Consider the following 141,830-nt stretch of genomic DNA (forward strand, 5'->3'; position numbering starts at 1 on the left):
CGAGACCTCAGGGCCTGGCTTCCATGGACTTGACAGGCCAGGTGTCAGGCTGGTGGTTTGTTCTCCGTTTCTGTCCCAGCCAGGTTGGGGAGGATGCTGCACGGGTCCTAAAGGCTTAGGACAGGGCAAAAGAGACAGGCTTGGGCTGCAATGTGGCAGGAGAGAGGGGTCTGAGGGAGGCCAAGGTGGCTGCTTTGTTCTTTTCGTCTCCCTTTCTCCTAGAACCAGAGCTCAAGGACCCAAGGGCCAGCTCAGACAGAGGTGAGAGGAAGTGCGTGGAGCTGGGGACAGCCCCCCCACCCCACCCAGGACCTCTGGGCCCTCCGGGATCAGCTGTCCGTGGCTGGATAATCCTAAAGGAAATCAGCATTTGCTTTTCCCTCCAACACAGCCCTTACAGATGCTCCTTTCATCTGACAGGAGTTGTAAACGAGATTTTATGGGATTTCTAATGAAGACGGTTTCCCTTTATCAGCCTCCAATTCCCACTCCTCAGCATGGGTCATCTCCAGAAAGTGTTCCAACCAGGAATCCAGAATCTAGCACCAGGCCCCCTGCCCCGCCTCCAACCCCCCACCCTGAGTACTGCTTTCCACAGCCACAGCTAGAAGCTGTCAAACAGGCCTCAGAGGCCATGGGAAGCTCAGCTCGACGGAGAAGTCAGAGCTGGGTTCCAGGCTGCCTCCCAGATGGTGTATTTAACCTCTCTAGCTTCTGCTTCTTCAACCGTAAACCTGGGGTAATAATGCCTGTTCCACCCACATCCCTCACCAGGCCGCTGTGAGGATCATATGAGATTATAGCCCTGAAAGGCCTTTGAAAAATATAAAGCAATCACCCAGCCTGGTTTGGCTATTATTATTATTGCTGTTGTGATTGTGTGTAGGTGCAGCTGGGAAAGTCGATTATGGCAACTTGTGTGTCTCTGAGAGAGAGCTTGTTTGTGGGCACAGGGGTGTATGTACTGGGTTCGTGGAAAGATGGAGTTCTTGTGTCAGCATCTGCCTTTAAAGATGCCTACAGGCAAAGTATGTGGCTGTGAGTGTATCGATACATGGGCACTCATTCAAGTGTCTTAGTATAATATCACATCAAATGTAGCAATATAACAATCCTACGTGCCAGGCGTCTCGATGAACACTTGAGGTGGAGGTTGGGCCCATGTAGGTGTACAGGCATCGACGTGAGGCTGGGTATGCAGCAGCTGTGACATCTGCGTGTCAGTGCTGGGCGAGTGTCATGTAATGTGTACCTATTCATTTCATGCACATAGCAGGGAATCTCTCTGTGTGCTCGCCTGAGTTTCAGGGAATCTGAGTGTGTGTACACAAGTATGGGTGTGGACATACATGCTTATGGGTACACAGCCATGCTTGCACACCCAGATACACCTCCCTGTACCTGGGTCGATGGTGTTAACTGTGATTTACCACCTGGGCTGAGGGAGCCCCCCGCATGCCCTGAGCTCATTGTCATGCAGCCATCAAGCCCACACACCCATTGTGGTGACAGCAGTGTGTCTGGGAGGGGGCCACTACTCTCTGGAGACCCGGTCTGTGCCAGGCAGGAGGGCCCCTGCCAGCGGAAGGTACAGATTGACTATACCATGCTTGAAGCCACAGCAGGACTCAGCAGATGGACCAGACTTGGGAGGGATGGAGGAGGAAGACAGCTGGGACTGTAGGCCCAGAAGACATGGCTGTAACAGGCCAGACCCAGTGCCTGGCCCAGAGCAACATCTTGCCATAGTAGGGGTGGGATGCTGAATGGGCTTCCCTGGTGGCTCAGACAGTAAAGACTCTGCCTGCAATGCAGTAGACCCCAGTTCGATTCCTGTGTCAGGAAGATCCCCTGGAGAAGGGATAGGCTACCCACTCCAATATTCTTGGGCTTCCCTGGTGGCTCAGAGAGTAAGAATCCTCCCGCTGCAGGAGACCTGGGTTCGATCCCTGGGTTGGGAAGATCCCCTGGAGGAGGGTATGTCAACCCACTCCAGTATTCTTGCCTGGAGAATCCCCATGGACAGAGGAGCCTAGTGGGCTACAGTCCATGGGGTTGCAAAGAGTCAGACATGGCCGTGTGTCTAAGCACAGGTAAGTGGCCAGGTGTGAAACATCCTTGCTTTCTCTATTGCACCCACCATGGCTCCTCACTGACCTCAGGATTAAGTCCAAACTTCAGTGTTCAAGGCCCACACCAGCTGGGCACACACCTCCCAGCCTCACCCCGCCCCAGCCCTCCTCCCCTTGCACTGCACCCACCAGACTGAACTCTCAGTCCTTGGATGCACCCAGCCCCCTGGGCCATCTAACTGCCTTTCCTTCTGTCTGATTTCTCCAGGGTATCTCTGGCTAGCCTGTCCTCACCCCTCGGGGCTCAGCTCACCTCCACAGGAAAGCTTCCCTAACTCTTCCTGACCTCTTAGATTAGGGAAGAGTTCCCATTCACCAGACACTCCCCTGGGGGCCTAGATTTCCTTATCTTCCCACTTCCTAGTAGAGCCATTCTTTCGCATTAGACTTTGGCCCCAGCCTCAATGGGGTGTGAACATGTACGTGGCTTTATTCCAATGCCTAGCATGGTACCTGATCATAGGTGGTGCATAAATACTTAGTGAATGGATTATTGTTAAAAGCCTTTGAGAGAGAGTGCTTGCCTCAGCGCTCCATGTCTATACATCACAATGTGTATATAATGTGTGTATAAACATGCTCCTGGGCTTTCAGATCTCAAGGCCGGGGAGAATCATCCCTTCCCCTACGGCCTCCCCCATCCCACCCCACCAATCAGCATCATCACCATCATCCCCAGTTGGGTTGAAGATGGTAGAGTTTACAAAGTGCTTTTACAAAGGTCTTGGCAGTCATCAGCATCCTTTTACACACGACGAAACTGAGCACAGAGAGATTAAAGTGCCTCATTCACAGGGGACCAGCTCACTCTGGTTTGCCCAGATCTCTCCTAGTTTTAGCACTGACAGTGTCCTGGGGACCCCCTCAGTCATACGTAGGCAGAACACGACAGCTGGTCACGCTTCTTGTCTAGGATGTAAACCTAGGGCTCCTGACTCCAAATCACGTGACTGTTCCCTGACTGCCTCCTGAGGGTCCTTAGAATTCAATGGCCTGCCCTTTGGATGTCCCCTCCAAGCCACTTGGCACTGTCCTGGAGCACCTCTTCTCAGAAGCAGGTGCTCAAGGAGTGCAGGGCATTAATATTAACCTAAATCAAATACAATTGAGAGAGAGGCTTATTTCTGGAGGAAAAGCACTTTATGTAACATAGAAAAAATTAAATCTATTATTAAAATAACTTCATAATGATATTAAAGCAAATTTTTAGAATAAAAAAAACTTCACTAAAAAAGTTTTCATTTCTCCATATTGCCTTTGCATTTTTCTCTCTCTCGGTGTGGATTTTTTACAGAACTGAAAAGTGCAATCATCATGTTTGTTCCTTTCTTCACTTCACATTACCGAACTCGTGTTTAGATTTGCTTCCTTCTGAATCTTCCACGTCACTAACACCCATTAGCCTAGATCACAGGGAGTCTGGGCTCAGGGCTCAGGGCCTCCTTCCTGAAAAACCCCTTTCTCAGCAGGGCTTGCTAGCTCAGGGCCCCAGCTGGGCTTCTGCAGGTTGCCATGTAAACACCGTCTTTGTGCACATGTGCTGTTTGCAGGGCAGAAGGACACAGCATTCATCTGATCCTGAAAAGATCAGCACCCTTGAGAAGAACACTCAGACTCACATCCACTCCCAGGGCGAGTGTCCACCATGCACTTTCTCTGCAGGGCTTGGGCTGACCCAGGAACTCTGCTCCTCCCTCTGTTCCATTTCTTGGCTTCCATATGGCTCTCAAAAAAAAAAAAAAAAAAAAAAAAACAGGTTCCTCTCAATGAGTAGTCCCTCCTGATAATTATCCTGACCCCAGATCTAAAGGGGCCTAGAGAATACTATGAACAGAGGAGCCTGGCAGGCTACAGTCCATGGGGTCGCAAAAAGTTGGACATGACTGAGCAACTGAGACTTTCTTTTTTCAGATCTAAAGGCACTGTCGAATGGGAAAAGACTGTGGGTGGGAGGTTGAGTGCCTTCTTCCTTTCCGTAAGTCTTTTTCCCTCTCACGTCTTTCTGTATCAGGAACGCTCCAGGCTGGAGTTCACCCATCCTCTTCCCGTCTCTTGGTCCATGAGCTGAGCTCTCTTCTCAGCACCACAATTGAGTTTGAAGTATTCCCACCCCAAATCAGGAATGATCCTGCTGTCACATCCAGAATTCCTTAGGATTTTGGATGTGCTGATTCAGAGGAGCACTTGGATTTGCCTTCGGGAGTTCCATCTTTCTAGAGAATTGGGTGGTTCAAGAGGGAACTGGGGCCTTTCAGTCATCACTCAGAGCTCCAGCCCCAGAGCCACGGAGATCTTTGGGAAACCATGGCCCGAGAGGATAGCAGCCTGTTAGCCATCGAGGTACCACTTTGACACAGTAGATCATGGAATCCGGGGGCAGCTGCTTTCAGCTGATCTGTCATCTTGTAGAGCAATGGCGGCCATGGCAATAGACAGGCTCTGCAGGGATCTCTGTAAGAATAACTATAATTAGATACTGCTAAGCACTGTGGGATACAGAGGCACCATCATAATCACCACAGCTACCAGGGTGATGATAACAGTAATTAAATGCTGTGGTTTTCCCAACCACCCCCCCCCCCCCCGCCGCCCCGGGAGCACTGCCTGGGGTGAGGCTGGCCTGTCAGGTTAGGGAAGGGGGCACCCATGCCAGAGGCTCCTCTCTGGAGCTGGCTGGGGCTTGAGCCACACACTTCCTCCATGAGATTCCTCCTCCTCCTCTGTCTCCCCCTGCCCTCAGCCTCAAATGACACCAGATTGGGGACCGCAGTCACAGGACAGGGGGACTCCCATTCAGCTTTTCACTGTAATGTAGGTTCATCTCGTCATCTCAACAGATTTCAGGGGGTTGGGGGATCTTGGGGACTTCTTAATGGGACTCCCCTCACATCAAAGTGAGCTTTATTAGCCAATTACTGAAAGATAGAGAGGGGCCTGGGAGATGGATAGGAGGGCAAGTCTTTACTGTATTGACTTTGGGCCTCTCCCAAGCCCCACAGCTGTTTCTCTGCAAGAGTCCATGGAAGCCAAGGGAGGGCGGTAGGGACAGTTTCCTGGGGAGGGCAACTTCCTCTTTTCTCTGTCTAGTCCTCACCCTCAGCCATTGAGAAGGTGGTAAAAGTGAGCCCGAGGGCCAGTTCTTTGAGGTGTTGTCATTCCAGGAGTCACTGAGTCTCAGAGTCAGGACAGAAGGTGGAATTCATCCAATCCCTCCCCACCCAGGGCAACAGTCCCATGCAGGGCACCCCTGATAAATGGACCTGGGGCTTCAGTCTGAGAAGGGATGGGGTGTTGGTTCCGTTGTTCCATTGATGGGGTTCCCTAAATAGTCTTCCTTAGACTGAGTTGAAATCTACTTCCCTGACTGCATGCGCCCACTGGCCATGATCCTTCTCAGTGAACGCACGCAGGATAGGCTGCTCCTTTCCCCTTCGGGGTTTTGGAAGCTTGCTAGTCACACCTCCCTTCCACCTCCTTCTCCTTTATGAGATCCGAGGCCACCTTCCAGCCTCTCTCTCTGGTGAACTCCAACTTCTACTTTACTGCCATGACCTTATTATTAACTTCCCTGCTTTCTACTCCCGAAACTTCCATCTTCACTGCTCTCTTCACCTTCCCTCCAGGGTCAGAGAAAGATGAGTCCTCTCCTTTGCAAGACTGACCCTCCTCCACCTTAGTCCCACCAGACATGCCTCTTGCGGGACCTGCCCACGGAAGCACACCTCCTTTTGCTTCTCACACATGTTTTGCCAATCCTCGCCATCCACTAGCTCTTTCCTCCTGCCTCAAGATGCTCAGGAACTTTTGATTTCCCATCACCAAGGAGGAAACGAGCCCCTCGGTCTCTGTAGTTCTAATCCTCTCCAAGCTTCTAATCCATTTCACTGATTCCATTCACCACCAAACTTGTCAAGAGCAGGGTGGACACAGCAGCCTCTGCTTTTTCACCTTCCACCCCCTTCTCCTCCCACTTTGATATGGGTTCTGCTCTACCCCCCACACCATTCTCCCAAAGGTCACCAGTCTTTTTGCCACTGTATCCAATGACCTCCTCTGATTCCCACCTGCTCTCTGCAGCGTCAGACGCTGTTGGCAACCTCCTCTGTTAAATTCTCTCCTCACTTGGCTTCCATGACAACCCTCTCTCCTTGCTTCCCTCCTCCCTCACTGACCAATCCTCATCTGTCTGTCCTACCCACATTATTGCCAGATTCATCTCCTGGAAGCACAGTTCCGACAGCTCTATGCAACACATAATATACAAGGTAATAATATGTCTAGGGTTCAAACTTTTAAAGCAGCAGAATCCATTAACAAGAAGCTTTCTCAGAAGCCTAATATTTAAAGAGCATGATAACAGTATGCTGGGACTTCCCTGGTGGTCCAGTGGTTAAGAATCTGCCTTCCAATGCAGGGGACATGAGTTCAATCCCTGGTCAAGGAACTAAGATCTCACGTGCTGTGTGGCAACTAAGCCTGAGTGTCACAACTAGAGAGAAGCTTGCAAGCTGCAACCAAATAAGCCTGCATGCCACAACTAAGACCCAATAATAAACAAATAAATGTCATGATGTACAGAAAGAAAGAATGAAATGAAACAGTATGCTCTTTAAACATGGTTCCTATTGAAGCAGGGAATGGAGATTCTGGGAAATTCTAGGGCTTTCAAACCACAGTTGGAAAGCCACTGAAAAAGTTAAATTCCTCAGTCTTCAGAGGAGAAAACAGGCTCAGAGAGGAGAAGTGATTGGTAGAAAGTGGCACAGGATGTTAGTCAATCAACACATTTTCACTTAGTGCCTACTGAGTGCCAGGAGCATTCTAGGTGCCAACAATAAAGCTGGGACAAGACCCAGGTAGTCCTGCCCTGGAGGGGCTGACAACCCAGTGGGGTGTGAACCACGTATCATAAACTACTGAAGTGATCACAAGTATGCAAAGGAAACTGAGGGAGCATTTAGGAAGGGACTCGCCTGGTCTGAAGGGCAGAGTGAACCACGCTGGGGAAGGGGCACATGTAAACTGAGCCCTAAAGGACACATTAGCAGCTGGTCAAAAGAAGCGGAAGAGCCTTGGAGCAGATGGAGCAGCGCAGGTGAAGGCTGAGGAAGCTAGTCTGGTGGCCAGAATCTCAGCAAAGCCCAGCAGCTCTGACTCAACACCCTGGAGCAGCATGACAGTGGGTGAGAGTGCAGCCCCACCAGCCTCCCGGAGACTTGACACTAGTCTCAGAGGCTGACTGGCCAAGGAAGTGTTTTCAGGCATTGGGGCCTAATAATCTGTATTAGAAGACAATTCGATGCTAAATGCAACATAGTATTGCACATTAGTGGAGGAACAAGACATCTGTAGTTGAGTTAATAGTATTATACCAATGCTTATGCCTTAGTTTTGACAAATGTACCACAGTTATGTAAAATGTTTATATTAGAGGAAGCTGGATGAAGGACATATGAGAGCTCTGTACCATTTTTGCAACTCTTCTGTAAATCCAAAACTATTTTAAAATAAAAAAGCCTTAAAAATATATATATCCCTCTGGCACCATGGCAGAGAGCAGCAAAACTGGATGTGGGGAGAGAGGTTATAGTAATAATGATGACTAACACTGAAACTGTCCTTCCTGTTCACTAGGCATTGTTCCAAGCACTTAATGTGTTTAACTCATTTAATCCTCCCAACTCCATGAGGTAAGTACTTTATTTCCCTTTATTTTACACATGAGGAAGCTGAGAACAGACAGGTTAAGTCAGTGGCCCAAGGACACACAGCTGCTGAGTGGCAGAGCTGGGAGTTTAAGGATTCAAATCCAGGCAGTCTAGCTCCAGAGTCCCATGTGTTTGACCATTACATTGTACCCCCTCCCCTCAGTGTGCACTGGCTATACTGCCCGAGGACACTGTAAGGATCAGGAAGAAACCATGAGCATGCAGACTAGGGTGATAACAATAGAAATGGAGCCCAGTCACTAGACTTAAGACAGATATTGGAGACACACTCAGCTTCTGCTTTTGAATTGGAATATGCTAGTTGGAGAGGGGCTTCCCACATGGCCCTAGTGGTAAAGAACCTGCCTGCCAATGTAGGAGATGTAAGAGACATGGGTTCGATCCCTGGGTCAGGAAGATCCCCTGGAAGAGGGCATGGCAACCCATTCCATTGTTCTTGCCTGGAGAATCCCATGGACTGAGGAGCCTGGTGGGCTACAGTCCATGGGGTCGCAAAGAGCTGGACACAGAGTAAAGTGACTTAGCACGCACACACACCAACACTCACAGTTGGAGAAAAGGGAAGAAGCAAGAATGACTCCTGGGCTTCCTTCTAGCTAAACAATAAGGAACAGAAACTTGGTCCTGCGTTTCTTCCCACCACTGAGGGAAGCACTCCAGACCTTTCACAGTCTGTGTGTAGGGACAACCTACCTGTCACTTTCTCTTATCATCTTCAAAATACAAAGCAAACTGGACCACCTGCTGCTCCCAAACAGGCCCCGACCTCCCCCACCTCCATGTTCTTGTACAAGCTGTTTCCTCCAGCAAAATTCTCTCCTCCATCTCCCTGGGTCCAAATCTGATCCACCCTTCAGGGCCACCTCCTCCAGGAAGCCTTCCGTGCTCTCCACAATGAGAAGCATTCAGACTCTCCTCTGGATGCTGACATTTTTTTCCTTTGGTTCTCTTTGGCAGCATGCAACCTCCATCCTATAATATAGTTATTTGGGTAGGGACTTGGCTCTTGCTCACTTTGGTATCCTCACTTCACAGTATAGTAGAAGCTCAAAAAGATATCTCTTCAGTGAATCACCTATCTGAGTAAACAAGCTCTATCTTATTTCCCTTCACCCCTTCCTGGCTCCATTTTCTATCTACTGAAACCTACCACACACACACACACACACACACACGCACTGCTGTTGGTGCTTTGACTATTTCATATTGGTGCTTTGACTGTTTCAGGGACTGGCTTAATCCACCTCCATCTTCTCCACCCAACCCATCCCTAGGCACCCATTCCAACATCCAGACACACTCTCTCTGGAAGCCCATTTAAGCGCAGGAGAAAAAAAAAAAAAGCCTCACCCAAGAATGGAGAGATGGAAGAAAACAAGCAGGAAACTAGTGGGCATTGGTCCATCTGGAATTGCCCCTTTAACGTACGGGGTCCAGCTCCTATAACGTGGTCCTGTCCTGGAGGAGCTGACAGTCCAACGGTGAGTGAATCAAGTATTCAGAGGCAGAGTCTGAAAACATTGCAATGAACTCAATCCAGCCCTGTTCCTCAAAGTACTTAGGGCCAGACTGGACTACAACAAGCCAAGTTGATAAGACATTCCTCAGCTAAAACCCTCCTGGTGCCTACCCAGGGTTCACTGCAGGTCTCTCCTTTCCCCAAGTTTGGTCTCAGGCTACAGCTTAATGCCCCTCTCCTCCAGCACATGGCTCTGTCTGATAGATGACTCACTCAGTCCCTGTGTCCCTTCCACAGAGAAGCCTTCCCTGATCCCCACCCCAGGCTGAACAGGGCACTTTCTCTGAGACCCATTAAATCATGTGTGCACATCTCTGGGACACACCGCACACATTAAAAGCTTGTTTATAACATCTGCTTCTGTCTGTATCGCCTCTCTGTCCCCTAACTAGATTGAGTGCTCTTAGGGCAATGACCAAGTCTCTGTATCCCCAAGCCTAATGTGATGTTTGGTACAAGAAAGCCCAATTACATTTGTTCAGTGTAAAAGATGTATTGAGGAGTGTGAATGCTCAGAGGAGCGCTTTAGTCTGCGGACTTCAGCAAGAAACCCAGAGACAGTCCAGGGCCAGATTCCAAACAGCCGGAAAGTGGTGCCCTTATTGCCCATCCTCCTGCCCCTCCTACTCCCAGGAACTAGAATTTACATTTTATCAGGATTGGGCCACTTCCCCTCTGCTTCTGCCTGCTGGGCAAAGGGCAGCAATGGGCAAAGGGAGCATTGTCTGGTCAGGCATCTGGGAAGAAATTTCTTCTCCTTAGTGGGACACTGTCTCCTCCGGGGGTGAGGATGGGGTCCAGAGGGAAGGAGCAGAGGGCAGGCATTGGGCTGCCAAGGACGGGAGGGCTCAGCCGCCTTGGCTGGAAGCCAACCGCACCCGGATGTGGTGGGTGGCCAACGGGATCTGGCGGAGAGTCCCTGCTTCTCGTGTACACTAACTGGATGGGTCCCTTTCTCGGGTACCCTGCAAATCGGTCAAAACAGAGGTTCCCCCCAAGTGGGTACAGGTCGATTTCTTGCTCTATTTAGCGAGGGGAGAGGGTCTCAGTGTTTGGAAAAGGAACTGCTGAAGGGAGAGCGGGTTAGAAAAGATCAGAATCCTCAGGGGCCCCATCTCACCCCGCGAATGCGCCCACCACCGACTCCCGGAAGGTCCCCGCATAGCTGCCTCCCCGTAGAGTGTTCACATGATGCAGAGGCGTGAGAGCTCTGGTTACTGAGTTCGACTCCGAGGCCTGCCACTTTTCTGCTTGTGCCCCTAGGGAAATCGCCCTAGCCTTCCCCGGGCCTTTGTTTCCTCATCTGTAAAACGGGGCCAGGGCTGGAGGAGAGGGCCTGGAGAAGCCCTATTCAGCTCGGACACTGCGGGATCCCGGATTCTCCATACTGCACGCCCGCTCCTCCACAGCCTCCCTCCCCACCACCCCCTTCTCCGCGCACTCCGCCCACCCACCCCGTCTTAACTCCGCCCCCACCGAGCGGCTTCTCCCCCGACGCCGGCCGCTAGGGGTCACTGCCTCCCTTTGTCAGCGACTGAGAAGGGCGGCTAGCCCTCCGGCCCTCTCCCCGGCGGAAAGGCGACCGGGGGGCATCTCCCGAGCCAGTGGGCCTGAGCGCGACCCCCACGGCCCTCGCCGGGGATCCCGCCTCTGCCCTGGGCGGAGGGTGTACGGGGCGGGGCGGGGCGGAGGCCGGGGCCGGGCGCCGGCCGCGCGTGGGCAGCCAGGAGGGGGTTAATGCTAACCCCTCCCCCTCGGGCTGACATCACGGGGAGAGCGGCTGAGAGGCTGGAGCTCGGCGAGTGAGAGAAAGAGAGGGAGAGGAGCGAGCGCGGCTCGACTCGGCGCCCGGGCAGCTCCACATTGTTGCGGATCGCCGGGACGCGGCAGAGCGAGCGGCCGCGGCGCGGCGGGGGACGCGGCGCCCCCCGATCGCTCGCCTGGCGCTTAGCCGCGCCGCCCGATCGCCCCGGCTTGCCGAGTCGCGCGCCCAGCCGCCTGGGCCCCGAGCCCACCGCGCCGCCCGCCCGCCGCCCTCGCTCGTCCCGCCGCCCTCAGAGGACGGCCGGCCATGGACGCCTGCAAGTTGGAGCCGAGCGGGAGGGTGTGAGCGCGCCGGGGGCCGGGAGCCCGCGCCGGGCAGCCGGGCGCGCCGGGGGTGGGTCCCTCTCCCCTGCCCGGCTCTGCGTGGAAGAAGAGGGCGGGGACCGGCACCGGGAGAAGAGCGGAGGAGGAGAAGGGGCATGACTCGTGCAACTTGCGGCGGGCATCTGCCGAGCCTCTGAGCCGGCGGCGGCCCGGGGCCCGGATTGCGGCCGCGCCGATCCCACCCAGCCCTCCCCGCCCCGGCCGACGGCTGAGGCTGACCTGGATCCTCCGAGCGCCCGCCGGCCGGCAGGGATCGCCTTCGTCTTCCGGGCTGCTTTCTGGAGCGCGAGGAGCGCTCTCCTCGCGGCTCCTCTCGCTGGACCCCCGGCCCCCGATGGCTCGGATGGGGCTTGCGGGCGCCGCTGGACGCTGGTGGGGACTCGCTCTCGGCTTGACCGCCTTCTTCCTCCCAGGTAAGCGCGTTCCGCCCCCTGCCTCCCCACCCCCCAAGCCCCCATCCAATGTCTCCCCAGGGCTGGGAGCTGGATGGCGGGCACGTCTGGGTTGTAGGGAGTGAAAGGAGACAGAAAAGTTGGGTCACGGCTTAGGTAAGGGGGGTGCGGGTGGTTCGGCGGAGAGAGAGGCTGAGGAGCCCAACAGCCTGCCCTGCGGGAAAGCAATCGGATGCACGTTTCTGTGTAGCAAGAAAGCACTTTCTCCGCGCAGTTTTTCACACAAAAAATAATAATATGTAATAGCGTTCTATTTATTTAATAACCAGCTCTCAGCTCGGGAAGCAGTTTGGAAACACTGAATGTTACATAAATGCAAAATAATCACCGTAATCACCGTCTCGGGGTAGGAGACAACAGCCCCAGGGGGAGGGCGTCAGTCTCGGAGCTGGTGGGCTGTGGGCTTGGCGGATGGAAGTGGGGCTTCGGATTTTTTTCCTCCAGCCCTTTCGCCAAGAGATTTCGGGCGCTCCGGCCCCCTCCCGCACCACGTCGCCCCCCTACCCGCGCGGGGAGCAGGCTCCTGCGGCAGAGGCGGCTTCTCGCTCACCTGCGGTTCTTTTCCGGGAGGGTGAGGCCCGGCGGCGCGCTATCGCAATCTCCCCGCCTAGCGCGGAGCTAGGCTTTGCCTTGGAACTCCGGTCCCAGTTTGGGGGGCTCTCCCGCAGGAGGCGCCGCGGGCTTCGTGCCAGCCAGGTGGCTGCGTGACCCACTTTCCCGAGGATGCTCGCGTGTCCTTCCTTGAGATGCTGGCGGCCGAGGGGTTAACCCGACGCCCGACCCCCGGGGTGGCCCCCGGTGGCCCCTCTGACGGATGGGGTAGGGGCGGAGGCTGGGACCGGTCCGGGCGTATTGTGCTGGGGAATTAACTGGAAAATGCGTTTAGGAGGCAAATCCGACCGAGTCCCCGCGGCTGGATTTAACCCTTTGTGTCCCTGGGGAAGCTGCCCGGCTCCCACAGTGGCTGGGGACACCGGCGCGGGTGGGGCGGAGATTGGGGGAGTTCCTCCAGCCTTCGTGGAAGAAACCTGAGACGACCTCCCGCCCTAGCTAGGTGGGGGTGGGGGGGAGGAGTTGGGGAGGGCGGGGTAGGGTGGGGGCTCGGTTGAAGCACGTGGCCCTGGCCTTAGGTGGTAAAAGAAGGTGTGAGAGTGCAGAGACCAGCTCTGCGTGGGGCAAGAATGTTGGGTCTGGACTCCGCTCGCTGCTAGCGGAGGAGATATGGAGGAGATATGTTCGATGCCGCAGACACAAACGGCAGTTTGTTGCCTAGACGTGGGGCTGGGGTGCGCTCCTGGAAGGCGGGAGCCTGGCCTCATTCACTTCTATACCCCGTCTGCCGCCAGCTCCCGGCCAGGGCTCAGCAAATGTATCGGAATGGCCCATGGCTCCAAAGTGGTTTGTGAAAGGCGCACCAGGGTGCCCCAGCCCTGCAGCCTGCAGGTGCTGCCCTGCTAGGTCGGTGGGGGTAAATTCCAGGGCACACAGGTGTCACTGCCCATTTCAAAGGTGCATGATTGAGTCCCTCGCAGCAAGGGTGGTTCCGGTGAGAATGAAAGGTCTTCATCTTACACTGGACCTCCTGGGAAACCAACGGGAGATGCTGGAAGCTCGGGTTCTAACATTTGTCTGACCACCGGGGTTCTGGAACCCTTCAATTCCATATTGCCCACACTCAGAACCCAGCAAAAGGCCAACTTTCCTGGGGCCTGACTAGTCCAGCATACTAGGGGTTAATCTAATCCTGGGTCAGACAAAGAGCAGGAAGATTTGGGGAGGGGGAGTGAACTCACCCCCTTCCTTTTGTCACTCTCTCTCCCAGCTTTGTGATGCTGTCCCTGTAGTTAATTCCATCTTTGGAGGGGTGGAGGCCTGCGCTGCTCCATCCCACTTGGGGAGTGGGGGCAGGGAGGTGATCCTCTCACCTGGTTCAAGTGTAGACACCGGCACCCCCAACCAAAACTCCAGATTGAGGGAGTGGGATGCAGATAAGGAATCACAGCTCAGATGGGCACTTCATGAGCATTCCTTGGTTGATCCTAATTGTCATGGCTGGGTAGCATCAGCGGGGCAGCCAGAGTTCCCTGACCAGCCAGCCTCCTCTACCTGGTGCCCACGCCCCTGGTGCCTCTGTAAAAAGACAGGTGGATGTGGTGGTGCCCACATGACACTTGGACAGAGGCTGGGGGAAGTCACCCTCCAAAACCCATCTACCGTCACCCTCAGGCAATCTCCTTCTCCCTGGGGACCTGCCAGCCTGATTCTCTTTTCTGGGTTCCTCTGGGCTGTGGCAAGGAGTATAGAGGGATGAGGAGAGGAGCCTGATGAGATGGGAGAGGGGACCTCCCACCCCGGGGGTGTGTGTGGTGGCTCCCTGACTTCAAAACACTCCGAATCTGGCTCTTAGTGTGTAAACACAGAAGTGTGTTTTCAACAACACAGACTTTACCAGGCAGGGTGGTGAAGCCCCATCAGCCTCTGAGATGAGTCTGGGGTTTCTGCCTGATCACTCAGAGGAGAGAGCCAGTGGGACCCGGGAGCTGCATCCGAGAGGAATAGGGGGAGCCCAGGAGAGGAGGCAGAGAATCTGCCTTAGAAGCAGGTGTGCTGAGCTGGTGTCCCACCTACACCACACCCTCCCTAATTGGCTTCCCCAAACCTTTTGTCTGGGAAGAGAACACACACCCCAGGTGTCGTGCACACCCTTGGAAGACCTGTCAGGCCACAGCAGCACCCTCTTCTCTGCAGCCTATGCAGAACTCGCCGTCATGATGGTTTTCTTTGAAACCCAGGGAGTCAGAACTGTTGAGTTATCTTCCTGTCTCCCCATCACTCACAGACAGTGGTGTGTCCAGGCTTGCTGGGCAGGACATTATGGCAAAACTGATTCCGCTGGCTTGGGGTTTGCAAGCGAGTATAAGCAAGAATCCCAGTGCCCATGTCAGAGAAGTATCTCCGAATCAGATTCAAGGCCAAATAGTCAAGGCTGGAAGGGAGGAGGAGGAGATATTTCAGTGCCTGGGCCCAGCACCTGGGGCTGAGTGGTCTAGAAGGTGTTTCTGAGCCTGACTCTCTGTGTTTATGGGACAGGCAGCCCCTGGTTGCCTGATGCTGGCCGAGACTATGATGTCCATTCCCTTCTCGGCCGTTCAATTTTGCACAATGAATCCACCTCGTTGGCCTGATCCGGGACCCAGTTGTATGCTGCCAGGATGGTCTCGGGCCAGAACCCTAGTGCTGACGACTGAGCAAGTGGGCCAGGCTGGGGAGGGTGGGGGACCGGGGGGCAGCCCCAGTTGCTGTGCCTCTGGTAACTGCCATTGTTTAGCAGCTGACTAATGTTCATTGTTCAGCACAAACAGAAAATACCCAAGGGAGGTGTAAATTTACCTTCAATTTTCCTGATTATATCTTTCCTTGTTAACCTGGTAAATCAAATGGCTCCTACCTGCTGTGGGGACAGAAAGGGTATCTATATATATTTACCTGTTTTGCTGATTTTTTTTTTTTTTTTTTTAACTTTGAATGTCAGCCTGTGGGCCAGGCTAGAAGGAGTAATAGCCAGCTCTGGGACTTAGGCTATAACGTTTCTGATAATTTGCTTACGGCCTCACCATCAATATAGAGTGGGTGCACACACATGTGTGCAAGACTGTGTGCTTGTGTTGACCATCTACAATTCACTGTGCACATACAGAGCCACGGGGAGTAGGACAAGGAAGTGTGTGCACTGGGATTGTGGGTCACCGTGGGACAGGGGCATAAATATACATCAAATGCATCATCACCTGCAATTGATTTCTTACGGCTTCTGACTGGGATTTTGTGAGAGGCCTGTGTTTATATCAGAGTGTCAGTGAGGGTAACTTTGGAGGAGACCTAGGATTTGCCCTTAGACAGCTCCTTCTAAGACTGAGCTACCACATCCTTTGGGGGTAAGAAGCCTGGACACCCCTTTCTTTTTCTGCTCTGCCCTTGACCTCAGGCTGGGCCTCTGCATCCTCAGAGGAAGATGCTCACCTGGAGAGATTTTCCTCTGCCTCTCAGGATTCCCGAGCAGCCAGGAGGGGCCGCAGGAAATAGGTTTTCAGCTACTACTTTGGCGTCTCTGCTTTCTGCATGAATACTTGAGGAAAAGGGTCATCTGGGGAAAGGTGATGTACTCTGGGCATTTAAAAAGGAGCTCTGAGTCCTAGGCTCTGAAAAACCCTGTAGAACCATATGTGTGGCCAGTTCAGCAGCATACATGTGCCTGGAGCACCCCAGTTCACAGAGCAGAAAGCAGTAGCCCCCTTGTTGGAAAGGCAAGTGGAAATGAAGGGCAAGCATTGGGGAAGAGGGCAGTCCTGGGAGCCCAGGTCCTGATGCCCAAGTCAGGCTGGCAAGTGTTTCTGCCCTGTGGTGTCCGCCCCTCTCCATAGAGACCACGTCTGTAGAGCCAGCAGCAGATGTGCTGGCTGGGGCTGGAGGTAACTTAAGATCTGAGCAGGGATCACCTTGCACAGGGAAAGCCCTGAGCTGGAGATAACACTCCTTAGCCCAGTTAACCCTTTAAGCTCTGGATTCTCCTGTGCTGTTTGGAACTGGAAAATAGGGAGAGGGGAAAGATGGGTGAAAACACATCAGACCTAGTATCTGAACCCTGACAAGGAGCGATTAACTCACTGCCACAGGAGAAACCTAAGGACACAGAGAAAGCCTTCCTGATCACAGACTGTATGTAGGCTGTTCAGGGCAATAGGTAATCCCAAGGGTTATCCTGAGGTGGGGGAGGGGCAGTAGGTATGTATTCTCAGAGGCTCATGAGATCTGTGCCTTTCACAGTCTTTTAGGGGCAGAGCAGCTGTGGTCCCAGGGCCCAGTTCAGAGGGAGCAGCAGATAGCTCAGTCCCTCTCCCCACAACCTGGAAATCACCCCATCTTGACTGCCCAGCAAAGTGAGACAGCAAAGTGAGACCGGCTGGACTGTATTTGAATCCCAGCTCTACCAATTGCTAGCTGGGTGGGCCTGGTTAAATTGCTTTGTAGGCCTCAGTTTTCCCATCTGTAAAATGGGTTTCTGCTACTACGCTTTCAAAGGTTTGTGAAAATTAGAGCAACAGTAATGTATGAAAAGTGTTCAGTGCATTGCCCAGCTCGTGGTAAATGTGCAGTAGTGGCAGCTATTCCTGTGTTCTATGCCTTTCCTCTGAGTGGTCCTGGCTCCCTCTGTGTCTGCCAGCTGGGTACTGCCAACTGCACACTCTCTTGAGAAAGAGCCACTCATTTGCCTGCCCACTGCTGACCTCGCTTCCCCACCTGGAAATGATGGCAAGGGCTGCAGCAGCCGTGGGGGACTCAGGTGGCCTGGCTGGGTGCAGGCACCTACCTGAGCCCAGCCTGGTCGTGCACTGCACGAGCAGCAGGTGCTGTGTGGCCTCTGTTCTGCAGCCTGTTGCCAAGGGCTCTCCCCAGCACCCGCCTCACTCTCTGGCTACAACCCAGCTGGGCACTGCGGCCCATCTGGAACACTGGCTGGGGTGGTAGCCTGAGGCTGGCATGGAGAACCCGGGACTCAGCCCCTGCAAACTTCTACGGGCCACAGGCCCCTCTCCCAGCAGTCCATGCACCAGCTCTTCAGGCAAGATGGTTAGCCGGAGAGGTAGAGATCCCTCCCGAGGTCATGCCCTTCTCACTGACAGAAAGTCCTTCAGTTTCTCCTGCTGCAGATTGAATGCTTTCACCAATAATAATAAAGATATTTGTGATACTCTTTTCAGCTCATAATTTCAGCTGATCCACTCAATAACCCCACGTAAAGGGTATCAGTAGTTCTCCCATTTTACAGGTGAGAAAAGTGAGGTGTAGATCTAGTACCTTGCTGCCCATCTCAGATTAGACGCCAGGTTTTCTGACTCCAAATCCAGTAGATGAGGAAAGATGAGATGGACTGGGATGGACAGATGCAGAAGAGGCTGAGCCAGATCATGATAGAATGTGTCCAGGGGGGTGGTCATTTGCTTTGCTGGCAACCACCAGCTTGTACTGTCCCCCACCTGGTGAAGCGAGGTATACATGGAGATAGAGGTTAGAGGGCGGCCCTGCTGGAGCTTCCCACAGTTCACGTTGACACAAAGCACAAGATGCCCAATAACAGAACAGCTAGGGGAATGGGACAAAGGGAGCATATCCTTCCAAATGCTAGAGCATCACTCCCAGGATCTGACCCGAAACGTGGGCATGGCCCCAAGGTGTGAGCACAGAGCTCCAAGACACAGGCAGGCACACTGCCAGTGTGCTGGCAATGCTCAGAAAGCTTTGTGGACTTGACTGGAGCAGTGGAGGACAGGAGGGGCTGAGATTTGGTAGGCAGAGTTGAGTCCCTCTCCTGGGCTACCCCCACCCCTCTCTGGTCCATGCAGATCCCAGTTTCATTCCCAGTTTATGAGGAGTCTCATTACCTAGCCACAGACAATAAAACCCGCCCGGCCACTCTGGCCCGGATCTCATTAGAGGACATTAGTTCCGCTGGCTTGGTGGCCCCACTGGGACACAGCTGCAGGCGTGGCCCAGGCAGCAAAACAGGCCAGTGGCTGTGGGCACAGGAATGTCCCATTGGGAGTTGAGTTTGATCTATGGGCTTGAGTAGGGTCCTCCCTCCCCACCGCCATCCGTGCATTCTTGGAATGCATGTTCCCCAAAGCTGGAAACATGGGGTCCCTCCTGCCCACTTGGACGCTCAGTTCTATCCCCCCTCCACTGCCCCCTCCCTTCAGGAGATAAGGACACAGCTCCTTCCAGAACGGGGCAGGGGAGTCCACCTTCTGAGAAACTCAGCAAAACACTGTCATTCCATGGAAGAGGGCCTTTGGGGACAGGGACAACAAGCCCACTCACAGCCACAGGTCTGGGGACACCCTGGAGAGACACGTCTGAATCGTAGCCCACCTTTCTGTCCGAAAAGTGGGGATAGAGACCTCGGGGCCCCATGTCAGAAGCATTTTTCATCCCCTATAGATGCAGTTTCACCATCTGGCAGCCTTGGGGTGGTGGAGGGTGGGAGGGGGAGCTTCCTGGTCCCACTCCTCTCCCCGAGGTAGATTAACTGGCCCACAATGGCTGTGATGGAGCCCTGGTTGCATCTTGGGGTTCTTCCCACCAAAGACAGGATTATTCCTTTCTTAGCAAATTCTGGTGCCTGTTGACAGCCAGCTTCTCTACCCTCCCCTCCCCTTCTGCTTTATCTCCCTTCCCACCTGCAGACCAGCCCTTCACCAAAACATCGCCAGGGCCCAGTGGATGTAGCCATGAAAAACAAGATGAGGGCAAAGAAAACCTTGCCCCGTCTTAGTGCCTCAGCTTCTAGAGGAAAGAGAGTGCCAGGCCGGAGTAACTGGTTTTTAGTGCTCCATGCAGGGGTCACGCAGGCCAGCCCACACTTCATTCAGGTCAGGAGCGCCCGCCAAATGAGTCAGCAGAGATGGGAGCGCCGATCTGTTTGGGCAAATGTCGGCAAGTCAGCCCTGTTCTGGAGAAAAGGGGGCTGGAGACTTGTACCAGCCCCTGGTGGATGCTCCCCTGTAAGGCCCTTCAGCTTGTTTGGAATTTCAGCCCCAAGTGGGATTGGTCGGCTGCCCCCATGGGGTCCATTCTCTGGCCCCTGAGCAGCACCCCAGGTATCCCCTCCCTTAGTCCTGGTCTCTCTTGGGGAAATGCTGTCAGCTGCTGGGACAAAGCGAGTAGACAAGGTGCCTCAGAGCCAAGCCGGCCTTGCTGCAGCTTGATGAGGGTCCCACTGCAGGAGAGGCTGGAAGCAGTATCCTCACTCGGGGGACCGCTGCAGCAGCCCCTGGCTCACCTCTGTCCCCGACTCCTGACTCTCCAGCTCCAAACTGCCTGCACTGCCTCTTGGATGAATATACTTAATCCGTGCCTGAAAAGGAGGCTCACAAGCATAGAAGCATCTGATGGCTGCCCCCTCCCTGGCTCAGCTCCAGCCGCCACTCCCAGCCAGCCACACAGCCTGTGCACTTTCCCACCTCAGTGCCTTTGCACGCGCCATCCCCCCACCCCTCCCCTAGTTCCCATATCCAAGAACTGAAGTTGAGAGTATTTCTATCATGAAGCCCCCCGCTGGAGATGACCTCTTTCACTCAGAGAACCACCACCTTGTTGCAGCACCTCATCCATGCCGCCCATGGCAATAGCCACTCTACATCTTGCTATTAGTTATTTGGGCCTGGGGTTTATCTTCATAAGACTGAGAGCTCCAAACAGACAGGGTCCATTGCTGAGGGGACTTGGACTCCCCAGGGCATTGCACAGGGTGGGCCACTCTGTGGGCTGATTACACGGTAGGCGGATACTTCATTACATCGTCCAATGTTAGGTGGATACATCATTGTTTGGACAGTGATGATGGTAACAACAGCAAACTGTTATCAAGACTTTTTAGACACTCAGACACTATTACGAGCATCTTACCGGTAATAACTTATTCAATCTCCATAACAATACTTACTTCTTGTGGAGGATTATTCTCCTCATTTTTAACATACGAACAAATGAGGCCCGAGCAGAGGTTAGGTAACTGGCCTCTGGTCGCAAAGCTATTTAGTGGCAGAGCCAGGATTTGGATCTGGGAAATCAGGCCCAGTGTCCATGATCCTTACTAAGCCTGGGGTAACATAGGACCTTGCTTCCAGAATGCCTATCACCCCTATGTAGCATCGTAGAGCCTACCCACCTGCTCCCTTTGATGATGCAGGAATGACCTGGGGCCTTCCTGGAGCGTTGGGGGCTTATTAATGCTCATCATCAGAAATTTTCAGCGGTTGTTACTACTTTACCTCCTGGATCCCCTGTAAGTACTAGAAGTGCAGTTGTTACACTCCTGGTGCGTCCTGCCAGTCACTGTTGTGTCTTGGGAGTGCTAACGTGCCTCTGCTGGAGGGAGATGTCTTGACATTATTGCTCTTTCATCCCCTGAGCCTTTGAGCATCACTGATGCCATCTGAGGGCCTCCCACCATGTTTCCCTCTGAGACCAGAGGAAGGTATAATAGCGCCCCTTGGAGAATCTGCCTGGAATTGCCCCCAGCAGGTGTTTCCAGGCTGGTTCCACATCCTGGGTGGGTCCACGGCTCAGCAAACTGATCCCATGCCAGCACCTATCCTAAGCTTCTGGAAGGTCCCCCTCTCTATTGCCCTCACCCAGAGATCCCAAAAGATGGCAAGGGAGGGGCCCCTACCTGGGGAGCGGGGCAGGGAGAGGATTTAGGGTGTTCACCTGTGCCAGCTGCTTTGATCTCCTGGGATGAAAGGGCCTGGTGCTTCCTATGCCCCAGGCAGGTTCAGGATGGGGAACCAGGGGACAGAGGCATTGGCCACCACCTCACAGCTGGGGTAGCGAACTTCCCAGGAAGGACGATCGTGGGAGCAGAAAAATCAACACCCTTTCCCAGTGTTGTGGCCGAGGACCAAGAGTGGAGTCCAGATGGCCCACCTGTGGACTGTCCTCTCGAGGGTCACCTGGGGCCAGTGCCCCTGCCCCACACCCTGACCCTGCAGGTCACCACGTGCTCTCAGGCCTCACAAACTCCCTTGCTTAATTAGGAAGGTAACTCGGCTGCAAAACAGTCATCTGATACATTTCGACGCCAAAGAGAAATTCCTCCCAGACTCTCTGCTGTTCTAGATTATCCATGCTCCGTTAGCTTGAATTACAGAGTGGCCTCTGTGGCCCAGACCCAGGCCAGAGCTGCGGGATCGGTTCCTGGGACTGGAATCTGCCCCCTACCCTCCCTGGGAAGGACTTGGAAGTGATGGGGGAAGGGGGCCTTAAGACCTGTATGACCTCCATGCAGACCTAAGGATTGACTCATCAGCACGAAGGAGCCAGCTCTGCCCTGCGCCTTCCTTCCCTGGGGCCTGCGATGCCCACGGGTGCTTTTGAGTCAAGCCACTTGGATGCTCCTCTTGTGTCCCCTCTGGGCCAGGCCTCCTTTGAGGGCTTTAAGTCAGTGGCAGAAGCTTCTGCAGTGGCTCCTGAGTGAAAAATTGGAGCAGGGGCAGGGACAGGCTTCTCCTCGAGTGTAAATGAGACCAGAGCAGAGCAGCCACACTGCACTGTAGATTATTTTATGATGATTGCCCACCTCCCCCACCCCCAAACAACCTGATCTCATTGGCCTAGATTGCTGCATCTCTCAGAATGATGGATGGGCCACCTCTCACTTCCCAGGCAGGGTGGTCAGCCCTGCTACCGAGACACCGCCTCCCCAGCCCCTTCCCAGATTTATTCCCTGTGTTTGTGGTGCCCAGAGAGTAATCAGCATCCTGGGCCGGCTGCGCACTCTGATTATCTCTGCTCGGTTGATGGATGAGCCTTTGGGGAACTTAGATGACAGCCCCCGGCCCCTGCTCCCCTGTGCCCACCCCGCCTGGGCCTCAGCACCCTTCCCAACCCTCGTCACCTCCCAGGAGTCAGATAGTGGGCCTCCAGGTTGGATCTGAAGCGGGGGGCAGGGGGTGGGGGGTGGAGGGGGTGGAGTGGGGGTGGGTGGGCGGTGTTAGTCATGGGAGGAGGGAAGGCAACACCGTTTGGCCCCCACCTCTCAGCACTGCTGTGGGATAACTGGGAAGGGTGTTGGTGGCTCCCCTTCCCTCCTGGGAGCTTGGGACAGGGGACAGACAATGCCACCAGGGAGCTTCTCTGCAGGTCACCCCTCCGCACACACATACACCCCAGCTCTGCGTAGAAACACCCTTGCCAGGAAAGAGCTCCATTATCCTCTCCTGTCTCCATCACACCATTACTCCTGCCCCCTCGGCACTTGTGTACACAGTTTGCACGTAATGATAATTTGTGCTGGTTTCTGTGTTTCTTTACAAGTGTTTTTATGTCCTCTGTGTGTGTATGAGAGGTTTATGGCTTGTGTGTGTGCGTGTGCCCGCACATGAGGTCATGTGCTCTGTGTGTGTGTGTGTGTGTGTGTGTGTGTGTCTGCTCCTGATCAGCCTCTGATAGCCATCTTCTCCCCCGTGGAGGTGGGGGGCTCTCATCTAGCTCCCTGGTGGGAGAAGGGCAGAATCTGGATCCTGAGAGTGAGGGGAAGAAGGGGGGAAGGGCAGGCAATCAAAGATGATGACTGCTGAGGCAGCGTTTTGCACTGCCCCCCAGCCGCCACTTGGAGAATGCAGAAGGTCAATCTTAGATAATTGTTTTGTCTATAGGATCACAAACAACTGGTTGGACTATTTTTTTCCCAGCAAATTGACTGAACCCACTGGTTGTTTTGGAGCCAAGTGGTCTCTGCCTTTTGTTGCTCACACGTGGCCAAGTATATATCTGTGTCTTGTCTTCACTAAACTTGAGTTTTCTCCACTGGAAAATGGGGGTGCGATCCTGGGAGGTTTAGAAGAGCTAAACAATGCCTGTAACGTGATTAGCACAGTGCCTGGTACAGAGCGAGTCTTTATACCACTTGGCTGTTATTAGCTGCTGCCTGCCCAAGGACCCTGGGTCTGGAGGGAGGTCCCTTCCCCAGGGCTGGAAGCCAGGCCCAGGAGCCTCCCAGCAGTTCATGACCCAGCACGCTGGCAGGGGGAGGGGATCCCTTGCAGCGTTGCTATGACCTCTCTAGGGTGATCAACTCAGGAAGGGTCAAGTACTCAGGCCCCTGGGCTCCTGGAAAACCACCCACATGGTCACCTGGGAAGGTATCTGGTGACCCATGCCATCCTGTGCTCCCTTCTTAAAGTGTTGTTGTTGTTTAAGTCGCTAAGTCATGTCTGACTCTTTGTGACCCGGTGGACTGTTGCCTACCAGGCTCCTCTGTCCATGGGATTTCCCAGGCAAGAATACTGAAGCAGGTTGCCATTGCCTTCTCCAGGGGATCTTCCTAACCCAAAGATCAAACCCACTTCTCCTGCATTGGCAGTCAGGTTCTTTACCACTGAGCCACCAGGAAAGCTCTTCTTAGAGGGTAGTTAGAAGCAACAGTTACATGCTCTCAACCAAGCTACGCCAGGTGCAGGAGTCTAGCTGCCCTGAGAGCCCAGAGCCAGCACTTATGGGGCTCCCACTGCCCTGGGTATACAATGGGAGAGGGGTGGTGGATCTGTTCCTACACCCATTCAACCTTGTGTGCACTCGTGCCTCCTGGAGCTTCTAGTCCAGCATGGGACAGCACCCACCCTCTGACCTCCCAACACAGCAGGTGACACCTCAGGGTGCCACCTCTTCATGCCCATAGGGCAGGCGCCTGACTGGGAGATGGCGGAGGAGCTGGGCCTCATGTGGTTGTTACCGAAGCCTGTCCTCTCCCTAAACTCTCCCTCTTGGGACATGAAGGGACAGAGGTGACTAGGCAGGAGGTTGAGTGCTCCTTCACCCTTCAAGCCAGGTTACACATCTGAGCCCACTTGTTCCCTCCCAGCCCCAAGTCTGGAAAGAGCCTTCCAGCCGGACTCTCAGCTGAGGGTACCCACTGCCCTGCAGGGGAAGGGAAGACCAGAAGGGTAGGTCACAGAATACCCAGAGTCTCGGCATTAGAAGGGGAGTCAAATAATATAACACCCAGTCACTTCTTAAAACCCCTCAAACACATCCGACCTGTAGGTTGATCATCCAGCTTCAGCATGGATACCTGCAGTGACAGGGAGCTCACCACCCCACATGGAAGCCAATACAGCTGTGACTACCCCAAATTCTTCCTTATGCTGAGCTGAAATCTGTTTCCCTGAAGCCCCCACCAGTTACTGCTGTTTCTACCCCAGTGGAATTGTGTGGAACACATTTGATTCTGCACAGGGGGTCCTTCAGGCATTTAAAGACAGCCTCTGGCACCCAGGGTCTTCTCTCCCATGAGCTCATCCAGCCAAGTCTGACACCCCTCCATCTCAGATGCTTTCCTGGGAAGCAAGTTGTCTAGATCCCCAGTAACAGGTGTGATGCTCCAAACACAGGCTTCCTGACCCAGGGATTTCAGCCTAGGAGTCCCCAGCCACAGCCACTGTCCCAGGGCCAAAAGGAGGCAAAGTGGATTGGCTGCCTTCACCCTTCCCCACCTCCTCCAAACGCCTTCCCCACCTCCACCCCACCCCTTCCCCGCCTCCGCCTCCCCAACCCCTGTTTTCCTTTGGATTAACGATAAATTGCAGTGAGAGATCCGTTTATCTCCTGTGGGAATTAAGGAATTAAGCTGGTGAGGGGCCTGCGAGAGGGACCATATTGCAGAGATTCAGGGCATAAGGAGGACAGTGGGGAGGGCAGGGGACCCTCTGCCTGCAGTCGCTTCACCAGGAGGCAGTGCAGGCAGCCCCCAAATTCTCCCAGCAGCCTGTGTCCTCGTGGGCATGGGTGGGGACCGCTTGGAATGGGTGTGGTCACTGGTGCACAGAAGGATGCCACCAGTGGGATGATCTCCCTGCAGCTTCTTCTGTCGCCTGGCGCTTCATGCCATGGTGCAGCCACTCTATGGCATGTACCAGGGCTGGGAGAGCAAGCCATGGCATGTGGTAGGGTGTGGCACCTCACCATCTGACCTTGTGATGTACAGTCTGCGATACAGATTCTGCAGCCGCAAGTCCACCACCCCACCCCCAACAGGCAGTCCATCAGTTCCGACCAGGCACTGATCACCCCCTACCGCCCCACCCTACAGACCATTGTGGGTTTCTTAGTGGTGAATTCCCGGGACCAGTGTTGAAATGAGTCTTTGGCCACTGGAGAGTCTGAGTTTCCCTTTATCCTAAGGATAAACCAGAAATCTCCTTCCTGAACCCCCAGAGGAGGTTAATCAGGACCCATTCCCCCAAGACTCCACCCTATTCATCTCCAGTACCCCGTCCCTGGAACCCAGGAGGCATGGCTTGGAGACCCTTCTCCCCCTTCTCACAGGCTTACTGCTCCTTGCCAACTGCCCTACTCCCTCCTGCATGAGACCCTGGTCCCCTCACCAAACCCTGCAGCTCAGCAGGGGGAGATAAGGCGCTGAGCTACCCTTGGAGTGTGGAAGTGAGGAGGTGGGAAGTAAAGAGGGGATGGCTCCTCCCCCCGGCTGCCCCCTAGGTCACCCAGTCATGTCCCCAAATAACAGTTACAATTACTGTCATCCCTCTCTCTCCAGACACCCCACCAGAGCAGGGAGTAGGAGTTGATATTCAATGGCAGCGACCACCAGGAAGGGCAGGGAGAGATAAAAAGCAAGGCTGGGCTGGAGATAGCCTGCGGGGGGGTGGGGCAGCAGGCAGTGTGGAGGTGGGGAGTCCCAGAGGTGCTTGGGATGCAACCCTGGTGAAGGGGGAAAGCCAGAAATTGGGCCCTCCAGTCCAAGAGTCTAGCTGGTTAATAATTAGTAACTTGGGTTAATAAATGATTAGTGTTTTCTTCCCACTTTCAGTTCCCCCACCTCCAACCTGGAGATCCTTCTAGGCTCTTCCCTGGGCCTCTGAAAAGAAGCCCCACCTTCCCCACCCCCACACCCCCCACCCCCCGCCCCCGCCTGGTTTCTGGTCTTTTAAGCCAGCATGGTGTTTAATCTCTAAGAGAGCTTAGGGACTGACTGCAGGCCTGCCCCACAGGCCCTTTGGATGCACCTAGATATTTCCTCCTGGGAGGGCAGGCCCTTGGACCACCCCAGAGCATCCCTGTAATCACTCTCCTTGGTGCCCGCTGACTCACTTGGTTGTCCCCGTTCCGCTGGCCAGATGGGGTCCTGGGGTGATCCTGTGGGTAGCTCTTCCCTAATCCTTTAGGTGAGGTCAGTTAGTCAACAGATGCTCTTTGAGCATCTTTTAAGTACCAGGTACCTCTTGGCAAGAAAAAGTACTTTTAGCCATTTAAATGGGGGTTAAAGACTTGATTCAAAGGCTGGTGTGTTGGGGGGTGGAATGGGATGGGGAGAAGGGAGGCGCATGTCCTTGGGGTTTGGCCTTTGGGTGGCATTTTTGATTTGTAATTGCTGGAAAACTTCCCATTGGCAGTTTGTGCAGATTTCCAAGCCTTCTCCTGGACTCTTGGTGCCAGCCCATCCTGGTGGCTCTCAGAACATTTCTTTTGTAAGCTGTGTGGCCAGGGGAGCAGGAGCCAGTGAGGACAGGGCGGGATATGAACAAGGCAATGGGCTGGCGCCAGGGACCTTGGAGCCTCCCCTGCCCGTTTCAGTCCTTGGCAAGAGCTGGGGCTAAGCCAAGTCATGAGCTACTGTCTGAAAACAGGTGTTTGCCCGCTCTGAGCATTACTTAAGTAATTAAAGTCCACACAGGGTTGCGAGGAAGACACCTGGGCCCTAACCTAGGGGAGGCTTCCCTGGGGATATGACCTTGATGCTAAGACCTGGAGTCCAAGTGGCAGTGGTGAGGAAACACCAGGATAGAGTGACCAGGGCAGCCTGAGAGGCCACCCGTGACTGGAGCCTTCTGGCATGTCTTCGGGATGGGGGGCCATGGAAGGGGCTGAGAAGGCTGTGGGGAGGATTTGGGGCCTCAGAGAACAGTCTCCTCTACCTGCTGTGTCCACTTTCAGCCTGCCCTGTGCCCCGTGTCAGCTCCTTGGACTGCCGGCTGGACAGTCCCAGCCTTCTATTCCCAGGATGCAGCCCTCACTGGGCTCTCGCCATTTCTGTGCTCGGAACCCCAATTCTGCCTTCACTAGAGCTGGGCCCTTTCTCCTCCGTCCTCTGCGTCTGATTTGTTGTCAGCTCTTACTGGTCCCATTTCTACAGGACCCCCATCCCCACCCCAGTCTCAACACTGCCACCCTCTGAGACATGCGAGTGCGGGGGGCTCTCCCTATTCCCTTGTGGCCTGCACACACAGAGCAAGGAGATACTGGGGCACATCACACTCCTGCTCTGCCTGAAACCCTCGTGCCTGCCCCCTCCCCTGCCAGTGCTGCTTCTTAAGCACACACTCTGTGACCGAGGCCAGGGCTCTCACCCGCAGTTGGCACTGTTGACGTCCTGGGCCAGGTGATTCCATGCATAATAGAATGTTCAGCACCATCTCCGGCTTCCATCCAGGTAGATGCCATTGGCGTCCTCCCACCATCTCCCTCCATGGGACAGTAAAAAATGTCCTCAGATATTGCTAAATGTTCCCTGGGACAAAGATACCCCCAGTTAGGAACCACTGGCCTAGGCTTTTGCTGTAGCCAGAAGATACTTTTCAAAGCTATCTCCCCCAGCCTGCCATGGGCACATTCAAGGTTCCATGTCTTCAATCTTCCTAACCCAGGGATCGAACCCAAGTCTCCTGCATTGCAGGCAGATGCTTTACCCTCTGAGCCACCAGGGAAGCCCATTCAAGGTTCCAGCAGGAATTAACTGCTCCCTCTCAGCTCCTCCTCCTCCTGCTCCTGCTGCTGGGTCAGTCCAAAGCCCCCCATGTGAAAATTGCTGTGAAATGCTTGGTTGCCAAAGGGCCCCATCCCCTGAGTTCTTTGCCAGCCTCTGGGACTGCACTGTCTGGAACTTTCTCTCTGCCCCTCACCCTAGACCCTGAGTCTTTGAAGGGGAGGACTGAACCTTACAATGTCTTCAGGCTCCAGCTCAGTGCTTTGAACACAGTAGGTGCTCCATAAATGTGCAGTACACCAATGGGAGCTGCTGGCTTGCCCTCCTTCTCAAGCCCAGTAAGCTCTGAGAATTCCTTCCTCTGTATACCTCTCTGTTTTCCTGGCCCTTCGTCTAACCCTATAACCAAGGCAGGAGAAAAGGGCAACAGAAGACGAGATGGTTAGACAGAATCACTGATTCAATGGACATGAACTTGAGCAAGCTCAGGGAGATGGTGAGAGACAGGGAGGCCTGGCATGCTGCAGTCTATGGAGTTGGAAAGAGTTGGACATGACTTGGTGACTGAACAGCAACAACATAACCAAGATGCTAAAACTTCTGATATTTCCCTCTCTCCTGACACTTCCCATACTCCCCTCGTGCTGTTTGCTGCAAACAAAAGCATCTTTTTCCCACTAAGTCAACATTTACTAAGTACCTTCCGTGCACGGAGCCCTGGGGAGCAGGGGACTCTGATTTTCATGTGTGTGTGAAGGTGTTCCTGGCTATGTGGTTTCCCAGCGTGTGAGCTGGTGCATCACTAGGCATGTTTGTGTTTGAGTGCAAGTTTGTAGGGGGTCTGCTTCTCCACTAGCTGCTGCACCCTGGGCTCACCCCCTCTACTCACCATCCCTCACCTTTCATTCCTCCCGGCCTTTGATCACACTGTCTTCTCTATTTAGGGGTCCTACTTCACTGCCTGGCAAAGTCCCACTCATCCTTCAAGGCCCTTTCTTCTCTAAACACCCCTCCCCAAGTTCATCATTTCCTCCCTGTTACTGTCATGGCACTTGTAAACATTCCTGCCATGGCACCTGATCGCAATATTAGTCCATCGTCCCTTGACCCCAGGACCATATCACTCTTTTACTCGTGTGTGTGTGTGTGTGTGTGTGTGTGTGAAAGAGAGTGTGTATATAATTCCTTCTCTCAGTCACTTGATAGATTCTTAATACATGTTTATTAAGTAAATTGAAATAAATTGCTTATTTCATCTCCTAAAGCATTTTCCTTGTACAGTTCTAAGAATGTGTCTCTGATTAATGACTTTGCTTAACCTTTTTGCGTGTGCCCTATGTGTTTCTGTGCCTGCAAACATGCACAAACACACACGTCTGTATGTATACAGCAATGTTTAATTGCACGTGTGTGCTTGGTCATATACACAGGCAGGCATGTGTTTCGTTTTGGTGTTTCTGTAGGTTTAAATGTGTGTTCCCCCCAATGCAGCCACTCTTCAAGCCGCTCACATTTGGGAACTGAGAGAGTGAGGGTGCAGGAGAGAGGGGATGACTCCCTCCAGGTGGGTTTCTCCGCCCCTTCTGAGAGGCTCCTTCCAGAATTCCCTTCTGACCCTGCCCCTGGTCTGCTGAAAGTGACCAGGGACTTCCTGTCCATCCTGTGGCAGCCCAGCATGGGCAGGTGGGGTTGGAGGGCAGAGCCTTCTGTGGCCCAGTCACATCACACCCCCTTTCTGATCCATCTCTGCCCTGTTTAATTGGAATTTGGCTAGTGGAGACCATCTGTTCTATTCCGTCCTGTTTCCATGACAACCAAGTGGCTTGAGACTGAGGTTTGTGGTTAGAGAAGTGGCCTGGGGGATGCTGGGAAAAATCAGCGAGGTCCTCCGCCTCAGACGGGCTCCACCTCGCCTTTTCCTCTCTGCCCTGCCCTCACCCCCAAGCCCAGAGTAAAAATAAAGTGATTGCTTGCCAGGGCATGAAGTCCCCCAGCAACGCTCTGCCTGCCCGGCCGGCCTGCTCTCTCCCAGGCTGCTCTGGGCTCCCCACACACGGCTCCCTCCTGCTTCCATTCATAAGCTCCGGCTAGAGAGATAGCCCTGCCCTTTTACCCACATATGGGGCTGAAAGGGAAATCTAGGGGCTTGAAAGTCTGCAGCTTTTGCATGTGCTTTTCAGTCTCAGCCACCCTTGCCTCCAAACCGCTGCCTCACCCCATCCAGGCATCCTAAAATGTCCTGCAACCAGGGATCAAACACAGGCACCCCCCCTCCAAATTTACAAGCATCAGAACATTCAACCCCCTTTGATGGCCAGTACATTTCCCCTCCCTGGCCCGTGAGGGAACCTCAGTCCCCATGAACCTTCCAGATGACAGGACTTTGAGAATAGAATCCCTTACTTCCCTCCCAAGGGGATGGGTGCTCCCTCAGCCACCTTAGAAACACTCAGGGCCCCCACACAAAGGACTCTGTTAGAGCCCCTGTGCCCAGGGCTCTCCCATCCCCCCACCCCCCCAACCCTGATGAGTGGGGTGGCCCCAGCAAGTGCATGGCAGACAGAAAATCTCTAAGCCTAGTGCGGATGGGGGTTGGGGGATGGCCCCAGGGTTCCCAGGAGCTCAGACAGGCTCTGACACACGGGGATGGGGGGTGAGGCTTTTTTCTCTCCTATTTCTGGACAGATAGTTCTGTTTTCACGGTGTTATTTTCTGCCCTAATTTCCCCGTCTGCAGCAAAGCTGCTTCCGTGCCTGCTCTATTCCCAGGGGACCCGCCTGTCTTCAAAACTCAGAGGTGTGGCTTGTCAGGTGCCCTGTCTGCCACTCTGGTCCCAGGTGTAACGTGCTGGGCCAGCACAGCTCCTGGATGCGGGGCGGGCACACGGGGTGGGAGCCTGTCCAGAGGTGGAGTCCCAGGGTCTCTAGTGCCCCCCAACCCCAGCACAATCAGCCCAGGGCAGGGAAGGAAGAGACCTCAGCAAGTCGATGCTTAGAGAAGCAGGGCTGAGCCAGGGACCCCCACGTTTGGGGGATGCTGCAGTCCTGCAGAGGTCTAGTTGCCAGCCTTCTTCTATCCAAGTGAGGTCTAGCTCCCTGCCACGCATCATTCCTCATGTGCCTCATCTTTTATTATTGAGATGTAATTCACCTACCATAAAATTCACCCTCTTAAAGTGTATGATGCGGTGGGGTTAGTATATTCACAAAGTTGTGCAGCCATCACCACTCCCTAACACAGAACAATTTTGTCACCCCAAAAAGAAGCCCTGTGCCCATGTGCCATTCCCCATGATCCCAGCCACCCCCAACCCCTGGAAATCACTGTCTACTTCTGTGTCTGGATTCGCCTGTTCACCACAGTTAGTGTAAGCAGAAGCACACTCGGGGTGGCCTTTGTGGTGGCGGCCTGCACCGAGCAGCTCTCATGCCTCTTTCCATGTCACCCCCCGGCTTCAGCAGCACCAGTGGCCCTCAGTTGCGGCTGACTGGAGGGCAGACCCTTGTCTGGAACAGAGCCGTCTATAAACTGGTGCTCACTTCCCTTTCCTGTCACCTCTGCAGCACACAGCCAGCGCCCACAGCCAGGCTTTTAAAGATCCTCTTCCCTCATCCCGTTCCCTCTTCTCTCTCTGAGGGGCTCCTGCTTATCCTGTAAGACCCAGCTAAACAATCTCACCTCTTCCATGATCCTCCACCATCCTCAGAATCGCTCCTCGTATGAGCTCCCGTGGATTTTGGTTCATACTTTAAAAAACAAACAAACAAAACACAGCGCTTATCACTCAGTAATTATTTGTTTTCATGTCTGGTCTCCTGCTTGGCAGAAAGCGAAGGAGAACTAAAGGGCCACTTGATGAAAGTGGAAGAGGAGAGTGAAAAAGTTGGCTTAAAACTCAACATTCAGAAAACGAAGATCATGGCATCTGGTACCATCACTTCATAGCAAATAGATGGAGAAACAATGGAAACAGTGAGAGACTATATTTGGGGGCTCCAAAATCACTGCAGATGGCAACTGCAGCCATTAAATTAAAAGATGCTTGCTCCTTGGAAGAAATGCTATGACCAACCTAGACAGCATATTGAAAAGCAGGGACATTACTTTGCCAACAAAGGTCTGTCTAGTCAAAGCTATGGTTTTTCCACTGGTCATGTATGGATGTGAGAGTTGGACTATAAAGAAAGCTGAGCACTGAAGAATTGATGCTTTTGAACTGTGGTGTTGGAGAAGACTCTTGAGAGTCACTTGGACTGCAAGGAGATCCAACCAGTCCATCCTAAAGGAAATCAGTCCTGAATATTCATTGGAAGGACTGATGTTGAAGCTGAAATTCCAATACTTTGGCCACCTGATGTGAAGAACTGACTCCTTGGTAAAGACCCTGATGCTGGGAAAGATTGAAGCCAAGAGGAGAATGGGCTGACAGAGGATGAGATGGTTGAATGGCATCACTGACTCGATGGACATGAGTTTGAATAAGCTCCAGGAGTTGGTGATGGACAGGAAAGCCTGGCATGCTGCAGTCCATAGGGTTGCAAAGAGCTGGACACAACTGAGTGACTGAACCGAACTGGTCCCCTGCTAGACTGAACTTGCACAGAAAAAGAAAATGTCTTATTCTCCTCTCTTATCCTTCTACCTTCCTGCCTCTTGCCACTATCACCATGGCAGTGAACTAGCACAGAACTTGGCACACACGATGTGCTCGGTAACGCTTCACAGGCACATAAGGGCCAGTGCCTAAAATATCCTGGAGGAGAGAACCTGGTGCAGGAAGAGGGAGGGCAGCATGAGGCTTAGGCTGGTGGGGTGAGTAGGAACCCCATTGCCCAGGAATATTTGTGACAAGGTAAGGATGGTAGCCTTTACACCTGTGTCTGATGAAAACCTCCCCATCCTTCAAGGGTCCCTTCAGGATGGAGGAACTCTCCCTGACCACCTCAGCCTGCAGGGGTATCAGTGGTCCTATGGTCCTGGTCAGACAGAAACTACTAGATAGAAATTCAGTTCAGTCACTCAGTTGTGTCCAACTCTTTGCAACCCCATGGATTGCAGCGTGCCAAGCTTCCCTGTCCTTCACCAACTCCTGGAGCTTACTCAAACTCATGTCCGTTGAGTCAGTGATGCCATCCAGCCATCTCTTCCTCTGTTGTCCCCTTCTCCTCCTGCCCTCAATCTTTCCCAGCATCAGGGTCTTTTGAAATGAGTCAGCTCTTTGCATCAGGTGGCCAAAGTATTGGAGTTTCAGCTTCAACATCAGTCCTTCCAATGAACACCCAGGACTGATTTCCTTTAGGATGGACTGGTTGGATCTCCTTGCAGTCCAAGGGACTCAAGAGTCTTCTCCAACACTATAGTTCAAAAGCATCAATTCTTCAGTGATCAGCTTTCTTTATGGTCCAACTCTCACATCCATACATGACTACTGGAAAAACCATAGCTTTGACTATGCAGACCTTTGTCAGTTAAGGAATGTCTCTGCTTTCTAATATGCTGTCTAGGTTTGTCATAGTAGATGTAAATTACTAGAAGGCAAATGATGATTCTAAAACCTCTCACTCCTCACCAGTGTCATGGGAAAGAATTGAAAGTCCTCTCCTTTTTTTTTTTGCCAAACCACGGGGCATGGGGAGTCTATAGCTCCCCAGCCAGGGACTGAACCTCTGCCCGATGCAGTGGAAGCACAGGGTCCTAGCCACTGGACTGCCAGGGAAGTCCCTTGAGGGTCCTCTCTGACCTTCTCTCCTCCTATAGATATTATTGGTCAAGTGAGTATAAAAGCGGGATCATAATAGTATGGAACTTCGAGAGTTTAACTGAGGATTAAATGAGAGGGGACAAACAAATGCTCTGAAAGGTCTGGGGTGGGGGAGCGCATTTATTTATTCTCAAGGGTGCTATCAGCACAGATTAACTGAGAGAAGGAAGTGGAGGCCCAGGGTCTCTGGTTTGAAGGAATCATTAAGGCCCCTTCTCTTTGCTTGTCTTTTATGCCCTTTCCAAGAGATTAGAAACCTTGATGGAGCAGTTCCATGCTGTTTATTATTATTTGAAATAGGCTGGAAAGCAATCAGAATTGGATTTTCTTGAAGGGAGGGTGGTGAAAGAGACAAATTAAGCCTTCACCCCTACTCCGAGGGTTGGGTTTGTAGGAAAAAGAGAATGGGCTGGACTTGGGGGGGGGTCCCTTCCAGGGGGGATCCCTCCCTCTTCTTGGACACCAGCAACTGAGGGAAGACGGTCCTTCCTGCTGCTGAGGGAACAATGAGGGGCTGGTAGCCGAGGTGGGCTGGGACCTAGCAAGACTCACAGCCTTCTCCACAGGGAGTCACCAGAGCCGCTGGCCCTCCTCACGGTGGGATCTAGTTCCCAAGGAGGGTGCCAGGCAGACCTTCTGCCCCTGCAAAAACAAAGCTGCCTAATTGCCTTTTAATCTGGGGATGTCGGTCTGCTGGTGTCGGTACTGAATTGTAAGGGGAGATAGTATCTTTCCCTTTGAGTGAGAAGTTATTTGATCTCTGCGTCAGAGGAAGGCCTGTGCCCAGGGAAGAGGTGGGACGGAAGGGAAGGTGGAAGGAGAGAGAAGAGTGAGGGCCTGGCTCCCGGCCGACCTGAGGCTTTATTTCTCCCCATAACAGTCATAAATAAAGGGAAACAAGCATCGCTCTTGTCTTGGCTGAAGGCCATTGTTTGGTGCAGGCTTCCTCCTCACCCCTGCCCCTCCTGGCCTCCGTTTCAGGCCCAGGAAGGGGAAGACAGCTTGTCTACAAGAAGAGGGAGTGGGCTGCCAGCTGTCTCACCTGGAGAGGTGGGAGGGGGGCTCCCAACACCTGAGTGCACCCCACCCCGCCCCACACTGCCTCTGGTCTCAGCTCTCCCCATCTTTGCAGAGGCCCCTAAGAGGTCTCAGGTGATTGCAGGAGGCTCCTAACCAGTGCCTCAGCCTGCGCACCCTACTGAATCAGCAACCTTGCCCTAATTCATGTGTCCCCCCAGCCCCTCCCGCTCACACTCCCCAGCAGCTCCCATCTCGCTTGGAAGGGAGGCCTGGGCCCTCCATCATCCAGCCCCTGCACCTCTCCTCTCCAGACACGCCCGCCAAGCTTACCAGACCCATGCCCACCTCAGGGTCTTTGCAACTCTCCTCCCACCTGAAATGCTCTTCTCCCAGCTGGCCACACGGTCGGTCGGTGGGCTTGCCTCCTTGGTTCTTTCCTCAGCTGCCCCCTGTCTCAGTGAGGCCTTCACTGGCCACCGTTTATCTCAACTTAAGCAGCCGTCGCATACACCCACACAGATACACCCACACTGTCACCTTGAAAGTCCTTTCGCCACAACCTGCTCCAAGAGCTGTCCCTGACCTGTGTATCCCTGCCCCTCTGACAGTGCCCCGCTTCCTGCAGGGTTTTATAGCGTCTACAGAGTGCTTGCGCCTCATTCTCCCAGCATCCTCTGCGGGTCAAGGTGGTGTATCTTTGAGGGTTCTGAGAGGCCCAGGACTCACTGGAGAACCCCACTTGTGAGTGGCAGGCTCTCAGCCAGAGCCATGCACATTCTTCATAGAAGCTTCTGCTGGGCTGCGTGGAAGAAGATCCGAGCCCTCCCCCAGCCTCAGGCCTAACAAGTGGCCTAGGAAGCAGGCTGTCTGTCCTGGGAGCGGCTCAGCGCCTGCTGCCCCAGGACCCAGCTCATCTGGGTTCCCTCCTGCCTCCTCCCCTCACTCTCTGGTGTGCGCACAGGCCCAAATGGTCCTTCTGCCATTTTTCTGCACCTATCTGCCTGGCTGGAGAGACCTTCCTGGGAGGGGACAGCGTGGCCTGTCTCCACCCCAGGGAGGAAAGTCAGGCACCCTCTGAGCCTTCACTGTGCTTAGTACTCGAAGTTATAGATGGAGAGGTGGATGCTGGGAGGGCCCCGGGGGACCTCTTCCTAGGCTCAGGTCAGCTCTCTGCCTCCAGAAGCCCTTCTCTCTCAGCTCTGGGCTCTCTGCATCTCAAGAAACACTGGGGGAGCCCTGGGAAAGACCCAGGAGGAGGAGGGAGGGAGACAGCCAGCCCTGCACAAGCAGGGACATAGGGACACCCTCTGTGTGGCCTTGGGTAAGGCACTCCTCCCACCACAGATCCACATCCCTGGTGCTAAGGTGGGTCCTTGAGCTGGGCGCTTGACAGGCTCATGGGAGCAGGTTCCTGACGGATCTGAGCCCAGAGGGTTGAAACGAGTGGTGACTGGTCCTGGAGAAGAGGCACAGTGGAGTAGAGTGGACAGTCTGGAAGGACCAAGCACGCATTAGATTAAGCTGGCAGCAGGCTACCTTGCATCGTGTGTAATTGATCCTTTGGGAATCTTACTTGGAGCGTTAAAGGCAGGAGTTACTTTGGCAATAATGCAGGGTGACAGGAATCAAATTTGGAAGTCTCACCGGAAGTGGCTTTGTTGACGTGGGCTGTGAACTTTCAGGGAAAGAGCACCAGCCTCTGGTATAAGAGTCCTGCTCAGCCACTTGCTGGCTGAGTCACCCAGGGCACTCTCTGACCTCAGTTTCCCCACCTGTACAAGAGGGTTGAGCTTCCCTAATGGCTCAGCGGTAAAGAACCCATCTGCTAATGCAGGAAATGCAGGTCAATCCCTGGGTCCAGAAGACCCCCAGAGAAGGAAATGGTGACCCACTCCAGTATTCTTGCCTGGAGAATTTTCTGGACAGAGGAGCCTGGTAGGCTACAGTCCATGGGGTCACAAAGGGTCTGACACAACTTAAAGACTAACCCACCACCACCACAGCAAGAGGGTTAGACTAGGTGTCCCTGTGAGTCCCTGCTGGCCCATACTCGGTGGCCAGTGAACCAGTGTGTGCGACCAGTGACTGGACTTCACCACTTGGGGAAGTCCATGGCACTCAGAGACCGAGAAGGGCTTGGGAGGATGTGGTGCTGGGGATACCCAGAGGCCAGCTGGTCCCTGAGCCCTGGAGATGTCCAAATGCCTTTTCTATCAGACGTCTCTCTGTCCCTTTGGCAGCTGGCATGAAGGCCCTTCCTGACTACCGTTGGGCCTCAGAATAGAGCCAGGCAGGACCAGGCCCCCTCTGTCTCTGCCAGAATTTCTCAAACCTGCTGGGTCCCAGACTCTTTCCACTGGGGTGGGGGAAGTTCAGCGCCTTGGCTCCCTCTGTTCATGTCAGGCATCGGTCAACTCTCGATGACCAATCACTGAGGCCCACACGCAGGTCTTGGCAGGTCCAGCCTTGAGCAGTTGGGTGCCATCTGTGTTCTCATGGAGCGTATGGTCTAGTGGGAAACAGACAGTGAACAGGTCACTGTGGATGTGGAAGTGGCCAAATGGGATGGCCCAGCTGGAGCACACAGAAAGCGGGGACCTGAAGGATGAACACCAGAGAAAGGGGAAAAGAGGAGGGAAGAGCACATGTGGGGGCCCTGCATCTAGAGCAGGCGTGGTGCCCTGGGGGACCAGTTGGCATGATGGGCAGCAGCACCGCGCCAGGCTCTGCTCTCAGGGCTCTGCTTATAGAAATCCATTTCATCTTCCCAACAACCTATGAGGAAGTCAGTGGCATTTGCTCCTTGTATGATCTGCTGATCATACATGAATGTCTTCTGCTTTGTTAAACACCCACACAGAGGATGACCTCCCTGAGGACACATTACCGTGTTTTTTTGTCCTCACAGTAGCCAAATCCCCTTGTCAGTTGCTGAGTTCCCCCTCCCCAGCCTTTTAACGGCAAGTGTTGTGTCTTTGGGGCTTCCCAGGTAGCTCAGTGGTAAAGAACCCACCTACCAACACAGGAGACGTGAGTTCGATCCCTGGGTGAGGAAGATCCCCTGGAGGAGGAAATGGCAATCCACTCCAGCATTCTTGACTGGAAAATCCCATGGACCAAGGAGCCTGGTGGGCTACAGTCCATCGGGTCGCAGAGAGTCAGACATGAATTAGCGACTGCTAGCAGCAGCTCCATCTTTATAGATGTATACAAGTACAATCCAGAAAGCATGTAATCACACAGCGAGCCAGAGGCAGAGCTGAGATTTGAACCCAGGATCCTGAAGCCAGAGCCTCTCTGCTGTTCAACTCGAGAGAACCTGGGGTCCCTAGCAGATGCCCCTGATGAGGTAGGACAAGAACGGGGGCTGGTGGCAGGCCCAGCCCAGCCAGAATCAAAAGGGAAGACACGTTTTCTCTCAGCACAGAGCTGGCTCTGCAGTCTACAGACAGCCTCTTTTCCCCAACCCAGGACTGGCCTGGATGAGGTCTGGCAGAGGCTGACCCTCTCCCAGGCTCTGTATCAGAAGGCATGGGGAAATGCCCTTGCTGTTTAGTGAAAGGGATCAAGAGGAAACAGCAGGAAGAATTTCCCAGCTGTCATGAGCGTACGCTATGAAAACAGGCAGCTGAGGGAGGTGGAGGCCCCTGGTGGAGAAGGTCAATGTCTTGGTCACTCAGAGCTGCGGAAGAGAGGAGTGGAGGCAGGGGAGGTATGGGATGACCCCTCCCGCTGGGTCTCGGCTCGGCTGGAAGGTGAGATGATGTCAGACAAGTTGCAGGCGCTGTCCCACAGAAAGAGGCTATCCGCCATCACCAAGCTGGTGCCACCCCCTTTCCGGGGACCCTGTCTGCCCCAGTCCTGCCATTAGACTTCATTAAATTGCATTTTCCCAGAGCAGGGCAGGCCGGTGACAGAATGAGTCAACGCCAGCTTGCTACAACTGTCGCCCCTGGAGCCGGCGGGCACGGAGGGAGATAATTGGGAGTGGTTTGACAGCTTAATGTCTGGGGTTGGCTTCCCGGAGCATTGAAGGGGCGGGGCGGGGTGGGCGCGGGCAGCCCGCCCTGAGGAGGCGGCAGGGTGATGGGGCTGCGTCCATTCAGACTGACCCCACCAGCCAGCACCTTTCCCCTCCATTTCCCTAGCAGCAGCTTGTTGGGCAGGAAAATAAAGCACAGGGAAGGAAATTAGATCTGGAGAATAAATGAGGCTTTCTTTATTAATTTGTCAGAACTAATTAACGTCTCCCCCAGATTCATCTCCTCTCTAGCTGCCCCCCTGAGCAGGAGGGAGGGAGGAGTCTGGGAGAGGCCAGATCTGGGCTTCAGGGTCCTATTCTAGGGGCTTCAGGCTGAAAGGCACCCCATCAAGTTCTCTGGTCCACTTACTTGGGGTGCTGAGTCCTACTGTGGGTGATAAAGCTCAGGGGGTGGAGCCCCAGAAAAACCCCCTGCACCAGGTCTCAGCTACTTCCCCTCTCTGAGCTTCTACCAGTTCATCTGAGAAACTGAGTCAGCGCCTCAGGGCTGTTGGGAGGATATGAAGCAGCCAGTACCTTCCTGGTGCAAAGTCAGCTCTCCGTGTCACTCTGGGAGACGGAACTTAAGTACAGTACTGGAAGGAACTCCCGAGTTCCTTCATTTTCACAAAGTCATTTTTAGTTTGACCCTAACAGCAACCTCAAGAGGTGTTAAGAAACAGTTAATTGGTGTCCCCATGTCACAGATGTCCAAAAGGGAGCACAGAGTGGTTAAGAACTTTATGGAAACCACCCAGTGAATTGCTGCAGACACAGGACTAGAACTCAGCTGGGGACCTGCTCTGCTTGCCGACCTGTCTCATCCCCCCATTCCCACCCCTGACCTCTGCAGAGACCTGACTCACTGCCGGAGTCTCACTTACTAATAGCTGCCTCACTTCCTGGGTTTGAGCTCAAGGTCTTCAGCCCAGGAGCCCCCCACTCCTGCCAGGGAGCTCCTTCAGGCTGGCCCTCGACTTGGGTGAGAGCTGGCATTTGTCTGACAGAGTTGAGTGCCTTCCCTTGCCTCCCGTCCCCATCCCAGAACTGGGCCCAGCCCTGCCGTTTCAGAGAATAACCAGCTCTGAGAAATGCCTCTCCACAACCAGGCAGAGGAGAAGCCCTTGAGTACCAGCCACGCCTGGGTTGCAAAATCCAGTCTGTTCTCTCGCCTGCCATGCTGTGGTCGCGTCCTAGACATTCCGTTTCTGCCAATCGGCAGCTCCCTGGGGCCTGGGAACATGTGGAGTGAATGCCTCCCACCCCGTAGCATCTCCCCTGCGGCCCCGGAGCTTGCTGCCTTCTGCACATGGAACGGGGTGGGAGCTGGCTATGGAGCAGAGACTCCCTGACTGGCCGGGCCAGGGTGAGGGTCGGCGTGGGGGCGTGTCGGGCGGTGGGTACCTGAAGGAAGCATGGAATGTCCAGCTCCTGTGTTTGAACTGAGGAAACTGAGGCCTCGAAAAGAAAGTCACAAGTTTCACAGGCTCATGGCAGCAACGGGGTCCGCCCGTGGGTTTCTCCTGACCCCCAGCCCCGGCTCTTTCAGGAGCTAGGTGTTAGCGCTTGGTAAATGGCATCACAAAAAGATGAATGTATTACATCAGGGACCCTCAGAGCCAAGAACAGGCTGAGGGCTGGTGGCAGTGGGACACGGCAGCATGCCTGAGGCTGGGGGGTGAGGGGACATCTGCCCTGTGGGCCAGACCACAAGGCCCAGGTCCGAGGGCAAGGTCACTACCACTACGCCCTCTGGGCCTCCTGGCAGAGCTCTCAGGAGCAGCCTCACCCCTGCAGGGCACACGGCCACGCTCCCTGCCCTTAGATCATGGCCCCACAGTAGCCAGACACCTCTGTCACAGCAGCACCGGTCTCTGCAGAGCTTGTCCATTTGCTGCCCTCAGCTGACCCACAAGTGCCGGCATTGTGGTGGTTGGAATTCCCACTGTACAGACGGGAACAGAGATTCAGAGAGGAGCTGGGTTTCCCTGTCTTCGTGAGCCTGAAAAGCAGTGTCTTCATTCTGCCTTGAGAGGAGGAGATTTCATCCACGCCCCCCTGCCCACCGACTGGTGGTCCGAGCGTCTCTGAGCCTCAGTTTCCCTGCCTATCTCCCAACACCTGCTCTGGAAGGCAGTGCCCAGGCCCCGTGAGTCCACTAATGTCTTTCCAAAGGCCTTACGCCAGGCCCCTGCCACTGTCCCTCACACATATGTGAGTGGCAAGGGAGCCCAGAGAGGTGTCAGAAAGGGCCCTAGCAGCCCTCCCCGTGACTCCAGCCCCGAGGCCCGAGGTGCCAGAGTGCAGGGGTGTGGCGGGCAGCTGGACAGGGGCCTCTGCTCTCCAGGACTTGGGCTGGGCCCTGACCGCGCTGGGTGCGGCCTGCCTGGGGTGGTGGGAGAAGGACGCGGGGAGAGGGCGGGGCTGGCGGAGTTGGCGTTGGCCGGCCGGACCTGGGAAGGAGTCCCAGAGTTCCCGTGAGGACACAGAACTTCCTTAGGCTCCAGGCATGGAGTTTGGGAAAAGCCCCTGAGCCCAAGTCGAACCTCTGGCCCCTCTGGTCCTGCTTTCTTCTGCATCTTGAGAGCCCACGGTGTGAGTACAGGTCCGTGCTGGCACCGCCCCCCCCACCCCGACCTCAGAGGCCCCTTACCCTCTGTGGGAGCATCCTCCAAGCTCTCCTGGGTCCCCAGCCCAGTCACCCTAGGACTCCAAGGCCAAGCTATGCACCAAACTGAAGATGCCAATTTGGAGGGGGGGAAATAACTGAGTCATCTGAGATCTGTCATAGAGCATTAGGACTGCCCATTCTTCTGCAGAAGGGCACGGGGCAGCTTCTAGAATCCAGACGAATGGGAGTAACCTTGGTCTTTGGGGAGGGTCTAGAGTCTACTTTGGGGTGCTAGAAAGAGCCTGCTGCAACCCCAGGGGACAATTTCAGCCTATCGGCTCTGTCTGTGACCCTAAAGTACCTACAGACCAGCGGCTGCCTCCTGAGCAATTACTCTTTGTCACACTATCCACAAACATACATTATTTTATTGAATCCTTGTAGCCCATTTTGTGATAAGATATTAATCATTTTACAGATAAGGAAACTGAGGCTCATGAGGACTCACCACCAGTGAGTGGAAGAGCTCAAGCCAGGTCTGTCTGCTTCCTGCATCCCCTCCCTACCTCTCATGTTCTCTCCTTAAGAGGAGGACCTGCCTGATCTCCAGCTCTGGTCCCAGATCCAGCAGGCCCCAGCCACCGAGGGACAGAGTATACTTCCTCCGTAGTAAGAGGGATTAAGGACAGACTTCACAAAGAACTTCCCTGTCAACAAAGTGTCGAGTACATTTTAGCAGTTTCCCAGGGAAAATGTAGGACCTCCTCGAATGAAGACCTTGAAAGAATGGGAAGAAATTTATTGGGTCACCTGGGCAGAGTTTTGGCGGGGGTCAAGGTTTGTCAGTGCAGAGGGTAGTTGACCTCTGACCTCTGGTTGGGCAGTTCAGAAGTTCAGGCTTCCGCCTCTGTCTGCTGACTGCCCTCTGCTGCTGCCACCTGGCCCAGAGGGTCAGGCATGGATGTCACCTTTCCCAGGACATGCTTTCTTGCCCAAGTCCACTTGGAGCCCTTGCCAACCGGCGCCTGAGGCGGCAGGCGGGGATGGGCAGGGTAGGGCCTGGGTAGGTGCGGCACTCAGCTATCTGTCCAGGCACCGTTTAGTTCCATGGGGAGAGCTCAGCCACTCCAAAACGCCGGTCTCTGCTCCTTTTCCCTCCCCTGCTCCCAGAACTGGGCTGGCAGGGGCCATGGACTGGGCACGTTACCAAAGGCTTCAGCCTCCGATGCCCGCCCTGTCCTTTGGGAAAGTCCATTGTATTAATTTCAGCAAATCTGCAGAAAACCTCTGCATGTCAGCCAGTGAGTTGAGCACTGCCCTCCTAGAAAGCTGGAATCTAGTCTTGGGAGAGGTTCTAATTGAACAGATAGAAAAACAGAGGGCCGTCTCATTCTGAAAGTGCACAGAAACCAGCAGACAGCAGCTCAGTTCTGGACCCGCCACTTTTTGGCAATGCAACTTGGCAAATTTCTCAACCACTGGACCTCAGTTTCCTCCTCTGTAAAATGGGTATGTCAATACTTGCTCCAAAGGACAAAAGTGAGAATGATATGAGATCCTAGGTGGAAAATACTTCCCAGTACAAAGGAGGGGTTCAGTCAGTATTGGAGGAAATAACTTGCTGCAAGAATCCTGGGAGGCAGGAAGCAAATACCAGTATTTATTTTCAGGTGTGAGGGAGTCTGCAAAGGAGGGGGACTGGGCCTCGTGAAAACTTAGGGACACATGCAATCTGTCTAATCACTTGGAGAATGAAAAGTTGCTGGGAAATGCCAACCATTCTGATGGGACAAGGGCTGAAGCAAAGATGAAGAGACACAGCAAGGCAGGTCATGTAAAATAAAATGCATATTTTTAATTGCTTAAGTTCACATCTCATAAAAGAAAAAAAAAAGCACAAGCCCTGGCCATCCCCTGCTTTCTCTGCTGTGAGTCAAGAACCAGTTCCCACCAGTCTGTCCTGGGTTCAAAGCGTCTCCCCGCCCTAATTCTCACCCCAACTTCCAACCCCCTACGACTACTGTGGGTGACGAGGCCCTTCCCCTGAGCAGCGTGGGCACTGCCCCTCCCCAGGCCACCCCCTGCCCGCTGCGGACGGCAGCACCCAGTTGTCAGGCCTGATGGGAGAATGGGCGGGGGTAGGGGGCGGTAGAGATGGAAGATAGGAGATAAAGGCAGCTTCCCCCACCTCTGCCTGCTAGCCTCCTGTTGATTGTAGCTCACTGTCAAAGTGAAGTGGCACAGCTATCTCACTATCAGGCCTCGCCAGATTCTTCCCCAGACAATGGCGGCTAGATGTTGCTTCCTACCTGGCCCTCCAGCCAGCAGTCCTGCTCCCCGGGCCTGTCCGAGCCTGTAACGGGGAAGCAGGCACCTTGGGCCAAACCCCACTGAGCCAGCTCTGTTTCCTTCCCACCCTAGAAACCCACCCTTCCCCTGGTTCCTGCCAGTTCCTAGTCCGCGTGTCTTCCGAGATGGGACAGACCTCCCAGCCCCCTGCCTGTCCCTCTGTTTTTCCCTTGGTTCTCCCCTCCTCCCTGTCTCCTCCCCCTTCCCCTCGCCCTGACTCACTGCCTCACTTCCCACTCAAGCTGTTCTCTGGGACGTGTTGGGACAGGGCACCTGGGTTCTGGTCCTACAGGCTCCAACTCTGCCTGCTCTCAGTGGGGGTGGGGCACGTGGGGAGGATCTGCTTTGACCTGCTTCTTCAGGCTTCCTCCCGGCTCCATCCCCACCCTGAGGGGGCAGGCTGGGTGAACTCCAGAATACCTCCCGACTGCAGCCTTAAGGGGCCCAGCCTAGAGCCACCGAGGGGAATAGGGGGGACGCCCACCTTCACCTTGATCTGGGCCAGCCTAGGTCTCTGAAAACAGGTCATGGGATTCCAGCCTGCCCACCAATGACTCCTACCCAGACGCCTTCACTCAGCCAGGCACTGTGTCTATGCCATTTCTCTTCCTCATCCCTTTGGGACCCAGATAATAAAAAAGGAACATCAAGAGACTTGGATTCACTCTCTGCTCTCAGTTAATTTATTGTACGCATGCATGCATGTGCATGCTAAGTCGCTTCAGTCATGTCTGACTCTTTGCGACACTATGGACTATAGCCCACCAGGCTCCTCTGTTCATGTTATTCTCCAGGCAAGAATACTAGAGTGGGTTGCTGTGCCCTCCTCCAGGGTATCTTCCTGACCCAGGGATCGAACTCAAGTCTCTTACATCTCCTGCATTGGCAGGCAGGTTCTTTACCACTAGCACCACCTGGGAAGCCCAATTTATTGTATAGCCTCAAGGAATCACCTCACCCTTCTGGGTCTCAATTTCAACATCTACTAAATGGGCAGCACCTTCCTCTGGATCATTCCAGAATCTAGGATCATCAGGGGTCTGGAATGGGTCTGAATGGGTCTGAAAGCAAAGTGATAGGATTAGCCCTGGCAGGCTGAACTGGATTGCAAAGGAAGGGTGGGGGGCAGGAGGGCCAGTTATACAGTTTGATGTTGTTTACAGGGCCTCTGAAGAGCTCCAGTACCACAGTCCTTTATGTCTCCGCACAGAAAGAATTCGGTGAGAGGCAAAGTGATAGATAAGGAATGATTCATTAGAATAGGATACTTGTAAGGCTTATAAGCAGGCAGGCAAGATGATGCCTCACTCAAAAACTTAGTGGACTACAGCTTTATAATCAAAGGAAAAGTGGGGAGGGAGAGAAGAACTGTCATTCTTAAGTAGATGTCATGCTTCTAGCATCGGCTCCTCCAAGTTGGGCAGGGGAGTTTTCTTGTCCTTACCTGGTCAAGCTAGGTCCACAGATTGTTGTTGTTTATGTGTGCAGAGAGGATGAGGTGGTTCCATAGCATCATTAACTCAAAGGACACGAATTTGAGCAAACTCCGGGAGAGAGTGGAGGACAGGGAAGCCCGGTGTGCTGCAGACCATGGGGTCGCAAAGAACTGGACATGACTTAGCAGCTGAACAACGACAACAATGTATGCAGAGAGCGTGTCCTAAGGATCATTAATTTACTGAGTTCACTGGCAGCGTGTGGGTCTCGTGTCACCCTTGTTTTATTGTTTGGAGGGCAGGTCTTGTGCGTCTGTTGCATGGTTTTTTCCTAAGCAAGCCTGCCTTGTTTTGCGGTTAAGCAAACCTGCTCTCTCGAGTAATCATTAACTTTCAGGGGTCTTCCACACTTTTTCTATTCACAGTCCCCTAGTGGGATGAACTATTTAATCACCTACTTTGTCCTTTAACTCTGTCCCTACCAGGGGGCCTCCCACCCTCCCACTGGGGCCTGGATTTCGGTGCATCTCTCACATACAGGGCCTCTCGGCCTTTCTCTTAAAGAGAATTCTTCCTTTTTATACATAATCATGGCATTCTCCAGGGGTTCTGCTCCTCCTTTGATCGTGAGCTCCCTAAGAATTCTTGATTAAAAGATCTTGGTGACCAGAGCAGTCAGCAGAGCACCCTGTCCCAGAGTCTGTTGTCTGAGATTTGATGCTAGCTGGGCTCACAGCTCATGAAGCAAATGCAGATGGGGGTCCTGCTTTATGCGGGTGCAGGGGCTTCAGAGTGACTCAGAGATAACCAGTACTGCCTCCCCCTCCCCAGGGAGAGCAGGTGCTATGGGCCCTGGGGCACCGGGGACCTGACTGTTGCGGAGGGTGGGGACACTGGAGAGCTGGAGAAGGAGCTGGGAATACAGGCAGGGACAGATTGTGGAGGCTGATAAGCAGCTCAGATTTGCTCTAGATTTCCCCCGAGGCAGTGGAGGATAGGGGAGGCCAGCGTGCCGAGGTCTGCTTTGTGTTCAGATCCACTTGTGGATTACACAGACCACTTCACCAGCCTGAGCCTGTTCCCAGTGTGAATGGGAAGACTTTGGGAGGAATTTTGTGAGGATGAGATGAGATTCACCGCCTAACAATACCTCTTAGGTAGTGAGCAGTCACTAAAGGCGGGCTGTTTTTAGTGTAATCTGTGCCAGGACTCCAAATTAGAAATGCCAGAGGCCTAAATTCCCAACGGAGCTGCAATAAGCATCACAAGGGCTCCCCAAGTGGCGCTGGTGGTAAAGAACGCACCTGCCAAAGCAGGAGACATAAGAGACAGGTTTGATCCCTGAGTCAGAAAGATCCCCTGGAGGAGGGCATGGCAACCCACTCCAGTAGTCTTGCCTGGGAAATCCCATAGACAGAGGAGCCTGGTGGGCCACAGTCCATGGGGTCACACAGAGTTGGACATGACTGAGCGACTGAGCACGAGGATCAGAAGGTCAAGGGCTCTACTCTAGGAAATCAGAGGAAAGTATAATGAGGTGACTGATGTGGCGGGGGGGCCTGGGAAGGGCGGAGCAGCTGGAGAGAAGGGTTCAGCTGGCAGGTGGATGCTGGGGGCCCTCTACACAGAGGCATCACCAAGGCTACAGAGGCGTGTGGGCCCACATAGAATGGACCGAACAACCACTGCCAGGCAGCTGGCCTCTCCCCTCCCATCACCTCATGCTCCTTCCTCCAGCCTTCTCCCTCCCCAGAAACAAAACATCCAGGTCACCGTGAGGTTCCAGGGGCAAGTGTCTTATCCACCTCACCATTCTCCCATCACGTCCAGATGAGGCTGGTGAGTGTGAGCCAAGTAGGAGAGACACAGGAGATGCCTTAAGAGGTGGCTGGGGAGATGCCCACCCAGCCCTTTCCATATGAACCAGAGGGGAGAGAGAACCCAGCTAGAGGAGATGAGGAGGTGGCAGCCTTCCACTGACGCCCACCACTCTTTCTACACCTGACTGCCTCCTGGCTTGATGAGCTGTTTGCTTATCTAAGGACCCAGAGGCAGGGCCCTTGTAACCACAACAAGAGAAACACCCACAGTACATCGCTATGGGCTGGTGTCTGGCTGATAACCGTCCCCAGGTGCTCTCACGGCCATTGTCACAGTATTGAGCTCAGGCTGCTAAAGTCACACCTTCCCACTGCTCTTCCAGGGCCCAGCTTTGTCAATTCCTCCTTCCCCCAGTCCCACCAACTTCTTGGCCACTTCAGATAAGTTGCTCTTCTCCATACCTCCCTTTCCTCACCTATAACTGGGGAGGTTAGGCCAGATGGTCCCCAGCGAAGGGACCCACCACAGCTGAAGGACTCTCAGACTGGTCCTTCCTCCCTGTGTCTGTCTGAATTCTCTGTCCCTTTGACTTTCTTTCTATTTATACACAAAATTCACCCACAACATTTCAGTTTTCCAATAGCATCATTAATTACCCCAGTAATTAAACTCAATTAGCTAGTGTAGGGGCCTTTCTGAGTGAGGAGCCATTAGCCAGGGTAAAAATGCATGGGAATGAGAGAGAAAGAAAATCCACCCTTTCCCAGCATTAAAAATGAAAGCCTGAGATGGCACAGCAGAGCAGAGGGCCCCAATTAAAACTGGGGCCTCACTCATTAAGCTAATTTGACCTGCCATCCCACCCAGCAGCCTCTGATGGGAAGCCCGCAGGAGGAGCTGGCTGAGAGATGTGTCCAAGCTTCTTGCTCATCTTGGGGACTGAGCTGGGCCCCCCAGCACCCCCTCCAGCTGCCTGCTTGGGAAAGGACATGAAGAGTCTGCCCATTTTTCATTAGCACCTGCTGCCCACTTCTTGGGCTTCAGGGCAGAGAATAACCCAGAGTGGGTAGGGCTCAGCTGGGGGGTGGTGCAGGACGCATGGGAGGAGCAGAGATGAAAAACGGGAAGGAAAAGAAAAACTCTGCATTTCTGGGGCCTTGGGAAAAGCACAAGTTAGCAGTCACTCTCCTCTCTGGGCCCAACGCTGGGGAGACCCCACCGCCACCCCAGGATGGCTGTGAAGACTGAGATTATATATGTCAATGCCTGACACATCACAGGTGCTTAATTAATGGTGACCAGCATTAGCTCTTTGCAGGCCTGGTCCTCCCGGCCCCACAGCTGCAGAGGCAATGGAGGAAGAGGTGGCCACCAGCCTTTCACAGGTAGGGAGTCCCAGGGACAGAAAGAGGAAGATCCACAGCCAGAGATCAGACTGGAAGTCAAGTATCTTAGCTCCTGGACTGGGAGGAAAAGAGTGCAGGGGAAGAATGTGTTTGAAGTGCCTGGAATTATCCCTTTGGCCAGAGCTGTCCTGGGCCTAGCCGGCCCAGTGGTCCGGACAGCAGTGGGATTGGGGGTTCAGCCTCACCCAGAGCCTGGAGGAGAGGAGGAGAGGAGATGGCGTCTGCCCTCCCAGCCCCATCACCGTGGCTGCCAGCAGGCAAGGGCCCCATGTGTCATGTGTGCCCTTGCCCATTATTCTGGGCCTCGGTATCTGTGTGCTGGCCGCTGGTCTCTTCATGCAGCGGGGAGGAGGAGGCCACGAGCAGCCGGTGTAGTGGCGAGGAGCCTCTGGAGCCAGACTGCCACACCAAACAGGCTTCACCCACCGTATGACCTTGGGCAGGTTACTTGACCTCCCTCTTTCCTCATCTCTAAGAGATAACAATTGTATGGAGCTACCGGAGTTGTGAGGATTAAGTGAGTTAATATCTGTAAACATTCAGACCTGGGCCTGGCACAGACAGGTAATATACATGTGTTACCTGCTCTTGCTCTTGGCAGGACCCTGGCGGGGAACGTCGTGCTTTTGTCCTTTCGGTCCTCGGGAGGTGGGGAGCACACGGGACCCCAGGCTTCAGCTGCTAAGGGAGGGGCTCAGTCTTGGAGAGGCAGCAGGTCGGAGCAACACCCTTCCCAGACTTAGCAGAATGTGGGGGCCGGCCCCTTCCCCATGCGCATACCTGCTCCCTCCGGGGGCCCCTGCTGGGCTTTCAGGGACCACGCCTGGCAGAGCTGTGGGCAGGGCAAGGAGGGCATGGGAATGGGAAGGAGAGGGAGGGAGGGGAAGGGAAGGGAGGCAGGTGGCGCAGAGGCTGGGCTGCATCCTCGCAGCTGGGCACCGTGCCCTGCCGCCTACGTGCTCGCTTTCTCCACAAGGCAGGACGAGAAGCAGGTCCCGGCATGCCAGCCCCTACCCAGCGACTCCTGAAACCCCAACAAGTCTGAGCTGGAAGTGGGACTGGGCGAGGTTCCTGATAGATTCATGTTGGGCAGAGGGATGGCAGGGAAGACAGGTGGGGAGAATGGGAAGGAAGACCCCACACACACACTCAAAACTCTGGCATTGCCAATAGCAGGGGAGAGTGCACAGGGCTGGGGTGGGGGGGCAATGACCAGGGCTTGGTGCTTTCTCCTCCTTCCTCTCAAGTCCCCTCTCACCCCACCTGCCTGCTAGGGTGGAGAGAGGATGGGCTATGACAGTGGCAGGGACCTGTCCTCTCAGCGTTTTGCCAAGAAGAGGGAGATGACTTCAGTGCGGCCAGGAAAAGGAGCTAAAGAGAAGGGCAAGGGAAGGCAGATGGCAGCCCAGTGCTGGGAGCACTGCAGGGCAAGCAGCAGGAATCCCAAGACCCTGGGACCACGGAGGTCATTTTACACAGAGGCCCTCACTCCATCCTTACTCCAGCCTAAGGGGTGTATGTGCTTAAGCCCATTTTACGGGTAAAAGATGCTGGGCTTCGGGAAGGTTGTAGGACACGATCGTAGGTCCCTCTGCTGGTGACCGCTGATGCTAAAATTGCAGCAGGAAAAATTGGGTAGCATGTATCACTCCTTTCAGCCTCCTGGGTGCTGGGGAAAGGACCAACCCAGGGACTGGGTGTATCCACAAGGTCCTGGGCCATGGGGTGGCGTGGGGAGAAAACAGAATGAGCCACCAGTCAGACACAGACCCACCCCACAGGGAGGCCTTCAAGCTCAGCTGGCCTCCCCCTGAAACTCAATTGTCAGTTTAGAAGACCCCCCTTTCTTTGGCCACCCCAAGGGGGAACTATTGGGTAGGAAGAAAACCATGAGCCGTGACTGCCTGCCTTCCTGGACACCACAGAACTGAGACTGAGTTCAGACCTGAGGTTAGAATCACATGTAGGATTCTGCTTCATTCTGTGGTTAAAACCAGGAAGAGGTTAGCACACGTGTTAGGGTTGTGACCCAGGTCTTGTGGTCTAGGTTGGCACCGACATGGAGACTTGGCTGGGGCTGGTATTGGGGTTCACGTTGGTGGTTGAGGAGGATGCTATTCTGGGTTAACCCTGAGGTGGGTACGATAAATTTGGGGTTTCACAGCTAAGGGGTATTATCAGAGAGGATGAGGATCCAGCACCGACGGCTTACATTTGGAGGAGAAATGGTCGCTTTCACTTGAGCCTTGGACTGGGGAGAGGAGCAGTGTTGAGGGTGGTAGCTGAACCAGATCAGGTTGAGTGTAGGGATATGAAAAAGGGAGGGTGTCTGAATGTAATGGAAGGACCATTAAAAGACTCTCCCTTCCCTTTGCCCGAAGCTCTGCTCACCTGTCCCATCCTGTGACCCAGGCCATCTCAGGTGTCATTCAGCATGCTACCCAGACCTCAGCCTGAATTCCTGCAGTATCAAGAAGTCTCTCCTCTGTGGGGATTGGGTTCTCCCATGAAACAAGGGAGCACAAGGACTGGGCTTCTCCTTCTCCTCTCTACCCCAGCAGGTCCTTAGATGCTTCCTGGCCCGCCTCGAGCCACCCTCTCTTCCGCTCCCCCGCTGGAGACCCTTTGGGGAAGCTCCTGAGACAACACTACCTGCAGGTCAATCAGAGAGAAACTGCAACCCGGGCATTCGCTGGTTCCCTGCTTCCTGCCTCCCTGTCTTGTCTGCACACTAGACCCTGCCCAGTAAGGAAGTTTAAGGCTGCCCAGAGTGGGTCAGGTCAAGTCTTCTCCCTGCCCGCCTGGAGCCTGGGAGCAGATCTCATAGGCTGGCAGGAAAGTCTCTTGGGGGGATGAAGGCAATTCTGAACCAGGAGGTGTGGAAAGAGAGGCTGACCTGCTGGAGTCTGGGGCCAGGTTGCGGCAACCAGACATCCAGGAGTGATTATTCAGGGAGGGGCCCTCCTGCTGCACCCAAGACCCTTTCCCTGAACCCAAGGCCAGGTTCAGGGGAGGCCCCATCAGAACACCCTATTCCCATCCCCTGCCCCCATGATCTGCAGAAAGTGTCCCAGGAGACCCCCCTCCCAAGACCTGGTTCCGTCCTTGTACCCATGAGTACAGTGAGGGGGCCCCTCGTGCCCTACCTGGAAACGTTACATCTGAGCTAAACCTCGGACTGCAATGTGGCTATAGTATCATTCATTTGGTCTGAACCACTACTTCCTGCCCAGAGATGAAATAGCAGGTTTGGTGGTGCCTGCAGCAGCCACCCTTCCCTTCTCAGGCCCCTTTTCCTTTTAAGGCTCATCAGAAGCAGGTGGAGGGGAAGAAGTTGCCCTGGGCCCTGATTTCTGACCCTCACACCTTGTCCATGAGTCCAGAGTCGCCACTGTGTCTTGGCCACAAAGCGTCTTCCTAGGGGCTACTGCATTTCAGCGCTAGACGGTTGAGATCCAGGACTTCCTGCGGGGCAGGGTCAAGAGCCCATCTTCCCCTGCCCCCACCCCAGCGTGCTTCCCAGGACCCTCACCACTGCACAGGCAGGGCGAGTCCAGAACAGTCCTGCCCCCTTGTTGGGCGTGTAGCGCTGGAATAAGTGGACATGGCCTCCTGAGTGGCAGGGCCACCGCCTCCTCACTGTCCCGTGAGCAGCAGTGCCCCAGCCCCCACCCTGCAGCCTGAATGGGTGAACCCTCTCACTCCAGCCCTAGAGTCCCTCCCGGCAGGAAGAATTCTGACCCTAAAGCCTTTCCTAAGAGGAGCCCCCGGAGACGGGGGTTGGGGGGGGGGTAGGACTCAGAGCTGCCCACCCACGTGGAGGAGCCTGGGGTGTGGACAGAGATGCTGGGAGCCACAAATGCCAGCCCAGGGTGGGACGGGCACAAGGGCTGGTGCTGGAGGGTCTAAATGCCACAGGGAGGGGTGGTGAGTGTGTGTGTATGTGTGTGTGTGTGTACGTAAGTGTGTATGTGCGTGTGTACGTGTGTGTATGTGTACATAAGCGTGTGTGTGTACGTAAGTGTGTGTGCGTGTGTACATGTGTGCGTGTGTACGTAAGCGTGTGTGTGTATACGTAAGCGTGTGTGTGTACATGTGTGCATGTGTGTGTGTATACGTAAGTGTGTACATGAGCTCATCTCCTGAGCCCTCGAGGCTGAATAACCTGCATGGCAGCACTCAGGCTGCCTGCGTTAAAAGGAGAGACAGAGGCGAGCCAGGCCTGGGGTGAGAAGAGCAAACAGCAAAATGTAATGACTTTAATATGAAAGAATTTGCCACTAATTAAGCACAAACACTCCACTAATGCAGAGAACACATGTTGTGGATTTCACTTAAGCAGGAATCAAATGAGGTGAAAATCCTTCCGAAATGATAGCAGTTTACCCGCCGAAGGAGGATGCTGCCGACCACGTTCCTGCTCTTAGAAATACAGCCCTCTTGTCTCCGTGGCCTCTCTGCGCATGTCCCCCTGTCTGCATCTCTTTCCCCGACTCTCCCTTCTCCATGCTTTCCTGTCCTCTTAGGACCACGTGCCACTCTGTCACCCACGTTCTGACAGCAAACAGCAGTCGGATCCAAACTCCCTGGGCCTCTGGTTCTCTCCACCTATGCCCCCAAACATGTACCTCCTCTCCAGACTGGAGCCTAAAGTTCTCTGCCCCCGACAGATGCGGACACATCCCCTCCAGAGTGCCCCCAGCCCTGTCCCCCTGCCCCTGCTCGCCCAGCAGGCTCTGCCCTGGACATCCATCCCACACTCCAGCACCCCTGCCTGAGCTCCATGCCCCTTCCCCTAAGCGAGTGGTCTTAACTGGAGGCAGGTTTGCCCCTCAGGGAACACTTGGCAATGTCTTGGGATGTTTTTGGCTGTCACACCTGAGGGCAGCTGCTACTGCATGGAGCAGATAGAGGCTAGTGATGCTGCTAAATGCCCTAACGGTGCACAGAACAGCCAGCACCACCAGGCGTTATCAGCCCCCAAGTGTCAGCAGTGTCGACGCTGAGGGCCCAGGCTCTGGGACAATGGTCTTGCCACGACAGGGACCCACTCAGGGATGGGCTGGTAGAGCTGGGATGGAACCAGCCACCCGACTGCTCCGCAGCTCCTCTCCCCAAGACCACAATACTGACAATAATACAACCGTTTGTGTAGTCACACACTGTGCTAAGAGCTGATGTGAACTCTTTAATTTTCAAATCCACCCCAGGAGACAGTCCTATATGCTTCCCCCTCCTTTTTTTATTTTTATTTATTTATGGTTTATTTATTTTTTTGCTGCACTGGGTCTTCTTAGTTGCCCTGCGACATGTGGGATCTTAGTTCCTCAACCAGGAATCGAACCCACAGCCCCTGCAATGGAAGGCAGATTCTTAACCACTGGACCCCCAAAGAAGTCCTGAGTTTATGTGTGAGAAAACTGAAGCACAGAGAGGTTGATGCAACTTGCTCGGTCACCCAGCAAATAAGGAGCAGACAGAAGCCTGGGTCTATCTGAGTCCAAAGTCAGTGCTCATGGACGAGTGAACTACTTGTATACTCCACCCCCATATCCTCTTAACCCCTCCCCTATCAGTCTCCCTAACCCTGCCCTTTTAGAATGAACCTTCCCTGAAGCTAGCAGTATAAACCCACCTGACTGCCTTCCCTCCCCGCACAGGCCCAGCCCCCAGCCACTGGGGCAGGCAGCTGCCTAGAGCTAGACAGGGCTTCGGCAGAGCTTGGCAGAGCTGGGCCTTGGGGTGGTCCGAAAGGCCCTTCCCGGTAAGAGGCAGACCAAGAGACCTCTACTTCTATACAGGTGGTGACCATTGGCATGGAAGCCAAGGGCTGGCCCAATGCATCTGTCACCCCTTAGCTTTTAGAAGGTTCTCCTTGGGAGGCCTGGGGATTCTCCCTGTGTTTTATCGCAGCCCCCAGCCTCTCCCACCCCCACACTAGCCTTCCAAGGAGGCTGCTGCCTACACTTCCCAAGATGTGTCATTAAAAACACACTTGCTGAGGGGAATCCAGGCTGCCATGTGTCTGCTGGGAGACGTGTCGTCTGCAGCAACTGGGGTGGAGAGGGCTGGTGTCAGCCGTAGAGAAGGGACCTGTCCGAATGCCGGGCTGAGAGCCAGGTGGTTCCAGGTCCTTGGAGCCTGAAAAAGCCTGGCCAGGTGGGGAGAAATCCAGGCTGTAGAGGAAGTGGTGTGGAGCTGGGGAGCGTGCCGGCTTAGCAGGGCTGAGACCTGGGGAGCAGGCCCTTGGGGCCTCAGGGCCATAGGTCACTGGGGTGAGAAGAACATTTTTCACCTTATGGTCTGGAGTGAGGCAGAAAGTGGGACTGGGTGCTAGGAACTGGGGCTGAGGACAGAGGGAAGAATCTGGAAGTGGCAAGCAGGGAGCAAGCAGAGGACGTGGGGTTGAGGGACCTATGAGAGGTCAGACAGACCTGCACTCTTTATGGTGTGGCTTCCTGGTTGCCTCTAGAAGGAGGAGATTCACACCCTCACCTGCGTCCCTTCTGGGCAGATGCAAGGCCTCACCTTCTGCCTCTGTCCTCCGCCCCTACCTGGCCACACCATACTGTGTCTTCCCATACAGGCCCCGCCCCTCAGCTAAAGTAGAATTTGCAGGAAGCCGCAGTCAGACCTGAGAAATGGCGAAGCCTGGCCCGGGACCCTAGCTGGCTCACAGTCTTCTCCAGCAACCCCTTGAGGCCCCTTATGCTTTCTAGACCCCAGGCACAGGGCTGAAGTCCTGGTCTTTCCACTCAGTAGGGGAAATACCATGACCGGTGAAAGCTGAGATTCTAGGGCCCTCAGGGTGCAGGAACACCTCACTCGTGGGATCTGGGGGAGAAGGCTTCCCCAGAAGTCATGGCTAAGGGCTTTCAGGAAGGATGAAGAGGTGTGGGCAGGTAGTAGGGCATGTGTTCTGTTTGTTTTTTATTTATTTGACTGCATCAAGTCTTAGTTGCACATTACATTATCTTTAGTTGTGGCATCAAAACTCTTGGGTTTCCCTGATAGCTCAGTTGGTAAAGGATCCGTCTGCAATGGCTCACTTTCCAGGAAGATTCACTGGAGAAGGGATAGACTACTCACTTCAGTATTCTTGGGCTTCCCTTGTGGCTCAGCTGGTAAAGAATCCGCCCGCAATGCAGGAGACCTGGGTTCGATCTCTGGGTTGGAAAGATCCCCTGGAAAAGGGAAAGGCCACCCACTCCAGTATTCTGGCCTGGAGAATTCCATGGACTGTATAGTCCACGGGGTTACAAGGAGTTGGACACTACTGAATGACTTCCACTTTCACTTTTGAAAACTCTTAGTTGAGGCATGTGGGATCTAGTTCCCTGACCAGGGATTAAACCCGGGCCCCCTGCCTTGGGAGCGGGGAGACTTAGCCACTGGACTACCAGGGAAGTCCCTAGGGCATGTGTTTAACAGAGGGAAGAACATGGCAGGGAACTGGTGCTCTTGTCCCACGTGGTGGGAGAGAAAGAGCAGGAGGAGGCTGCTGGAGGCTGGAATGCCCAGGATGAGACCCAGAGCCCAAAAGGACTTTGGACTTGATCTTCAGGGCTGCAGGAAGCCATGGAAGGATTTTAAACCATGATTTTATGTTTTAAAGAGCGGAAAATGGGTTAAACGGGCAAGCCTGGAGGCAGGTTTGTATCTGTGTCACAACAGTACAGTAGGCAGTGTGGGAGGTGACTGTGGCCTGCCCCAGGGGCAAGGCCTGGGGAGAAGGGGTCAAGGCAACCGGATGAGATAGCAGGTGCTGGGTTCAAAGGAAAGGGGTTGGGGCTTACTTAACTGGGATTTCCCAGCCCAGGAATGTTGAGAAAATAAGGAAGTGAGACTCTGCTGGAGGTGGAGAGGCAGGGAAGGGGCTGAACTGGGGTGAGGAGATTTAGGAGAAGTCTGGATTGGGGCCAGAGGGGATGGAGAACAAAGATGAAATCAAAGGCATTTAGGAACTAGTATCAACTGAGCTTGGTGATTATGTGTCCCTGGAAGAGCCCTGTGCACCCCAGCTCTGCTGTTGTGCAGCCTGGATGTTCCTGGCTTGCCACTTAATCAGTCTTCCTGGAGGAGCTGGGCAGTATACAGAGGTAGAGCAGCTGCTGGATAGAGAAGTTCCAGAGGCTGATCCAAGGCCAAGTGCAGAGCTGGGGCAGAGAGAGCTGGACAGGTGACATCCAAAGTCGAGTCCTCCAGGGTCAGGGGGTCCAACTCTTATTTTACAGAAAAGGAAACTGAGGTCAGAAAAGTAAACCGCCCTACCTAAGGCCATACAGAATAAAGGTGCCAAGCAATGGGGACCAGAGCCTGCCTCTCCCAACGTCCAGTTAGGAACCCTCTCTTCCCACCACCTGGTCAGAGAAGAGGTGGCAGGTACACGATGAGCAGAAGAGAGAGGACCGAGAGGTGGACCCTGGAGGCTGGCGATGGAAGGAGGGGACAGAACCGAGAGAGGCTCCTGTTCCCGGGATGCTGAGGGGAGTCAGGAGCCGCTTGGGACCAGGCTGCCCTGGGCTTTGGGGATGGGCAGCTAGCATGAATCAGGCCTGTAGGAGAGCCGTCCAGGCGTCCCTGGGCACTTGCTCCTCAGAGGGAGAAGGCAAAGCCTCGCTCCCAGGTTCATCCCTGTCCCCCAACCCGTCCTGCTGGGTTTCAGGGAGAGATAGGACTTGCTGGAGCAGCCCCCACCACCACCACTCCCCCGGGGCTTCTACACTGCCAGAGAGCAGGGCTGGCCCGGCCTGCCTGGAAGATCCTGGGCTCCCACTCCAGCTCCTTCTGGGGCTTTTCCCAGGCTGCCGCGCCCCCTCCTCTCCCACGCACTGTGCTGACCCGCCCGAGGCGCCAGGCGCCAGCTCCACAGCCCATCATTAGCCAGCCCTGTGTGGGGAGTTGGGGGTTGGGGGGTGCATCAGCCAAGAAGAAAACATCGGCAGTTTCTGTGACCCCAAATGAGGGTGGAGGCGCCTGGATTCGGACAGTAGCAATTAGCCACCGACTGTGGGATCATGGGATGTTATCACCTCTGCTGGCAAGGTGGATGTGGAGGGGACTCAAGGACCCAGGACAGCCTGAGGCCACCCCAGGAGGCACCGCTCCCAGAGAGAAGCCCACCAGACAAAGGCCACGTGCTGCAGGAGGCAAGGGAAGCCTTCGTGCTGAGCTAACAGGGGCGTGGGGCAGACTCGGGCCCTCACGCCCCCAGACCAGGTGAGGGGTGCTAGGGGTTGCAGGCACAAGAGCTGGGCCAGCTGCTGTTCATTTTCCTCGCCAAGCCCTCTGCCCTCGTCACCCTGGGCCCCATCCTAGATGTAGCAGGGAGACTGGAGGCTGGAGGTGTAGCCTGGGCTCTTGGAAAGTTCCTGAACCAACAGGGAAACATGCCCAGGGTGTAGATGCGAGATAGGACAAGTTCAAAGGACTTCAGTGAGAGCCTTGCTCATGCGGGTTCCTGCTGACAGAACGACTGCGTCCAGGTGACACTGATTGGCAAGACTTTCCCAGAGAAGATGACCCCAGAATGGGGCTTGCTTTCACATCTCCCCCTCTGCCTCACCAACCTGTCCTCCAGGAGGCCAGGTTGTGACACGAGAAAGAGAAGAGCCAGCCAGCCAGCCAGCCCTGGGAGCTGACATTTGGAAAATGTAGCAGGGCTGGGAGGAGGGCACCTATAACCTTTAGGTCACTGTGCTGACTCAGCAAGGTTTCATCTGGTGGCCCTTCCCCACCCCCACAGTGGGTGAGTCATCCCCACTTACCACTTAGCTGGTTTCTCACCGGATGTCCTGTTCCTTTCTGCCAGTTCCAGGGCAGGGAGCAAGGGAGCATCCCTGGAAAGCCCTAGAGATGGATCCCAAAGGATGCTGGTTTCAGAGAGGCCTTGTTGGGAAGCCCAGCGTCTCCACCCAGGCCTGCCACTTCTGCCCACCCGACTGAGGGCACCAGGGCAGAGACTCTGGAAAAGAGTGGGGAACAGAAGAAGAGGCAGTCCATGTCCGAATGCTCTGAATGCCCCTCCCCGGCCTTCACCCACCACACGGGCCCAGTCCCACCTGCTAAGCTAGGGAGAAGAGGGGTCTGAGGTTTCAAAGCTTAGGAGGAGAAACTGGTCCAGGTGGTATGGGTAGGAAAGCGCCTCTCCCCGCTCCCTCTACCTGTCCGCGCGCACACGCACACACACACACTCTGAGACACACCCAACTGCGTGGGAACCTGTGGCCCCAGCCTTGGATTAGCTCAATGGCAGGCAGGGCAGGGCCTTGGGGAGCAGGTTTGTCGGCCACAACTGAAGAGCCTTTGTGTTTTGTTGCTGAGCTGGGGCTTTTGCAGGTCCATGACGTCTCGGAGGCCGGCCCGACGCCTGCCTTGTTGGCTCAGCACTTCTGAGAAGCCATGAAGGAGGCCCAAACTGCCCAGTCTCAGCACCAGTGGGGAAACTGAGGCACAGGTGCAGACCTGGATCCCAGACCCTAGACTCATATGATGACCAGGGACAAAATAAGCAGTGCTCAAGGTCAGGAAAAGCAACGGACTCATTCTTTGACATCCCCTGGATGCAAGAACCCCTCTGCCGAGGACACGGGCACTCTCCCCCCTCACTCCCCACCTCCCTGGCTTTTCCCTGCTCTGCACATAGCAGCCCCCTGCAGGTGCCCCCAACCTGGATTCCTGAAAGTCCCTGTTCCTAACCTAGCACCTGACACCCAGTCACTGGACTCCAACAGGGCCTCCATCCCTGCCCCCAGTCCCTTGACCTACCTGCCCACCAAGCCCAGTGTAGGCTAGCCCACAGGCCCTGTGATCGCAGTACTGTAACTGGTGTTTGTGTGCCAGTGGAGACGCTGAGGTTACACTACAGGAGGGACACCACCGAGAAAGTTAGCTGAGAACCTGGGTTTATTTTTACGGCAGAGTGCCAAGACACTGGGGCGGGTGCTACTGTCTGTATCCCTGCGTGAGTGACCCAGCCACTCTGGACCTTCATCTCCTATGTAAACGATGCATTGCATGGTCCTTTGAGCTCCACCGTGGTACCTTTTTGGTGGTCCTGATTCCCACATCTGGGGCAGCCTCTACTTCTCATGTACACACTACTGTCTTTAAAATGGATAACCAACAGGGACCTACTGTATAGCACAGGGAACGTTGTTCGATGTTAGGTGGCAGGCTGGATGGGCAGGGAATCAGGGGAAGAATGGATACCTGTATACGTATGGCTGAATCCCTCCGCTGTTCACCAGAAACTATCACAACATTGTTAATCGGCTGCATCCCAACACAAAATAAAAAGTTCATAGAAGAAAAGAAGGGAGCCTGTGGGGAAGAAGGGATAGTGCCTTCTGCCCACCAGACAGCTGAAGAACCTGCCCTAGCTGTTCAGGGAACCAGACAGAGTCTGTAGGGTATTCTGCCGGCATCAGCCATGACATGATCAGCTCAACCCAAGGCCAAACCCGGCTCCTTCCCTCTCCCACAAGGACTGTGGTCTGTTTAGAGACAGTGGGGATACAATAGAAAACATGCTAAACACACATGTCAGGAAACAGAAAAGGGTGCAGACTCAAGTAATATGCAGTTGGGCAATAGAATAGAGGTGTCGGCTGAGTGAGAGGTGATGAGAGTCCAGAAGGGCTTCCTGGAAGAGGGGAACTAGGGGCACCCCAGATGATGCCTAATACTCGGTAGGGGTCCAATAAGCATTTGTTGAGTGAAGTTCCAGGAAGGGAGGCCTCCTTCTTCATAAATGAGAAATGATGATGATGGTGATGGTGATGAAACCCAGAGAAGGCTTCCGACCCACCTCTTCTGCACAGAGACGGGCCCTGTTCCTAGGCCCCACCCCCATCTAGCCCTTTCTTCTCCCTTTTGGTGGTGCCTGCAGCTATCAGAGTCGCTGGGGTGGGGTGTGCCCCTCTCTGAAAACCTCCCAATCCACCCAATCTAAAGAACGAGGGATATTCTACCCCACCTGCATCCCGCGGATGGGGTGGGGGAGCAGATTGGGTTCTGAGTCCCTGAGTCTAGTGTGGGGGGAAGGTAAGGGAGGGTCTTCAACCCTTATCAGTCTTCCCAGCCCCTCCCAATTTCACACCTCTGGGATCCTTGTCCTCAGTGGCCCCAAACCCCGAACTCCAAGGGTTCCCCTTATGCCCTACCTGACCCTGCTAACAATAGCAGTTCTAGGTACTTTCACTGAAAGCATTTTTACTGCAAACATTTGGCCACATGACGAATTGGCTATGAGGCAATTTTGCCGTGAAAGATGAAATAACTGGTTGACAGTTTGGTTTCATCTGGTTGAGATGCTTTTCTTCCAGTTAATGATATTACTGGTGGCTTTATTGAGCTGACAGAAGATAACAGTTTGCCCTAAGAGTTGGTTTTATGTTTTTAAACACACTACATTGGAAAAGAAAGAGGCCAAGGAGAAAGAGGCCAAGGAGAAAGAGGCCAAGAGCCTCCAAGGCACAGAGTTGAGCCTGTATTTCCCATAAAACTTTTCTGAGTCTATCAGCAGACATGAGATGATGTGCTAAGAACAGTGTGGAGGCTTTCCCAATGCGACTCAAGGGTCAGTTACAAACACGTACCCTAATGTTTGGAAACTGATGCCTCTCTCAATGAAGGAAGAAACTTCAGTAAAAAAAGAAAAAGTCCAATGCCAGATGAGGAGATGAATCAACAAGCAAAAAAAAAGTATAAAATACTATGAATGAAAGACTTGGTAGGCAAGTGCTTACTGCTTACACAAGGACAACCCACAAAACAAAATCAGTTCTCAGTACAGTATTGCCATGCATTCACACACACCTTCTCCGGTGGCTCAGTGGTAAAGAACCCACCTGCCAATGCAGGAGACGCGGGTTCGAGCCCTAGAGAAGGAAATGGCAACCCACTCCAATATTCTTGCCTGGGAAATCCCATGGACGGAGGAGCCTGTCCATGAGGTCGCAAAAGAGTCAGACGCAACGTAGCGACTAAACAACAATTTTCTTTCTCCTTTCTCCTGTTTCACTATGTCCTTTTTCATGTCCCTCTTATTTTTTTATTATTTTATCTTTTTCGGCAAAATTGCCTTAAGGACAATTAGTTACTCAGCAAAAATGTGGCAAAGATGGTTAAGGTGGAAATAGCGGACAAAGTTAACAGTGGGCCGTGGGCAGAGAGGCCCAAGTCAGGATGCCCCTGCCGGCTCCTTGGAAGTTCTCCCACCTGCCTGTCTGCTCATCACCGAGTAGAGGGGCAAGGGCCCAGGCCACCCACTTAGTGTCCAGTGAGCAGGCACTCAGGCACCTTCCTCACTGCCCCACCTGCTGTGGGGTTGCTTCTGGGGGAGTCACACAGGACAGGAGGCAGCAGCCTCATCCCGAAACCTCAGCCTAGTGAGGCGATAATGGGTGAGAGGCAGCACCCCTGGGGCACCTGAGCCCCTTGCAGCGGCCTCCGCTCCCCATGCCCAGGCCGCTGTCTGCCTTCTCCCCTCCTGGCACTCTGCAGGTCGCTGCTAAAAATGTGATAAATGAATGTCAGTCTGTGTCCAGGCGCTGAACACCACGTGGCCCCTCACCCCAGACGGTGGAAGGAGCAGGGTTGCTGCGGGCTTGGCAGGCTGTGTCCTACTCTAGGCCCCACCATGCCCTGGCACCAATCCCAGGATGGATCCTGGTGTCTACACGCCTCCTGCCCCCACCATCCCCACCCTGCCTACCCGCCTCCCCCAGTGGCCAGAGCCCTCCCAACTGGCTTTTCCTGTTCCCAGCTTTGTGTGGTGAAAGTTCCCCAATTATACCCACATTATCTCAGCTGCTGGGCAGCCTCCAGCAGGCTTGGGGAGTGGAGGCTGGGCGTTGGGGGAGGGAGCACCCACTTACTCTGCTGGGAGGGCCTAGGGCTTAGGTCCTTGCCAACTGGCCAGTCAGCAGGAGTACCGGGCTGACTGGCCCACTGACCTCACTGTGGGACGGTGTCTGGGGTGGGGCACAGCTGGGCTGGGCTGTGGCTCAGAGAATCATAGACAGTGGAGGCCAGAAGGGACCAAGGAGATGGTGAAGTCCAGTCTGCTCCCTCCGGTGGGAGGAGAATAGGGCTCAGAAAGGGGAAGTGACCTGCCAAGGTGCCAAGGCAAGCTCTAGACGGAGGTGGACTAGAAGCCAGCACCCCCAGCCCGCTGCTCAGTGTCACCTCCACAATTCCCCACCAACCCACAGTGTTCTCTGCCGGGGACACATCAGAACCCCACAGACTGGCCAAGGGGACAGCTGGAGAGATGGCATGATGGCATCCCAGGTGGACCTTGAAGGGCTGTGTGGATGTGAGCGGATGCAGAGGAGGGGAGCATAGGGAAGCTTTCAGTATGTGGCAACGGCCTGGCTTTGAGGGCCAAAGATATGTTTACTCAGCAGGCATGTCCTGAGTGCCGGCTGTGTGCCAAACATGGGAATACCGCTCTGACCTAGAGAGACCAGGCTGGTACCTTCTTAGGGGAGGTGTGAAGGGCAGCATCCTTCACTGACCATAGTCTTAGGAGCCTTCAGAGGAATATGCTCTGCTCCCACCTCCATCATGCAGAGGCGAGTGTACCCCAAGTTCCCACTCTGGAAAGCAGACTCCCTTGGGGGCCCATTTAGGCCCTCCCCTGCCTCGGGGTCAGTCCAGGGCCTGATGTTGATCTTAACTGATGGTGCTCAATAAAGTAACTGAGTGAAATAAGAAAGCAAGGATGGCTGATGACAGAACTCAGGAGTGAGCCCACTGGAGGGCATGGCAGGCCCAGGTAGATTAGGGGACTGAGCCAAGTTCAGAGTTAAGGAAAAGCTCAGACAAAAGCCATTCGAGAGGGAACAAAGCAAAATCGGCAGGGAGACTAGAGGGCGTTCATTCATCCACTCAATGCCACTGATCACTCCTGCCTGCAAGTCTCTCCTCTCCATCTTCTACTGCCATTTGTCTGGCCACAAATGTTTACTGAGCACCTACTATGACCAGAGGCTGGGCCCGGCAGGGGGGATACAGGGATGGAAAAGACTCAGAGGCTGCTCTGGGAAGGTCATCATCTGGCAGAGGAGAAGCCAGAGGTGTAAACAACCACATTCCCAGGCAGCAAAGAGCCACAATAGGGTTGAGAGGATTGGGGAAGGTTCCCAAAGGAGGTGGCCTGAGTGGGACAGCTATAGGTGGAAAAGGGCCTGGGCCTTCTGGGGAACTGCAGGAACAGGAGTCTAGACGTGTAGCATCAGGCACTCCCTGGGGGCCCAGTGGTTAGGACTCTGTGTTCTTACTGCCAAGGGCCCCAATTTGATCTCACACGTCTCACTGTGTGGCCCCCCTCCCCCCCAAAATTAGATGTGTAGTTTCTATAGCTCTGTGCTCCTTGGAGGCTGGGACTGAATCCCTCATTGATGTGACTCCAGTGCTGATAGCAGATTCAAAAAGTGGCACAAAAACGGGAGGAGGGGGGAAGGAAACTCAGAAACATGGCATATTCCGTGGAACGGTCCGGTCGGATGTGGTTGGAAAGCCTCATGTACAGAGGGATGTGGACAGAATGGCAGGGCCCAGATGATGAGGACGCCAAATGCCAAGTTATGACAGCCAGACGTGACTGAGAAGGCGAACGTGAGCCAGAGAGGCTGAGCCTCATGCAGTGCCTGCCTCTCTCAGCCCGGTTGGGTAGGGGGGCCAAGCCAGTGCACTCCAGGGCCCAGGCACACAGCCCTTTGGGGGGAGAAGACAGTGGGGGTGGCCTTACTGATGGGGCCCCTGGGGCTCCCCTAGTGCTTCCTGCCTCCTGACATGTACTCATCCATCGTAGCATTTGGTTCTCTTAGCAATCTGTGAGCTAGAGAGGACTGGATTATCCACCCCGTTTATCAGACGAGGGAGCTGAGGCCCAGAAAGGTGAAGAAGCTGGTGGCTCCTCAGCTGGTCCTCTGCCCAAAAAGCAGCACATTCAACCCTCATCAAAAATAAGGGTGCAGAGGGATATTTACTGCCATGGAGCAACATTGATAATATATCACTCAGTGAAAATACAGCTTAAGGAATAGTATGTACAGTATGACTCTGATTTTGTTTAAAAAAAAACATGGTTACCAAGATATATGGAGAAGAATGTAAAAGAGGTTGTGCGTGCATGCTAAGTCACTTTAGTCGTGTCTGACTCTGCAGCACTATGGACTATAGCCCACCAGGCTTCTCTGTCTATGGGATTCTCCAGGCAAGCATACTGGAGTGTGTTGCCATTATCTTCTCCAGGGGATCTTCCCAACCCAGGATCTAACCCGCATCTCTTCTGTGTCCTGCACTGACCAGCGGGTTCTTTCACCACTAGCGCCGCCTGAAAAGCCCGAACAAGAGGTTACTTCCCGTCAGGTGATCAGTGATACGTCCGAGTGGTGAAATCATCGGTTGTCATTTTCTTCTCAGGATTTTTCAATATCCCCCACAGTTCTTCTAAAAACAGATAATTATTATTTTTATAGTCAGAATTTGTAAAATAATGACTGCTGGAAAATAAAAGACCAGCACACAGGGAGTCAGGGTAGGGGCTCTGGCTGACCCTGACCACCCTCTGCCCTCTCTCTCGACCAGGCGCCCAGGCCCAGATGGTCCAGGTGAACGATTCCATGTACGGTTTCATCGGGACGGACGTGGTGCTTCACTGCAGCTTCGCCAACCCGCTGCCGGGCGTGAAGATCACCCAGGTCACATGGCAGAAAGCCACCAATGGCTCCAAGCAGAACGTGGCCATCTACAACCCAGCCATGGGCGTCTCGGTGCTGGCCCCATACCGCGAGCGTGTGGAGTTCCTGCGGCCCTCCTTCACAGATGGTACCATCCGCCTCTCCCGCCTGGAGCTGGAGGATGAGGGTGTCTACATCTGCGAGTTTGCCACCTTCCCTGCGGGCAACCGAGAGAGCCAGCTCAATCTCACTGTGATGGGTAAGCTGACCTGACCGTGCCTCTCTGCTTGGGCACGTCCTGGGGGCTGGGCCATCTTCAGTGGATGCAGAGGTTCTCCTTGGGTTGGCATGCTCCCAAGCTCTGGACGTGGTACTTTCAGTCCCTTCTCGCCACGCTGTCCCCATTCACTAGGGATGGGGGCTGGCCTTAGCTGTGGGCAGAGTTGAGGATCAGTATTCAGGTTGAAGCCCCACTGTGGGGCACTTTCCGGGTGGCCAGGAAGCAGGAAGACACCATGCTAGGAGAGCATGCCAAGACTCCAGGAAGACTTGTGCTTGACAAAAGCTCATACAAAGAACAGAGCAGGAAGGCCATGGGTGAGACCCAAGGAGGTCCCTGTGAGAAGTGCTGGGAGGGGCCTTGGTGAAGCACAGCTGAGAGGCAAGCATGCCCAGGGTGACCTTGAAGCAAGGCCTGGCAGGCGCCTGCCCTCCCAGCCTGTGCGTCCTTGATAAGGCAGCAGAGCCAGACCCACGGCGCTCTCTTGTTCCCGGCAGCCAAACCCACCAACTGGATAGAGGGCACCCATGCAGTGCTTCGAGCCAGGAAGGGGCAGGATGAAAAGGTCCTGGTGGCCACCTGCACGTCAGCCAATGGGAAGCCTCCTAGTGTGGTGTCCTGGGAAACGCGGCTGAAGGGCGAGGCGGAGTACCAGGAGATCCGGAACCCCAACGGCACGGTGACCGTCATCAGCCGCTACCGCCTGGTGCCCAGCCGAGAAGCCCACCGGCAGTCCCTGGCCTGCATAGTCAACTACCACATGGACCGCTTCTGGGAAAGCCTCACCCTCAACGTGCAGTGTGAGTGCGGCAGGGCGTTGGGGGCGGGGCCTCCGGGCGGGGGCGGAGCGCGTACTGTTCCCTCCCACCACCCACCCACCCCCGCCCCTCCCCCACCAGCCCTCCCTGCTTTTCTTCCTACCTCCTGCCGCTCTCCCCGCCCCTTCTTCCCTCACCGGTTTATGCCTCCTTCCTCTTTCCTCTTTTCCTTCCACCTCCTTTTCTGGGGGCACTTTGTCTTCCCGTCCTCTCTTGCCCTGTCTTCTCGCTTTGCCCGTCCTCTCCCCGCTGCCTTGTTCCCCTGCTGCTTCTACTCTGAGGGTCTGTGACCTCCCAACCCCTGTCACTCTTCCCCCGTCTTCTGGCTTTTTCCTTGTCTTTTCCCCTTCTGAGGCTCATCACCCTCTGAGGCTCCCCACCCCCCCACCTCCAGGACCGCCCCAAGTCCTGTTCTCCTGACCTCACCCTTTACAAACATCACCCCTTGTCTCACAGACGAGCCCGAGGTGACCATCGAGGGGTTTGATGGCAACTGGTACCTGCAGCGGATGGATGTGAAGCTCACGTGCAAAGCCGATGCCAACCCCCCAGCCACTGAGTACCACTGGACCACGTAAGTGCTGCGGGGCTGGCTGGTCGCCTTGCAAGGAACCTTGCTGCACCCACTCCACCTCCAGAAACCTTGGGCAGGGAGGAAATGAAGGTCTAGATTCAGGTTTCTCCGTGAAAAGGAGAGAGGCCGTGAGAGACACACACACACACACATACACCCTCCCATGTTTGACTGCATCAGGGTCAGCAGGACATACCATTCTGCCAGGGGTCTTCCCTCGTGATCTGCCTCCTTTCTGCTCCCTAATCAAGAACGTTGTCATTCTCCTTTGGTGATTCAGTCTGAGTCACTCCCATCCCAGCCCCCAGTATTTATTTTTATCGAGGTATCCCCAGGGAGGCTGGCTTTCTGGAGCATCTCAGATCTCTCTTTGTTCCTTTTCCTTTTCTCCAGCACCCCCAGATTCTCAGGGAGAGGCAGCAGTCAGCCCAGAATGCCTGTGTTCATGGAGTGCTTGCCCCAAGGCCAATCCCATTCTTGGCTTTGTGGTTTTGGGGCTTAAACCTTTCAGGGTTTAGTCTCCCCCTCCAGCCAGCTGTGACAGCCCGAGCCAAGGTTCTTCCCAGAGAACAGCTGGATGGAACACACAGAAGGAGAAGGGCATGGGGAAGCCAAGAAGTAGGTTGGCTTGAGTGGCCAGAGGATGGCTGCCCAGACTGTGTCTGCGTTCTTTTTCCAGGAAGTACAGGGCACTGGCACACCCTAGCTGTTTGTTACCATCCACTTCCTGGGACCAGGAGTGGCCCTGAAGGTGTGAGTGGGCAGGGCCTCCCTGCCAGTTTCAGTTCTGGGTCCAAAAGTTTTGTGGCACTGAGGATCAAGAGGAAGGAAAAGGGTCTTCTGGGTACAGGAAACTTCTGGAACTCTCTCGGCATAAAAAAGACTTGTGACATGCCCAGCAAGGAAAGGAGATGGTGAAATGGAACACAGTTCCTAAACACGGGTCACGTCTCATTACCCGAGTAGCCTGTTAAAATTCTAGGCCAGGACCCCAGCCTTAGTAGATTTGAGGTTGTTGTTTAGTCGCTAAGTCATGTCCAACTCCCCACAACTCCATGAACTGTAGCCCACCAGGTTCCTCTGTCCATGGGATTTCCTAGGCAAAAGTACTGGAGTGGGTTGCCATTTCCTAACCCAGATTCGGAGTTAGGACTTTAAATTACTAACCCACTGCCTAGGAAACCAAGAACTAACTACCAAGAACCAGTGTAGTAAAAAGAGCACTGTGCTCAGAGTCCAAAGATCTGGTGAGATCCCCAGTTGTCACTTTCTAGTTATGCTTCCTTGGCCTTGAACCTTGTTTCTCTTACATAGTATCTCTTGGATGCTGTGGGGCCAGTATCTACCTGTGCCATCTACATTTCAGTGCTGTGATGAGCAAATTTGAGACACCGAATAATGTAAAACTGCTACATGCAAGAGATTATTGTTGCTTTTATTGTTTTTACTCCTTCCAAGACAGATGCTGCTTATTAACGCAGCCAAAGGGCTGAGGTCTTGGAGTCAGGTGGGTGACACAGGGGTAGCTTCGTGGGGCTGGAGAATCATAACCCTCTGCCTGTCTCCCAACCCCTGCAGGCTGAATGGCTCCCTCCCCAAGGGCGTGGAGGCCCAGAACAGAACTCTCTTCTTCAGGGGACCCATCAACTACAGCCTGGCAGGAACCTATGTCTGTGAGGCCACCAACCCCATCGGCACCCGCTCAGCCCAGGTGGAGGTCAATATCACAGGTAGGAAGTTGCATTCTTCCCTGCCTCTCCCCACCCACTGCTTCCTCTGCTGCCAGTGTCCCCTTCCTTACGGCTGGGTCACAGGAGGAAGTTTGCTTCTCTTGTTCCTACTTCTCTGCTTCTCCTTTGAGCTCTGGCCGTTGGCCTCACTTTACTTTTCTCTTTCCTCTATGAAGGCTGTGTGTGAAACAGGGTGACCCCGCTCAGCCAGAATGGGCAGGACAGAGTCTTCAGGAGGGAGGGAGGAAGTGCTGTTTACAGCAGTGCTGGGGGTGGTGGGGGCTGGTAGAGCCTTCTCCTGGATCTGTGACAACACACCTGTGATGCTGGCTTGGTGGGGTGGGCTGGAGGGAGGACCTTATCTCCTCTGAGTTCTGCTCCTGCAGTTCAGAAAATCGTCATGGACTGGAGGGTGGGGCTTACCTCAAGCAGGGATACAGAGGGGAAGGCCAGGAGGGAGCCCAAAGTCATGGTGGGCTGTGTGTGCTGTGAGTGGATTGCTGTTTTCCCTGCATTTTTCTCTGTCAGGGCAGATGGGAGGGAGATTCAGCCTCCTGACCTCTTAGGGCAAAGAGAACACATGGGTTGGGATGTTCTGGGGGAGATATCACATGAGACGTGAAAAGAGTGTGGGCTTCAGTGTCAGACAGCTGCACACAAGCCCTCATCTGTAAAATGGGCATAATATGACGCGCCTGGAAGACTTGTTGTCAGAATTTATATATGTAGGCCAAGCACCTAGCACAGACCAGTCTGTCAATAAATGGCCCACGTTCTATGGTTATTATCTTGACTCTGTCATTATCGTTATTAATGGAAGAATCAAAACAAGCTGATAGAGGGGTAAATTGCCATCACAACTTTCCAACCAGGGTGTCTTTAACCTGTACCTGAGCTAGCTTCAGGGTGAGAAAGTGACCGGAAGAAACTCTTAGGATGGGAAGTGACCTGTGAGGGTGTCATGCTGCTACAGAGCTGGACAGGAAGTGACCTCATGGAGACCTGAGCGAGGCTCAGGGATACAGGAAGTTGTGTGGTGGTTACTGGGCTCCAGGAGCAGAGCTTGGGCAAGTCCTGAGGATTCATTGGCTCTGAACCTGTTTCTCAGAAGTGGGAGACCTCATCTAGGGGTACATACAAGGCTCAGCTGATGATTGAACATCCCAAAGCTGTCCAGGGGCTGTACCTACCTGTCTTCGGGGCTGTTCTGTCACCTCTCTAGCCAGGGGTCAGGGGAGGGTGGAGTCACTTGTCACTTGCTTTTTTCTTCAACTCCCTGCCTTTGGCTCTCGGACTGGTTAAGGTGGTAGAAGTGTCAGAGGGACACAGAATTTTTAAGGGCATGAGCCTGCTGTGTCCTCCTTTGCCTGGCAAAGTAATAAACCTATTCTTTTCGACTTTACCCCCTCCCCCAAAAAAGAGGTATCAGAGGTGGAGCCTGGGGAAAGCTGAGACAATCTAGGATTTGGGGGGTTCCCATAAGTTGGCAAGGATGGAAAGGCCAGAGTAACACACTTCTTACCCCCTGGAGAAAGTCTGAGCAAAGGAAAGCTCAGGAAGAGCCTCCTGGGGGCATGAGCTCTGGCCCTGGGGCCATGTGGCACAGAAGGGAGAACACTGGTCGTAAGGGAACATGCTCCCCTGGGGGGAGGCAGGTCGTGTGAGGGACAGCACAGACATGGCCTGACTGTGTTTGCATGCGGGCTCTTCCCGGGTCTGTGTGCCCTTCACCTTGTAGAGCCTCAGCTTCATATGGAGATCAGCATATTTATCTCAGTCTTCTCCTACTCATGCCAAGTCCACTTTCCACATCCCAGCACACAGCGTGGGTGCCCTGCATGGGGATAGCTTCCCCCAGCAGAGGACCACTGACACAGTCACTGCATCCCCCTCAAGCAGGCAGGCTTTCTGGGGAAACTGCTGACTGGGAAATCAGGGGCAGAGGCCAAGAAACCCCAGAGCAATGACATCCCATTGATCCTATTCCCCAGCATGAGCGGACTGACCAGAGGCCTCAGGGCCAAATGGTGTGCCCTACCCCAGAGGCACGGCCAGGACAAGAAAGTCAGGGCCTCCCTTCTCCCAAAGTCCAGGGAGATGCAGGACCACCGTGAAGGCAGGGCTGCTCATCAGAGTCATCAGATCCAGGAGCAAGGGGGAAGGAAAGAGGGCAACTTCCCAGATCCAGGCTGGGAACAGAGAGGAAGGAAGGGAAACCAGCGTGAAGGGGAACCATCTCCTAGGGCATGATCGCACCAGTGGCGCCCTCCGTGGGGTCTGTGGTCAGGCCGAGGTGGTCTTTAGGGAAAAAATGGACGGGGCGGGGGGTCACACAGGGCTCTAGCTGGAAGAGGCGCACAGCGTGTCCTCTCCTACTCCCTGAGTGCAGAGCAGGATGGGGGCGGCCACCAAAGATTCACACATCGGGGGTGAGAAGGGCCTTGTATAAGGGGACTCTGTTGTTGATAGCCCAGTTAAGCAGGAGCCAGGGAGGTGTGATGCTCGCAGAATCATTAATGGGCCCAGGAGCTGTGTAGCTAGCCGTCCCCGAGGGAAGGTCTCTCAGCCCCTCAGGAAGACTCAACCAGGCAGCCTGAGCCTTTTCAGAGCTGTTTGTTCTCATACTCAAGGGCAATATCCACGCAGCCGCAAACCCCACCCGCCTTCATCCCTGTCGACTGGTCTCTGCGGGGAACACAGCCTTGCCCTGTGCTCCAAGCCCTGCTGATCTGGAGGGAATGCATGAACTAGATGGATAAGTGGAAATTTAATTTTTCATTCTGGCCATCCGTCCAGGTAATAGTTCTGCCCTGGGCTCATCTGGAGAGGGAGAGACGAAGAGCAGGGCGGGGAAAGATGTGCAGTAGAGTGTGTGCCGGAGACGCGTGTGTGCAGGGTCGCCACATCGCCTGTACAGACCCACTTTTTCCCTGACTTCTTGGGGGAGTCCCGGATCCTGGGAAAGGTTGTCTCTGAGTCGTTCCTCCAAGGATGAGTGGTGGGCGGTGATGGGGAAAGTAGGGGTTCCCCGGCAGGGGGAGCATGTGGAAAGACAATGGCTGAGCAAGTAGGCAGAAACAGAGGAGCGGGGCTTCCTCTCTCTTGGCCACAGGGAGCCTCTGAAGGGTGCTCAGCAGAGAAGCAGCGAGATGAGGAGGGTGACTAAGACCGAGCGCCTGGGGGGCTGTGTGGATGGCACTTGGGAACTAGTTAGGGGTTGTGTGCACAATGAGGGTTTTTCTAGAGGGAAACCACAGGCCAGGCTGTGGCCGTGCAGCTGAGAGCAGAGGAGACAGACCCACCAGAGTTTGCAGGTATGCTTCATGGGGTCCTCAGGGAAGCCCATTTCCCAAGAGCAATTTCATGGGTCTGGCCCCATAGCCATAAAACAAAGCTGTGAGTTCTCCTTCCTCCACCCTCTAGGGGCAATGCTGGGGGCAGAAAAGGAGCCCAGGGTATGGCCTTGACCAAACTAAAGAGGCCAAAGGAGGCGACGTCAGTCCTGTCCATGGAACAGGGGTGCCCTGAGAAGAGTGTCCAGAGCCCTCCCAGGAGCCGGCAGGGAAGCCCCTGGAGTGCAGGGGTCCCCAATTTCCAATTCCGGTGCAGAGCTCGCTCAGCCATCAGGGTGGGGAGAGGGGGTGAGGCAACAGGGTCTGTACCTTAGGCTGGGAGTCCTTCCGACCAAGGGTTGTGGGGCTTGGAGGTCCCTCTGCAGGAGAGAGCTGTGTGAGCCTGTGAGTAGGCGTGTGCCTTTGAGCGTGTAAACGTGCACGGGCAAGCAGGAGAGCGCTGTCTGAGTGCTGAGAGTGCAGAGGGCTGAGGACCTTCGTACCCTGCTCCGGGCCACGCATGGCAGCCCGTTGGGGAGCCTGTAGGGTGGGCAGCTGCGTCCGCACCCCTGGGAGGATTCAGTTCTCCTCCAGCGCCGCTGCTCTGCGCGGTGCACAGCTGCTGCAGCTGCAGAAGGGCTTCCCAGAGCTTGACCTCAGGCCTCCCCACCCCCGCCCCCGGGCCTGCAGCGCTGCGTGCTGGGAGGTGTAGTTCTCGCAGCCTCCCTGGCCCAGGCTTCTGGAGCCCGCGCTCTGCCTGCCTGCCTGCCTGACTGAAGAAGCAGCGGGCGTTGAGAAGCCCAGACATTGATCCCAAACCTCCTCTGGATCCCAGAACCAGACTGTAAACCCTAACTAACCCTCACTCCACCTCCGAGCCATCCAAGGCCCCCAGATACCAGACCACCCACCTCAGTCGGGAAACCCCTAGCCCCAAGGGAATGTGGAGTCCCCACTGCCCCGGGGTCCCAGCCAGCCTGTGATCCCAGAGGGGAGGCTGCCGACCTTCAGCAACAGGGCCCGGCTGCCCCTTTGTTAGCGGAAGTGAGGGGAGCCGGCGGGGGCCCCCACCAGGAAGCGCACAAGACCCCCACGGCCCAACTCCTCTCCCCCGCCAGCTGCGGCCTTTGAGGCTCTGCTCCTGGCACGAAGACAGGAGCTACTGGCTGAATGTGACAGCTGGAGGGGTGGAAGGGGAGGGCGCTCCATTCCACGCCAGGCAGCCACCTCTGCTTACAAATGAGTTAGGTCCTCACATCCACTCCTTCCACACCCTCACTCGGCATCTTCACATCGAAGTTTGCGAGGCTGGAAGGTCATCCTAACCAGTCCTCTGCCTCTAGGCAGGCTGACCCTCAAGTTGGCAAAATAGCCAAGGTTCCCTTTGGTCCCAAAAATCTCCAGGGAAGAATAAGCTGGCTTAGGACCTAGGGCATGCTTGCATGCATGCACTCATGCTGCTAAGTCGCCTCAGTCGTGTCTGACTTTCTGTGACTCTATGGACTGTAGCCCACCAGGCTCCTCTGTCCATGGAATTCTCTAGGCAAGGAGTAGGACTTAGGGCAGGGGGGATTATATGAAGGCTCTAGAAGGGAAAGAGGCCTACAGACTCACCTCTAAGGCATGACCTTGCCTTTGTAGTATTCACTCACCAAATGTTCTTGAACCCTGACCATGTGCCAAGCAGCCTATGTGCCTCGGGGTACGTCAGTGAGCCAAAGCCGCCGTCCCCATGGAGCTTATGGTTTAGCTTAAGGAGGACTGACAACAAATAACAGATAAAATACATTTGAAAAATTATGTGGTCATTTTGAAGGTGATATGGAAAAAAGAAAAAAACAGGGTAAGGGATTCACAGTGCTAAGGGCATGCTGTGATTTGCAATAAGCTAGTCAAGGAAGGTCTCTGTGAGAAGGTGACCTCAATGAGAAGGAGGCAGGGGAGCAAGGCTAGGACCCCTGGGGCAGGAGCCTTCCAGGGTACAGAGCTGCCAGTGCAAAGGCCCTGAGGAAGCTGGGAGCAGAGCGAGCTGGGAGGAAAGCAAGAGATGAAGGCAGAGGCACAGATCATAGAGAGTGTCTTCAGCTCTCAGAGTTCATGGCCTCTCTGTGGCTGCCATGTTGAGAATAGTCTATAGAGGAAAGGGAATTGGGGAAGCCAGTTAAGCAGCAATTGCAATAATCCAGGTGAAAGATGACAGTGGCTGGGATCAGGGTAGTAGTGATGAAGAAGGTGAGAAGAGGTCAGGTTCAAGATTTACTTTGAATTTGGATTTACAGCTAGTTTGGGACACCAGCTACTCATGAAATGGGTAATACAGTTAACCTTACCAGACCATAATGAGTAGGCCCTCCAAAATTCAATGTAGTCAAGTGAAAAGTAGGAGGGATTTGCTTTTCTTGGGTTTCTGTTTCTACAGAGAGCATAAAAGTAAATACAGTGGAACTAATGTTGTACACGACTGTAACACATTGAATTGTCAGTCCCCAATTATCATGATGCTGCCACCTCCTCCACCCCTTTCCCTGTTCCTGCAGAAGAGAATTTTAGCCTCTTGAAAACTGGCAGAAGGACCAGAGCCAATCATGGTAGATCCTAATTTGCATTTATTGCAAGTTGTTCTATCAGGCTTACTGTAATATGTTGCTGCTGCTGCCAAGTCACCTCAGTCGTGTCCAACTCTGTGCAACCCCATAGATGGCAGCCCACCAGGCCTCTCCGTCCCTGGGATTCTCCAGGCAAGAACACTGGAGTGGGTTGCCATTTCCTTCTCCAATGCATGAAAGTGAAAAGTGAAAGTGAAGTCGCTCAGTCGTGTCCGACTCTTAGCGACCCCATGGACTGCAGCCTACCAGGCTCCTCCGTCCATGGGATTTTCCAGGCAAGAGTACTGGAGTGGGGTGCCATTGCCTTTTCCGAATATGTTAGTATATGATTAACAAAATAGAATGCTGCTACTGCTACTGCTAAGTTGCTTCAGTCGTGTCCGACTCTGTGCGACCCCATAGACAGAAGCCCACCAGGCTCCCCCATCCCTGGGACTCTCCAGGCAAGAACACTGGAGTGGGTTTCCATTTCCTTCTCTAATGCATGAAAGTGAAAAGTAAAAGTGAAGTTGCTCAGTCGTGTCCGACTCTTAGCAACCCCATGGACTACAGCCTACCAAACTCCTCCATCCATGGGATTTTCCAGGCAAGAGTACTGGAGTGGGGTGCCATTGCCTTCTCTGAACAAAATAGAATGAACTATTGTTTATACAAGAATGAGAGCTACAGACCACTGGTACGTAACAATTCTGAAGAAAAAAAGAGAAGTGTGAGCTGGAGATGAAAAAGCAAAACAAGAGACAGAAGCACTAAAATAGGCAGAAGGGGATGAGGTAGGGCAATTCCTGGCAGGGGAATTAGCAAGAACAAAGATCTGCAGTAAAGAATGACCTTGGACAGCAAGTTGGCCAGACCCAAGAGGAAGTTTTGAAAACCAGACTGGCGTGGTCCAACAGGCAATGGGGACATCATTGTGAGTCTTTGAGAAAGGGAGTGATAGTGTCTACACAGGGAAAATTAGCCTGGTGACTGTGGATGGAGTGACTAAAGCGGGGCAGAGACCAAATGAAGGTGGGAGATTCAGGGATCCACTGTAACAGTAAAACATGGTGTCAGGAGAGAAGCTGCTCAGTAGGAAGAGTCGACAAGATTTGATGGCAGATTTTGACCCAAGAGATGAAGAAGGAATAGTCAAAGATCAATGAAATTCCAAGCCAGAAGAGTAGACAAATGGTGGAGGAGTTGTGGTGTTGAATGGAGGGGTTTGAGGGAAGATGGTGGACACGTTGTGGGAGGATGGGGGTGGAGAGGATTCCAAAGGAGGATGTGCTAAACAGAAGAACGTTCAAAGCATGTCCCCGAATACTTGTCCCGTGAATGCTCCTTGAGTCACAAAGGGTGGGGTTTGTGTTCCAATAGGCTAGGAAGCACTGCGTGTTCCTTACAGTTCACAGTGTGCGTGAGAAGATGGGCTCTGATGCTTTGTCTGCAGTACATTTCCCAAAGCATTTGACCCCAGTATTTTTGCCCACCCTCTGAGCCGATGGCTCGAGGTTCCATAGCCATGCCTGGGAAACGGTGGTCTGTGAGGCCTTTGGAGTTAAAGCCTCAGAGTTGCAGGCAGAGCTAGCTACCCAAGATGGTTTGGAGAGCCAGCAGGATCGAGGTAACTCATAACCCTGAGGCCAGGTCTTCCCCAAGGACAGAGAGCAGAGAGTAAGGTCCGAGGATAGAGCCCCCAGCCAGGCTTCTGGAGCAGAGAGAAAGCCCCGCAGTGCAGTCTGCACACAGAACTCTCCAAAAAGAAAGCCGAGGGTCAAGGACTCCTTGTATTTTTCGGAAGGCAAAGGAAGCAAGTCAGAAAGGAAGGGTAGGTCTCTCTACCTGATGCCTTCCTTATTCTTCTGGCCTTTCCCAGTCCTCATCATCTTTCAAGGCTTGGCCTCAGTCTTCTCTCCTCCAAAAAAGCCTTTCCAAGCACCAGGCCACAATGCTCTCTTGCTCTGCATTCCTGAAACCCCTAACCACCAGCGCTCTTGATGTCTGCATGCTGCTTTGCCTAAGAGTGTCATTTGGTTCCTCAGCTGGGTCCTGAGTTATTGGTATCCTGTGACTAGTGGAATAAATAGATGGTCAGTACGTGTTTGTTGAGTGGATGGGTGAGTCGGTGGGTGGGTGGAGCGATGATGAGGCAGGTGGCAAGAGGCAAGAGCATGCAGGTATGGGATGAGAACTGAAGAGGGAGCTGGCAGGTTGAAAGTACAGAGGCGGTCAGGTTCCTGCCAGCTGCCTCTTGGGCATTTCTTGTGGCGGCAGCTCCCACCTCACAGGGAGCAGGTGTGCAGCCCTTTTCAAGGCGGTAGACAGATGGGACCTGGTGAACCAGGAGAAGATGCTTGAGCTTCAGGGACATTGTTCTGGAAGTGGGCGGTGAGGACAAATATTCCATAAACATTTATTGGGCAGCCACTCGGTGACCCGTGGAAGGTCACGGTGACAAGTGGGAAGCTGAGTCTTCAGGGGGTGCACTTCTTTCTACCAACTCCCCCCTGCGAGAGGCCAGGAGCAGGAGCCTCTGGGTGGCTCTGAAACCATCGAGTGGCATTTCGAGGGCTCTGAAGAGCTCTGGTACCATAGGTCTCAGCGCAGCAACAAATCGGCGAGAAGCAAAATGATAGATAAGAAGTGATTGATTAGAATAGGATGCTTGTGAGGCTTATAGGCAGGTGGGTAAGGGGGTGCCACACCCCAAGAACTTACTGGGCTACAGTTTTATAATTAAAAAAAAAAAAAAGTGGGAAGGGAGAGAAGACATCTTTGTCATTCTTAAGTAGACATCATGCTTCCATCATCAGCTCCTCCTCCAGGTTGAGCAGGGAAGTTTCCGTGTCCCTACATGGTCAAGCTAGGTTCACAAGTTGCTGTTTTTTATGTGTGCAGAGACCATGTCCTAGGGATCATTAATTTACTGAGTTCACTGGTCAGGATGTGGGTCTCCTGTCACCATTGTTTTATTGCCTGGAGGCAGGTCTTGTGCTTCTGTCGCAGGGATTTTTTGCTAAGCAAGCCTGCTTGGTTTTGTGGTTAAGCAAACTTGCTTTCTTGAGTAATCATTAGCTTACAGGGGTCTCCCACATTTTTTCTACTTACTATCCCCTCGTGGGATTAACTACTTAATCACCCACTTTGCTTTGTCTTTACGCAAACGGACCCCTTCACTTGGTCCCCATGTTTTCACTAGCCCTTCTAGCATGAGCTCCTGGACAGCCCTTCATCTTCTCTTCTAGAATCCCTGCCCTGCTCCCGCCGCCGCAGACAGCACAGCACACACTCACACACCCCAGACCAGCTCCACTTCTGGGAGGAGGGACTGGCCTCATAGGAGGAACAGGATTCCCACGGAGTGAGTGATGCTGAATCAGGGAGTGAGCTGGCAGAAACCGATTCCCAGAGGCCAAAACATAGGCCCACATCGACCCTCTCCCTTGGCCCGAAGAGAGGAGGGCTGAGAGCAGCCAAGGTCAGCCGCCCAGGCCTGCCCCAGACCTGCCCACCGGCTCCTCCTGTCCAAGGCCAGCCGCGGTCTCCAGTGCCACCCTGTGGCGGTGCTGGGCACCGCCTCCCTCAGCCTCACCTGGGGACCCCTTCGGCCTCTGGCCTGGCCCCAGGGGCACCCACCCGGCCTTTCTTCCCCACCCACCCTCTTCCTTTCTCGTTTCACTTTTTCTGCCTTCTAGTTTCTCCTCCATCCTTAGCGTGCACATATTTGTATACACACATTCATCACAGCAACACAGGTATGTGGGCTGGTGTGACAGCAAGGGCGTGTGCCCGCACACGTGCTCTCCTGTGTATACTTGTCATCTTTGCTACTCACGTGCTCTCACGCCCCCTTTCTGCACGGTCATGCTGTGTCTTCTGCTCGTAGCCCACGTTGGCTGCACCCCCGGCCCCCACCTTGCCCTGAAGGGCCAGACCGCAGCCAAGAACCACAGCCCAGGTTTCTGGCACACACAGGGCATCTACAGGGCCAGCACTGGGGCTCCCATCCTCCTCTGTGTACCCTGGGAGCAGACGAAGTCAGGCGTGGGGCACCCAGTCTGCTCCAGGCTCGGCGTCTCAGAAGCCAAGGTGTGGTGCTAGGGCACAGTGACCGGCAGGTGTCAGGCAGAGGGGCAGTGGTGACCTCCGCATAGGCTTTCCGTGCAAGAGAACCAACAATGTGTCATTGGCTGGTGGCCTCGGGAAAATTACTTAATCTCTGTAATCCCTGTCTCGTCGTATGCCGGATGGAAATGAATAGCATACCACTGTATGGGGTGTCAGGGACACTGAGTGTCATGCGACTGGCATGGACACCGGGTCGTGGCTGGACTGGCTCCACCTTCAAGGAGAAAGTCAGTGTGGAGGCTCTGGGGCCACGGGACTGTCTCTTCCTCTGTCTTCTCCGGCTCCAGCTACCAGCGCCGCTTGCTGGTCTCCTGGATTTGGGGGAGGGGGTTGCCAGGGGCACCTCTAGAACAAGAGCTGGCCTTGGGCTCACTTCCTGCCTTCGCCTCCCCGTCTCCCTCTCGTCTTCCTTCCCTGCCACCCCTGCTGACTCAGCCACCGGAGCAGACACTGACACTGTCCCCCTCCTTCTCTTTTCCTCACCCAGAGTTCCCCTACACCCCGTCTCCTCCCGAACACGGGCGGCGTGCAGGGCCAGTGCCCACGGCCATCATTGGGGGTGTGGTGGGGAGCATCCTGCTGGTGCTGATTGTGGTCGGCGGGATCGTGGTGGCCCTGCGCCGGCGCCGGCACACCTTCAAGGGCGACTACAGCACCAAGAAGCATGTGTACGGCAACGGCTACAGCAAGGCGGGCATCCCCCAGCACCACCCGCCCATGGCCCAGAACCTGCAGTACCCGGAGGACTCGGACGACGACAAGAAAGCCGGCCCCCTGGGTGGGAGCAGCTACGAGGAGGAAGAGGACGAGGAGGGTGGAGGGGGCGAGCGCAAGGTGGGCGGCCCCCACTCCAAGTACGACGAGGACGCCAAGCGGCCCTACTTCACCGTGGACGAGGCCGAGGCCCGTCAGGACGGCTACGGGGACCGGACTCTGGGCTACCAGTACGACCCTGAGCAGCTGGACTTGGCCGAGAACATGGTCTCTCAGAACGACGGGTCTTTCATTTCCAAGAAGGAGTGGTACGTGTAGACCCCTGTCCAGAGCCTCCGTCCCAGCCCCCACCCGCACGCCCCCTGCCCGGCCCCACCGCCCACTGCTCCAGGAGCTCGCCAGAGACTCACGCAGCTGTCCGGGGAACCTGGGAGCCCAGGGCACACGACCTGGCTTTGTTTTGATTTCCTCCCTGCCCCCTGCCCTGCCCCATGGTGTTGTGTTCACTGTGGCTTCGGTGTTGCTGTACCTTTCCTTCCCAAACCACCCCCTTCCTGCCGCCCTCTGCAGGGAACCCTGCTCTTGTCTTGTGTACCTGGGCGTCCCTCCAGGGTTTGGGGAGCCAGCCCTCCCCTGCCCCCAACACTGGAATTTGTTCGTGTCCTTCCCCTTGCTGGTGGACGGCTGAAGGGGCTCCAAGAGGAACAGCCCCCTCCCTGGACCCCAGATGCTGCTCGTTTTTCCCTGGGAGAGGGAACCCAGCAACCTCCCCATCCCACCATGAGCTGACACAGTGGGAGTTTGGACCCCTGGTCTAGGCAGCAATGGCACGCAAGAGGTAGGGGGTGGGGACGGCTTTTCCAAAGCACCCAGGGCTGTCTTTGTTCATTAAGTGAATCAAGTTGAGGTCCCCACCTGGAGCCTTGGGCAGTGTGTTTTCTTGAAGGCTGGTTTTACTTTTTTTTTTTCCCTCATCAGCCTCCTAAGAGTTAAGTTGGCACAGTTCTGGTGGTTCCTGTTCGCCTGTCTGCACCCCACATAGCAGGACTCCAGGTCACTCTGGCCCACACTTCCCATCACCTCTACCAACACATACCCACACCTACATGCACACACAGGTCATTCGTGTCTACCCCTGTACTCCCCCTGGGGTCACATGCCTTACCCAGGCTGGACACTGCCCAAGGCCCGCCTCTCTGCTCCATCTTGCCCCTCCTTCCAGCGGAGAATGGGACAGGGGCGGGGGTCGGCCTTCAGAAGCTTCCAGGGAGAGCTGAGGCAAGCCCCCTAGGTGCCTCCACCCTAGCGTCTCAGGCCGGCCCTTAACCACTTCCTACAGCATGGAAGTTTCTTGAGTTTCTCCCTACCTATCAAGTGCTAGCAACTCTTGATTCTCTTGGGGAGTCAGAGCTGGGATCCCAGAAAAGAGTGACCTCCGGGAGTGGAGGAGGATCCACGCAGAGGGCACTGGAGAAGTCAGCAAGCACAGTTGGAGCTCTGCCATCACGGGCTGATGAGACTCTAGAGTGCAGGGAGCTCCTCGCCCACCCAAGAGAAGGACAGCATGAGGGGAGGCGGGGTCAAGGATCCTGAGTCAGCCGTTCCTGCAAACCACCCGCCCCGTCCTGCTCAGTTCTCCCTGGTCATCATTCTGGATGGGGTGGCGGGGGAACCCTGGAGATGCTTTCCCTTTGAGTTGTAGATTCCCTTCTTGAATGGGGCTCTGGGTTCCTGTCAATCACCCAAGACCGATGGTCTTCCCATGGACACCCTGGAGGAAGGCCCCTCCCGGGCCCCCTCTTCGTTCCCCCGGCTCAAAGTGCCTCAGTCCCTCCATCTGCCCAGCCCGTCCCCCTCAGCACTCTGGATGGGAGAGACCCTGGGATGGGAGAGGCAGGTTCGTGTCTGCCCGCGAGGATTCTGGTGAACTCAGCCCAGGGTGCAGAGGCTCTGTGGGATGGCAAGTGTTGAGGGGAGGGAGGCAGACCACTCTGTGCCCCACGGGCACCAACCTACCCTTGCCATAGGCTTCCCAAGGGAGCCTCCAACCCCCTCTCCTACTCCTCCCCTCCTGGGTGCTGCTATTGAACCCCTAGCCAGCTCCATCTCTGCCCTGGCAACCCTGGACCCACCAGCTGGGTCACCCTTCTCACCCAGCCCCTGCTGCCCTAGCCCTAGTCCAGTCCACCCAGTAGCCACGTAGCAGAAGTCTGAAGCCATGCCAGCCCTGGGGCGGCGCTCCCCTCTCTTGGCATTGGGGGTACTGGATGGGGTGGAGTTGGGAGAAAATTCTGGGGTCTTTCTAGCCACAGGGCAGAGAGGGTGGAGGAGCTGGGCTGCATTTCCCAGCAGTATTAGTGTCCCCTCACCCCAGGGCAGAGGAGCTTTTCCATGTTACATCACTGCCCCATCCCACCTCATACCACTCTGGCCCCTCTGCTTGGCCCCTGTGCCCCCTAGCAGGAGGAAATCCCAGGGGCCTGCCAGATAGAGGCATTCTCCACCCCCTTGAAATCACAAGACTGAAAGGACTCCTCTTGTGTCTCCCTTATCCTGCAGTGCCACCCTCTCTTCCTCTTTTTGTGATGGACTTAGGAGGCCCCCAGGCCTAGCCAAAGCACTGAGTCCCCCTTAAGGCAACTCCCAGCCCTCCCCTCCAGCAAAGCACAAATTTGGGGGTCCGTGCCACATGTGTGGGCCACGTGGGAGGCTCCAGATTTGCCAGAGGCCCATCAGCAGCGTGCCCAGCTGGGGTGCTGCTACCTGGGGCCAAGAGCGGGTGTGAGGCCAGGGTCAGCACTTGGGCCTGCAGAGATGGGGTTTTGTGTGCCCTGCAAGTTTGTGGGGAGGTGGCTACTACTGCTGGACCCGCAGGCAGCTGGCATGGGGAGTGGGGGAGGGGGTCTGGCCCAACAGAGACCAGGACGTCTTGCTTCTCCTCCATGCCCCCAGCATGAACTGAGCTTCTGCCTTTTGCTGGAAATGAAATAAACTTGGTCTGCATTGTGCCAAGGCCTCCCCACTTGTCATCCTGCCTCTGTGACCCTCACGGTCCTTGCCCGCCCTCTCCCCTACTCCACCGATACCCCTCCTTTCCTTAAGATTTTGATATTGTTCTAATGTGTAACAACCCTCCGAGTCCCCTTTGATCAGAAGGATCTGAAGAGCAGCAGCACAGAATCGGGGAACGCAGGCATGTGCAGCCACGTCAGGCCCAGTCCATGCGTGCACGAGTTTGCACAGGTGCCCGGCACATACACGGGCGCTCACCCCCAGCCCCGCAGACACACCAGGGGGCTGGCCTGGACCTGCTGAAAGCCCTTCAGGAAAAATGGATGTCCCAGCACTCGGGCCATAAGAAAGACTCACCCGGGCCCTGTCTCCCAGGCACGTGCCCCCCGCCCTCCCCCCGCACCCGCCAACCCCTGCCATGTGCCCGAGTCACTGGTGCAATAAATCTTCTGCCATCCTCCCGAGCAGAGGAATTGGGGATCGAGTGAGGTGATATGGGCAGCTCGCCTGGAAGGAGGGGAGGGCTGCCAGGCCTCCCGGAGGCCACACAGAGACCTCCTAGGCCTGACTGCCCCCAGGAGCCTGCAGGTGGGCCCCCCAGGCCCCAGGCCCACGGGGAGATGTGCCAGGGGTCTCTGGCATAAGGCAGTTCTGGGACCTCGCTGCTGCTGCTGCCGCCCCCCAAGTGTGAGGCCAGAGGAGCCCCCATCCCACCGGTGCTGCTGCTCTTTCGACTCCTGCTGTGAGGAATGGGATTCTTGGCCAGGAAAACAAAAGTGGTTTTCTTTTTTTTTTTTTGTATAAATGGAAAGAAAATCCAGGAGAAGCTGCCCCCCCCCCCCAAAGTGTGATGCACTACCGTTGCTTCAGTTTCTTAGTCACTGTTTTCGTCTTTGGTCCAGGGACCACCCCGCAGATTCTCCTGGTTCTAACCCAGGGGGTGTTTGCGTCACCCCCTTTTACTTGTATAAAAAAAAAAAAAATGATGGGTTGAAAAATGTACTGAGGAAAAAAAAATGTACTTTTTTATAAATAAAGTCTTTAAAACAACTCTGGTTCCCTGGTTGCCTCGCATCACTCAGGAGCTGGGCCCTTCCCCACGGCTGTTGGGGCGGGGCAGGGTACAGCTGGATTGAGGCCGGAGCCCCAGAGCAAGGAAGGCAGACCCCACCCCATGCCCCAGGTCCTGTGGTTCTGGGACAGTGACTCATACCCCAAAGGACCCCCTGCACCAGGCAGAGGAGCCCCCTCCCCTACCCTCTTGCAGGAGCCCCAAAAGCGAACATGCAAGTCCCACCTGGGTCCTCACCACCGCTCACAGGCCGCTTCTGAACCATCTTCCACACAAGGGGGGCAACCGTGGCCTGTACCCTCGGGATGGCTTGGCTGTTCAGGCACAAGCAGTGAGGACCTGCAGGTTGAAATACTGGGGAGACCAATCGTGCAGAGGGAGGGGCCTGTGCTGGCTGGATCCCCTGTCCTCCTGCCCCAGAGCTCCCACTCAGGCTCCTTCAACACTCCTCCTCACCCCACCTCCCCACTGTCCTGCTCCTTCCTTCCGAGTCCCCTCCTGTGGCTGTTAGGAGAAACAAACCAGCAGTGTCACACCTGTCGTGTAAGACAGATCCCCAGGGACAGGACAGAGACAAGAGCTTTATCCTTTCATCTTTGGGGAGGATCCTGCCGGCTGCATCCCCTTCGAGCTCTGAGACCCCATCGCACTGCCCCCCTCCCCCCCACCAGGAGGTTGGTTGGAAGAAGGTCTCCTGCTTCCTTGGTTACCTCCCCCTCCCCATCCAGTACCATCTGCTTCCCATCTCCTGGGCTGGAATGCAGGACAAATCGATCCTGGGGTGGGAGTGGCAGGGGCTTCAGTGACTGCCCCCCTGCCAGCCACACCAGCGGCATCTCCTTTCAGTGAAATCCACACCATACCCACCCTGAGAAAAGCGGGTGGGGACTCTGGAAGCCTACACGGAGGCCCAGCAGCAAGCCCTCCAGCTCCTCTGGGGCAAGACCACGCCCTCCACACCTAGGAATGGGGCTGGAAGAGTTAGAGGCGGGAGTAGGAGAAGCCAGCAGCTGCTGGCAGCTGGCTGGGCCCCTCACTCAAAGGCCAAACCCAGCACCCCAGACTGTGTTTGGATATTGATACTTGAATGAGATGCAAATTGGTCGCTTAAGCGGTCACTTCCTCAGTTTTCCAGGCTGTCCATTTAAGTTAATTTTTAATTTGTGCAGGCAATAAATGCTTAATTACATTATTAATACATTGGAAGAGAGCAATGGACAGGATGTCCTAATTGGCATTTAACTAGAACGTTCTGGCAAATTAGCCAAGACTTTCTCCGGCAGTGGAAGGAGGGCAAGCCGATTAGTCCCAGGCACAGCCTCTCCAGGTTGGAGAAGCCAGACACAGCCCCATCCCCCAGGGTACCAGAAGGCTGGAACATACCTAGCTTTCTAGTTGAGCTAGGCTTTGGAAGAATATCCAGCTAGTTAGGGTACTTCCGCCCAAACCTCAACCCTTGCCCTCATCCCCTACCCCATCCCCACCTTCAGCAGAGCAGAGGACCAGACCCTGGACGGCTTGGAGACAGGATTCATCTGAGAGGCTAAGGTCCCCCTGGGGTGTGCCCATTGGTGCTCTACCTCAACTATGGGACTAGAACTTAGATAGCTGGGTGGCCAGAGCTCTTCTCTGGAAATCATGGCAGCCCCTCTCCCATCCTCCTTACCTTACCCTCTGCAGATGGTTAAGGGAAAGAACTTGATGAATTAAAGGATTCATTTACCCTCTCATGAAATCCATTCATTTGGCCACCCTGAGCCAGGCACTGTTCCAAACTATGATAGTCCCACCCAGAATCCCTGTTTTCAAAGACTTCAGATCCTCCAAGGTCTTAAACCCCCAAACAGTGCCATGCTAGCCACGGACTGAAGCAAAGCTATGTGCAAAGTGCCATGGTTGCACTGAACAGGAAAGTCTAATTTTGTCTGGGAAGGTCTGAAAGGCTTGTAGATGATGGTCACATGTCCCCTGGGCCTTGAAGGATGTATGGGAGTTCTCCAGACCAGAGGTATACTAAGAGTATTCCAGGCCAACTTGGGATTTAGCATCTTATATTCAGTTCAGTTCAGTTCAGTTCAGTTGCTCAGTCGTGTCCGACTCTTTGAGACCCCATGAATCGCAGCACACCAGGCCTCCCTGTCCATCACCAACTCCCGGAGTTCACTCAAACTCATGTCCATCAAGTCGGTGATGCCATCCAGCCATCTCATCCTCTGTCGTCCCCTTCTCCTCCTGCCCCCAATCCCTCCCAGCATCAGAGTCTTTTCCAATGAGTCAACTCTTCACATGAGGTGGCCAAAGTACTGGAGTTTCAGCCTTAGCATCAGTCCTTCCAATGAACACCCAGGACCGATCTCCTTTAGAATGGACTCGTTGGATCTCCTTGCAGTCCAAGGGACTCTCAAGAGTCTTCTCCAACACCACAGTTCAAAAGCATCAATTCTTTGGCACTCAGCCTTCTTCACAGTCCAACTCTCACATCCATACATGACCACTGGAAAAACCATAGCCTTGACTAGACGGACCTTTGTTGGCAAAGTAATGTCTCTGCTTTTGAATATGCTATCTAGGTTGGTCATAACTTTCCTTTCAAGAAGCAAGTGTCTTTTAATTTCATGGCTGCAATCACCATCTGCAGTGATCTTATATTAATTGTTCTAAAAGAGATCGTTCTAGTTCAATAAGCTCATTTGGCACATGGAGAACTGAAGCCTAGAAAGGAAACTAAAGTTTGGCAACCAGACCGTCAGAAAGCATGTGCTGAATATGCTAAAGGGCAAGACCATGTCCAGTAGGAGCAGGAGGAGTCCAGGGGAAGGAGTAACACCAGGCGCTAGTGTCTCAGTTCCCTGCCGCCGGTGTAGTGTGAACACCCACGGGGCATAAACAGGGCTTTCAGAAGCCACGCTTGGTGTCGAGTGGAGCCGCCAAAGCCCAATAGAGCCCATGGGGACGACTTCCTAGAAGAGGCAAAGTGACTCTGGTCCCAATTCTGATGTAGTTTTTTTTTCCGACACCACCAAGCAAGCAACTTGACTCTAACAGAACCTACCCAGAGGCAGTACCAGATCTCACAAGCTGAGGGCTCAGCCTCAGAAGACTTCTCCTGCTTCAGGTGCCAATCACAAGTCCAGATGGTTTCCCTGTGCTTTTGACCTACTGGCTGAGAAATCAGAGGTTCCCATGATTCCCTCCCTACCTTTGATTAATTTGCTAGAGCAGCTCATAGAATTTAGGAAACCGGTTTATTTGCTAGATGACTGGTTTAGTGTAAAAGGATCCAAACCAGGAACAGCCAGACGGAAGAGATGCAGTGGGCAAGGTATACAGGAAGGGACATGGGTCCTCCATGCCCTCTCCAGGAAGTACCCTCTCCCTGCACAAAAAGTCCCTCCAAACCTGTCCTTTTGCGGTTTTATGGAGGCTTCATCACATAGGCATGATCAATTAACTTATTAGTCATTGGTGACTGAACTCAATTTTCAGCCCCTCTCCCCTCCCCAGAGGTCAGGGATGGGGCTGAAAATTCCCAGCCTCTAATCGCGGGGTTGGTTCACCTGGCAATCAATCCAGATCCTAGGTGCTTTCCTAAAGTCAACTCATTAACACAGACTCAAGTGTGGTTGAAAGGGGTGTCTTAAGAAAATCAAGACACTTTTATCACTCCTATTCCTTAGGGAATTCCAACAGTTTTAGGATTTGTACCAGAAACAGGATGAAGGTCAAATATATACTCCCTGTTATAAGTTACAATATCACAGGTGGTATCTGTGGTGGTTTTGTGGAAAGAGAGGCACACGGGTGGGTGGGAAAGTGGAGGAGAAAAGGGCTCTGGGAAAGCCTGAGGAGACCATTCCCAGCCAGACTCCTCAACAACCCCCTCTGCCCTGTCCCCATAGCCAGAGTCTTCTGGGAGCAGCTCTTGGGCTCCACCTTGGTCCTGGCTTATAGGATCCCCAAACCTTACTTTCTCTGTTGATTGACAGTCCTGATGTCAGACCCTTGGTCAAATCCCACTCCCCCCAACCCCCACCATCAACTCCCAGATGAGAAACTGCAGGCACCACCCTCTCCCTCCCCTCCTCTCTGCCAGCCACTCCTTCCCCAGCTGGAGGGTGCCCTCCCTTCATTCCCTGGGGCCTCATCTACGCTGGCCCCACTGGCCCTGCTGTATCCAAGCTCCTCTTGAGCTGGGAAACATCTCGGAATGGACTTGCTTGGCTCAAGAATCAGCTCCAGGGCATCATCAACACACAAAATACAGGCTCCATTGAGCCAGAGAACTCAACCCTGGACACACAACCCAAATGACCTAGGGATTTTAAATATCAAATTTCCAGGCCCCACCCCAGGCCAGTAGGATCAGAGCTCTGGAGTGGGGCCCAGACAGGTATATTTTCAACAAACACCCAGGAGGTCCAATGGACAGCCAGATTCAGAGCCCCTAGTGTAGAAGCAGAGGTCGTCTGAGGTGTCAATCATGAGGAGGAGGCAAATCTTAAGAAACTGGGACTGAAGGGTGGGGAGGTGGGCACATTGGTGCGTTAAGGCACAGAAGAGTTTGGGTACCAAATATGCTATGTACCATCATCATCATCAATCATCTTCATCATCCTCATCCCGCCTGAGATGGGATCCAGGTGACAGTGACTGCAACAGAGGCCAGTCCCTGGAGGAAACTGAGAAGCCAGGATGGAGCTGTGCTTGTAATGCTAACAAAGCAGATTTTCTGGTTTTAGAGCATTTCTGAGCCCTTGGCCTCTGGGCACCTGTCAGAAAGCAAAGTGGCATCCTGAAAGCCCAGGCCGGCAGTCCTGCAGGTCCATCCCGAATGGAGACCATGCTCCATAGTGTTACCACCTTAGGAGAAGTGAATGAAGTTTATGAAGAAAAGTGATAGTCCCCTTAGGGCCCTGTGAACAGATGAGGGAGGGCCCTCCAGGAGAGACGGGAGGGAGGCGGCACACCTGTACCCCAGGAGCCCTTTCCTCTCTGCCCAAGGCCTGGCTGGAGGACCGCCCCCACTCCAGAGCCTGCTCTGAGCAAGGTGTTCTATTCCACAAGGAACACAGACCTTGGGGGGATGACTGACTCAGAGCCCTGCAGGCTGGGGTGCCCTCAGCCTGAACTCCTCACACACACTGTCCCCTCAGTTAGTGGCCAGCTCATCTCCATGGGACCTTCAGCTGCAAGAGAGCCTCCATGGATGAGAAAAGAGTCAGCAAGTGATGGAACCACACCAGCTGCCTCCCCACCAGGCTGCACACCCTTGGGGGCAGGCATCCTGACTTATCCATCCCTAGCACCCATCCCAGGGAGGGCAGAGCAGGTGGTCCATAAACATTCAACAAACTGAACTCATCCAAGTGAGAGTCAAGAGACTGCAGGGGGCGGGGCCCAAACTCTGAGGCAGGGCTGTCCCCAAGCATCCCTGATGGCTCTAAAGATGGGCAGCTCACTACCTCTGGAGCTAAGCCCCACCATCAGAGGGCAACTTCTCTATTCAGACGAAATTTCCCTCCCCTAAGTTTCACCCATTAGTCTAGGTATTTCCCGGAGAAGGTACACGGCCTAGCCTTCCTAGGACAGTCCTTCACTTCTCAATTGGCTCAGAGGTAAACAACTCACCTACCGATGCAGGAGACCCAGGTTCAATCCCTGGGTTGGGAAGATCCCCTGGAGGAGGGCATGGCAACCCACTCCAATATTCTTGCCAGAGAAATCCCTTGGACAGAGGAACTTGGCGGGCTATAGTCCATGGGGTTGCAAAGATTTGCACACGACTGAGTGACTAACCTCAGATATGCAGATGACACCACCCTTAAAGAAAGTGAAGAGGAACTAAAAAGCCTCTTGATGAAAGTGAAAGAGGAGAGTGAAAAAGTTGGCTTAAAGCTCAACATTCAGAAAACAAAGATCATGGAATCCGGTCCCATCGCTTCATGGGAAATAGATGGGGAAACAGTGGAAACAGTGTCAGACTTTATTTTTTGGGGCTCCAAAATCACTGCAGATGGTGACTGCAGCCATGAAATTAAAAGACGCTTACTCCTTGGAATGAAAGTTATGACCAACCTGGATAGCATATTCAAAAGCAGAGACATTACTTTGCCAGCAAAGGTCCGTCTAGTCAAGGCTATGGTTTTTCCAGTGGTCATGTATGGATGTGAGAGTGGGACTGTGAAGAAGGCTGAGCACTGAAGAATTGATGCTTTTGAACTGTGGTGTTGGAGAAGACTCTTGAGAGTCCCTTGGACTGCAAGGAGATCCAACGAGTCCATTCTGAAGGAGATCAGCCCTGGGATTTCTTTGGAAGGAATGATGCTAAAGCTGAAACTCCAATACTTTGGCCACCTCATGCGAAGAGTTGACTCATTGGAAAAGACTCTGATGCTGGGAGGGATTGGGGGCAGGAGGAGAAGGGGACGACAGAGGATGAGATGGCTGGATGGCATCACTGACTCGATGGACGTGAGTCTGAGTGAACTCTGGGAGTTGGTGATGGACAGGAAGGCCTGGTGTGCTGCAATTCATGGGGTCGCAAAGAGTCGGACATGACTGAGGGACTGAACTGAACTGAACTGAGCGACTAAACAACAACTTCTGGCCAAACCTCTTTTTCATAGGTTTCTTCCCCTGCTCTAGTCATCAGGCCACTTCGCAACAGATCTGTTAGGAACCCGGACTCAGGAGTCAGGCAAACCTGGGTTCAAGTCTTGGCTGAGTTGACCAACAGCTGTGGGAAAGCATTATCTCAACGCCCAGCACAGAGAAAGTCTCAAACCTGCATCAAAAATGCCTGTGATCTTTGAACCTTGGGTGGTCATAGCATATCTATCTATAAAAGTTCATTGATTGTAACAAATACACAACTCTGGTGTGGGATTTAGGTAGTAGTGGCTGTGAATATTTGAGGGGCAGGGGGATATATGGGAAGTTTCTGTATCTTTCACTCAATTTTGCCAGAAACCTAAAACTGCTCTAAAAAATAGCCTTTAAAAAAAAAAATCCCAGTGACTCCAGCTGTTCCTAAAAAAAAAAAAAAAAAAACCCATTACGGGCTCCCTCCCATTCTGAGGGCCAGGGAATAAATACGGTTTCCTGGAACTGATCTGACCAGCAGGGGATGGGGGTGGAGGAGTAGGGGATTATCTGCATGTCTTCCCTGAACCTGGTCTACTCTCTCTTGTTCTGTGGGCACAGCCAACCCAGCTGACCTCATGGTGGTGGCATGGACCACAGAGGGGCTGCATTCTGGTGGTTAAATCTCTGGATGGATGGTGGGTAGAAGGATGAGTAAACCTGTGAGTCTTTTTTGGTGTGCTGCCTCTAAGCAGATCTCTCTCCCCCTGTGCTTGGGCTGTGTATTTTGTTTCCCCTAAATGTGGTGATTTTCATGTATCTCTGCTGTGTTTTATCTTAATGACAGAGGCAGCATTTCAGCCTGTTGTGATCCTTTCAGATGCTGGCCTATCATCAGTTTAGTTCGCAGCAGACATTTATTGAAAGCCTGGTGAAAGGAAAGAGGCAGGGCTTTAAGGTCCGCTGACCTCAATTCAATCCCTAGTTCTACCGCTCGTGGGCTGTGTGGGCCTTGGGCAAGTCGCTTGCCTTCCCTGGGCTTTATTTCTCAATCCAGGTGAACAGAATTCTGTGATGAATAAAGATAGCTGTATATAGAGAAAGTTCATTGTAAAGTAGATAACAGTGGCACCCACCAGAGAGGGCTGCTGTAGGGATTAAAGGAGAATCATCCTGTGGGTTTCCCTGGTGGCTCAGATGGTGAAGTATCTGCCTACAGTGCAGGAGACCCAGGTTTGATCCCTGGATCGGGAAGATCCCCTGGAGAATGTCCTGACAAGTATTCTTGCCTGGATAATTCCATGGACAGAGGAGCCTTGCAGGGTGATCTATGGGGTCGCAAAGAGTCAGACACAGCTAAGCAATTAACACTTTCACATCCTTTGTAAAGTACTTAACAAAATGCCAGGAACAGAGTGAGTGCTCAGTTAAGCTGCTGCTGCTAAGTCACTTCAGTTGTGTCCGACTCTGTGCGACCCCATAGACGGAAGCCCACCAGGCTCCCCGGTCCCTGGGATTCTCCAGGCAAGAATACTGGAGTGGGTTGCCATTTCCTTCTCCAATGCGTGAAAGTGAAGTGAAAGGGAAGTCGCTCACTTGTGTCCGACTCTTAGCGACCCCATGGACTGCAGCCTATCAGGCTCCGCCGTCCATGGGATTTTCCAGGCAAAAGTACTGGAGTAGGGTGCCATCACCTTCTCTGTCAGTTAAGCTAAGATAATATTAGCTCTTACTATTATTTTTACCACTGAACGTCTTCCCTAAGCAGCAGCAAACTGCAGCAGGGGAACAGAACCTGTCATGGAAACTTCAGGCATTAGGATTCTCACCAAATCCAAGTAGAATCCCAGCTATACGCCTTCCTGGCTATGGGGTGACCACCATCCACTGAGTTCTTCCTCCCTGATTTGCATCATCTGACATGACTAGCCGCTAGCTGGTGGGAGGGGCACAGGCATGGACGGACTGTGATGTGTCCCTCACAACCATGGCCTTGGTGGGGACACCTGTGCTAAGACATCTCTTGGTGGTGGGGAACTGGGGCCAGCTGTGGGAACATGAGGCCACATTTTCTCCAGAGCAGGCTCTTTGATCCCTGGGTCAGGAAGACTCCCCTGGAGGAGGACATGGCAACCAACCCACTCCAGTGCTCTTGCCTGGGAAATCCCATGAACAGAGGAGCCTGGCAGGGTGTAGTCCATGGGGTCGCAAAAGACCGGGAACAACTTAGTGATCAAACAACAACAAATTCTTAGCTTTAAAAAATGTTTATTGAAGATTACAAGCAGTATACTGTCAAATCTTTTTTTTTTTTTAAGCCTGGTCTGGAAGGCACCAGCAAGGTGGTGTCTGGGGTTGAGCCTGGGGTGTACCCTATTTTCTTTGAGCTCTTCATATTATTTTATGTATTTATTTATTTTTGAACACAAACCCTGCAGTGGAAGCATGGAGTCCTAACCACTGGAATTCCCACCAGGGAGTTCCCAAAGTGTCAAATATTAAGGAAACAGCTTTATATGTATACATCCATGTCATATATGGGCTTGCCTGGTGGCTCAGAAGGTAAAGCATCTGCCTGCAATGCGGGAGGCCTGGGTTTGATTCCCATGTTGAGAAGATTCCCTGGAGGAGGGCATGGCAACCCACTCCAGTATTCTTGCCTGGAAGAATCTCATGGACAGAGGAGCCTGGCAGGCAGCAGTCCATAGGGTTGCAAAGAGACAGACATGACTGAGTGACTAAGCACACATATCATATCTAAACACCCTTGTCATCAGCCCTGGATCAAGTCACAGAGGCTTGCTCAAACTCCCTCCCAGGCAACACCCCTGTTCTGGAACTTCACATAAATGGAATCATACAGAGTGTGTACTTACTTGTGTGTCTGGGTTCCTTCACTCAGTCCAATGTCTGTGAGATGTGTCTGTGTGGTGTGTCTTTCCTGGCTGTGTAATATTCCATTGTGTGAATGTGCCACAAGGCAGCCCTCTATTCTGACATTAGTGGGTATACATGTGGTTTCCAGTTTGGGGCAATTAGGAGTAAAATTACTGCAAAGAATCTTGTATGTAACTTTGGGGCACTTACTCATTTCTCTTTTGTGTGTATGCAAGGGCGGAATTAGGATTAGTACGTGCACGTGTGCCAAGTCACGTCAGTTGTGTCCGACTCTTTCCAACCCAAAGGTCTGTAGCCCATGGATCCTCTGTCCATGGGATTCTCCAGGCAAGAATACTGGAGTGGGTTGCCATGCCCTCCTCCAGGGGATCTTCCCAACCCAAGGATTTAATCTGTGTCTCCTGAGGCTCCTGCATTGCAGGCAGTGTCTTTCCCCCTGAGCCACCGGGGAAGCCCACTAGGATTAGTGGATATAGCCAGCTTTCCAAAATGGTTGTGCCAATGTATGCTCCAGTGTAAGAGGGTTCTGATGTCCCCACCTTCTTGCCCACACTTGATATCATCTTGTCCTTCTAGATTTAGCTATCTGCCAAGGGCATAGTGGTATCTCATTGTGATTTGAATTTTAATTTCCCTGAAGACTAAGGATGTCGACACTTCCATATGACTATCAACGATTTGGAGTTTTGTAAGGAACCTTGACTTAAAAAAAATTGTTTTAATAAATTGTCATGCATTCTCTGGAGGGTCCATCCAGCCACACTGTGGTCCTCTGAGGTCAGGTCCCTGTTTTGGGTTCCTAGGAGGCATTGGGGAGTGAGGACAGGATGAGTAGAACCAGAGGAGGAGGAAGAAAGGAGAAGTCCCAGAGCAGCAGGGGAAAGGGCCAAGAATCAGGAATTCTGACACAAGACACAAAGCAACGCCCTGTGACTGAAATGAGCTGTTGAAGGGTCATGATGATGATGCCAGGTGGAATGAGTTGAGAGGCCTTCCTTTGCTCCACACAATCGATTCATAAGCAATGCAGATTTCCTGGAGTTTCACCAAAAAGGAGGCAGGGGACCGTGAGCCACACCCAGATGGGCTTTTCACTGATGACTATAATGGGTTGGCAGGGAAGTGCAGGTGGTCAGGGCTGGACCACAAGCAGGAGGCAGGGAACCTGCTAGAAAGATGCCTGGACTAGGAGCCAGGAGGCTGAGTTCTGCTTCCTCTTTCTGCCGCTTCTCACAGAGTGACCTTGAGCAACACCCTTCACCTCTCTGACTCCATGACTTTATACACATGGAACAAGGAGCCGGGGAGATGGGAGCTTGGTGGCCTCTCCTGGGCAATCCCTGCAGATAAAGCCAGGCTGGGGTGATAGGTCCCCAGCAGCCCCAACAGTGCTGAATCACCGTGCCCCATTCCATAGCCTCTATCCACTGTAACTGATCCTGAGGCCAGGTGTCTGGGGTGGTATTGGGCAGGGGCAGCTTCCAAAGGAGTCTGGCTCACTGTGGCAGGGGGAACGTGGAGGAGTGTAGGCACTAGCCCCCTCACCGGTGAGAATAACCCCTGCCACCCTCTTCTGCAGAGAAGTGACAGATCTGCTCTGCTAGTAGAGCAGAGATCCAAGCCTCCACAAGAGCTGAGTAGAGAAGGGGTCCCCACTGGGAATACCACGGTGGGAGTGGGCTCCCCGTGTCTCCTCTGACAGCACACTTAGGGAGTACCAGCTGCTATCTCTATCTCCAGGGTTTTCCTACGAAGTTCACCCTAGGAAGATTTGGAGTTTTGATCAATGATAAGTGTGAGTCCCTTATATTCAGATCTTTCAGGAGACACCGCAGGATTGCAAGGGAACTGCAGTCCAAGGCTGGTTGGGACTGTTCCTCCTGCAGGCGCTGGGGAACAGTGGCGTCCAGGGCCTCCCTGCCTGGGAAGGCTCACCCTCCAACACCCGTTGCCTCCTCTTGCGCATTTCCTGCCATCACATCCCAGGGATCAGCCTCTCCCTTCCTGAGCCTGGGTCCCGGAGTGCCCCGCCATGTGCCTATCCCTCTACCCCTACAGCACAACATGTGCTGATTCCAAGCAAGACATCTATCTACCTACCTGCTTGAGAATTACAGACCATGAGAACCAGAGCAACCTCAAAGATTATTTGCCCCAACCCACAAATGGCTATACTAAGTCCCAGAAAGTTAACAACAGTAAGAATTCCTTACATTTATATAATCTTTGGAAATTACAAAGTGAATGGAGATCTTTTAATAATAGCTAAGACTTATCACTCAGTGAGTGCCAGGCACTATTTAAATTACTTTATGGTATTAAATCCTTACCTCAGATTTAGAATTACTATTACAATTATTACCAGGGAAATGAAGAGAGTTACTGAAAGTCATAGAACTTGCTGGTGGGGAGCTGGGCTTCACATCCAGTCAGTCTGGCCTCACAGGCCACTGAACTATCCTGCCCACAGTCTCTCCTAAAGGGCAGCGCCATGTCCTGACCACAGAGCACAGAAGGGGTCCACAAGCCTAACTTCTGGGGGGATTGTGGGCCTGACACAGGTTTCAGTACACAAAGCAGCAAGAGTCCCAGGTGGGGTCCACCAAGCTTGCAGGAACCATGCTTGGTAGCAGATGGAGTCATCAGAGGCAGGCAGGGCTCATGTGAAAAGATTTCCTAGAAAAGATGGTATCAAAGACAACATTGTAAAATGGAAGTGACCTGGCAAAGTTGTAGAATATCCAGCATAGGGAGGATCTCCAGATAAATGTTTATAGCAAGAATCAACTAGACTAGACCAAGAGCCTTGGGCAGCTGGAAGGAAGTTGGCATCTCAGGATCCTTGCAGCCAGCTGGGGAGATAAGCAAGTGGCTTCATTTAGCTAATGATTAACCAGACGCCCAGAGAGGCCAAATGTCTGCCCCACAGTCACACAGGTGGTAGGTAGTGGACTCATAACTTGGACCTAAGCCTTCTGACTCCAAGTCAAGTGCTGTTTGCTCTATACTGAACCTCCCCTTAATAAGAAACAAAATCGGGATTTCCCTGGTGGTCCAGTGGTTAAGAATCCGCCTTGCAAAGCAGGGACATGGGTTCCATCCCTGGTCAGGGAGCCACGATCCCATCTGCCTCAGGGCAACTAAGCCCATGAGGCACAACTAGAGAGAAGCCTGCGTGACACAGCTACTGAGCCTGCAGGCCACAACTAGAGAGTCACAGCCGGAGAGTCCACGTGCCGCAGTGAAAGATTCCACATGCTACAACTAAGACCTGACCCAGCCGAATAAATACATAGAGAGAGGAGACAAAACGCCACCAGGGTCATAGTTTTACGCCGGCTTATGATTTACAAAATGCTGGAACATACATGATCCTCTTTGAGGTTATTTTGGATTCCTGAAGCCCAGCCTAGGTCATGCAAACATAGGCGGATGGGCCCAGTTTGGGAGTCATGTAGGCCCAGGTTCAGTCACCAAGCCTGTCTCAAGAGCTTGGTGATTTGGAGCAAGTGGAATGAAAGGGGGACAATAAGACCTATCACGAGGACAGGTGCTAGGATGCCTGTGGCCCATGCACAGGAAATCCCATCCCACACTGCCCCCAACCCACGCCCCATGCCCCCACCCAGATGCCCATGCCCCATCCAAGTCTGACTTCTTCCAATATTTCGCCCAAGAAGGACCCAGAGTGCAGGTGTAACCATTTTTTTTTTCTCGAGATTGTTTTCCCCTCAACTTGAGAGATGTGAACAAATTAAATCTTCTCTCTGAGTCTTCCCATAGTGCTACTCAGAGACCTTGCCAGAACTAAGCTACCCTACTCCTTCTCTGGCTTCCCAGGTGGCGCTAGTACTAAAGAACCCACCTGCCAAAGCAGGAGACATATAGGTTCAGTCTCTGAGTTGAGTAGATCCCCTGGAGGAGGGCATGGCAACCCACTCCAGTATTCTTGCCTGGAGAAGCCCCATGGACAGAGGAGCCTGGTGGGCTACAGTTTATAAGGTCAAACAGAGTCAGACATGAAAAGCAGCTTTGCACACACCCACTTACTCCTTCGACCCTCTGCAGAGGTGTCCAGATCCCAACACCCTCCAGATTTCCAAAGCCTTCAGCACCACGACTCCCAACCCCAGGGCACTGGAGCTCATCCTCTCCCCTGCCCAATGCACACCCTCTGAGAACCTGAGCTCCTCCTAAGCAGGTGCAATTGTGCCTTCCACCTTGAGGAGACCCAGAGAAGCACCACTGAATTTCATGGCATTTTAGCATAAGAATTTCCATATCTAAATCCCCTGATTTCAATGACTGCAGACAGCGCTGGGATTACTGTCAATACACACTTGATTTTGGGGATTTGCCACAAGGAGAGGGCCCCTGCCCGGGATGGACAAACAGCTAGACCGTCAATACTCCTGACTCCCAGGGAGACCGAGATAGCCCCTTAGCTTCTGGTTCTTTTGCTTCCAGAATTCTAGCCTTTTCAGGTCCCCTTCCCCTTGCAGCCCCACCTGGCAGCTGCCAGCACCCCCAGTCTATCTGGCTAAGGTGTCCCTGTAGAGATGCTTCTGCTTGCCCTGCTGAGTCCCCATGAACTCCAGAATCACCTCCAGCTATCTCCTATGTACCCTGCAAATGTGGTCCTACCTAGAGGGAGATGCAGGTGGGCGGGATAGAAACCTCTGAGAGGCTAAATCAGGAAGGAACCACAGGCAGATCAGCTCTGCCCCGGTGGCTCAAAACGTGGATCCCAGCAAATGTGGTCACCACCTCCCTGTGACTTTGGGAAAAGCCACTTCTCTCCAGCCTCTCAGTTTTCTCATCTATAAAGCTGTGATGTCCATCCTTGCTCTATTTCCTAAGACCACATGAAAGACACGAAAATGCAAGCGAAAGCCCTTTTGTAAACCATGAAGTTCTGGGCCGAAGTGAAGGATCACCATTATGTATTGAGCTTTCAAGGTCATTCCCCATGGAGGAGGCATCAAGGCCCTGCTAGAATACCTCCAGTGACAGACCTCACTTCCTCCCAGGGCAGCCCAAGTCTCCTGCTAGCAGCGCTGACCTTCAGAGATTTCTGGCAGATCTGTGGCTAGATTGTAAATTACACTAGGAAAAGTAGTAGGTCCTCCATGATCTCGACCACCCTGTGTTTTTATATTTCCTGTTCTTCTCATTTTCCTAGTAGCACTCCTTTTGAAAATTGCTCATCTTGTCCCAGATGAAATAGAGTGGAAGGAGTCTTTCTTCATAGGTAGTGACTGTTGTGGCAGGAAATTTAGGCTTTGGGGAGGGGGTTTAGGCTGTGAGGACCCCTCCCCCAAAAAGAGTCAGAGCATGTTAAGAGGGAGACCAGGAGGGGAAGAACTTGAAAGGGTTGGAGGGGCAAGCCCTTCCCCAGCCAACCCTCAAATCATGCAGGCGAAGTCCTGAGCTTTGTAGGCAGATAAGGGTCCTTTTCCCTGGAGAAGGGCATGGCAGCCCACACCAGTATTCTTGCCTGGAGAATCTCATGGACAGAGGAGCCTGGTGGGCTACAGCCCATGGTGTGGCAAAGAATTGACCATGACTGAAGAGACTTAGCATGCACGTATGCAAGTGTCCCTTTGGGCACCCACCAAGACTGGGAGGAGAGATGGGTCCCCAAAACAGAGCAAGGGCTTGGACAAGAGGCTGTCTCTGAGACCTGGGTCAGTGTGTATGTTAGGGTGGGGGAGGGGCAGTCAGGCTGCGGCTCCACCCACCTCTGGCACCCTGACCATGCCTTGTGGCTCAGCCTGCTCTGGAATCCACAGGCTATTGTAGCCTTCAGTCCAACCCCCGGTTCCCTAGGGATTGTCTCAACTGCCCTTGACCTCACATTTTTCTGTTCCATGCAGAGATCTGATATCACTGTGCCACAGTGGGGCAGGGTCAGACTTGGCTGCTTTAATGGTGTCACTGGCACCATCTCACCCCAAGCCAGGGAGGCAGGCCATAGATGTAAGGGCTGCAAGCAGACTAGAAGAGAGAGGAGGCTCCCTCGGGGCCACCCTGACCCACTGGATCGCCCCTCACCTGAACGAACAACAGAGGCTCCATCAGTGCAGGAAGTCAGGTGGCTGGGGAGCCTGGCTGAGACCTCAGGTGACCCCAACCCCAAGCCAGTGAGGTTTGGTTTCCCTGCGAACAAAGCCTGGTGGGGGGGTGGCCTTACTCTACCCAGCTCTCCTGCTGCTGGACGCTGGACTGGGGCTTCAGAGGGCAGCAGTCAGGGGATGATGGACGAGGATCTACTGGGGCTGGAAGAATCCGGAGCTCACCTCAGGCAGCCGGTCCCTCCAGTGCCATCCAGACAAAGGAGAGAACCAACATTGTGCTTCAGAGCTGGAAGACTGAGGACACCACTGATGCTACAACACTAGATTCGTACGGGTCGCTCCACTCCAGGAGTTCCATGTGCGCTATCTCGTGTGTTTCCACCATTTCCCCATTTCACAGAGGAAAAAACTGAGGCTCAGAACAGCATTAGAAACATTGGAGCATCCAGGCCACTATTTTCCCTACTGCACGGTCAGCCTTCTCAGACGTGGCCCTTCTTTCTCTTTCAAAGCAGCCCTTTGTGAGAAGGGGAGGGAGGGAGGAGTTAGGAGCTGGTGGGTGAGGGGAGAAGGCACCAGGGAGTTGGGAGGGAGTGTCCCCATAAAGTGTGTGTGACAGACAAATTGCTTCCCTGTGCCCCTCAGCCCTCCCCACCTGGCTGGGCAATAGCCGTGCTCATCTTCCTCCCTCTGCGAGGGCTGGGGGTCAGCTCCCTGCCTGTCAGGGTCCCCAACAAGGAGATAGTCCCTCTCCCCACAGGAATGTGTGTGAAATCCCAGTAACTCTCTCCAGCTGGGCCTGACTTTGGAGGGGGCTTCAGGAGAAAACCCTGTGGTGAGGGGTGGGCTCCTGGGAAAGTTAGCTGCCCCCCACCTTCCCCCGCCCCGCCCGCTCCTTTCTACTCCTAATGAAAACTCAAGGTGTGCAGGGCTGGGTGGGAGGGGCTGGGAGCATGCAGACACTGAGAATGTTTCAGATGGCAGGAAACCTGTGTGCAACGTGGGAAGTGACTGTCCTCAACCCTCCCCAAGGAGTGTCAAGTCTCTCTCACACACAGACACATATGTTGATATATATACACACATATACCCATACATATACACACACACGTGCACACACATGTGCACACCCACATATGTACAAACATACACACACACACACACACACAATGTCCTAAGGTCCTCACAGACCTAGACAAGTAGAATTTACAGATCATGACCAACAAGGGACTAAGGAAAGTTAAAGGTAAGGAAGAGAGAGGCCACAGGCAGGATTAAATCAGGGTTCCCAGCCTCAGCTGCCTGGGAGCTGCCCAAGGAGCAGACACACCCCCTGCCTTCCTTGAACCAATGCTTATTAAGCACTGAATGGGCACAGGCCTTCTGCTGAGGACTCTGACATGAATTAGCTCATCTGTCCCTAACAACCCTGTTGTGAGTCTCATTTTAGAGATGAGAACACTGAGGCTCAGAGAATTTGAATGACTTGCCCAAGATTCTACAGCTATGTAAGTGACAAACTCAAGAGAGGGCTGGCGTGTCTTCCTCTGTAGAAGACCCTCATCAAGGCCACTCAGAGCTCTGTGCTGAGGACCTGGACCCCTGGGTGCCTACCTCACTTTCACTGTCTGTGAGAGGTGTGAACTTGGGCATTTTATTAAACTTCTCTGAGCCTCCAGTTAGCCATCTGTCAACAGAGGCAAAGGCATCAAAAGAGGTAATTTAAGTAAAAGCATATGTAAGATATGCTTCCCTGGTGGCTCAGATGATAAAGAATCTACCTGCAATGTGGGAGACCCAGGTTCAATCCCTGGGTTGGGAAGATCCCCTGGAGAAGGAAATGGCAACCCACTCCAGTATTCTTGCCTGGAGAATCCCATGGACAGAGGAGCCTGGCTGGTTACAGTCCATGGGGTCACAAAGAGCTGGACACAACTGAGTGGCTAACACTTTCACTTCCATATTATATATGATAACTTACTGAGGTGGCCACAAGTGTAATCTGGCCCAGCATGCTAGCTTAGGGAAGAAGCCAGGACTCCAGGGAGGGGAGAAGCACCAATATCATCATCACTGTCCTCATCACCACCATCCTCACCATCACCACCATCCACATCATCACCACCATCATCACCACCATCATCACCACCATCCTCATTATCACCAACATCATCAACATCATTATAATCAATATGCATTTATTGAGTAGCTCATAACAAAATAGCAGCCATTTATTACATATTGACTATGTGCCAGACACTGTGCCAAACACTTTTCATAATTCATGTGTGCTCCAGACAAACAGCATGGGAGTCAGACGCAAGGGATAAAAGAGGATGGGGTTGCAGAGCTCAGAGCCCCCAGCCTCCACCCAGAGGCGCTAAAGAAAGTGATTGCAAACTGATCTTCACTTGAGTGCAAAACCACAGCAAATTCTGTGGGCAAATATAAAAGACTTTTTCTCTAATACCAACACACCAGGGCAGAGGGAAAGATGAAGTACAATCCAAGCCCAGGGCAGAGGGAGAAATCAGGAGCCTACCCAGGGAAGAGGCAGGCAGGTCTCCTAGCAGCTCCAACTCCTAAGGTCAGCCTCCTAGATCTGTAGCCCAAGGCAAGGAGAAGGCGGAGGCCTGGCTGAGTTCAAGTCATGATGACCAGGTGGTCATGCTGGCTGTATGGGGCTCTGTAAGAGTAGAGGGCTCTGTAACTCTCTCAGTTCCAGGCCTCTGAGTGGACTTCCTCACCACCTGGGTCACAAGCAAGCACCTGAAAGGGTTCTCTTCTGTAAGGATCGAGTCAGGGGGTAGACTGGATGTGTCCCCCCTCCTTGGCAAGGAGAGAGTATATTCCCACGACCCCCCAGGGTGATGGTAGAGCAGCCGCTCAGCCTGGGGTCCTGGGAAAAAAGCATTGAAATGAGAGAGACAGGGAGACAGAGCTAGAGCAAGCTGAACACAGAGTTCTGGCACTCGTTTCTGGCCAACAGGAAGAAGCCACTCCAGCAGCCCTGGACTGGAGAAAGGGCCAGGGGTACTCTGACCCTGTGGGCGGGCCCTCAGCGCTGTAATCAGCCCCGCCCCCAGTCATTCCTACATGCTAGCATCCACACCAATCCAGACACCCACTTCCTCTGAGCTCCTGGTCCCCCAGAAACACCTGTTCTGCCTGTGCCACAGAGGCAAGCAGAAGGCAGCCAGACCCAGGACAGCTTCGTGGGCAGGGTGGCCAAGTGCTCTCTGAAGAGTCCTGGAAGGGCAGCCCACAGGAGGGCCCAGGTCAGTCCAGCTCCTGATAAAGCAGTGTCTCTGTCCACAGGCAGGGGCAGCAGGAGAGAGGGTGGACCTCTGAGCCAGGTCCGCCTGCTATGTACCTCTCCCCAGACTCATGCCCTGTCTATCCCCTCTTGCACCCCATTTCCAAGCCATAGCCAATGCTTGGAATTTCCTTTATATATCTCACTTCTGATATATATGTCCCTGCAACACTGCATATCCTGCCTACCTTGTCCTTCTGCCTTTATTCTCCTGGAGAGCTCCTATTGAGCTTTCAAAACCCTATTCAGAAGGTCCCTCAATTATGAAGCCATGAATTCCCAGAGCTAATCATTCTCTTCCCTATACCTGCCCTGGACCTTGGACAGACTTCTCTTGAGGAATGAATCATAAAATAGAGTGTTTATTTGTGTACAGGTCTGATTACCCCATTAGCCAGGGGGCAGGCACATGGCATATAGAAGGTGTCAGGATGTGTTTATGGAACTGAGCGAAGGGCAACGGGCAGACAAGTGCATCCTGTGAAGCAGATGTCTGGGTCCACTTTCCACCACCACGCAAAGGCTGGGGCTCAGGCCCACTGGGGCCTGACTGAAAAGGGGGTGCAGGGAGAAGCAGACTGAGACTGTTGGACACTTGGGTGGGATCCAAAGCCCCTCCCACCCCCCACAGTGGGGCCTCAGTGCAGCAGGCAGATGTGGTTCCAAGAAGAACCAAGTCCTGGTCTGCCTTTGGCCTGCAGGCCCCTTGGCTAAACCTAGGTCTGTGTTTATCTCCAGGCTGGGGATTTCAGTTTCCCAGTCTGAGACCCAAGAACCAGGAATGACAGGCGAGCACATTAAGGCTTAGGGGATGCCCCTGGTGTAACCCCAGAGACAGGTAAGGAGGCGTTGGTTGGTGGCATCCTTGGGGCATGAGCCGGGATAGATGCTGACTCTGCCTGGGGCGGGGAGGTTCTGGGATACACTGACCAGGCCTTGCTGACACAGTTGTTGTTGTTTAGTTGCTAATTTGTGTCCAACTCTTTGTGACCCCACGGACTGCAGCATACCAGGCTCCCCTGTTTTTCACTATCTCCCGGAGTTTGCAAATCCATATCCATTGAGTTGGTGATGTCGTCCAACCATCTCATCTTCTGTTGCCTCCTTCTTGTCCTACCCTCAATCTTTCCCAGCATCAGGGTCTTTTCCAATGAACAGGCTCTTCTCATCAGGTGGCCCAAGTGTTGGAACTTCAACTTCAGCATCAGTCCTTCCAATGAATATTCAGGACTGATTTCCTTTAGGATTGACTGATTTTATCTCCTTGCTGTCCAAGGGACTCTCAAGAATCTTCTACAGTACCACAATTCAAAAGCATCAATTCTTCAGCATTCAGCCTTCTCTATGGTCCAACTCTCACATCCATATATGACTACTGGAAAAAACATAGCTTTGATTATACAGACCTTTGTCACCAAAGTGATATCACTGGTTTTTAATACGCTATCTGGGTTTGTCATAGCTTTTCTTCAAAGGAGCAAGCATCTTTTAATTTCATGGCTGCAGTCACCATCTGCAGTGATTTTGAAGCCCAAGAAAATGGTGACTCAGATCGTGGTGCTGACACAGGAGGAAAAGACTTCAGAAGTCGACTTGGATCCAATTTCAGCTCTTAAGTTCCTAGCTGTGGGACTCTGGACAACTGACTTAACCTCTCTGAGCCTTCTCAGTAGAATAAAGCCTATACGACCAACCTCGGTCCAGCACCCAGCCTGGCTCACAGGAGATGCTCTCTGGAGGCCCCTCGTCCCCCTCCCTCACACCCTGATTCCCAACTCTCCCAGCCTCTAAGCTCCAGCCCTGGCCAGCCCGCTTGTTTGCAGGTGATGGTCCTGCCCTAAAGCCTGTGGAGCTGGGGGCCGGGGCTAGGGGGATGCTTGTCCCAGTGTAACCAGAGAGTGTCTGGGGGCACAGTGCCAGGGCTCCAGCTGGGGCCAGCACCAGGACCCCACCTCCCAGCTGTCAAGGGGAGGAGTCCCAGAGACAAAGCAACTGGGGGCAAGGGGGTACAGGGTGTCTGGTGAGGGAGAGGGGATGGCGGCTCCATGTGTGTGAGGGACTAGGATGGCTGGGAAGACCCCGTGGACCGATCAGGTAACGTTACACAGATGCAGGTTCCAGTGCCCAATCTGCCACTGACTGGCTGGGTGACCTTGGGAGAAGCACTTAACCTCTCTGAGCCTCATTTTGCTCACTGGGAACAGCATGATCTAATTTTGCAGGCTTAATGTGAGGATCAGATCAACCCCAAGTCAGCCAAGGCACCGGGCAGCGCCTGGCATGCCGGAGACTTCAGGTCGATCCTCCTCTTTGCCTACTCCTTTTCCCATCCCCATCTCTCATTTTCCCTCCACTATTATTTCTCCTTCCAGGGTGATGCCCTCCAGGTAAAGCAGGCAGGGCCCAGGGGCTCAAAGAGAACTTGCACTTATATTTTCAGAGAGTGGGACATGGACAGAGGGCAATTTGAAGAGACAAAGTCAGAGTTTTCCACTCTGGCCCTGGTACCCTTGAGGCCCTCTCTGCAGCGTCCCACTCTTTTAGGCCCTTAATTTCTGTAATAACCGCCTTTAGCGCCTTTACAAACTCATTTGCCTGTGCTATTGTTTGCTCTGTCAGCATGTTATAAGGCCCCTTAGAAGGACAGCTGCCTCCCTTGCTCAAGTGGCCCCAGAGTCACTGAGAAGGTGTTGGGTGAGAGGCCCTGGGAGAGGGAACTGGGAAGCAGGGAGTGAGGCCAGGGCTGACATGAAGCTGTCTCTCCCTCCAGCCTGGATCCCACACAGGCCTGGTCCACCCAGCTGAGCTGACTGTGGCAGGGGTAAAAACCTGAACTTGGTGAGCCAGGCAGGGTATCTTCACTTTCACACCTCTGTTGCCCAGGGTCAGAATAGTGCTTGGGAACACAGTAGATGCTCAACAAATGCTTGCTAAACCAAAAGAGACACACAGCCAGAAGGTGCAGGAGTGAAGGCAGGAAGGCTTGAGGATAAAGAAGAGGGACCAGGGAGGAGATGATGGTGAGTGCTAAGAAGCTAAAGCTAAGAGGAAAGGAGATACGGTTTGTTTAATGGATTGCAATGCCCCAGCCCGAGAGTCCAAGAAAGGAGAGGAGAGACAGTGCTGGGGGAACTTAAGGGTCCGTGGAGGAGTCTGGGGCTCCCAAGTCCCTGTAATACACACACAGAGGCAGACGCTGCCCTCCCAACAGGACCACAGCCCACCAGCTGTGGATGGACGGATGCTGCACCAGAGCTTCTGCAAAGTGTCTGCCTTCCAATTACTTTCAGGAGCCCAGCCAGAGGGGCTGCAGATTCACTGGGAGCCAATCTGGTACCAAGGGCTCTGCCAGACACCTCCTCCTTCAGGGCATTGGGATGGAGCAGAGAGACAGAGAGGCAGGTGCTTGTCAATCCCGCTTCAGGGAATTAATTGGCTCCATGATGTTTATTGCAAACTGCAATTTAGCATCTCTATTCAGGTGCTCTCCTGTTTAATTACATATAGGATGGTGCGGGGAGGAAGGAAGGAAGTGTGTGTGATTTTCTCCTTAGTCCCTTCCTCTCTGGCGTTGGGAGGGTCAGAGGTGAGAAATGGAGCCCAGCAGAGGGAGGGAAGAGAAAGGCCTGGCACTGTGCTTGGCTTCCCACACCAAGCCTGAGCCAGCAGGGCCAGCCAGAAAGCAGCACATGCCCCTGGCCCAGGGCTTAGTCCCAACAGATTCATGGTGTCCTCGTCTTTAGGGACCACAGTGGCCCCTGCTCAGGCTGAGAAATCCTTCAATAGACCTTCACAACCTCCCAGGCCCTTCTCTTTTTGAGGCTCAGAGAGGCTGGGTCACTTGCCCAGGTCATCACAGAACAAGTTGAGAGGGACTGCAGCCTGCCCCAACCCTACTTCCCACCCATGGGACCAGCGCTCCCTGGGCAATGGCCATGTAGGTCCAGACAGTGGGCGGCTTAATCCCCCTCACCTTTGACCCCGGCCCTGTGGGTTTTTCACCTCAGTACCCGACAGACTAGATTTCCCCTGAGGATCCCCATCAACCTCAAGCTCCCATCTTCCCTCTCTGAATCCTCATGCTTTCTCCAGAGCTGGGAGGGCAGAGCACCAATTAGTTTATTTGCTTGTTTAATTGGGTAGGAAGGGGAAGGAAATTAAACTCCTCAACAGGGATCTTCCCAGCAGGGCCAGAGATGGAAGGAGGGGTGAGGACCCCCACCTCTGAGCACCCCTTTGCCTTCCCTATGTTCCCCGCCCCTATTCCTACCTCCCTGCCCCAGATCCCAAGATCAGAGAAGAGCTGGAATTCTAGGGCCTTTGAGAGCCAGACATGAGGTCTGTCCTGCCCTAACTGGGACAGCCCCTCCTGGAACTCGAGCATGATGGGGAGGGGAGACGCTGAGGAGAGCAGTCAGGGCGGGACACTGCCTCCGGCTCCGATGCTGTTGCTTCTTGCCCGCCTCTCTGCCTCTAGTAGTTTTCTTTCTCTCCCCCTCTTCTCGCTCTGTCTCTCTGTGCCCCACTCTCTCATTCTCCACTTTGGTCTCTTGGTTCCAGAAAAGCCCCTCCCCCGGGAGGGCCCAGGAATTATGGCGAGGCTCCTGGGGTGTGCCGTGGCCGTGGCCCTCATCCTCAGTGTGGCTTCCACTGTCTTTCTGTATCACTGGCAGCAGAAGAACCGGCTGGAGATGGATGGGGGCGGGTGAGTGTGGACAAGCCCATCCTCTGCCCACCCAACACTGCCCCCTCATGCTCCCCACCCGCACAGGCTGCTGCTGAAGCCCCTGCCCTTGTAAGGGGCTCAGGGCTACCTCACTGACCCGCCGCAAGGCCTCATTCCCTCCTCCTGACTTCCCTTGTGGTTCAAACGGTAAAGACTCCGCCTGCAGTGCAGGAGACCTGGGTTCGATCCCTGGGTTGGGAAGATCCCCTGGAAGAGGGCATGGCAACCCACTCCAGTATTCTTGCCTGGAGAATCCCCATGGACAGAGGAGCCTGGTGGCTACAGTCCAGGGGGTCGCAAAGAGTGAGACACGACTGAGCGACTAAGCACATCACTGTCACCTGTGAGCTGGGAGGGGCCCTAACCCTCCTGCAGTGGAGCTAAGCCTTTAGAGGGCTGGCTATGGGCAGGCACCACCCAACATTTACGCTGGGTTACAAAGATGTATTTTATCCTCTCAGCAACTCTGAGAAGTTCGTATGTGATTATAATCCACCATTTACAGCGAGGAAACTGAGGCATAGAGGCGAAATACAACATACAAGTTCACCTTCTCGTGACCTGGACCAGGGTGAACTGAGTGGGGTCCTTGCCTCTGATATCAAGTTCAATGAGGCACCAAAAACCTGCATCATCATGAGAAATAATTTTTAATGCAATGTTCTTAAAAATCAAAATGAATGCCCAAAATCTACAATGAACAAAATATCAACACTTTAAAGACAAGCTCAGTATTACTGATTTTTCTTTTTGCCTCAGGCTCTTATATGGCTTGGCATAGCCCTCTTACTGATCTTGTCTTTACTTAAAATGTTGATATATTGTTCATCATGGATTTTTGCATTCTTTTTGATTTTTTAAATGTTACATTGAAATATTCTTTATTGTGATGACTAAGACTTATGATGCCCCCAGAGGCTTTGCACCTGATCAGGCCCCTTGCTTCCTGGCTCCCAGTTGAGGGCCCGTGTGAATTTCCCACTGTCCTTCAAGCCAGGGCACCTGAGACTTACTTGGTTCCTAGGCCAAGGCTGGAGGGGGCTAGCCTAGGCTGGACTGGGCTGGGCTGGGGGCAGAGACACCTGGGAAGATGGAGGGTCTCTCTCAGCCTCCACTCCACCATGCTCTGGCTACTCAGGAGGCCACCTGGGAGCAGAGCCCAGGCCACCCTTGTGAGTGGGGCTCAGGGACCAGTAACGGCCAGGGGGCCTGACTGGGACAGAGACCTCATGTGAGCCTCATTCTGTGACCCCCAGGACTGCCCTGCCTCTCTCCCAGGAGCCAGAACCTTCTCCCAGCAGGCAGAGCCACCTTGCACTTAAGAACATCCAGGTGGGCCTGGGTCCCTACAGTGAGGGGGCGGGGAGAACAAATGGGAGATGGACCTCAGGGAGCGGGCCCAACCTGAAGGCAGAGCCCTCCCAACTCCCCGAACTCCTGAACGGTCCCCAGCACACCACTAGCCCTGGCCAGTTCCCACAAGGCCAGGTTCAGGTAGAGACCATTGTTGGGGCCTTCCTCTCTCCCACCATGAGAAGTAAGAAGCCAGGGCTTTTCCTACCCAACACCCCTGCTTTCCAGGGGAACCTCTTTCTCCACCTCTCAGATCATTCATTAAAAAATCCATTGATGCTACGGCTGAGTCCCTTTGCTGTCCACCTGAAACTATCACAACATTTTTAATTGGTTATATTTCAATATAAAATTTAGTTTTTTTTTTTTTTAAACTGATGCCTGGCCCATGGCTGGCCACAGGGAGCCCACAAAGCAAAAGGCTCAGGCTGCCCTCATGCCTCCCGGATGCTACCAAAGTGCTGAATACAGGACGGGGGAGCATGGGAACCTAGGGAAGAATCTACAACCCACTAGGGGCCAAGAGGGCCGCCTGGCACAGGGCCGTGCTAGAGTCTGTGCAGCCACTCACCTGCCTTCTCTTCCAGATTCTTGGCCTAGAGCTGGAGAAGCAGCAGCTACAGCAGGAAGAGGATGAACTGCAGAAGCTGCCCCCACAGCCCCCCTACTACGATCTGGGGGCCTCCCCCTCCTACCACCCCTTGGTAAGGACCCCTGAGCCTTGAGGATGCTGATCCCAGGCCAGCTCCACCCAGCCCGGCCACAAGCCCAGCTGCCTGAGACAGAAGGGGGACAGAGGAGGTCCCTCACAGTTACACCCCCGCAGGCACTCAGGGCAAAGCGGGTGCTGGACACTGCAGACCAGGGCAGGAGGGTGGCGCCTCCAGTGAGGACACAGCCCAGCCTGGTGCTCAGCTCTCCCTCCCACAGCCCTGCCCGCCCCCCAGCTCTGTACCCTGCACCCCAGTCCCTGGACCTGCCAGTGACCACCAGAAAGCCAGCCGCAGCCCCTCCTCCTGGCCCTGCTCCGAGCCGCTCCAAGGGCCAGCATCCACTTGAATGCCTGCCACCTCTGCCCAGAGCCCACTCCTTTCAGCAGACTTGGGGGCTGGGGTGGTACCCGTTACAGTGCCAGCCCACAGACCCGGGGCAGACCGCCTGGGCCCAAAGATAACACACCCTCGCCTGGCACTGGGGGGAGAGCCAGGCCTTTGTCTCCACAGCCTCACCACGCTCCCTCTCGGCTGGAAGGGCCAAAGAGAATGCATCTCAAGATGCCAAACCTTGCCCCTGGGAGGCAGCGTTCCTATCCCGGGTGCTCAGCCCAGAGGACCAACCCGGCCCCCACCTTCCAATTCCATGCAGGGGGTAAGAAGACCACAGCCATTTGTCATTCCTCAGTCAATCTAGAGGCTTCCAAGTAAGCTAAAACTCACAGTGGACGCAAAGTCCGTTCCTTAGACTGTGGCTGGACAACCTCTTCCCACGTGAGGGTGCCCACACTCCCATGTCCAGGCTGCACTGCCTGGCCCTGCCAGTTCCAACAAGGGGGCCTAGGGACAGTGATGAACACGACTGTGTGCCAGGCACTTTGCTGAGACTTTTCAAACACAGCTCTATTTAACCCTCACAGCAATCAGCGTGATAAGTCTTATTCTTGCCCCCATTTTATAGATGAGGAAACTGAGGCTCAGTGAAATAAAGGGGCTTGCCCAAGATCATCCAACAAGTAACAGTGGAGAGGATCATTCAAGCCCTTGGTCCCCTGGCTCCCAAGTCCAGGTCCTCCCACACAGCAGTCACGGTGATGGCCAGACTTGTGGGGGGTTTACCTGAAGAGGTTTGAAGGGTGGCCACAAGCTCATACAGGGCATCTGCAGCCATGGGCTTCCTGCATGCAGCGAATGCCCAGCTCTGCCGCCTGGCTGCCTGTCGGCTCCAGAGGCCTTGAGAGCCGCAAGGCAGCCCGCCCCTAGAGCTTGGCTTTAGAGTCCTGAGTCAGATGTCACTTTGGGCCACGTAACCAGCCCCGGGCAGGGTGGAATCTCCCACCTGGAGCATGTCATTTCGCCTGCCCCTGCCTCAGGACAATGAGGAAGCGCAGTATCTCTAGGTCTGAAAGTGGGTAAGGAAGGAGGGTATGCGGAGACGCCAATGTTTCCAGAAGAGAGAAAGCCATGCCCTGCTCAGGATTCTCCAAATCAGCCTTCTCCTCCCTCAGTGTGGCCCTGAGTCAGGAGTCAGCAACCTCATCTGAGCCCCCGGTGGAAGGAGAACGGGGGCGGAGAGGAGAAAAAGGCAGGGATGGGGCGGGTAGTGGGGCCTGAGGCCTGGGAGCGAGGGAAGATGATGGAAGGGAGCGATTTGTAAAGTCATGGAAGACTTCTGCGGGCTGTCCTGAAGAGTGGGCCCAGGCTCGGCGTAAAAATGGCTGTGATGTAATGGGACAGCTGCATCTGGCCCTAATCCCCGCTAACGACGTCTGGGCCCCACTCTCTGACTGCTGCCCCCTCAGCCTGGCAGGCGCAGCCCTCCCTGAGGGCCAGACCTGGCAGCTCCAGCTTGAGGGCAGCCCCCTCCTCTCTGTCTCTCCTCTCATACAAACCCCAGACTAAGCACGTGGCTCCAACACTGTACCCTCCCCAACAGCCTTCCCTCCCCAGGCTCTGCTCATGGTGGATTGACAGAAGGCTCAAATGAGTTGGAGGCTTCAGGACTCAAGACCACTTGGGAGGAAGAGCAGAGTGAGCCACTTTTCTTCCCCCAGCCATGGGCAGGAAGGGTTAGCTGATGGGCGCACTCTGAGTCTTGGACACAGAGGCCGTGAGATGAGGGCACCAGGGTGGCTGGACACTTGTGAGAACGGCCTGTGGGGTGGTACACGGAGGTCACCTCCAGCATCCCAGGGAGGCGCCGGTGTTGCCAAGACTGGTGTAATTCCTTTCGGCTTACAGAGCAATTACGGGGCCTGGAGAGGATTTATTCCCAGCACTCGGGTTTGTTGGCGGTGCAGCTTGTATACAAGTCACATTATTGACGTTGTCATCAATTCTCCTTCCCAACAAGTAGTGAGAGGGAGCCAAGAAGAGAGCATGCACCGTTCACTGAGGCAGGGCTCTGGAGGGAAGCCTGCAGGGGGCCCCAGGGACCAACAAGTAGAGACTCCCCCTTCCAAGCCTACTGGCCCCAGCCTGGGTGGGCCAGGTCCCATGCTGCCCACACACTCAAGGGCATTCAGCAAGGGTGTGACGCATCTCTCAATTTCTATCGAGGTTTCTGGGCTAGGAGTCCACTCAGACAGCAGGTACCACTTGAAAGGCTGGCTGGCTTGGGGCTAGATCTTGGGGAGGACTTCCAGAGGCTCCAAGGTAGATGCCTAGAAGAAGTGGGAGGAGGGAGTGCTGCCTCACCTTTAGGGAGAGGGGCTCCCAGCTCCTCAGTCTTGGGAGGATAGACAGCCCAGACTAGAAGCAGAAGACTGGATGCAACGACCTGGGGAGGGATGGAGTTCCAAAGCTTTGGTGTTGGTTTGTCTCCTTCCTTTCCCCAGGAAGGAGACACCAAGATGGGATCAGACACAGAGTCATGGGGGGAGGGACCCGGGTGAAGGACCAAAATTGGAGGAGGAGTGGATGGGGAGATGGGGGAGGAAGGAAGCCTGCGTGGGAAGAGTCTTGAGTGACTACACACTCTGCAGAAGCTCTGGGCAGGCCACAGAGAGACCTCGAGCCACAGCTGCAATGAGAGGAGCCTCCCGTTCCACAGGGACCAGCTGCACTAGGACCCCATCACGTCCAGCCATTGGTGGGAGCAGCCTGGGGAAGTGTGGGCACAGCACAAAAGCTGAGGTGGATCCAGAGGGGCTGCCCAGGGCGGAGGTCTAAGCCATGCGTGTCCACAAGCCACCACAGGTGACCCTGGCACCACAGGGGCCTGCACCTCTGTGATTCGGGGGTCTCTTCCTGAGAGTGTAGCCCTCGTTGCTCCAGTAAATTTTAGACCCACACCCGTGCTCATCCCCTCCTTCCCATAACGCTTCTAAATCCTTTCTCTCAGCTGTCCCCTGCCTTCGGTCCTGAGGCGTCTGAGCCCTTGATAATCACACCCTCGGCAAGCCAGGGCTGCTGCATGTGTTCACTCATATCTAAGGCAGAGGAGACCCAGGCAGTCACCCATGTCCTCCACAGAGTCCTCCGTGCCACATGGGTGACAGCAGCCTGATCTCCTCCCGCTGGTCGGGGCCAGTTACGCCTTCCAAGATGCCACTCCTTGCCTGCTGGCCCAGAACATGAGGAGTCCAAGTGTGCCCTGCAGAGCGCAGAGTGGCGGGGATGGCAAGCACAGAATCCCCCCATGGGGTCATTGGGCCACTCCTGTTTTTCATCCCTTGTCATCTTCCTGTTGGGGACACAGCGCCACACAGAGGCCTTCAAGAGTATTGCCACGGAGCTGGCACGGAGGGCATCGGAGCTGCAGTCCGGCTGCTGCTTGATGAGCCTGGGAGGGGCCAGCAGTCCTCCTCTAGCATCCAGTGGGGCCAGGTTGAAGAATTAAAGGGTGAAAAGATAGGGAACCTCCACCGCGTGACCTTCAGGGCTTTGTGATGACTCTGACCTCAGGTGCAGTATCAGTTTTGATTTACTGTTTTAGCAGGTGCCGGCAGTCTCGGAGGACTCCACTCAGCTGTGTCCCTCAGACCAGGGGTTCACTGTGGCGTCAGCATGTCCATCCCAGTCCCACACTGGGAAATTCCATGTCCCCCAGCAGTGAATTTGCCCTGTTCTCTGGGGTCCTTGCCAGGCTGTTGAATCCCACATCCTGAGAAAGTGCCCCCAGGTCAGTGTGGTCTTGCTTATTCCCCCAAATCCCACCCACAAATGCCCGCCCAGCTTCTGCTAGAATTCCTAGAGAATTCCTGCCACTCCTTGCTCCTTGGACGTACTCTCTCCTCCCTCAGCAGGTCCAGCTGGCCCCAGCTGGGTCATGCTGGGCTTTAAACTTAGCTATCAGCCTGGTAGCCAGGAAGGCGGGTGGGGGCAGCTCTCGAAGAGTGTGCCTCTCGCCTTGTAGGGTGAGCCTGGGATGATGGTAGCTCTTGCTGGCTTAGGCCAGGCACCTCCGTGTGCTCTGAGGGACATATCCTCAAGAGCCTTTTTCGTTTGTTTGTTTTGTGTTGGGTTTTTTTTTTTTTTAAATAAGTTTATTTATATATTTCTTTGGCTGTGCTAGGTCTTCGCCGCTGCACGTGGGCTCTTCTCTAGTGGCGAGGTGGAGGCTTTCAGGGGCTTCTCTTGTTGCAGAGTAACAGGCTCTACAGGCGTGGGCTCAGTAGCTGCAGTTCCCAGGCTCCCTAGTCGCAGCACACAGCCTCAGTTGCTTCACAGCACGTGGGATCCTCCCAGATCACACGTGTCTCCTGCTCTGGTGGGCGGATTCTTTACCACTGAGCCACCAGGGAAGTCCAGAGACCTTGTTTGGCCAAAAATTTTACTTTCGTTTTAGGTTCGAAGGATTCATTAACAACAGAAACCTCTCATTACACACACAATAAACAATTTCAATTTTAAATAGAGGATTTTTAAACTTCATTTCAATATACATCATTAAAAGCAAAGAAATAGAAACAACAGAGAGAAGGAACGGCACATACTTCACCAAATTGGGCTGACAACCCACATCCAGACTTGAACAGCGCTGGGAAGTCCCATGTAACAGCAATCTGGAGTCCCGACTGGCAAAAGGCCCCAGGCAGCGTGTTCACCCCATGGGTGAGACTTCAAATTGCAGCTTTGGGGGCCACCACTTATAATCTCAGGCCACAAACGGACATCAGCATCAGTTTGCACACAAAAATGCAGTTCTGGTTTTCCATTAACTTTTAGAATGCTATTGGTTTTCACCTTGTGAGTCACAGGATTTTCCAGACCCCAGGGGGCTGGCCAGGCCTACAGGGGCTCAGCAAATTCCAAGACCCTCTCCCTCTCTTGTCTAAGGTGCTGCCTGACCTGCTGGAAACCACTGGTGTGTTTGCAAGCGGGCACGCGGTCCAGGTAGGGTCGGAAGTCAGTCAGAGGCCTGCTCTCCTGCTTCTGAAGCCTGAACAAGATTTCCTCCCTTTTAATTTCCCTAACAGACCTCTATCCATTTATCCCCAACTCAGTTTCAGAGTTGGAGATTTTTTCAGCTTGAGCCCACACTTAGGAGAACAAAGCTGGCGTGGCTGAGCCTCTCCAAAGCCTATGATTCTCACTTTCAAATCCTGTGTCCACTGCTCCACAGCAGGAGGAAATGGAGCCCTGGGAAAGCTCCCTGAGGGGTCTCTGGCTCTTATATTGAACTTTTACCTTTCGTGGACCCTCAGTTGCTCATGAACCCTCCATAAGTGACAACATCACTAAAATAATAACTAGCCAACTCTGCTGTCCCTCCAGCCTCACTTCCTGGGCATCTCAAAGCCTGAGTCACTGTGCCTGAAAGAGCATCCCCTCCACCAGCACGCCCTCCCAGGCCCCTGATGGTGGAAGCTTCACCACTGGGCTGCCAAGTTGTGCCAGAGACTCTCTGGGCCCTGCTTTCCGCTTAGGGTGGGGCCTCCTTGCTACTGGGCAGTGAGTAAGCCAGGCCCAAATCTCCACTTTCCCTTTTCTCAGCCCTGCCCGGTACCACTTGTGTGCATTCGAGCCCTCCAAGAAGAGACAGGGAGACAAGATTTGCTGTCCAAGAGCTTCACTGGGCAAAACCAGCACTGACAGATAAAGCGGAGGGAACAGGAGAAGGCAGGGGCAGGTCTGGCCTGAGAAAGGAGGGGGGAAGGCAGGGGGAGCCTCAGATGGCAGCGTGGCTCTGGGAAAGCTTGTACTGAGCCAAGAGGAGTCCTCAGGCCAGCCTTAGAGAAGCCCTGCCCCCGGGAAGGGAGCTCCACTAGCACTGGTGGTGCTCAGTCACTGGCAGGAGCAGCCAGGGGACATGCAGCTTCTGCAAATGCCCTGCTGGGTCCAGCCAGGCGGGAGCTGAGTTGCCGTTCGGCCACGCTCCCCATGGCAGGTCGGAGTGGTGCATTTCCATGGTTGCTCCAGTGAAAGACAAAGCAAAGAATATGGGAAGTCCAGGGCGAAAATGAGCTTGGGATGGAACTAATGGTTTGCCCGGGATGAGACTTCTACCCATTCCCCAAACTTGGGCCAAGAGGTGTGTGCCTCCTGGGATGAGATAGGGACCAGCTGGTAAGGCTGGTGCTCAGAGCCAGGGACACACCTTGCCTATGGGGTGCTGGCTCCCTGATCTCTAGCCAAGGATTCCCCCAGTCCAAGGATTCCCTCAGTCCAATTCCCCCCCATTGCTCCTTTGTCTCTTTGTGATGGATTCTGTTAAGATAGAAGGCAAAGTGCCAGGGTGTCTTGGAGAACTCCCCTCCACTCACCTGCATGAGATGGTCCCAAACCAACTTTGCCATCAGCCCACAATCTCCCAGCCCTCCGTGGGGGTCAGAGCCCAGCCTGCTCCATCCAGAGGGCACTCAGTTGGGAAGAGCCCATGTAGAGAAATTACTGGACGCTGGTGGTCTCTCAGGAGAGAGCCTCAGTGGGAATTCCACTGAGGGGTCCCTGCCTGAGTCTGGCAGCTCCAGGACACCCCCAGCCTCACATCCACCTGACGCACCTATCTCTAGACATCCTTGTGATGATGGGAAGGTCAAGAGGTGGAATCCATTCACCCTGCCACACCTTGGGTGTGTGGAATGGGGACACGGTCAGTGCATCCATTGCTGGCCTCCATAGGATGGTCTTCACCCCATCCCAGAGTGCCAGCAACCCTCCCACCTTACGGGAGTCCTGACTTGTGGAATCCACACTCTGCCTGTCTCCAGGGCCCCACAGGGATGAAGGGAGTCTGGGCCTCTGCCCTCAGCAGCTTGTGCTTGCACACTGCCCTGCTGGCTTTGTGCCCACCTCCCTGGCCCTTGGCCACCTTCACAGGCCCTCCAGCTCATGGCCGGGGAACCAGGAACTGCTCCGCACCTGTCTGTTCAGCCCCCTTCCCCTTCCTTCTGTCACTGGCCTCCTATACCTCCAACCTCCTCCCGGGCCCCTTCCACCTGGAGAGGAAGTGCCTCCTCCACGCCTTCCTGGCAGGCTCAGAAAGCACAGGGGGTTGATGAGGGAAAGGCCTCGGGGTGTGACTTTCACATCTGAGAAGTTGGGAGCTAACTGCGCTCAACTTACCAGGGCCACGTGTGCCTGGTGACTCAGATGGTAAAGAGTCTGCCGGCAATGCAGGAGACCTAGGTTTCTTCCCTGGGTTGAGAAGATCCCCTGGGGAAGGGAATGGCGACCCACTCCAGTATTCTTGCCTGGAGAATCCCATGGACAGAGGAGCCTGGTTAGCTACAGTCCATGGGGTCACAAAGGGTTTGACTCGACTTTCACACTGACTTCAGCTTCACTGATGGACACCAGATAGTCGCTGCTGAAATCAGGACACTCAACCTTCCCACTGGGTGGGCAGCCCCACCAAGAGGCAGAGACAGGGGAATGCCTCCCATGGCGAGGAGCCGCCTCCCTGCCTTCCAAGCCAGGCGAGGCCTCTCTCCCTCGGCCCCCGCTCTGTGGACAGGTCCATCATGGGCAGCGAACTGAGGAGGAGGCGTGTATGAGGAATGGTCCAGGAATGAGAGCTGGCAGCACGTCAGAGATCAGGGACCACTTTGCCAAAAGGGAAACCGAGGGCCCTTGAGGGGAGGGAGCTGGGCACAGCCACAGAAGGGGTCATCAGCAGAGCTAATGCCCATATGTGCCAGGGAGTGTCTCTGCCTTTTCAGTTTCATGGCAGGCCCTGCCCTCAGAGCACTCTTATCTAGTAATTTCCAAGTCAAGACAAGTCATACCAAAGAGCTCAGGGAGGCAGTTGGAGCCTGAATTCTAACAGTGATGATTCATGTAACGGATTTATTCCCCCATTTTATAGATGAAAAACTAGGCTCGGGTGTGTTGAATAATCTGACCAGTTGCAGCACGTGGCCTGGCTGATATTTAAAGCCAGGTCTTCTGACTCCAAGTTCGACTTTATGCCCTGCCAGCTATTCCATGTGACCTGGGAAGGCCACATCACGTTCCCTTCCTTGGCCTCAGTCTCTTCCCTCTGCAAAAGGAGAGGGTTGGCCCAAATGGTCTCTGACAGCCAAGTGCAATGGACCTGGAGCAGGGTCCACCCTCCTCTGCCCATCGCCACAGCGGTCCAAGGGGATATAGCTTAGCAGAGCACACAAATGCGTGTGGCCGATATGATAAACACCTTTTCCGAACCCATGTCTTCTCTTATCACTGATTGATTTTTTCTTCTCTCTCTCTCCCTCCCTCCATACCACACAATCCTTCTTGGTTCCCTTTTCTCCTTCACTCCCACACCTCACTCCCACACTTCCCCATCTCATCCCGATTCCTGGCCCTGGGACACTTACTCTGGTCCTTACTCCCCCTCTCTCACCGCCTCCTACCATCTCTCCCTTCTGCCTCATTCCTAGAGCTCCGGTCTGAAGGACACTGATGTCTACTATGCAGAGCTGGACACATCAGCCCTGGAACTCATGTCCGGGCCACGGAGCACCATGCTGGGGTCTGAAGAGGTTGTGGAATATGCCACCATCCAGCTGAGCCCACCCTAGAGCATGACCCCTAGTGCCTGCCTGTGGACCACAGGTACACACGGCCCTCCATACTTCCCAGCTACAAATGCCCAGCTGCACGGAAGGCTGGCGTGATGCAGAGCTGTGGGCTTCAGCAATGGACAGCTGGTGGGGGCGAGTGGTGCAGTGCCAGAGAGGGGCGGGAGAAGGAACCAGGGGCCCAGAGGTCTGGGCTGTAGCTGCTGCCACCAGTGTGCTGTGTTACCTTCATTGCACCTCTCAGAACCAGGCTCTCCTCCTGTGAAACAAGGAGGTCAGAAATAATCTCTAGGGCTCTTTCCTCCTCCTACGGTCCCCGCTTATCGTTCTATGGCTCAGATGGGCACATGTGTCTCCCAGGAGGGCCCTCACTCCCTTCCACACTGATGCCACTGAGCCCTCACAGGCACCTGGGTGCCACACTTTACTTTCCGACCACAGGTCAAGGCTGTACACCCATATTTCCTCCTGACCTTGACCTCCCTTGGCTCAGCTGAAGTTTGATTCAACCACAGAGCAGCTGCTCTGTGCCAGGCACTGTGCTGAGGCTCGGGGTTCAGAGAGAGACAAGGCAAAGTTCCCGCCCCTCAAGAGCTTCCCAGCAGAGTGACAACCCAGGGCCCCTGAGCTGAAAATGGACAGCTAGGCTCTGCAAGGGGTGGGGAGCAGGGATCTCTCCGCAGAATGGGTCCTGAGTCACATGGAAGCCACAGGGCTGAGAACTCAGATATTGACTCAGGAGATGGTGAGGTCGGAGGGGTTTTGGCAAATGTGTGAGCCTCCTTGAGGGGTTAGAGGAAGCAGAAGCCCCCTCAATCTGAGAAGGTACACTCACAGGGCTGCAGACTCCGGTTAAGGGTCCACCCCTCCCCCCAAGCCCAACGAGTTACAGATGAGGAAACTGGACCTCAGGGCATGTACTTGAGCTGATTTGGGGGTGAGCAGGGTGGGAGAGAATACAGAAAGGGGCAGGATGGAGAAAGGAAGAACGAGCCAGGAGAAACAGGGCAGTGAGCATGAGAAAAGTCCAACAAGACTCGTGAGGGCTGGCGCAGTGAGAGGACCCAGGAGGGACTCACTGGGTGGCTTTTGCAATCTGTCCCCACCCCAACCAAGAAGGGCCAGGACTCTGCTCCCCCACATCCCACTGGTCTCCACCCCTGTGCTCCTGCAAGCTGTCATCCCCCAGCCGCCTCTGCAGATAGAATTTAGCTGAGCCTCAATCCCCACCCCTGCCGCAAATATGGAGAAGTGGAGACCCAAAGGGATGCAAGGACCTCCCCCAGGCCCTGCACAGCCACCCTTGGGGAACCTGCCACTGGAGTCAGCTGTCTCCCCACTCTGGCAGGCCCTCCTCCCTCACCAAGGAAGGAGTGCTGCGGGCCTGAGGAAGGGGCTGGGTGCCAGGTGGGGTCTCTGGCCTCCCTACCCTCCCAACCAAGGGAAGTAACTCAGATATTGCAGAGCCGTCTTGTGAGGTCTGGGCCCCAGGGAGGGGCCCCATGGGAGGAGGGCCTGAGGCTTGCAGTAGGGAGACAGGCAGAAAAAAGCCATTAATCCCATAAATCCTAATTTGGAAGCCCTCCCGGCCTCTCTGAAGTGCAAGGAGTTGGGGTGGGTATAATCCTGGGCGCTGCTGGCAGAAACCCAGGAAAGGGAAGGATTCTGCCCCTTCCCTCTGCAGGCTTTCACTGGGCGCCTTCCCCCCCAACCAAACCCGGTCCAACACTCCCACCATCAGCAGAGCTAAAGGTGCCATCCCAGGCCCCAGGAAGGCCCTCTGTTTGGGTCCAGTGTCTGAAAGGTGCTGGACTAGGGTGCCCAGGACAGAGAAGCTGCAAGGAAGCTGGGCAGTGTGGGGGATGGGAGCAGAGCTAGGGACAGGGCGGGGGGTGGGTTGGGGGCTGGGGGCTCCGAGCTGGTGGTTCGGTGGAGCGGAAGGAGGCTGCCTGCCGAGCGGGGAATTAGCTGGCTTCCCGCCACTGGCCCCTTCCCACCACGCGCTCTCACTTCCCCGCTCCCAGCAGCCTCACAGGAGGAAGGAGGATGTCTGACAGGAGCAGGTGCGCGGGGTGGGTGCGGGCAGACCCTCCCCTCATCGCCCTCCGCCCCTTGCCTGGGCACAAGCCTGAGCCATAAACCTCAAGAAACTTCAGGATGGGAGCTGCTCGCCTCCCCCTGACCCCATCCCTTGGGCCATTTGATGCCTTCAGTGAAGCCTTGGCCAGAAACTTGTTGAAACCTACAGAACATTAGACACCAACCGTTGGCAGAACTAACCAGAGAGATGCCACCCCTGGGAGGATGGGGGAGGATGGCCGGAAGAGGGGGGGACCCGTGGGCCCCACGGCACACAACCCAGACTCCCGGACAGAAGAGGCTGGAAGCTGGGGCCCCAGAAACTGCCTGGGCCTCCCGCCCTATCCCTCGCAGCCCTGTCCCCTTCTCTGCCCCCGCCGGGCCAGCCCCTCTGTCTGCCCGCAGCATTTCCTGCCCCCCAGTCCGTCTTCCCCACCCACCTCTCACTCTCCCTTTCACCAGCTGCCTCACCCCCTGTTCTCGGTTCACATCTGTTTCTCTCTCCTGTGTCTTCACGGGTCCCCACGCCCTCCCTCTCTCTCCCACCCTGGCTGCCTCTACCCTTTCATCTCCCCCCTTCCCTGAGCCCTCCCCCACTGAAGTTGCCGGTTCCAGAGGCCAGAACTTCAAAAGGAGATCAAAGCTGTGCTTCCCCATCAAAGACCAGACTCTGCCAGGAGCGTCCCCCCACAACCCCCTCCCACCCCCACCGTGTAGACTGTAACTCTCCCTGACAGGCCAAAGTCCCGCATCCCAGCACCCCGGGAAGTACATTCTGTGCCAGAGCCTGGTGCTGGAAAGGCCACATTGTTTAATGGAAAGCTCCCAGAACTTGGGATTCAAAGAACAAGCTGGAAAACTGATACAGGCAGCTCCTCACTGGCTGTGTGACCTTGGGCAAGTCACTGAACCTCTCTGACCCATAGCCACATTGTGTGTTAAACGGGACTGTAATCTACTTTATAGGATTGTTGAGTGTATTAAAGGAGGAAATGGGGGTGAAATATCTAGTACTATGCCTGTCTTATAGTTGGTGAGCAATGAGTTGTTGCTCTTAATATTACTGCTATTATAATATTACTCCCAGGGCTGGAAGTGTGCAGAGATGAGGGCAAAGGTGTCCAGGGAGTAAGGCCTACTGCTGCCCGTAGGACAGAAGTCTTAACACCCCAAGGGGTCACTCAGCACACAGGCTCCACCTGAACCCAGACCTCTGCACCTGATCCTCACCAAGATGCAGTGACCATCTGGAAGCCCCCACCAGACACTCGGCTCTCTCTCCAGCCTGGGCTCCCCTGCCCCTGCGGCCATTTCTCACTGCGCTTCTGACCCCCAAGTCCTCACCCTCAGCCTCAGCCCAGCGCCCCATCCCTCAGGGGGATGATGGCGTCTCCATGGGGTGGGAGGTGGAGCTGGAAGGTCCAGGCTGCATTTATGAAACTTTTCTTGGCTCCAAACACCAGGGAACTTCAGGAAGACGTGACTTGAGTAAGTCCCTAAACCTCCCGAAGCTTGTTTTCTCATTTGTAAAATAAGGGGTTAGCTGCCTCCAATCCTCCTTTGGCAGCAGACTCCGCATACATTATAATTTTAAAGAACTTAGGAGGCAGAACTCAAGGCCCTCTGAGGCCCCTCCGGACGGGGAGACCAGGCCCAGATCTTCAGTCTGCAATGCTTCCAGCAGCCAGCAGCCTGAGCGCCCACTCACTGGAGCCTCAGCTGGTCCTGCTTTACCGGGAGTGACTGAGGCTCTGGAAGTGGCGGGACCTGCCCCCAGGCCACACGGCCAGCCCCAGCCTCTCTCAGGCCCCTCTCTCTACACCATCTGATGGGGCTTATCCTTCCCAGTTGTCAACGGGCACACTGACAAGCTCAGAGCCAAGGTTTACAGGCCGGGCTCAACACTGCTGGCCTGCCCCCCACCCTGCAGGGGCCCACTGAACCCTCCCTTGGATGCCTGCCCCCCTTCCTCCAAAGCCCCTGGATGGCGCCCTAGCCCCAGGGTTCTGGATAACAGCACCCCACCCACCCTCCAGATCCCCTGCCCCCCGCTGCTACCTGCTCCCTGGCTCAGTCCTCTCCCCACGCACACACCCCAGGACCCGCCCCCCGTGCCCCGCCTCCGTTGGGACTGTTGCACAGATGAAGAGCTCTGCTTCTGCGTTCTCCAGCACAGCCACCAGCCACACGCTGGGATGTCAGTGTGTTCTTATTTTTCATTTTAATTTAAACAGACACACATGGCTAGGGGCTGCCATCCTGGAGGGCGCAGGCAGAGGCGCCACCCAAACACCTGGCCTCTGCCCTTCTTCTCTGCAGGCACTTCCAGCATCAGGGACTGTGGAGGTGGGTTCATGGGACGTTTGGGGTGGCGAGCTAGTCAAGAGAAGTTCCTGCACCTGGGCTCCCCATGCTAGGCTAGCCTCCTCAGCTGAGCTCCGAGTGGCCATTGCCCAGAGTGGGCAGGGTGGGAGGTGGAGGGTGGGGTGACGCCCACCCCCCCCCACACAAATCCCTGCAGGGGTGTGTGCAGCCTGAGCACCCTCCCAGGCCCTAATTAGTCTTTCCTTCCCTTCCTGAGGATGGCTTTTGCTCCCAGGACCCCTCACCATCTCATAAGTTCTTCCTCCCTTCTAGACCTGGCGGAGTGTGGGAGGACCCCTGGAAGGGGCTTGGGAGCCAAATGGCCCAAGTCTTGTGTCCAGCCTCATGGGAGGTCAGGAGACGTGGAAGCCGGGCAGGCCAGGGAGGAGAGGGCCGGGAAGCCTTTCCCAGGGCCAGTTGGGCTCCTCCACTAATTGGCCTCAGTGGTCTTCAGAGGCCAGTGTGGAAGCTGCTGCCTTGGCCCCTCCAACCCAGTGAGACCCAGGGAAGTGGGCACGTGGGGAGGAGCTCCCCCTGCTGGGAAGTCCTGGGAACGTACCCCTGCCTTCAGGCCCTGCAGCCGGGGAGCCCTCTGCCCCAAGGTGGGCCCCTCCCAGGGAAGCCGCAGGAGGACTTCCGGTGCTCCTGGGAGCAGGATGCACTGACTGGGGACCCCAAGACATCCAGGCCAGGGCCCAGGGTCGTGGGGAGCCAAGTGAAGGTCTGTTCAGGATCCCAGTCACCCCACTGCTACTTGCACTTACCCAGAGAGACCCCCACCACTTCTCCTTCCTCTCCACCATTCCTCTAGACTCTTCTCAGCAGCAAGGGGAGGTCAGTCATGGACAGACCCGAGTTCAAACCCTGCTCTGCCACGTGCTGAAAAGTTTGTTCGCATTTTTCCCTAAGATATTATGGAAAACCCCAAATGAACTTTCTGGCCAACCCAATACTTGCCAGTGGCCATGCGTGAGTGGGTTAACTCCACGGCTGTTGACGGGACAGTAAAGACCCCCTCCCACATTGCAGGGGGGAGGGAGTGAGCTGGGAGGGGCCCGGTGGGCCGCAGGTCCCATTATCTCCTCTTCTCTTCCTGGCCCTCCCTCTTCCCCTCCTCTCTTTCCCTGGAGCTCCAGGATGAGCCCTGCCAGGCCCCTGGCCCTTCAGAGCTACCCTTACCTCTGGGAGGACCACCATCTGGAGCTGGCTGCTGACCTGTCACCCCCAGGCCACTTCCCCCAGCCTCTTCGCACTGACCTCCCCAGAGCCTGTTACCTCTAATGACCATCCATGTAGAGGACACTGCTGCCCCCCACCCCATACTCACCCCAACCCCCAGATGCTGCTCTATGCCAGCCCAGAAGAGGAGCCTCGTCCTGCATCCCAGGCCCTACCACCCAGACCTGCAGAGCCCTCAGGTTCTGCTTCCCTCCAGCACACAGTTGGGTAAGCACTATGGAGTCTGGGTGAGTGGGCGTGCCTGAGTGTGTACCTCTCCCTCCACCACACATTCCACACCTTCTCTCTGATGCTTCCAGACAGAGCCTGAACCCTGACTCCCCCTTCAGCATCCCTGAAGCCAGGCCCAAGACAGCCGCCCCTCCTTGGTTGCTGGGGAGCTGACTATTAGGGTCACAGGAAGAGAACAGCAGAGCTGACTCCATGAGGTGGCTCCCCCAGCTCCCCAGCACCTGCTAAATTACCCCCAAACTCAAATACCAAGTTCCTTCTTCCCACTCCTCACCAATTCAGGCATTGTAGGCAAGTCACCTAAAAATGAAATTAAAAGATGCTTGCTCCTTGGAAGAAAAGCTTTGACCAATCTAGACAGTGTATTAAAAACAGAGACATTACTTTGCTGACAAAGGCCTGTATAGTCAAAGCTATGGTTTTTCCAGTATTCATGTACAGATGCGAGAGTTGGACCGTAAAGAAGGCTGAGCACCAAAGAATTGATGCTTTTGAACTGTGGTGCTGGATAAGACTCTTGAGAGTCCCTTGGACAGCAAGATCAAACCAGTCAATCCTAAAGGAAATCAGTCCTGAATATTCGTTGGAAGGACTGATGCTGAAGCTGAAACTCCAATACTTTGGCCACCTGATACAAAGAGCTGACTCATTAGAAAAACCCTGATGCTGGGAAAGATTGAAGGCAGGAGGAGAAGGGGACAACAGAGGATGAGATGGTTGGATGGCATCATTGACTCAATGGACATGAGTTTGAGCAAGCTCCAGGAGATGGTGAAGGACAGGGAAGCCTAGTGTGCTGCTATCCATGGGGTCGCAAAGAGTCGGACATGACAGCAACTGAACAACACTACCTAAAAATGCCAAGCCAGAGAACAGGAGTGGATCACCCCCAGGGCAGCTCAAGAAAGCCCCCCTCTCCTGGATAGGATCAACCTCTCTCAGAATTCCCAGTTTCACCCAGATCAGACCACAGGTTCTGTTGGCCACACAGTGTTGGGGATGTCTGTCTGGCCAGGTCCCCTTGCCCACCTTCAGGGAAAGAAATTCAGGAAATCTGGGGCTCCCAAATTATGTGACCCTGCTCCTGCAGGAGCTACACAGTTTCTGTTCCAACCTGGCTCTCCTCCAACTGGGAAAGAGCCAACCCAGGAAGCCACAGAGAGATTCCCACCTTCCAGCAACTTCAGGTCCTCAGGCCTGGAGCAGGAATGCACCTCCAGAGTGTGGAGTGTGTTGACTGAGAGGCTCCTGAGGACATCTGGCTGGGCCCTATAAAGCTGTCATTTGCCCTCCCTAGTGACATCTGCCCACAGGCTAGCAGGCCCTGGAGAGCTGGGAGGGGGCAGCAGGGCCTGGTAGTCCCAGTCCCCAGATCACTGGGCCAGGATGTCAGTGTATCAGTATATCATAGTTACTACATCCTAATTTAACCAAAGCAATTTTTTCCAAATGTGGACAAGACAGAGAAATATGGGCTGCCTGGTATATAGCAAGGTGGGCTCAGAATGTCTGTACATTGGTGCCCTGAGGTTCAAGTATAGTTTTACAGACTCTCTCTTTATAGGTTTTATTTCAGCTCACATCATTTCTTTGAATGTAGAAAATGTGCTTACTGAAACGTTATGAGTAAAAGAGATAGAGTTGAAAGGAATTAGGAATAGTCTGTATTGTTAAACTGGTAATCGAAAGGTTTGTAAAAGATAAAAGGTTAGATCAATTAAATCAAAACCAAAAAATAAAATTTAACAGAAATGAAAAAAGATTTAACAGAGACAAATGTGAAGTCCTTCATTTAGGTTCAACGTTCAGTCACATACATTTAGGTTGAGAGATCCCTGGTTTATTTGCAGTTCACATAAACTATTTCTCATGTTTAACATGAGTTAGCAGCTTTTGAGGTTTGCTTAAATTGGTAGATACAACCCAATGCCATTTAATGGAGCTGTTGAATGACTACATCAATTCCTCCACTGTTTGTTTGTTTACTTGATTGTTAGTTTATTTCTTTTATTTTTAAATGCTTTTGCTCTGTTAGCCTCAGTCTTTCCACCCTACCTTCAAGTTAGCTCCCCTCATGGTCACATGATAGCTGCCACAGTTCCAGGCATTACATCTAGGCTCAAGTTTCTAATAGAAGAGACCATGTAAAGACATGTGTCTTTTTTTAAAGGGAAGAAAATTTTCCTGGAAGCCCTTAGCAAGTTTCTCCTTCACTTCATTAGCTAAAATTATGTCACATTTTCATGCCCTTGTCAAAATCACTCACTGGGAAGGAAAATGGGCTCACCACAACTCCTTAAACCAGTTATGATTCTCCCTTTGACACAAGGAGGAGGGTGGATACTTGATCAAAATCAAGTTCCAAGTTCAGAAGGAAGAAAGGAGGTAACAGAGAGAAGAGATATGACTATGTAACCAAAAGTTCCTGCTCTGATGTCAATGAGCTTTCTATCATTAGAGATGTTCAAAATTGAATAAAACCTGCCAGAGATATCAGAGGAGATTCTGGTAGTGGGTCAGAGTTGGAGGTGATGACCTCGAGGTCCTTTCCAGTCTAGAAGATGCCAATCCTTTATAATGCAATAAGTCCACACAAGTATACACATTTCCCCAACCAAGGACCACGTCTTTGGTTGAGGTCTATGAAGTAGACTGAAGGTAATCTCCACTTCCCAGGGATGTCCCTCACTTCACACCGCTCACCCTTCTCAAGTCCCTCTTCTTTGTCTCCTCTCCGTCACCGCATCTGGGCACCCCAGGCTGTCTCAAAGCTAAAGTGAAGAAACAGGTGAAAACAAAGCAGGCGCTGATCTCAACCTTCTGCCCAGGTGTGGGCTTTCGGGTTGCAGCCAGGGAGGGAATGAACATCCACAGTAGCAACAGACACCTGTGGAGCCACTATTGCGTGTAAGACAAAAGGAATGAAAGCTAAACCGTCCATTCAATTTCTGATTCACAGAGCTTACCGTATAATTGGAGGCAGGAGACAGAATACACGGTGGGACCAAAAAATAGTCATTCTGTGTTCATAAACCACACGTGAAAACCAGCCAGGTTTCTTATATCTAAGGTGAAAAATAGTAATCTAAGATTAGGACTCAGTGACAGAGGACAAAGACAGTAAATATTCAGGGAACACAGGGGAAGAAGAGCAATGTTACTGAAAATAATAGTAGCTGACAATAGCGACAACAGTGGACATTTCCAAATACAGTGAGACTGTCCTTTGCTTGGAGACTGATACCAGCAGCTGTGCATGCCCACCAGGAAGACTGGGTGCCAAGGGAAGATACAGGAGACATCCCACACCTGCTTCTATAAATGTGTGCCCACCTCACTTTTGTTTTTCTTCAATTTTATTTATTTTTTTTATTATTAAACTTTACAATATTGTATTGGTTTTGCCAAATATCGAAATGAATCCGCCACAGGTATACATGTGTTCCCCATTCTGAACCCTCCTCCCTCCTCCCTCCCCATACCATCCCTCTGGGTCATCCCAGTGCATCAGCCCCAAGCATCCAGTATCGTGCATCGAACCTGGACTGGCGAATCGTTTCATACATGATATTATACGTTTCAATGTCATTCTCCCAAATCTTCCCACCCTCTCCCTCTCCCACAGAGTCCATAAGACTGTTCTATACATCAGTGTCTCTTTTGCTGTCTCGTACACAGGGTTATTGTTACCATCTTTCTAAATTCCATATATATGCGTTAGTATACTGTATTGGTGTTTTTCTTTCTGGCTTACTTCACTCTGTATAATAGGCTCCAGTTTCATCCATCTCATTAGAATTGATTCAAATGTATTCTTTTTAATGGCTGAGTAATACTCCATTGTGTATATGTACCACAGCTTTCTTATCCATTCATCTGCTGATGGACATCTCGATTGCTTCCATGTCCTGGCTATTATAAACAGTGCTGCGATGAACATTGGGGTACACGTGTCTCTTTCCCTTCTGGTTTCCTCAGTGTGTATGCCCAGCAGTGGGATTGCTGGATCATAAGGCAGTTCTATTTCTAGTTTTTTAAGGAATCTCCACACTGTTCTCCATAGTGGCTGTACTAGTTTGCGTTCCCACCAACAGTGTAAGAGAGTTCCCTTTTCTCCACACCCTCTCCAGCATTTATTGCTTGTAGACTTTTGGATCACAGCCATTCTGACTGGCGTGAAATGGTACCTCATAGTGGTTTTGATTTGCATTTCTCTGATAATGAGTGATGTTGAGCATCTTTTCATGTGTTTGTTAGCCATCTGTATGTCTTCTTTGGAGAAATGTCTATTTAGTTTTTTGGCCCATTTTTTGATTGGGTCATTTATTTTTCTGGAATTGAGCTGTAGGAGTTGCTTGTATATTTTCGAGATTAGTTGTTTGTCAGTTGCTTCATTTGCTATTATTTTCTCCCATTCTGAAGGCTGCCTTTTCACCTTGCTAATAGTTTCCTTTGTTGTGCAGAAGCTTTTAAGTTTAATTAGGTCCCATTTGTTCATTTTTGCTTTTATTTCCAATATTCTGGGAGGTGGGTCATAGAAGATCCTGCTGTGATATATGTCGAAGGGTGTTTTGCCTATGTTCTCCTCTAGGAGTTTTATAGTTTCTGGTCTTACGTTTAGATCTTTAATCCATTTTGAGTTTATTTTTGTGTATGGTGTTAGAAAGTGTTCTAGTTTCATTCTTTTACAAGTGGTTGACCAGTTTTCCCAGCACCACTTGTTAAAGAGATTGTCTTTAGGGCCTGCTGCCGGCCTGGCCATGCTTGAGGGCACAGAGCGTCTGCTCTGGCTCCTGCTTCTGTCGCTGCTGCTGCCGCCCCCGAGTGCATGGGGACACGGCGGCCAGGCGAGGCCGAGGGAGGGGACCGAGGAGGTGGGCTCGGCCAGGGCTTGGCTGGCCTTCCAGGGCCTGCGGGAGCGACTGAGGGCGGCCGGCGCGCTCTCCAGACGCTACTGGGCTCTCTTTAAAAAAAAAAAAAAAAAAAGAGATTGTCTTTAATCCATTGTATATTCTTGCCTCCTTTGTCAAAGATAAGGTGTCCATATGTGCGTGGATTTATCTCTGGGCTTTCTATTTTGTTCCATTGATCTATATTTCTGTCTTTGTGCCAGTACCATACTGTCTTGATGACTGTGGCTTTGTAGTAGAGCCTGAAGTCAGGTAGGTTGATTCCTCCAGTTCCATTCTTCTTTCTCAAGATAGCTTTGGCTATTCGAGGTTTTTTGTATTTCCATACAAATTGTGAAATTATTTGTTCTAGCTCTGTGAAGAATATCGTTGGTAGCTTGATAGGGTTTGCATTGAATCCATAAATTGCTTTGGGTAGTATACTCATTTTCACTATATTGATTCTTCCAATCCATGAACATGGTATATTTCTCCATCTATTAGTGTCCTCTCTGATTTCTTTCACCAGTGTTTTATAGTTTTCTATGTATAGGTCTTTAGTTTCTTTAGGTAGATATATTCCTAAGTATTTTATTCTTTCCTTTGCAATGGTGAATGGAATTATTTCCTTAATTTCTCTTTCTGTTTTCTCATTATTAGTGTATAGGAATGCAAGGGATTTCTGTGTGTTGATTTTATATCCTGCAACTTTACTATAGTCATTGATTAGTTCTAGTAATTTTCTGGTGGAGTCTTTAGGGTTTTCTATGTAGAGGATCATGTCATCTGCAAATAGTGAGAGTTTTACTTCTTCTTTTCCAATTTGGATTCCTTTTATTTCTTTTTCTGCTCTGACTGCTGTGGCCAGAACTTCCAAAACTATGTTGAATAGTAATGGTGAAAGTGGGCACCCTTGTCTTGTTCCTGACTTTAGAGGAAATGCTTTCAATTTTTCACCATTGAGGATAATGTTTGCTGTGGGTTTGTCATATATAGCTTTTATTATGTTGAGGTATGTTCCTTCTATTCCTGCTTTCTGGTGAGTTTTTATCATAAATGGATGTTGAATATTGTCAAAGGCTTTCTCTGCATCTATTGAGATAATCATATGGTTTTTATTTTTCAATTTGTTAATGTGGTGTATTACATTGATTGATTTGCGGATATTGAAGAATCCTTGCATCCCTGGGATAAAGCCCACTTGGTCATGGTGTATGATCTTTTTAATGTGTTGTTGGATTCTGATTGCTAGAATTTTGTTAAGGATTTTTGTGTCTATGTTCATCAGTGATATTGGCCTGTAGTTTTCTTTTTTTGTGGGATCTTTGTCAGGTTTTGGTATTAGGGTGATGGTGGCCTCATAGAATGAGTTTGGAAGTTTACCTTCCTCTGCATTTTTCTGGAAGAGTTTGAGTAGGATAGGTGTTAGCTCTTCTCTAAATTTTTGGTAGAATTCAGCTGTGAAGCTGTCTGGACCTGGGCTTTTGTTTGCTGGAAGATTTTTTATTACAGTTTCAATTTCCGTGCTTGTGATGGGTCTGTTAAGATTTTCTATTTCTTCCTGGTTCGGTTTTGGAAAGTTGTACTTTTCTAAGAATTTGTCCATTTCTTCCACGTTGTCCATTTTATTGGCATATAATTGCTGATAGTAGTCTCTTATGATCCTTTGTATTTCTGTGTTGTCTGTTGTGATCTCTCCATTTTCATTTCTAATTTTATTGATTTGATTTTTCTCCCTTTGTTTCTTGATGAGTCTGGCTAATGGTTTGTCAATTTTATTTATCCTTTCAAAGAACCAGCTTTTGGCTTTGTTGATTTTTGCTATGGTCTCTTTTGTTTCTTTTGCATTTATTTCTGCCCTAATTTTTAAGATTTCTTTCCTTCTACTAACCCTGGGGTTCTTCATTGCTTCCTTTTCTAGTTGCTTTAGGTGTAGAGTTAGGTTATTTATTTGACTTTTTTTCTTGTTTCTTGAGGTATGCCTGTATTGCTATGAACTTTCCCCTTAGGACTGCTTTTACAGTGTCCCACAGGTTTTGGGTTGTTGTGTTTTCATTTTCATTCGTTTCTATGCAAATTTTGATTTCTTTTTTGATTTCTTCTGTGGTTTGTTGGTTATTCAGCAGTGTGTTGTTCAGCCTCCATATGTTGGAATTTTTAATAGTTTTTCTTCTGTAATTGAGATCTAATCTTACTGCATTGTGGTCAGAGAAGATGCTTGGAATGATTTCTACTTTTTTTGAATTTACCAAGGCTAGATTTATGGCTCAGGATGTGATCTATCCTGGAGAAGGTTCCATGTGCACTTGAGAAAAAGGTGAAATTCGTTGTTTGGGGATGAAATGTCCTATAGATATCAATTAGGTCTAACTGGTCTATTGTATCGTTTAAAGTGTGGGTTTCCTTGTTAATTTTCTGTTTAGTTGATCTATCCATAGGTGTGAGTGGGGTATTAAAGTCTCCCACTATTATTGTGTTATTGTTCATTTCTCCTTTCATACTTGTTAGCATTTGTCTTACATATTGCGGTGCTCCTGTGTTGGGTGCATATCTATTTATAATTGTTATATCTTCTTCTTGGATTGATCCTTTGATCATTATGTAGTGACCATCTTTGTCTCTTTTCACAGCCTTTGTTTTAAAGTCTATTTTATCTGATATGAGTATTGCTACTCCTGCTTTCTTTTGGTCCCTATTGGCATGGAAAATCTTTTTCCAGCCCTTCACTTTCAGTCTGTATGTGTCTCCTGTTTTGAGGTGGGTCTCTTGTAGACAACATATGTAGGGGTCTTGTTTTCGTATCCATTCAGCCAGTCTTTGTCTTTTGGTTGGGGCATTCAACCCATTTACGTTTAAGATAATTACTGATTAGTATGATCCCATTGCCATTTACTTTATTGTTTTGGGTTCGAATTTATACACCGTTTTTGTGTTTCCTGTCTAGAGAACATCCTTTAGTATTTGTTGGAGAGCTGGTTTGGTGGTGCTGAATTCTCTCAGCTTTTGCTTGTCTGTAAAGCTTTTGATTTCTCCTTCATATTTGAATGAGATCCTTGCTGGGTACAATAATCTGGGCTGTAGGTTATTTTCTTTCTATGTCTTGCCATTCCCTCCTGGCTTGAAGAGTTTCTATTGAAAGATCAGCTGTTATCCTTATGGGAATTCCCTGTGTGTTATTTGTTGTTTTTCCCTTGCTGCTTTTAATATTTGTTCTTTGTATTTGATCTTTGTTAATTTGATTAATATGTGTCTTGGGGTGTTTTGCCTTGGGTTTATCCTGTTTGGGACTCTCTGGGTTTCTTGGACTTGAGTGATTATTTCCTTCCCCATTTTAGGGAAGTTTTCAACTATTATCTCCTCAAGTATTTTCTCATGGTCTTTCTTTTTGTCTTCTTCTTCTGGGACCCCTATGATTCGAATGTTGTAGCGTTTAATATTGTCCTGGAGGTCTCTGAGATTGTCCTCATTTCTTTTAATTTGTTTTTCTTTTTCCCTCTCTGATTCATTTACTTCTACCATTCTATCTTCTAATTCACTAATCCTATCTTCTGCCTCTGTTATTCTACTATTTGTTGCCTCCAGAGTGTTTTTTATTTCATTTATTGCATTATTCATTATATATTGACTCTTTTTTATTTCTTCTAGGTCCTTGTTAAACCTTTCTTGCATCTTCTCAATCCTTGCCTCCAGGCTATTAATCTGTGATTCCATTTTGATTTCAAGATTTTGGATCAATTTCACTATCATTATTCGGAATTCTTTATCAGGTAGATTCCCTATCTCTTCCTCTTTTGTTTGGTTTGGTGGGCATTTATCCTGTTCCTTTATCTGCTGGGTATTCCTCTGTCTCTTCATCTTGTTTATATTGCTGAGTTTGGGGTGTCCTTTCTGTATTCTGGCAGTTGGTGGAGTTCTCTTTATTGTGGCGTTTCCTCGCTGTGTGTGGGTTTGTACAGGTGGCTTGTCAAGGTTTCTTGGTTAGGGAAGCTTGTGTCGGTGTTCTGGTAGGTGGAGCTGTATTTCTTCTCTCTGAAGTGCAATGAAGTGTCCAGTAATGAGTTATGAGATGTCTATGGTTTTGGGGTGACTTTGGGCAGCCTGTATCTTGGAGCTCAGGGCTGTGTTCCTTTGTTGCTGGAGAATTTGCTTGGTATGTCTTGCCCTGGAACTTGTTGGCCCTTGTGTGGTGCTTGGTTTCAGTGTAGGTATGGAGGCATTTGATGAGCTCCTGTCAATTAATGTTGCCTGGAGTCAGGAGTCCCCTAGAGTCAGGGTTTGGACTTTAGCCTCCTGCTTCCAGTTATTAGTCTTATTTTTACAGTTGTTTCAAAACTTCTCCTTCTATACAGCACCATTGATAAAACATCTACGTTAAAGATGAAACGTTTCTCCACCGTGAGAGTCACCCAGAGAGGTTCACAGCGTTACATGGAGAAGAGAAGAGGGAGGAGGGAGTTAGAGGTGACCCGAATGAGATGAGGTGGAATCAATAGAGGAGAGAGTGGGCTAGCCAGTAATCACTTCCTTATGTGCACTCCACAACTGGACCACTCAGAGATGTTCACGGAGTTATACAGAGAAGAGAAGAAGGAGGAAGGAGACAGAGGTGGCCAGGAGGATAAAAGGGGGGAATGAAAAGGAGGGAGACAGATCCAGCCAGTAATCAGTTCCCTAAGTGTTCTCCACCATCTGGAACACACAGAAATTCACAGAGTTGGGTAGAGTAGAGAGGGCTTAGGGAAGAGACACAGGTGATCTGGTGGAGAAAAAGGAGAGTCCAAAGGGAGAGAGAGCAGTCAAGCCAGTAATCTCTCTCCCTAGTGAAAAATGGGTACTGAAGATTGGGTTCTTAAAGGTACAAAATTGGTAACAAATACATAAAAGCAAAAATTAAAAATCTAGAGTAGAGTTTGGATTTTCAAAAATACAATGTTAAAAGAAGAAGGAAAAGAAAGAGAGAAAAAAACAAACAAACAAAAACAAATAAAGTCACAAAAATTATAAAGAAAATATAGGTACAAAATTGATAACAAACACCAAAAAGCAAAAGTTAAAAATCTAGAGTAGAGTTTGGTAATTTCAAAAATACAATGTTAAAAAAAGAAGAAGAAGAAGAAAAAGAGAAAAAAAAACAAACAAAAACAAAGTCGCAAAAAATATAAAGAAAGTATAGGTACAAAATTGATAACAAATACCAAAAAGCATAAATTAAAAATCTAGAGTAGAGTTTGGAATTTCAGATATACAAAGTTATATAAAGAAGAGAAAGAAAGAGAGAAAAAAGTCACAAAATTATAAAAAAAAAAAATAGGTACAAAATTGATAACAAATACCAAAAAGCTAAAATTAAAAATCTAGAGTAGAGTTTAGAATTTAAAAAATACAATGTTAAAGAAAAGAAGAAGAAAATAAAAAGTCAAAAAAATTATAAAATATATATATATGAAGTTTGCTTTAGAAAAAATAGGGTCTTTTTTTTTTTTTTTTTTTGCTAAGTAATAGTAGGTTATAAAAGTGAAAATTAAAGGAATAATAGAGGACTTAAAATTCTTTAAAAAATATTTTTAAAAATAAAGAAAGAATGATCGTAAAAATATATCTAGGACTTTCTCTAGTTTTGTTGTGGGTATTGTGGGTTCAGTTCATTTTCGGCTAGTTCCTTGGTCCGACTTATATTTCTCAAGATCTATAGGCCCCTTCCTATGTAGTCGGTACTAACCACAGGGTTTTAATCTATTGCCTGTAGCTTCCAAGGCGGTTCCCTCTGTTATAACTTCTTCTGTTTGCTGGTCTCTTCAGTGTCTGGTTTCTGCCCTGACACAAACGGGACGGTGGAGGACACTTTTTTTTTTTTTTTAAGGCTCACTTGTTCAGTCTCGCTGTGGGGAGGGAGGGAGGGATGCTGCAAACAAATAACACTGGCGTGTGCTCGCAGTGCCTCAGCCACACTGGGTCTACCCCCGCTCACAGCACGTGTAGCCTCCCTGCCCACACTGCTCAGGCTCTAGATTGCTCCGCCGGGAACCATCCGTGGCCGGCCCTGGGCTGCATGTACCTCCCAGGTCCAAGCCACTCAGGTTCAGGCACTCGGGTGGTCCTCAGAGGCGCAGACTCAGTTGGGCCTGCGTTTTGTGCCCTTCCAAGGTCCAAGCAGCTCAGGTGATGAGGGGTTTGGCGAGCACAATTGCTGCAACTTATCGCCTCCCCACCGCTCAGTTATCTAGGTGTACAACCGGCACACCTTCTCAGGCGGATGTTGACCGTCCAGACCCCCAAGAAGTTTTAGTTAGCAAAGAAGCCTGCTTACAGTTTTATAGATAATGTCTCTCTGGGGCTGCGAATGCCCGCTTCCGGCTCTGGCTGCCTGTCACTGGAGGGGGATGGTCTGCAGCCGGTTATCTCTGTTCAGTCCTTTGTTTCATGTTCGGGCCTGGTGGTGTCAGGTTAGGGCTGGCTTTTCGCGTGGTAGATACCCCACAGTCTGGTTTGCTAGCCCAAATTATTTCACTCAGATAGCGCTCGGGTATTCAGGCCAGATCCTTACTCTAAGTGATGCAGCCTGCGCCGCACCTCCCTGCCCAGCCCCCGCTTACTAGTGGTGTGTGCTGGCATCTGTGCTGCTTCTCCACTGGGGGAGTTACCGTAGGGCTCCTAATCTGCAGGTTTTAATTGTTTATTTATTTTTCCTCCCTGTTATGTTGCCCTCTGTGCTTCCAAGGCTCGGCACAGATTCGGCAGTGAGAAGGTTTCCTGGTGTTTGGAAACTTCTCTCTTTTTAAGACTCCCTTCCCGGGACGGAACTCCGTCCCTCCCTCTTTTGTCTCTTTTTTTGTCTTTTATATTTTTTCCTACCTCCTTTCGAAGACTTGGGTTGCTTTTCTGGGTCCTCTGCCGGCATTCAGAAGTTGTTTTGTGGAATTTACTCAGCGTTTAAATGTTCTTTTGATGAATTTGTGGGGGAGAAACTGTTCTCCCCGTCCTACTCCTCCGCCATCTTAGCTCCCTCTCCCCACCTCACTTCTGATGAGATTTTTGTATCCTTGACAAATACGAAATAGGACATTATTGTGTGTTTGAAAAATAGTAACTCCCAAATTCCTAAGAGTATCCTAGGTATTGGGCTCAGTGCTGGAAGCTTTCAGTAAATTATCTAATTTAATTCTCAATGAGCCAAATGCTCTCTTGAAGTCCTTTAGGGCTTTGAGATCCACCCTTTCCTTCAACCTTCAGATAAACATGGTTCTCCTCCCCCGCTCTCCGAGATTCCTGAGAGTCGCCAGGTCTTAGCGTTTTCATGATTCTCTCTCATTTCTGTGTGCTCTTCTCGCTCAATCCTGTTCTGACTCAGTTCTGGAGTTCATGCCTTTTTTGTCTTCTTATCGATCTACAGAGGTGGGGTACTTAACCAGAACCTGGGGTGGGGGTGAGAAGAACCTCCGAAGGAAGGTGAGGTGCTTCTGCCTTTTCCTTAATTTCCCTCTAAACATTACTGACATAAGGCAAAACTTATAGTGAGAAGTTTACTCAAAGTTGGGAGTAGCTAGGGAAAAGATGGGACTTTTCAAAGCCCAGCAAACAGCTGGAAATTTAAAAACCAGACCTTCTACTCCTGTAAGCTCCCCCTCCACCAGGTAGATCCCACAGCTCCTCCCTTCAGCCTCTGCTCTCTATCCCACTGCCAGACCCTCCCCATGCCTGCCCCGCTTTGGCCCCCTCTTCCCTGATTTCACTCTGATTGGAGAAGGCTGGCTGGAGAGCTTTGTCTGTCGCACTAAACTGAACTGAGCTCAGTTTCCCTCTGTGTTAGTGGAGGTCAGTGTATTTCAGATTGCTGTGAATCAAGCATCTTTAGCTGGTTTGCATTCTAGAGATAGGTAGCAATTGCTGGCAGAGAGACAGGGATCTTTGTTTTGAAAAAAGGACACCTATCTCTACCACTGACCACCATTAACATAGGGGGAAACAGCTCAGCTCAGTTCAGTCAGTTCAGTCGCTCAGTGTCCGACTCTTTGCGACCCCATGGACTACAGCATGCCAGGCCTCCCTGTCCATCGCCAACTCCCAGAGTTTACTCAGACTCATGCCCACTGAGTCGGTGATGCCATCCAAACTGAGCTTAGAGTGGTTAAAAATGTATCCAAAGTCACAGCGTTGGTGAGTGGTGAGGTCTGGTTTGAAACAGGTGCAATGGTTCCAGACCAGCCCTTCTAACTATGATGGTAATCTTCAAACAGGTGAGGCTTGAGGGAGCCTTAAGGGAAGGAGGCTGACAGCGGGCAAACACCTGAGGCAGAGCTGAGACCGGCTGAGCTGAGGGGAGCAAGCAGAGGCGGGCCCTCGAGGCAGGGAGCCCGGGAAGAGACTGGAACAGAGGGCAGCCTCCATGCCAGGGTGGGGGGCCACGGGAAAGGAGACGAGGGAGTAGACTGAGAAGCTAATTAGGAGGGACAAAGCTAATGGCAGAGTGGGTCAAATCAAACAGAAGAAGGGAGTTTGGAGGGTGAAGGAGAGAGAGGCACCAAGGGTCATGTCCGGATTTGTGGATGCTCACTGAGATGGTGACCATGGTGGGAAGGCCGGGAGCGGCCGGCGTTCAGAGCGCCCTCAGTCAAGTGTGCGCACGTGGAGACAGAAGCGCACGTGGAGACGGAAGGGCCGTGAGGCCTCCGTCTGCAGACGTTCACAAGCTGCTCCATGGATGGGTCTCTGGCTCTTGAGACAAGCCTGCACTGGAGAGGCAGTCATGGGCCTCTAGATGGTAATTAAAGCCACAGGAAGATGACCTCACCTTGGGAGAACGTGAGAGAGAGGAGGCGAGGACCTTGGACAGGAGCGTCCCAGGGAAGGGAGGGGCCCAGGGAGAACAAGAGGAGGAAACTGAGAGAGGGGTGGCTGGGCAGCCAGAGGGACGGGAGAGGGCTCTGCGGCAGGGATCCAAGGTAGGGAGAGGCGGGGTGTGGTTCCAGGAGGCAGAGGTCCATGTTGCCAAGTGCTGCTCCAGAAGCATCATTCATTGGATGGATTTATAAACAGAGTATTGGGAGGGTGGTCTTCAGAGACCACTGGTGATTCCCCTCAGAGAAATCACATCTGAGAAGTGAAGGATATGGAGGGGAAGGGATAGATGTTATCAGAAGAGACCGGTAGGGGCGAAGGAGAGAGGGTTTTGTTTGGTTTTGCGTTAAGAGGGTGGTGAGCAAGGGTAAATGATGAAGGGAAGGAGCCGGCCACTGGGTGGAGGGGGCCGTATATACGGCAGAAGTGAAAATGCAGATGGGGACAGACCAGAGACTTCTGAGACTCAGGGACAGAGGGTCCCACTAGCCTTTCCTGAAAACAGGCCCCGTCAAAAGCATCTGAATCCACAGAAATCTGTTAGAGATCTGGGCATGAATCCGCAGTCCCAGGAGTGTGATGGAAGGAGCAGAGATGCCCCTGATGGGACCCCTTGTGAGCCCAGGCTGGAGGAGGAGACACAGCGCTCAGGCAACACAGCTGTGGATTGGGGCCTTCAGGTCCCTCTGTGACTTACCCCAGCCCTGAACACAGGAGCCTCAACCAAGCTCTCTCAGTCCACCCACCTCCCCCAGCCAGGGGCTGTTTACATGGCCCTTGGACCACCCGCTTGAGCTGCCCCTGCTGGTCTGCATGGACTTGGGCTTCTGTATCCCTCTGCCCTCTGGGGCTTATGTGTGTGCCTACAACTTCTGCCTGGGTGCAGAGTATCCTAGCTCCTGGCCCCTTGATTCAGAGCAGTGGTGTCCCAGAGCCTTGGTGCCCAAAGGATTCAAGTCCTTCCTTGAGTCTGCCTCCCTACAGCTACCTGGGAGGTGCCTGACACCCCAGCTTCTTCAGCCTCCCCTCCATGTCCCCAAACTTGGTTAGTTCTCAGGCAACCCTATTTCTCCACAGTTACATTGGTGGAGAAATGTAACTTTATTGAGCACATGCTGTTCATTTATTCATGTGCTTAATGCTGTTAGAGCACCCCCGTGTACTCCACACTTCACTGATCACTGGGGATCCAACCAAAAACAAGACAGATTCATCCCTGCCCTTGTGCAGCTTGCAGCCCTCTTCCCTAATGTAGTGCCTGACATTTGGCTTTCTTTATCCTATTTATTCTTATAGCAACCCTGTGAAATAGACATTACTGCCTCCATTTTACAAAAAAAGAAACTGAGGGATTTCCCTTGTGATCCAGTGGTTAAGACTCAGCACTTCCAATCTGTGGTTGGGGAACTAACATTCCACATGCCACGCAGTGTAGCCAAAAAAAAAGAAAGAAACTGAGGTCCAATGTGATTAAAAATTAGACAGCAAGTAGGTCACAGAACCCTGATCTGCCATCTTCAGAGGCTCTGCCTTCTCCAAGCAGAGCTGATCCCAAGTTCTCTGCATTTGAAGTCTCTTGGTTCCCTTCTTTAAATTGACATCTTCCCCTCCTTCTGTTTTCTCCCTCCTTCTCTCCCTTCTTGTGCTCCTTGGAGGAAAAGGTGAGTTGTTTGAGTCACACATCTAACTGGCAAACCTGGAGCGAGTTGTTAATTTCTCCGCTCAGGGCCCACATCCCCTCCTCCCTGAAATGAGCGTGATCTTGTGGGCCCTGCCCTCTCCAGAAGGCGCTGGGAGGATTAAATGGGGTCAGAGATGTGAAAGTCCTTTCGAAGGCACCCACAGGCAAGGGGTTATTCTTATCAAAACCTTCTCTAAGCGGAAGCCCTGGGATCAGCAAATTACTCGTTAAGGTGCATTGCAGTCACTGTATTTCCTGTCCCAGGCTGTTTATACTGCAAGTCCTTCACTAGCTGTGTAATGAAAGGGTTTTTCTCTTCTGAAGGAATTTCAGGTGTCATCTAACATGGAGCAAAAGAAAGTGGAGCCTTCCTCACACCTCTGAGATCCCAGGCAAGGAGGAATAGAAAGACAAACACGTATCAAGCATTTATTACATGCCATGCACTGGGCTAAGCACTTTGTCCACAGCACCTTCTCTATTTCTCCCAACTCTTTAAGACCATAATACTACTAGTTTTACTTTACAGATAAGAACATGAATTAATCTGAAATTACAAAGCTTTGAATGGTGCATTTAGGTCTTGGACCTAGGCCTGATTCCCAAATGTATGCTTCTTCCACTGAGAAAAACCCAGTCCTGCCAGAAATCCCTGCTGGAGCCACCTCCTCCAATGCAGCTTCAGCAGTGTCACTCTATGATAACCTCTGATTTGCCTCCCTGCCTGCCCTGTTCCAGACAACCAACCCTGGGAGGACACAAACTGTGTCAAACTCATTTTCATATTCCTAACCATCAGCACAGTTTGCCTGGGCCACAGAAGCTGAGCGGTTGGTGGTCAAAGAATAATTTCTGTCCTAAAGATAAAATCGTGACTCTCACATACAAATATAAAATCTGTATCAAAAATCTACTTAACTCATTAATTAATGAGGACACCAGTGAAACGTTACAACCAGTTCAAAGGAAAAGTCAAAGAACCTTGGATATGTATGTCTTTGACTACTTGGACTGTCATAACAAAATACCACAGGTTGGATGGCTTAAACAACAGACATTCATTTTTCATAGTTTGGAGGCTGGAAGTCCAAGATCAAGATGCCAGCAGGGTCCTTTCTGGTGCGAGCTGGTTTCTGTCTTGTAGGAGGCTGCTTTCTCACTGTGCCCTTACACGGCCTTTCCTTGGTCTGTGCCTATGCAGGGGAGGGGAAGAGAGAGTGAGGCCTCTGGCACCTCTTCTTATAAGGACAATAATCCTGCAGATCAGGGGGCCCCAACCTCTGGGTCGCACACCAGTACTGGTCTGTGATCTGGTAGGAACTGGGCCATACAGCAGGAGGTGAGTGGAAGGCAAGCGAGTGAAATTTCCTCTGTATTTACAGCTGCTCTCCATCACTCACATTTCCACCTGAGTTCCACCTCCTATCAGATCAGCAGCAGCATTAGGTTCTCATAGGAGCACAAATCCTAATCCTAAAGTCAAGGTGAAATATCCTGAGAAGGCCACAAAACAGAGATAAAGTGCATGATCAGTGTAATGCACTTGAATCATCCTGAAACCATCCCTCCCCTCCCGCGGTCCGTGAAAAAATTGTCTTCCACGAAACTGGTCCCTGGTCCCTGGTGCCAAAAAGGTTGGGAACCACTGCTATAGATCAGAGCCCCACCCTATGACCTCATTTAGCCTTAATTACTTCCTCAGAGTCTATATCACCAAATACAGCCACACTGGAGGTTAGGGCTTCAAAATATGAATTGTGAGGAGGGAAGGTGGACACAAACATTCAGTTGTTAACAACATGCAAATAAAGAATGCTGAGATGAATTTTGGAGAAGGAAATGGCAACCCACTCCAGTGTTCTTTCCTGGAGAATCCCAGGGACTGGGGAGCCTGGTGGGCTGCCATATATGGGGTTGCACAGAGTCAGACACGACTGACGTAACAGCAGCAGCAGCAGCAGCAGAGATGAATTTGCAAATAGATGTAAAATAGGTCTGTCCACAAGCAATAATAAATTGACCACAATTAAATTATGTTTCTAAAGACAACAGCATTTCATTATTATCAGTTTTCTGCCACTTTCAGAATTGTAAAATAGCTCAAAGACAATGAAAAATTGAAAAAAAATCAAAAACATGCTAGTCAGGACACTCAATTATCTTTTTCATCTATTTCAGTCTTTCACAGTGTTTCCCTATAGAATGAATCAATAAGTCAGTAAAAGCAGTGGTCTGGGCTGCTGCAGGAAGTGTCCACTCCCCAGCCATCCCCTAATTCT

At 53.0% G+C, this 141,830-nt stretch overlaps 1 protein-coding gene across 2 annotated transcripts; it reads left to right on the top strand.

The window, feature by feature from the left end:
* The first annotated feature begins 10,917 nt into the window (after nucleotides 1–10,917).
* On the top strand, nucleotides 10,918–109,297 carry NECTIN1 (nectin cell adhesion molecule 1). 2 transcript variants are annotated; one of them, XM_005897110.2, is made up of 8 exons: nucleotides 10,918–11,941; nucleotides 65,281–65,631; nucleotides 66,150–66,452; nucleotides 66,927–67,044; nucleotides 68,623–68,774; nucleotides 107,054–107,198; nucleotides 108,476–108,551; nucleotides 109,160–109,297. In XM_005897110.2, the coding sequence occupies exons 1-8, from the start codon at nucleotides 11,863–11,865 to the stop codon at nucleotides 109,295–109,297; spliced, it is 1,362 nt and encodes a 453-aa protein (XP_005897172.1). In that variant the 5' UTR covers nucleotides 10,918–11,862. The 2 variants fall into 2 exon arrangements, with proteins under 2 accessions (XP_005897172.1, XP_005897171.1); XM_005897109.2 differs by lacking the exons at nucleotides 107,054–107,198; nucleotides 108,476–108,551; nucleotides 109,160–109,297 and adding an exon at nucleotides 79,310–83,598 and having other exon boundaries at nucleotides 10,920–11,941.
* The last annotated feature ends 32,533 nt before the right edge of the window (nucleotides 109,298–141,830 follow it).

This window comes from Bos mutus, chromosome 15 (assembly GCF_027580195.1).
Source record: "Bos mutus isolate GX-2022 chromosome 15, NWIPB_WYAK_1.1, whole genome shotgun sequence".
NCBI lineage: Eukaryota > Metazoa > Chordata > Mammalia > Artiodactyla > Bovidae > Bos > Bos mutus.

Excerpts from the sequence above, each read along its gene's own strand:
- NECTIN1 (XM_005897109.2), top strand. The coding sequence starts at position 11,863 with ATGGCTCGGATGGGGCTTGCGGGCGCCGCTGGACGCTGGTGGGGACTC. Across the intron at positions 11,942-65,280 it reads GACCGCCTTCTTCCTCCCAG|GCGCCCAGGCCCAGATGGTC; the intron begins GTAAGCGCGTTC and ends TCTCTCGACCAG. Across the intron at positions 65,632-66,149 it reads GCTCAATCTCACTGTGATGG|CCAAACCCACCAACTGGATA; the intron begins GTAAGCTGACCT and ends TGTTCCCGGCAG.